This window comes from Chlorocebus sabaeus, chromosome 2 (genome assembly GCF_047675955.1).
Source record: "Chlorocebus sabaeus isolate Y175 chromosome 2, mChlSab1.0.hap1, whole genome shotgun sequence".
NCBI lineage: Eukaryota > Metazoa > Chordata > Mammalia > Primates > Cercopithecidae > Chlorocebus > Chlorocebus sabaeus.
In genome coordinates, this window is record NC_132905.1 from 90530352 (window position 1) to 90674530 (window position 144179).

The 144179-nt window shown below is 46.4% G+C and overlaps 1 protein-coding gene across 4 annotated transcripts; it reads right to left on the minus strand.

Moving 5' to 3' along the window:
- Positions 1–1690: 1690 nt before the first annotated feature.
- On the minus strand, positions 1691–79307 carry CLDN14 (claudin 14). Of its 4 annotated transcripts, none has more exons than XM_007967649.3 (3): positions 78987–79293; positions 48139–48276; positions 1691–2839 (listed from the first exon to the last, which is right to left on the minus strand). In XM_007967649.3, exon 3 carries the CDS (start codon positions 2756–2758, stop codon positions 2039–2041), a length of 720 nt encoding a protein of 239 aa, XP_007965840.2. In that variant the 5' UTR covers positions 2759–2839; positions 48139–48276; positions 78987–79293; the 3' UTR covers positions 1691–2038. The 4 variants fall into 4 exon arrangements, 3 of the variants coding, with proteins under 3 accessions (XP_007965840.2, XP_037840707.2, XP_037840708.2); XR_012090782.1 differs by lacking the exon at positions 1691–2839 and adding an exon at positions 41924–42102 and having other exon boundaries at positions 78987–79307; XM_037984779.2 differs by lacking the exon at positions 48139–48276.
- Positions 79308–144179: the final 64872 nt, after the last annotated feature.

Sequence of the window (144179 nt, forward strand, 5' to 3'; positions counted from 1 at the left end):
CAGGAGAATCGCTTGAACCCGGGAGGTAGAGTTTGCAGTGAGTGGAGACTGTGCGACTGCACTCCACCCTGGGCACACAGGGCAAGACTCCATCTCAAACAAACAAAAAAGAAATATGTAAGTATGTGTACAGCCGTTCCTTAAATCCTCTGTTCTTCAATATTGCTAGGAGGCCCCTGAGAGATTTTATCACAACATAGTTTATTAGGTATAAATGGCAGAGCCTAAAGCAATCAGAAGAGGGCTGCCCAGTGTACACATGTTACGGGTGTGAGCCTTGGCCAGTGGAGAAGCAGGTGCCTGACCCAGTCAGGCCAGGAGGAGGCACGAAGTCAGGAGGGCATTATCAGGCCTCAGGCCTGGCTGGTTCCAGGGCTCTGGGCTGTGGGCTGCCTGGCCTGCCCTTTTGACAGCAGTTCTCAAGCCTCTTGACCACTCTACTAGAGGCTCCCTGGCACTGAAGCCAGGGTCTCAGCAGGCCACACGAGCGAGCCTGGCCAGCTGGCTGCATGCCTGCCACTGACCCACTGCGGCTCTTCCCTGCACTCAGTGACTGCTGGAGCCCTGACTCCCAGACCGCTGAGAATAGAGCGACTTCATGTGACAGCCCCTCTGTGTGTCAGTCTCAGGCCAAGCCTGTCCATGGAGTGAGCTGTTTCCTTCCACATTCAGAGCCTCAGGTTCGGGACAGAGGCCAGGTGCTGTCCGATGTGGGCCAAGGACCTGCGCCCATGCGGATGTGAGAGCAGGCCCAGGCTCCCTGTGTGTCACCATGTGACTTAGATCACAGCCAGCAGGGATCAGTAGTGTTCTCAGAGCCATCAGGCCTCCCCCAGCTCCCCAGACATTTTTCACAGCTGCAGGAACAGCCACAGATGCTGCTCTCATGGCAGCCGGGACTGGCCAGCCCAGAAAAGAAGCCAGTGAAGTCCCAGTGGGGCCCTTGGGGGCAAGTGGTGCTCCTAACTGGGCTTTTTGCCAAAGCCTAGAAAGATAAGACACCGGCCATGTTTCACTCCGTTTTTCCTTTTTTTTTTTTTGAGACAGAGTCTTGCTCTGTCACCCAGGCTGGAGTGCAGTGGTTCAATCTCAGCTCACTGCAACCTCCACCTCCTGAGTTCAAGCGATTCTCCTGCCTCAGCCTCCTGAGTAGCTGGGATTGCAGGTGCCCGCCATCACACCCAGCTAATTTTTGTATTTTTATAAGAGATGAGGTTTCACCATGTTGGTCAGACTGCTCTCGAACTCTGACATCAGGTGATCCGCCTGCCTCAGCCTTCCAAAGTGCTGGGATTACAGGCATGAGCCACTGTGCCCGGCCCCGTTTCCTTCTGACTCTTGTTTTCTTACCAGTGGGGACCTATTGCTCACAGGAAGAAAATGACATTGTCCTTATTTTGTGACTTCTGGCAACTGTCTTTTTCCAAGGAAGCCCGTTCCCTTCTGCCCTGTCTCTGAGTTCAAGCCAGGATGCAGCTCCTAGTGTTTTCAAGCATCTTACAAATGAAGATCAGCCCCGTCGTCCTCTGACATCCTCACCCCGCATCAGAGTCAGGACTCCACGGTGCTGTGGTCAGCACGGCTGCACGGCCCTGCAACCCCGAGCCCCACTGGGCCCTGACTGTGGTTATCAGCGCCTTAGGAGACAGAATAACAGTCTGGAAGCAGAAACAGATACAGTCCATTTCATAAACAGCCACAGCCACAAGGTTTATTCCTGGATCACAAACCAACCCCGCTGACCAAACTCCCAAGCCACTTTATATTAAACTTGTTATCAAATCACCCACATAAATACATATAATAAATACAAAAACAGACAGGATTTTTTTTTGAGTCTTTGGTATAGAGAGCTTTCTCCTCCTCTTATTTCCCCCTCTGTCTCTGTGCTCTAAAGACATTTCCTTGCGTTCACATTATTTCCTTGGATACGAAAATCGCCCAGAAGTAAACTTTGTGCTGGAACCCCTGCCTCCATTGACAGTCCTGCCAGGGACCCAGCCCACAGTGGCCCAGGGGAGAAGCAGGCCGTGGGGACTCACACGTAGTCGTTCAGCCTGTACCCGCTGTGCGTGGCCGAGGTCACTGAGGGGGCCCGGTTGTCTTTGTAGGCAGCTGGTGGCTGGTAGGCAGGTGCGGTGGTGGCGGTGGCCATGGTGGCCCTGGGCGGGGCCTGGTAGGGCCTGTAGAGTGCCTCATCCTGGCAGGACAGGCAAAGCAGGGTGCCACCAATGAGCGAGAGGGACGAGGAGATGAAGCCAAGGTACAGGGCCTGGCCAATCTCGAACTTCATGCCGCTGGGCAGCAGCGGGTTGTAGAAATTCTGCACCACGTCATTGGTGGTCCAGGAGACAGCCACCATGCACAGGAGGCCAGCCAGGATGAAGAGGGAGCCGCCGAGGATGGCGAAGGTGGTCTTGGCGGGTGTGCCCTTGGCGCAGCGTGTGCACTTCATCCCGATGACTGCGCAGGCGCAGGCTATGCCCGAGAGCAGGCAGGAGATGACCATGAGGGCACGGGCAGCCTGGAGGTCTTGGGGCAGCGCCAGCAGGGACCGGTAGATCTGGCACTGGTAGATGCCTGTGCTGTGCCACACGCACTCCATCCAGAGCCCTTTCAGGTAGGACACGGCCGTGAGGATATTGGTGCCCACATGCGCCGTCCTTCGCCAGTGAGGCAGGATGGTGGTGATCAACGTGCCCACCATGCCCAAGAAGCTGAGCAGGAAGCCCAGGAGCTGCACGGCCACGCTGGCCATGGTGCGGCTGCCTGCCTAGGCCAGCCGGGCAGCTCCCTGGGCCCTCGAGGTCACACCGCTCCTCAGGTGCCGGCCAGAGCCCTAATGAAGCCGAGGGAGGCGGGAGCAGGGAGAGAAAGGAAACGGGTTAAAGATTATCTCATGCACTTATTTCTGTCACCGAAACCAAGTTTTCCATAGGCGGTTGGTGTGGCAATTAACATGTTTTCAAAAATAGTTTCTGAGACTTCACTGGGTGGGAGAATAGCTGCTTTCCCGGGAAGGCAGGATCTGAAGGGATGACAGCCGACGCTGGTCTCGGGGAAGGACTCCAGCCTCCTGCCGGAAGTTCTGCTTATGTCCACCCTCAAGCACTGCTGCTGCTTTGGCATCTCCTGTCCTTCCGTTCGTCAGTAACCAGGAATAACACTTGTTAAATCAACATGTGCTATTCATGCTTTGGCCTGACAGTGCTCAGGTGTGTGCCAGCTGTGACTTAGAAAATAGCCCTGGGCGGTTGTCAGCATGAGGGGTTTTCTGAAGTGGGCAAATTCTCCACCCACGTGCTCAGGCAGGGAGAGGTTTCGTCCCCTCGGCAGGTCAGATGCTGCCTTCAGAATTCCAGAGCTGGATGTGACCCAGAGATTGTCAGCTGATGCCAGGGCAGGAATTTCCAAGGTCACAGCTCTTCAGGAGCTGCAGCAGGAGCACAGGCCAGCACCCCTCCTCTCCAGCATGGACCTCCGCTCCCACCATGCTCCCCATTCGCTATGCCCGCTTGTGACTGGTGAGGGCTGATCGAGGGTGACTTGATTATCAAACAGAGGCTGCTACCTGGCTTTCAGGGATATGGGAATGCCGAGCCCTTTCAAAGGCTTTTAAAGAATTCTTAGCATACCAAAATCCAGGACACTTTTTGGGGACAAGGACCCAGCACCTATGTAGGGCCAGGCATATAGAAGACACTAGGGACCGGGTACAGTGGCTCATGCCTGTAATCCCAGCACTTTGGGAGGCCGAGGCAGGTGGATCACCTGAGCTCAGGAGTTCAAGACCAGCCTGGCCAACATGGTGAAACCTCGTCTCTACTAAAAATGCAAAAATTAGCCAGGCATGTTGGCAGGTGCCTATAATCCCAGCTACTTGGGAGGGTGAGGCAGGAGAATTGCTTGAACCAGGGAGGGTGAGGTTGCAGTGAGCCGAGATCACACCACTGCACTCCAGCCTGGGAGACAGAGTAAGACTCCGTCTCAAAAAACAAAACAAACAAACAAAAAAACACTAGGAAATACAGAAGGAAGGAAGGAAGGAGAGAGGGAAGAAGAGGAGGAGGGAGGGAGGAAGGAGAAAGGAAGGAAGCGGGGGCACAGAGAAAGGAAGGGAAAAAGGAAGGGATGAAGGCAGAAAGGGAGGGGAGTGAAAGTCTTCAGTGGACACCACTAGCTTTTCTCTCCTGCCTGGGGCAAGGTAATCAGCGAGGCCAAGCATCAGGAGGTCTGGGCCCGGCTGCGCCCATCCAATGGGTGACCTGGGGCTTAGCTTCTTTTTTGGTTCTGAAGGGAGAAAAGGGAAGTGTCTCTGCTGACGACAAGTCACTTCAGCGTCCCAAACCGGCGAAAAACTCAGTAAGCAAAACCTGCTGCTGCTTCTGCAGAGGGCTGAGCCTCAGTTAAGCAGTGCAGGCTGCAGGCAGGAAAAGTGGGCTGCAGGGTGTTGACCATGAGACCCTGGGACATTGGCAAGAAATCCCCAGTGGGGCTTGGCGGCTGTAATCCCAGCACTTTGGGAGGCTAAGGCAGGTGGATCGCTTAAGGTCAGGAGTTTGAGACCAGCCTGGCCAACATGGTGAAAGCCTGCCTCTACTAACAAAACAAAAATCAGCTGGGCGTTGGTGGTGCGCTCCTGTCATCCCCAGCTACTCAGGAGGCTGAGGCAGGAGAATTGCCTGAACCGGGAGGCGGAGGTTTCAGTGAGCCTGGATCGTGTCACTGCACTCCAGCCTGGGTGACAGAACGAGACTTTGTCTTGAAAACTAACTAACTAAATAAATAAATCCCTTACTAGATGGAAATCGCTTGATGAGTAAATAATAACTGATGTTTCCACTGGGAGTCTAAACCGTCATCTTGCTAATTTAAAAACATATACTGGGTTTAAATGGTTTAACATTGTAGGAGGTAATTGGTTCTGTCCTGATGAATGAACAAACAAAAATAGATAATAACAAAACAATGTGGTGCCTCACAGGACACGGAGCGGACTGAAGGGGTGTCCAGGTGATAGGGTTCGGATTTGTGTCCCCAGCCAAATCTCATGTTGAATGGCAGTCCCCAGTGTTGGCGGAAGGGCCTGATGGGAGGCAAATGAATCATGGGGGCAGACCTCTTCCTTACTCTTCTTGTGATAGTGAGTGAGTTCTCACGAGATCTGGTTGTTTAAAAGTGTGCAGCACCTGCCTGCTCCCCTCTCTCTCTTCTTCCTTCTCTGGCCGTGTCATGCCTGCTTCCCCTTTACCTTCCGCCATGATTGTAAGTTTCCTAAGGCCTCCCCAATCATGCTTCCTGTACAGCTTGTGAAAGCCAATGAAGCCTCTTTTCTTTATAAATTATCCTGTCTCAGGTAGTTCTTTGACTCAGGTTGCATTGTGAGAATGGACTGATACACCGAGTATTTTTCTGCTGCTGTTTTGGATGACTATTTGTTCACAGCCCAGAATTTGTCACATGCACTATGCATGATGCTGGCTTTGCACAAAGCCTTTCTTCCCTCCACACAGCAAGCACTCACTCTGTCCAGGGCCTGGGAACACCATCAGTCCCTGCTGGCCAGAGAAGGACCAGGGCCGGCTGTCCTATGGTCACTGCCCTGGGGAGGTGCTGGCAACAAGGCCAAGGTGGCCACCCTGATAGGCACAGCCAGTGGGGCTGCCAGCGGACCCACCCTACACCCTGAGCACACTGATGGCACCAGATGACTGGGCCTGAGCACGGTTTGAACACTGACACATTTCCTAGTTTATTCCCAACAACCTAATGCGTCAGTGACTGTTACCATCCCCTTTTTACACGTGGGGAAACGAGACGAGCAGAGGACGAAAGTCCTATGCCTGGCCTGGCTAGTGTTCTCCTTGGTGTCATTCCCCCTTTAAACACTAATGCTTCAATGAGATGGGACTGAAGTTAGTGTAAGGGCTGAGGGATGGTGTTAGCAACAGATTCTCCTTCCCACAGGGATCTCAGAACAGTGGCCTTGTCCCTTTTGCAGTGGTTTGGGCAGCCAGGACAACAAACTGCCCTGTTTTGCTAGGGCCTGAGGGGTTGCCCAGGACAGGGACCTTCAGGGCTGAAACTAAGACAGTCCCAAGGAAACCAGGACCAGAGGCTCCTCCAGGTACCTAGATCTCCGAATGGCCTCTGAGATCTCTTCCCGCCCTGCTTTGAGGCTGCCTCCAGGGTGACGGCCACACAGGGTGTCCCTGGTCCAAGCATAATGGGGCTTCTTGCAGCTCTCACTGTCAAGGTCAATAATTAAGTATACAGACCCTAAAGAATGTGGCATAAAAGCCAAGCCCATTAGGCTAGGCGAGTGGACCAGAGGTTTATTGGAGGTCTAAATATTTATGGAGAGCAATGATGGCTAATTTTAGAAACCATTAGGCTGCTATTTTTAAACGTGTGCTATAAGGATTTGCTAATTTAAGAAGTGAGTGTTAATGAGCCCCCAAATCCCAGACACCAGCTCCCCAACCTGCTTTCCTTCTTCCTTACCAGCAGCTGCTACTGGCATTAGGTAATAATTCAACTTCCCTGCAACTGCTTTTCACTTTGGGGCCTTTCAAGGGAAAAACAACTTTAACTGAACGCATCTCCCTGGAAGCCACATAAAATTCCTCCCTGATGCTCTGGAAGCGCCCTGCCCTGCAGGGCTGTTTGTATAGGAAGGAACTTGCCCAAGCCTGGCCAGGGGGAGCAGCCCATGCAGGGCTGAACTGGTGTTCACCTGTGGTCTACCATTTTCCTGCAGCCATGTGTGTGCATGTGGGAAGATTTGCTAGAGAGATACGGGTCCAAAACAAATAGGGTTCCAAGCATCAAGCTCCAGAAAGCCCTCGACAGGCTGAGTGGCGGTGGGAAGGCAGAATCTAACAGGATGTGTTAGAGGAATCAATGCTGGGTCCTGCATTTGGGTTCACAAAACCCCAAAAGTACAGTCCTGGGTGGGGAGTGTGTGGCTTAGCTGCACAAGAGAGCAGGATTTAGGGCTGAGTTTCCCAACGACGGCATCTTGGAATGCTGCATTTGCAGGATGTCGTGTGTCGAGGGCACAAATGTCAAATATGTTTAAGAAAACCTGAGTGACTGTAGGACTTCTCATAGCTGGAAACATGTCAATGTGCATTGTGTCTCTCCCAGAAAAGGTCTCATGTGCAGCATCCACTGAACTTATTTGACTAGAGACACCCCCCCGCCACCCCTTTAGCAAAGAACAATTTGCAGTGAAATCACTTTGGCATGATAACTTGGACTTGGCAATGGTGAGATAGAGTGGGTTGCTGTATTAGTTTGTTCTCATGCTGCTATAAAGAACCGCCCAAGACGGGTAATTTATAAGGGAAAGAGGTTTAATTGACTCACAGTTCCGCAGGACTTGGAAGGCCTCAGGAAACTTACAATCCTGGCAGAAGGTGAAGCAAACACATCCTCTTTAAATGGCAGCAGGAAGGAGAAGAATGAGTGCCGAGCTGAGGGTGAAGCCCCTTATAAAACCATCAGATCTCGTGAGAACTTACTATCATGAGAATAGCATGGTGGAAACCACCCCCATGATTCGATTACCTCCCACCGGGTCCCTCCCCACGACATGTGGGGATTATGGGAACTATAATTCAAGATGAGATTTGGGTGGGGACACAGCCAAACCATATCATTCTGCCCTGGCCCCTCTCAAATCTCATGTCCTCACATTTCAAAACACAATCATGCCCTTCCAACAGTCCCCCAAGGTCTTAACTCATTGCAGCGTTAACTCAAAAGTCGAAGTCCAAAGTCTCATCTGAGACAAGGCAAGTCCCTTCTGCCTATGAATCTGCAACATCAAAAGCAAATTAGTTACTTCCTAGATAGAATGGGGGTACAGGCATTGGGTAAATACCACCATTCCAAATGAGAGAAATTGGCCAAAACAAAGCTACAGGCCCCATGCAAGTTTGAAATCCAATAAGGTAGTCATTAAACCTTAGAGTTTTGGTCGGCTTCGTCCTCAGCAGAGAGAGTATCAGAAAACAATAGAGCTGTAAAGAATTTTGAAAATCTGTGAAGGGCACCGGTGAAATGCCAGAGCTGCTATAGGCCCTTCCAACTGGCTCTGGTTTCAGGATCACCAGCTCTGAAGGAACAGGGTTTTTTTGTGTGTGTGTCCATTATAAACTTTTATGTTGTCTCCCTCTGTTTTCTCTGAGCTATGTTTTTCTTTAAAAAAGCAGGGTTCTGGAGCACACAGTAGGGTGCCCTTGTTTTCCTCACCTGGCCCACCTGGACACCAACTGCGTCACCTTTGGCTCCAAATTAATCATCATATCAACAGCAGTGGCCATGGGGATCACCTGGCCAGGACTGAGGGAAGGACGTGTTGTCTACCAGCCTGTGTCTTGACTGCCTGGAGTCAGGGCGGTCAAGGGATAGGGACAGGGCCACCCTATCTCACCATTGCCAAGTCCAAGTGACTGTGCCAAAGTGATTTCACTGCAAGTTCTTATTCTTTGGTAAAGGAGGTGGCAGGGGTGTCTCTTGTCAAATAAGTTTAGTGGATGCTGCATATAGAGACCAGGCTTCTTGGAGGGGAGCAGGGGCGGGATGGGTGGGGTGTCTGAGTCCCTTACTCTCCTTAACCCTCAGCAGTCTCATCTGCTGCTGTCACCTCGTCCCTGCAAAATCAGCCCCTGTGATGAAAGCTTTCCTATGGACACGCATTGCTCCACGGCGCTTGTCTACCTACCCTGGTGAAGGAAATGTCAGCCCCACAATGGAGGGGTGCAGGTCATCAGCAGGGAGTTGGGGCACAAGCCAGGTGTGGTGGAAGTTTCTTTCTTTCTTTTTTTTTCTGCAACCTCTGCCTCCCAGGTTCAGGCCATTCTCCTGCCTCAGCCTCCCGAGCCGCTGGGACTACAGGCACCCGCCAGGTGGAAGTTTCTTTACCCAGAACTGCCCTGAGCCCCGCTGTGCAGGCAGAGAGTTGGAGGATGTGGTCACCAGTGCCTTTTGCCTGCCGTGTGGTCTGAATGGCTCTTGATATGTTTGGGAATGAGCCATTGTACATGTTTGCCCTAAAATGCTCTGACATGATATTGGGTTCATTATAGAAATAGCGTAAAACCTGATTTGCTTTCTGTAAACTTATTAGAGAAAAATGAAGCGCCGCCTTAAAATGAACATAGTCATTGGCCCTTGAAATAATGTAGAGTTGCTTCAACATTGATGTTCAGCCACTTAAGAAACTGTCTGGTTCAAAAACCTGAATGTCCTCACTGTCACCCCAACCAAACGGCCTCCTCATTATTGTCTAGCTATTTCATAGATGCTTTAGGCTGGGGACGGTGGCTCACACCTGTAATCCCAGCATTTTGGGAGGCCGAGGTGGGCAGATCACCTGAGGTCGGGAGTTTGAGACCAGCCTGGCCAACATGGTGAAACCCTATCTCTACTAAAAATACAAAAATTAGCTGGGTCTGGTGATGCATTCCTGTAATCCTAGCTACTTGGAGGCTGAGGGAGGAGAATCGCTTGAAGGTTGCAGTGAGCTGAGATTGCACCACTGTACTCTAACCTGGGTGACAAAGTGAGACTCTTATCTCAAACAAAACAAAATAAACAAAATCATAAATACTTGAATTTGGGAACTAAAAATAAACTCAAGGGAGATTTGGATTCATCTAGATGAGATATATTAGCAAAACTACCCAACACAGAGAAAAGAAAGCAATTCTTATGCTATGAGGTATCTGCATGAAATAACTTCAACTAGTATTTCTTTCTTTCTTTCCTTTCTTTCTTTCTTTCTTTCTTTCTTTCTTTCTTTCTTTCTTTCTTTCTTTCTTTCTTTCTTTCTTTCTTTCTTTCTTTCTTTCTTTCTTTCTTTCTTTCTTTCCTTCCTTCCTTCCTTCCTTCCTTCCTTCCTTCCTTCCTTCCTTCCTTCCTTTCTTTTTCTTTTTCTTTTTCTTTTTCTTTTTCTTTTTCTTTTTCTTTTTCTTTTTCTTTTTCTTTTTCTTTTTGACAGAGTCCCACTGTGTCACCCAGGCTGGAGTACAGTGGCACTATCTTGGCTCATTGCAACTCTGCCTCCCAGGTTCAAGCGATTCTCCTGCCTCAGCCTCTTGGGTAGCTGGGATTATAGGCCCCCACCACCACGTCTGGCTAATTTTTATATTTTTAGTAGAAATGTGGTTTCACCGTGTTGGCCAGGCTGGTCTCGAACTCCTGGCCTCAAGTGATCTACCCACCTCTGCCTCCCAAAGCGCTAGGATTATAGGTGTGAGCCACCATGCCCAGCCTCAACTAGCATTTCCTAAGGACATCTTGGACACTGTGTTTCTTAATAATTTACAAAACAAATGCATATCTTTTCAAGAAGCTTAGGGATACTTTAGAGGGGCTATTTTTAGCACATCTTCTTACAGAAATATGTAAGAATGATGAGAAAGTGATCAAGCAGTACCTTGGAAAAACCATTTCATATTCATTTCAGATGGGCTATGCTGTGGGGTGTTGGCTCTAAAAATGAAACTTTCTTCATCACTATTCCAAACTTCCTGTAACTTTCCTTGGGTTATTTTTCAGACTGGCAGGCATCTAGATTTTAAATGTGTGAGGACTTTCTATGCCATTCACACAGAGTCTTTCATGACGTCTTTCCACGAGAGGCAGAGACAGGACACTTACATGACTACGACTTATTACTATCATGATAGTTACTGCTTGCTGTTGTTATTTGAGAAAACCAGCGTGAAATATCTTACTCAAAATCATATGGACATGACACGTTCCATGAACTCCTCCCCTCTCTTTTGGATGAAGAAATAAAAATCTATTTTTTTTTATAACAAGAACTGATTTGAAGAAAAGTTTATGTTAATACAAATGAAAACCGTGGTACGCAGTTAAATGGTTACAGAGGCTATTTTCAGCTCAGTAAGATTGAATGACCTATTGATTTACCGAAAACTACAAACTTAAGTGACCATGACCACAAAAATTAAAACCCTTTCCGGAGGCCTTATCTCTCTCATTTCAACTCACCAGATTTCATTAGAATTCATTGAAAATGCAGTAGATCAGCATTTTAAAATGAAATGATTGAGTTTCATTTGCTTAAATACATGGGTGCCTTTTCAGAGCGATTTTTCCTGACAAGATAGTCAGGCGGGTTTGCTATGTTGCTGTTGTTTTTCATTTTTCAAGGTGCAAGTAATTAAAAACTTGCTATCTGAGATTTAAAAAAAAAAAATACTAGAAAAGTAAAACAAAACAAAACAAAACAAAAACAAAAAACAATACCCCCTGAAACCCAGGAGGACATAAAAACATTTCCTAAAGCCTTAGCTGATTGTTAGACGACTAACGGTTAAGTGTTCTGTGGGAACCCTTTATCTAGGGGATGCGATGGATTGACCTGGTCCCCCAAAAGAGATATGTTGAAGTCCTCCCCACTCCCAGTGCCTCAGAATGTGACCTTATTTGGAAATAGGGTCATTGCAGATTTAGTTAAGATGAGGTCATACTAAAACAGAGTGGCCCCTAAACCAATAGGGCTGGTGTCCTTATAAAAGGATGGGCATATGAAGACGGAAATAGAAAGACACGTGCAGACGGAAATAGAAAGAACACGTGCAGACGGAATAGAAAGAACACGTGAGCCTGGGAGGCATAGATTGCAACAAGGAGGCAGAGAGTGGAGCGAGAACTTACCAAGCCAAGGAACGCGGAGGATCGCCAGCAACCCGCAGAGGCCCAGCAGGACGCCCGAGACAGATGCTCCCTCACAGCCCTGGAAGGAACCAGCCTGCCCACACCTTAGTTTCAAGCTTCCAGCCTTCAGAATCATGAGAGAATAAATTTCTGTTGTTTCAGGCCTCCCAGGTTGTGGTGCTTTGTTATGGCAGCCGCAGCAAACAAACACAGGAGAGTAGCTGAATGGCAGCACAGGGCATTACAGAGAAAACGCTTAGCCAGGCCCCATGGCACACGCCTATAATCCCAGCACTTTGGGAGGCTGAGGTGGGAGGATCACTTGAGCTCAGGAGTTCAAGACCAGCCTGGTCAACATGGTGAAACCCTGTCTCCACTAAAAATAAAAAGAAAAGTTAGCTGGGCATAGTGGCTCAAGCCTGTAATCCCGGCTACTTTGGAGGCTGAGGTGGGAGGATGGCTTGAGCCTGGGAGGCATAGATTGCAACAAGCAGAGATTGTGCCATTGCACTCCAGCCTGGGTGAGAGAGCAACATCGTATCTCAAAAAGCAAACAAACAAAAAAACCTCATCTGTGATTATAAGAACTGGATCCCCTTCCAGGACAGGCATTGAGTGTGATCTGGTGGCTTCACATTTGTCATTGATAAAAACAGGACAGGTGCAGTGGCTCACACCTGTAATCTCAATATTTGGAAGGCCAAGGTGGGAGGATTGCATGATTCCAGGAGTTCGAGGCCATTCCTGAGCAACATAGTGAGACCCTGTCTTTAAAAAAAAAAAAAAAAAAAAAAAAAGCCACGGTTAGTTTCTTGTCTCAGTGTGGAGGACAAAACCCAAGGAAAAGGTAGAGGACATGGAGAAAGAAGAATCTGGAAAGTCCCCTGCAAATTTGAAAATTCAAGTGCAAACACAATCTATAGCAAGTAACCCATATAGTAATCAAATGACTCAGCTTCTCCGGGCTTAAGAAGTGTGTGCATTCACTTAGCTCACAGGGAGTTTGGGGGGCTCATGTCTCCAGCTTGTGTGCAATTGGCTGGGGTGTACCCAAATTGGTGACTGACCTTTTCAGGCTGGGTGTCTGGTTTTCTTAAGTCAACATGTCTTGGTTTCATAGACCATAAAAGCCCAAATTTGGGGCAGAATCCAAATTTGAATAAGGTGACTCAGAAGCCTGCTAAAGCTTTACCTTGGAAATCCAGCAGAGCCTACTGGGCTCCCCCTTTAGTCAGGACTTACACCAAAATAGAAAAACAAAGCAAACTCCAAACAAGCAGTAGGTCATTGTCTCAACTGACTGAAAACTTTCATGAATAAGACAACGATTCTGTGAATTTTGTAAGCCTCTGAAAATTATTTACTTGAGAATTGAACTGTGCATAAATTGCAGTGGTTAAAATGTGGTGTCAGATGAAAACATGAGGCTAAGATTTTCTAATGGTAAGGAAAATACTATTAAACATGAGGTTTAAAACTCGTTCTTTGTAAATTTAGCTTTGAAGCCCTGGTGCTCCAAAGTTGTTAGTTGTTAATGACAGGAGTGAAAACAGTCATAGTTAAAGTTCCAGAGGGTTTATGATATGCCAAACATGTGCTAAGTGCTTCTATGGGCATTTAATGAACTCTTAAACAATCTCAATGTGCATGTTGCCATCCTTATTTACAGATAGGGAAACTGAGGCATAGAAAGGTTACATCACTTGTCCAAGGGGACATCTGGGCTGAATTAGGGAGACCAAACAGGAGGTTCTTGTGATCTTTCAGGTAAGAGATGCTAGGAGGCTGAGCCAAGGTAGTGGGACAAAGGTGGGTCCAGGAAGTGGTCAGTCTCTATATTGAGGTGAGGCTAGCGGGATGTGCTGGTGGTTTAGCTGTGGGGTGTGAGACACAGGTGCCTAAAGTTATTGTCTTGGGCAACTGGAAGAATGGAGTTGCCATTTATTGAGAGCTTGAAGAGGGTTGGAGATCTGGGTATGGAGGGTGTGATGATCAATTTTATGCGTCAACTTGGCTGGGTCATAGCGTGCCCAGATATGTGATTGAACACTATTCTTCATGTTTCTGTGAAGTTAGTCTTTGGACAAGCTTAACTTTGAAAGCAGATTGCCCCCATAATGTGGGTAGGCCGCACCCAGTCAGGTGAAGGCCAGACTGGAACAAAAACCAAACTGGTGTCTCCATCAGCTCAGACTGCCACAACAAAATACCACAGACTTGCTGGATTAAGCCACAGAAATTAATTTTCTCACAATGCCGGAGGCTGGAAAGTCCAAGACCAAGCTTCTGGCTGCTTTGGTTCCTGGTAGAAATTCACCTGACCTCTTCTTTGCATGCAGGCTGAGAGAAATCTTTCTCTCTTTCCCTTCTTTTTAGAGCACAAATCTCATCGTGAGGGCACCCACCCTCATGACCTCACTGAACCCTAATGACCTCCCAAAGGCCCCGTCTCCAAATACTATCACATAGGGGCTTAGGGCTTCAATGTAGGAATTTTGGGAGAATGCAAATGTTTAGTCCATAACATGCAGCCTCCCCTGAGCAAGAAACTTTCTCCAGCAGACTGTGTTTGACCTTTATTTCCAACATCAGTCCTTCTTGGCTCTATAGCAGGCTGCCTTCCAACTGAAACTGCAGTGTCAGCGATCCTGGGTCTCCAGACTGCTAGCCCACCCTGCAGAATTTTATTTTATAGATGGGGTCTTGCTATATTGCCCAGGCTGGTCTTGACCTCTTAGGCTCAAGTGATCCTCCCACCTCAGCTTCCTGAGCAGCTGGGACTACAGGCATGTGCCATCACGTCTGGCTAATTTCTAAAAATATTTTGTAGAGATGGAGGTCCCACTATGTTGTCCAGCCTGGTCTTGAACTCCTGGGCTTAAGCAATCCTCCAGCCTTGGCCTCCGAAACTGTTGGAATTACAGGTGTGAGCCACTGTACCTGGCCCACCCTGCAGATTTTGCACTTGCCAGCCTTGAGAATCATGTGAGCCAATTCCTTAGAATGAATAGATCTCTTTCTATATAGATGCACATCCTATTGGCTCTGTTTCTCTGGAGAACTCTGACTGATACAGAGGATGAAGGGCAGAAGAGAGGAATTTTGTTTTGGACTTGTTGAGTTTGAGATGTCTGTGCCTACCCAGCTGGGGATAACCATGGTTGCATATGTAAGTGCAGGGTTCAGGGAGGGACTGAACCGGAGAAGTCTGTTTGTGTCTCCACCGCATGGAGATGGGATTAAAAGACGGGATGGAGGCTCTTAGGAGGAAGCGTTAGATAGAGAAAAGCAGGGGCTCCAGGGCTGATTCTAGGAACCCTCCCACATCAGGGGAGGGATGAAGATAGAGGGAGGAAGAGGAGCCAGCCATGGGCTATAGGAGTGACCAGTAGAGAACGGTCAACCCAGAGGAGACTGGTGAGGGAGGACAGAGCTCCATGTTGGAGAGAGCAATCTACTGTGTTAAGTCAAGTAATCTGATAAATCAGGTCATCTGAGCACTGAGAAGTGATCGCTGGATTAGCAACATGAAGGAAATCGGAGACCTTGATAAGCTCAGTTTCAGCGGAGTTGATTGGCGTGGATTCAAGAGAGAATAGGGACAGAGGGACAGGAGAGAATTCTTTCAAGAACTTGGACCCTCCAGGAGAATCAGGAAATGAGGCAACAGTTTTAGGATGGGGTCCAGGGCCCATAGACCTCAGGGTATCTTTCAACTCAGCTAGGAAAAAAAGCGACATCTTCTACTTCATCGACCTCTCACTGACAATTAGCATTTCCTTTAATCCTGAATGGAGGCAGCCATCTACAGCAATACGACCGGTGCCTATGCCTTAATCAGCAATAGAGATCATGGTATTTTGCATCGCATTACAGGCATTGCAGATACCTGCAAAGAACATTTACCATTGTCACAATTTCAAATGGTACTTATAAGACCCTTGCTAGACCTCATAATGTAATGCGTTAATAAGGAAGGTCATCCATTACTAGGAACAGAATTGCACTAAAATATTTTGATAACTATGTTTTACTATAATTCACTTCCTTTATAATCCTGCATGTTATGTGTTATATTACACATTTAAAAGCATTGTGCTGAGAAGAATACATCAGCTTCGCCATTGCCAAAGGGATCCCAAACAATCCCCATCCTGCCACCCAGAACACCACCACCAATAACAAAAAACAAAACCAAAGGAGTTAGAAATCTCTGCCAGTGGGATGTGTAGGCCAGGAGAGGACTCTTTAGTTTTGCTGTTGTTTTGAAGATGAGAGACACGGAAGCATGTTTGCATGCCTGAGGAAACGGTCCAGCGAGGAGGGAGACATCTGTAGGGGCAGCAGGGATCCTGTGCGCACATGGAGAGACTAGCTCTGACCAGCAAGAAGAGAGCGCACTCCAGAACGGGAGGGGAGGCGGGAGCAGGAGGCTGGGGGAGATGTCAGTGGACACTAGCACATGTTCTGAGATTGCTCCAAGTTTCTCAGGGAAATAAGAAGCAACATGACGTCTTGAGACAGGAGATGGGGGACGAGGTGCGGGGGGCTTGAGCACAGAGGGGAGCACAGTCATCCAGGAGAATGAGAGCAGGCCTGGACCAAGTCAAGGGGTCAAGTGCTGGTCAGTGCTGGGTGCAGGTGGGGCAAGTGGTCTTGAGGGTACCACTGGACCATCGCGCCAGACAGCCTTTCCCAGCACTGGCAGCTGCACTGCGAGGGTCCTAAGAGGACAAAAGGCGGCTCTGGACTTGGTGGGGGTTTTCCTAGAGGAAAATGATGAAGGCGGACAGCCAGGGGAAATAAGCATGCACACAAAGGAATGAAGATCACGGCAGGCCATGGAGTTGAAGCTGGGATGGAGGGACATGAGGACACAAGGAAGGTCCGTGCATCCTGGAGGAGTCACCTGGATCGGTGGCTCTCCACCCTCCTGCTGTAGCCGCAGCCCTTGGAGAGTTTTAAAAAGATCCAGATGCCCTGGCCACCTCCAGACATTCTGATTCACTGACTGGGGTAGGGTCCATGCATGGGAATTTTTGAGCTCCTCTCCCCCACTAGGTGATTCTGATGTGCAGCCAGGTTTGAGAACCACTGGCTTATTTATTTCATTAAAAATTATTGTATTGTATTTGTATTTTAGAGACAGGTTCTCACTCTGTTGGCCAGGCTGGAGTGCAGTGGTGCAATCATGGTTCCCTGCAGCCTCGACCTCCTAAGCTCAAGTGATCCTCCCACCTCAGCCTTCCGAGTAGCTGGGACTACGGGTGTGAGCCACTGTACCCAGCCCCACTGGCTTCATTGATGTAACTTTTATTATTTTATTTTTTTGAGACAGAATCTCGCTCTGTCACCCAGGCTGGAGTGCAGTGGCATGATCTCGGCTCACTGCAACCTCCGCCTCTTGGGTTCAAGTGATTCTCCTGCCTCAGCCTCCCTAGTAGCTGGGATTACAGGCGCCTGCCACCACCCAGCTAATTTTTGTGTTTTTAGTAGAGACGGAGTTTCACCATGTTGGCTAGGCTGGTCTCAAACGCCCGACCTCAAATGATCTGCCCGCCTCGGCCTCCCAAAGTGCTGGGATTACAGGCATGAGCCACCACCGTACCCGGCCTGATGTAACTTTTAAAGGTCTTATTAGGAGTTTAAAGAGTCCAAAACGGTGTAACAGAGAGTCATAGTTCAGATGTCTGTTCTGCTGGGCCTACCTGCCAACGCAGGCTCTCTTTGGGATCTCCTGAGATGGGGACAGTTGTGCTTGGCCTGTCCCTGCAATATTGTCTCACCTACCCATAAGGCTAGGCTCTCCCACCACCTTTGTCTAAGATTCTCTTCTCCAGCTACAATCTTACCTTCCCTCATGTGACCCTGAACCCCTGTCTTCCGCCATCTAGAAAAAGTGTGTGTGGGGGGTTTCCTTATTTATCTTGCTTCCTTCTGGTTCTTACCTTCCCAGAGCCCTGTTGGAAGCCTGTTCTTACAACCTGGGTCCTCTTCCTGGGACCCCAGTCCATTGTGGGCACTGAGCCTCCCTCACTGTTAATCTTGGCCAAGAAGTTACCCCACAGGCATTTATATTTTCATGGATGACATTTTTTTTTTTTTTTTTTTTTTGAGACAGAGTCTCACTTTGTCACCCAGGCTGGAGTGCAATGGCACAGTCTCAGCTCACTGCAACCTCCACCTCGCAGGTTCAAGTGATTCTCCTGCCTCAGCCTCCTTAGTAGCTGGGATTACAGGCGCCTGCCACCACACCTGGCTAATTTTTGTATTTTTAGTAGAGACAAGGTTTCACCATGTTGGTTAGGCTGGTCTCGAACTCCTGACCTCATGATCCGCCCGCCTCGGACTCCCAAAGTTCTGTGATTATAGGTGTGAGCCACTGCCCCCGGCCCCTGGATGACCTTTGAGAACAAATCTCCTCCTGGCCCAGGCCCTAAAGCATACACTCACAGTGGTGAGAACATGATTGGGTCAGTCTTCTAGGAAAGCCTGTGATACTTTGATATAAAGACATTTAGAATTAATTGGGTCAGATATGAGATTTCAGATTGCAGAAATCCTTGCGTAAGCAAAGGCCTTGCAGATAAAGTAGTGCATGGCGGGTGCAGCTTAGCCTTTAGACATATACACAGTGGCCAGGTTGTGCATTTGCTCTGAGGAGTACCAGGCCCTGTAGGTTACCTTTGCCTGCTCTCAGGACTGGCTAGATAATTTGCAGAACCCAGTGCAAAATGAAAATACAGAACCCCTTGTTCAGAAATTATTAGGAATGTCAAGATGGCGTCTGCAGAACATCAAGCCCAGTGCAAGCCTTTCTGAGCACGGGGCTCCCTGTAACTGCACAGCGCACGTGCCCATGAAGCTGGCCCTGCCTGTCATGGACATGCCAGGACCTGGACATTGGTTTCCCCCCGTAAAACAATGAGTGCATCGAGTTAGGATGTGGGAAGGAACAGAGACAGTCTTACAGTGTTCTGTGGAATCAAAAATATGGTTTCATATGTTTACTTTTCCTTCATTTAAGTGTAGCTCTGATGTCTCTGCAAATACCTGCCATGGAAGAGCCTTTTGAAAGCAAAGCTCTTGCTGGTCTGCTGTGCCCAAGAGTGGCCGCCAGTGGAAACAGACCTGGTGTTCTAAATCTCAGTTTTTGTTTTTTTTCTTCTTCCAGGAAAGCTGCAGACGAGCATGTGCACTTCCAGGCCTAGAAGAAAACAGCTTCCTCCGAGTGCCTTGCCTCTTTGCACAAGGGGCTCAACTCAGAGCTTCCCCTAACCCTGGCAGGTCCCCCCGATACTTCTCTTGGGAATGATGTGGACAAGGTGAGTGAATGAGCCTTAGCTTCTCCCGTCTTTCTTTTTACAGAGTCACCCCACAGGGAGAGATGAAGGAGGCCCTAGCAGCTCAGGCCCAGGAGCCCTCCCAGCAAATGGCCTGGAGTAGAAAATTCCCCACATGATGTTGCTGTTGGCCACTCAGTGAAAAGTCCTTGGCCCTGGCAGCCACTTGTCCTGCAAATGGTGTGAATGAGGAATCCACAGATCAGCCGGAAGGAGGAACATTTGAGTTTGAAAACGCCAAGAATCATTCCTGAGCTGGCAAGGCTGACCACCTGCATTTTAAAAATACATCGGTACTAGCCTTGAAAACAGACTTTCAGACTTCTTGTTCTGTGTAATGAAAGATCTTTTTTGATATATAGGCAACAGAATGATGTGTTTAAAAGCAAAAATGGACATGTTCCATTTTATTAATCTTCATCTAAAAAATACTAGCTGGAACACAGGAAATATTTAATAGTGACATTTTTTTCATAGCACCAAAGGAAGAATCTATGTGTCTTCCTTTTTATAGATTTTTCTGTAGATGCCTTAAGAAGCATTGAACCCATTATACAGATGGGTGAATAAAACACAGTAAGCTTGAGATCTGCAAATCAGATTGGAGCCAGATAAGGATGGGGGCTGGTGCTGGCTTCAAGTCTGACTAATCTTGGGCAAGCTACTCAGCCTATTACTCACCTGACTGTCTACACTGGAATAGCTCCTCCCCCAGAGATGTCTAGAAGATGCTGAGATAATATATGTAAAAGCCGACAAGCCCTTTGGGAAGGATGCCAGCACATGCAAGGCGTATGCTACTGAAGTTTTATCGTCCTAACAGAGAAGCCCGTCCGCAGCTCCAGTGAATGACCGAGAGACACAGGCATGAGCACTGAGCCCAGATGACAGCGTCTTTTCACAGCAGCCCCGGACCCAGCCCCTGGGTGCGTATAATGGTGAGCTGTCCTCTGGTTTCCCAAGACTTCAAAAATGAAACCCAGTGATCAAGAGATGTCTGGCCTTGAACACTGCAGGAATTAAAGCCAGCACCCAATTAAAGCCAGTGAGGACAGCACTCCAAGGTTGGGGACCGTCTCAGGACACGAATCCTGGTTCCTTTTCTATTTTGCCTGGGTCCCTCCCGCCCATCCTGGGAAGCGGTGGCAGCTGTTGGGGATGTGGGGCCCCAGGTAATTGAAGGATTAGCTCATGTCTCAAATTGCATGACATTCCTCCCCTTCAGCACCATTGTTTTACCCTTACTGAGAGAGATCTATCACTTTCCCACCCCTTCTGCCGTGCTAACATGTGTCTGTGTTGGAGGGCAGAGGTGTATTTAGGGAGGAGGAGAATGTTCCGCCTGACCCTCTTTGCAGAAAAATGAGGGAGTCTCAGCAGACAGAAGGGGGCAGTGGCACCAAGCTCCCCGAGCTGACCCGTGGCCTCAAAACACTCAACAGATTCAGTCCTTGCTCCCAAACAGGTCTGGTAAGCGATGAAAAGAGTTCTGCCCAAACTCTCAGGAACCGGATTATTGTCCTTCCTGGCTCATTAGGAGCCTGGCTGCCCTCCGGCCGACTGCGTGGGGTTCTCTGGGGGCTGCCCAGCCCAGCCTCCAGCTGCCTTTCCTGCAGGGGCCAGCACAGCCAGTTCCCCTTGGAGAACGCTCCTGGCCGCAGGCGTATGTAACGGGCGGGGCTTCAGGGCTTCCAAAACAGATGACTGTCAACCCCAACCCTGCCCACCCCACATCCACAGCTTCACCCCAAACTCACATGCAGAAAATCTCGAGTCCCATCTTCCTGTTCAGGTCCCTTGCCAGCCGGAGCCACTCTGGAGCCTGGCTGGACTCCAGCTCCCATGTACAGGAGGACTCAGCCGGAATGCTGCCGCCCTCCTGCCTTCCCTCTTCTGCTGACCGGACGCTTCCAGGCCGGAGTATTTGAGAGAAAATTGCCTAGACAATTATAGTGTTCCTTAGAACGGTCTGCGTGGGCACATGTGCCACTTGGTTAACTAGTATGAGAGGAGGTGGCTTGGCCAGAGCAGACATTCAAGACCAACCAGAAATGTCATTTCTGCCCTGTGGAAAAAAAATGCGCAATACACCTGAACCTGGGCATCTCTTTCCCAACACGCCCTCAGGATCAAGCCTCCCCTTCCCAGCCTGGCAGGGTTGCAGGGCGTCCAGAGTCCAGCCCACGCCTGCCCAGGCTCTCGGCTCTGGGTCCATTGGCTCTTCACACTCACGTCCCTGTGTCCTGGAACTGCCTGATTCTTGTAGATTACTAAAAATCCACAGCTCATTCCCTCCTGCGCCCTGACCACCTGCCCACAGCGACTGTGTCCTCCTCTGAGCCACCACCTGGCGGTTGTCCCCACACAGTTTTGGGTTTTTCTGCTATTGAGTAACTCAGCTTCTCAACCTTCAGGCTGCTATGGGCCCCAGAAGCATGCTGGTCGATTCCGATCAACGAGCAACTGCTTTTGTTTGTTTGCTTTTTTCTACAACTGCGGCTGTGAGTGATTTGGGTGGTCTGTTGGTGGAATGTGGAGCTGGATGGGCCGAGGAGCACAGAGTGGAAAGAGGGACAATTTGCTATGAGTTGGAGATAAGAGACGTGGCATACCGTGAAGCCGGTGCTGATGGAAGAAAGTGGCTTTCTTGGAAGGTCAAGACATTTTCTTGAGAGCAATGTCCAGGAGGGCTAGGGAGAGTTCCGGAAGTGAAGGCAGCACCTGAGGGTGGCTGAGGGAACTGGGCCGGGCTGGGAATGCCTCCAGCCCTTTGAGGAGTGATTCTATGATTAAGAGATGTTTGGCCTTGAAAATTGCAAGAATGAATGAAATCTCTTGGTGGGAATGTGTAGCCGAAAGCCAGCACCCTGAGTGGCTCCAAGGTTTGGAGACCCTCTCAAGGCACAAATTCCAGTTCCTTTTCAATTTTCAAAATCACTGTGGGCGATTCTGGAATTCAGAAGTGTGCTGAGAGCCATGGATTTAACATGACAAGCATTTCCACCCCATACTCATTGAGCCCACCGCAGATGCTCCAGGGCCAGGGACTTACTTGGGCTTCTGTGTGTCTTCCATAGCGTGCATCAATCTGCCAGGCTCTGGTTGGTGCTTAAAAAAAAGATGTAGTGAAGGAATCTGGTGTGGATGAGTGCTCTGGGCATGGACTGGAAGCCTGGCCCCTGTGTCCCTGGCAATGGGATGGTAAAGGACAGAAAGGCAGCACATCTGGTAGTGTCAGGAGCTTGGAGCAGGCATTTGGAAGCATCTGTTAAATGTTATCGACGGAGGATTGACATCACCCATACCTGCATAGCTTTTTTGGTCTTTTCTTTGGAAATGAACAGTCACAAACAAAAACAACTTTGGTTCAGCTCATTTACAAGCCCAGATCCTCTATCCTTAGAGGTTTCCCACCAGATATACTATTTCACTATCTATGCCAGGAAAGTTACGTAAAACCACGCAGAATTTTACCTGACAACGAAATAGACCTTTTCGTTAGATCCTCCACCCCACCTAAAGAAGTTACACAGGCTGAAATGAAATTGTTAAAGGAATGAACTAACTTGAAGATAGAATCATTGCCTTTGCTGAAAAACATTTTAAGAATATGGGAATATGTAGGGGTACTGGCATAATAGTAAAATGTGCCCATATTATCTATAATTTTATGCTGGGCATTTAAAAAATTATTTTTTATAACTTTGCCTTTGAGATGATTTGGTTACAAGTTCATAACATTTAGTTTACAACTGGCTTTGATTTCTTGGCATTCATTGTGTATTAGGATACCCCACAGGGAGAAAATATAAACTCCAAATTGCTTTAAAATATTATGGTATTTTTTAGGGCTATTATTCTATGACAGTGAATGAAATGGACATAATGTTCCATTTTGTAGATATTTCGTGAAACTTTCATTAGTCTTGATTTTCTTTGAAAGAATTCATTCCTGTTCTGGGCTGAAGTATGAAAATTCCCTGCCCTGTGACCCTGGCCCAAGGCTTCTCTTGGATAAAACAGTGTTTCCTGGACCAGAGGGCAAAGTCACAGAAACACGATATGATGAAATCTAAATAGAAAGGTATTGATTTGTTCTTCGGTCATCAAACAGTTATTGGACTCCAGCATGTATGAGTAGCAGGGAGCCTGGCTAGCACTAGACCTCCCCTCCCACCTCTCAGAGTCAGGGCCACAGGCACACATAGAGCCAGGGAAAATGAGGGGGTAGGGAGGCTGGCCCCGAGGCTCCAGCCCCTCTCTCCCAATCCTCTCCCTGAGTGGGTGGGGGACTCTTCTGGCTCCTCCAATTTCCATCGATGTCTGCCCTTGGATCTGGTTTTAAACTCTAAGGTGTAAATGACTCATAATGGCTCAACATTTTGTCCCTCCCAGGAGGTACTTTTAAGTCTAAGGAATAAAGATTTAAAAGTAAAACTTTGAATGCCAATTGCAGGGGTAAGTGAGGATTTGGAGGAAGGTCTTGAGCATTTTCCTAACACTCCTAAAATCATCCCATTCAGTTAGGGCAACAACTATCCTGATGGGTTGGGTACGATGGAAGTTAGTTAATGTTTCAAAGGATGGATGGATGCATGGATGGATGGATAGATTGATGGATGGATGGATGGATGGATGGGTGGATAGATGGATGGATGGATGGATGGATGGATGGATGGATGGATGGATGGATGGATAGACAGATCACCTTTATTTTAATCTCAACTGGTCTTTGAAGCTTGATTCATTTTTTGATTTCTCATGGAGTCACGCTAGGGTCGGACACATTAGGAAGTTGGCAAAAGTTTGTTGACTAAATACATTAATGAAGGGAAGATTATGTATGCAAAGATACCTGGGGTTTGGGTTACCGGTTTGGGTTCCCTTTGATTTGAGCGATATACATGCTAACAACTTGAGTCTGCAGTTAGTGGATCCTTAGCTAACTTGCTAGAGAAAAGGTTGTGGTAAAACTTGACCTTGCTCTATTCATCAACAGCATATCCTGTGAAAGTCACTACACTTCCATGAAAACCTTGGTGCTAGGCCTACGATATCTTTGCAGAGGTCTGACCTAAGCAGACTCCTTGTGTTATTAGTAACAACAATCACAGTGGTCCTGAACGCAAAGGCAGCATTCATTGTGTGCTAGCTGTGGTTTTAAGCATATTATATCTATTTACTAATTTAATCCTAAAACAACTTTTGCTTTAGGTACTCCTATTAACCTCATTTTATGGATGGGAAAGAGACTGTGAGAAGTGAAATCACCTGCCCAAGGTCATACACCTGTAAGTGATGGAGGCAGGGTGTGAACCCAGCACACTGGCCTCACCTTGTGGGCTCCTACCACTACACTGTCTCATGTTACTACCCTGTATCCATTTCCAGAATGAACTGGCAGCCGCAAGTTCTCCCCAAGGCCTTACTGCAGCCCTTGCATCTCGGCATCAGCTCCTTGCACTGCCCGGGTGGCGTTGTTTCTGACTCGGGGTCTGCATTTCTCTCTGCGCCACTGGGTTCAGAGGCTCTGAGGAGCGAGCCCAGTCCAATGCTAGCTTCGTAGTTCATAACCGTTGGGCAAATGGTACAACTGGAGGGCTGCACAAATGCATCATTTGGTTGCAAACCATGGGTCTCTCTGAGCAGGAATTGCTGGACTGGGCCCCAGAAAGTTCCTGGCCCTTTGTCTGGAGTCACAGGGTCTGTGTCCAGTGAGGCCTAGAGGTCACGTGAGGTCCAGAGAGAGAGAAGCACAAGGCAGCTGCTGCCTCTGAGGCCTCATAGGAGCCATGCAGTGAAGGAACCAGGGTTTCTTCTTTCTCCATGGCAACTAGGAATGCAGCTCAGCCTTGGAAAAGGATCCTCCATCTTTGGTTAAAAGAACGGTGAGCCCAGGTTTGGTAATGATGTAGCTGTGTGAATTGATGGATACAAAGTGCCCGGCTTGGCGCCTTATCCATTGTAGGTATTGCCAAAGGAGAGCTTTGGTCCCCCGTGCCTGGAGAGGGCTGTTGTGGTTTGTGGGTTGGGACCTTCTGGATTCCTGGCATTGACAATGGCACTATGTGGGGTGGGGACCTTCTTGTTGGAGGAGCTCCTTCCCTCCCTGCTGGTGACACAGGCAGGAAAAGAAGCAGGAACTAAGCCAACTGCAATAAAGAAAGAAAGAAGCAGCTTCAGAGCCTCCCTTGCCCTGTAAGAAGCGAAGGGGGACAGGGCCAGATACGGACCCACTGCAGGGATGGGCAGTCTCCGCCTTTCACTGAGGAGGACGCAGGGCTTCCGGCCCCACGGCGGGGCAGGGATATAGGAACCTAGACTCATGCTCAGACATGGTCTGGATTTGGAACTGTAGGCCTTGGGGCCGTTTTTAAAAAATAGACCCTTTCCTTAGGGAAATCCCACAAAATTGCCCCAAAGATGAGTGAGGTAGGAAGGGTGTGAGCCCTGTTGGTGCTTCAGAGCCAGATGGGCCAGGTGGATGCCAGTGCAGAAGGTGATCTTGCCCTTGGGTTGGATGCTGTGTAGCTTGGGCAGGATACGGCCGGTGTCTGGAGTGAGTGTGGTCAGCACTTCATAGTCATTAGCCAGTGTGATGAGGGCCATGTCGTTCTCAGGGTTGCTGCGGGTTTTGTTTATTTTATTTTATTTTATTTTTTTTGAGACTGAGTCTTGCTCTGTCACCTAGGCTGGTGTACAATGGTGCAATCTTGGCTCACTGCAACCTCTGCCTCCCGGGTTCAAGTGATTCTCCTGCCTAAGCCTCCCAAGTAGCTGGGACTACAGGCGCTGGCCACCACACCAGGCTAATTTTTGTATTTTTAGTAGAGACAGGGTTTCACCATGTTGGTCAAGCTGGTCTCGAACTCCTGACCTCATGATCTGCCCACCTCGGCCTCCCAAAGTGCTGGGATTACAGGTGTGAACCACCGTGCCCAGCCTGCTGCGGGTTTTGAATGACATACTATGTTGACAGCGTCCTGCTGGGCCTGCAGCCGGGTGGGTAAAAAGTCCCCATTCCACATATACTCAGTGTGGTCCACACACACCATAGTGCTTTCCAACACCATCCTGCCACCTTCCTCCCTCCCATTTCTTGAAATAATCCTTCATGCATAATTTGGGTTAATAGTGCCTCATAGTCTACTTAGAAAGAATCAGATAGAATTTTGTTTAGTAAGGAAATTTCCAAACAGAGAATAGAAAAGTTAACTGATGGCAATGTATTAATAGAGAAGATCAGTGAGGAAATGAATTCAAGAGGTTCCTTTTACACTTTTCTTCTCTGAGGCTAGGTACACCTTAGCTCAGGTTGCAGCTGCTTTGGTGCTGTCAGAGCATCGTTGGTATGAAATGGGAAGTTTCTGAAAGTCAGATGACACATTTGTGAAACGCAACCTCACTGTTATCTACCTGGAGCCCATAATTCAGCTGACAACAATCTCAGCCACAGGCATCTCAATGTGGTCCTGCGTTTGCTAATTGCTGGTGTGTACTCAGGACACTGGAAGATTTAACCTTTTGGATGAGACAGATACCAGTAACTTCCCAGCTGAGCTTCCCAGGAACGAACTGATGAGAAGTGACATCCAAAAAACGATGTCTTAAAATATAAAGAGATAAAAAGAATGAAGTAAGAGACTCAAACAGGTATTTGCACACTCACATTCATAGCAGCATTATTTGCAATCGTCAAGAGGTGGCAGCAGTCCAGGTGTGCACTGAGAGATGGATGGATAAACAAAATATGCTGTAACCACACAATGCAACATCCAGCCTGAACAAGGAAGTTCTGACACACGCTCCAACACTGATGAGCCTTCAGGACGTTATGTTAAGTGAAATATGCCCATTGCAAAAACAAATACTGTGATTCCACTTTTCTCTCTCTCTCTCTCTCTCTCTCTCTCTCTTTCTTTCCCTCCCTCCCTCTTTCTCTCTCTCTCTCCTTCCTTCCTTCCTTTCTTCCTTCCTTCCTTCCTTTCTTTCTCTTTCTTTTCTTTCTTTCTTTTTTCTTTCTTTCTCTCTCTCTCTCTTTCTCTTTCTTTTGTTCTTTTGTTCTTTCTTTCTTCTTTTCATTCTTCTTTCTTTTCTTTTTTCTTTTCTTGACAGTCTCGCTCTGTCACCCAGGCTGGAGTGCAGTTGTGGGATCTCGGCTCACTGTAACCTCTGCCTCTTGGGTTCAAGCGATTCTTCTGCCTCAGCCTCCTGAGTAGCTGGGACTACAGGCATGCACCACCACGCCCAGCTAATTTTTGTATTTTTAGTAGAGACAGGGTTTCACCATGTTGGCCAGGATGGTCTTGATCTCTTGATCTCGTGATCCGCCCTCCTCGGCCTCCCAAAGTGCTGGGATTACAGGTGTGAGCCACCGCGCCCAGCCTGTGATTCTACTTTAATGAGATACCGAGTATAGTCAAATTCATAGAGACAGAAGGTAGAATTGCGGATGCCAGGGGCTGAGGGCGGGGGGATGGGGAGTTACAGTTTAACGGGTGCAGACTTTCAGTTTGGGATGAGGAGAAAGCTCTGGAAAGGGAAGGTGGTGATGGTTGCACAATATGCATGTACTTAATGCCACAGAACTATGTACTTCGAATGACTGAAATAGTACATTTTATGTTATGTGTGTTATACTACAATAAAAAATATAGAAAGAGGCCGCACACGGTGGCTCATGCCTCTAATCCCAGCACTTTGGGAGGCTGAGGTGGGCAGATCATCTGAGGTCAGGAGTTCAAGATTAGCCTGGCCAACATGGTGAGTACAAAAATTAGCTGGGTGTGGTGGCATGCATCTGCAATCCCAGCTACTTGGGAGGCTGAGGCAGGAGAATCACTCGAACCTGAGAGGCAGAGGTTTCTGTTAGTCGAGATCAAGCCACTGCACTCCAGCCTGGGCAACAGAGTGAGTGAGACTCTGTCTCAAAAAAAAAAAAAAAAAAAAAAAGATCTCTCTCTCTCTCTGTATCTCTCTCTCTCTCTCTGTATCTCTCTCTCTCTCTCTGTATCTCTCTCTCTCTCTCTCTCTATACAGAGAGAGAGAGAGAGAGAGAGAGACAGTGAGGAGCGAGAGAGAGAGAGAACATCCAGGACTGATATTAGCCATTCTGAATTGGACTGGCCCCTCAAATGTGGTCTTGCAGCTTTCCACTTGATTAGCAGTAAGGAGTTTTATTGGAATAAATGTTCTCAGATACTAATCAGCACACCACCACCCTCCCTTCTCAGTTCCAGCTGATGCTGAGACACCAATGGCAAATCTTGATCCATGCCCACCCCAGGAGAATGAGCGACAGTCAGGATTTTGGGCCACAACACAGGGAGCTTCCTGCAGTGTCCTCTTCTCCAGGGTGCGCTGTGGGAAGGCCTCCCCAGCCGGGGCAGGGGCTCGGCTTTCACCGGACGGGGCAGCTGAGTAGCTGACGGCAGAGCCTGGTGGGGGACCGGGGATGATGGCAGAGTCATCTACTGACACTCTGGACAAAGGCCAAACCTGTCTTGGATGCCACCTAGTTGCTGCCCTCTTAACCTGACCCTCCGGCCTGCCTCAGACCTTATAATTTCCTAAGCACGTCTGCATAGACTGTTATTTAGTCTTGCCAGTGACTCTGTGAGGGAGCTGTTATCACTGACAGGCATCACATCCAGTCCTCACGGCTGGCCATAGGAAGATCTGGGCCTCACCTGGGCCTCCCATCCAAGCCCCAAGTTCTTTCCTCCCCCAGTAGCCAGCCAGAGCCACCAACCCTCCCTTAAGCTGTCAGAGAAGGCAGCTGTGATGAGCACGGAGCCCTCCACCAGGAGCTGTTGAATGAACAAGTATGAATCTCAAACACAATTTTCTGCAAGGTCTTTTTCTCCACTCCCAGGCCCAGCTGTATCTCTTAGGGCTGAGGGACCAGGATGACTGCTGGGGCCTGGCTGGACGCGCTTCTCTAGATTGCCATGGACCAGGCAGTCTAGCGGTGAGGAAGCCAGAGGCTCCAGAGACACTTAGATATCATCAGATCCCCTCCCAAAGGGAGAAGAATGCTCTGTTTTATTTCATTTTATTTAACTTTGTTAATTTAATTTTTAGAGGCAGGATCTTGCCCTGTTGCCCAGGCTGGAGTTCAATGGCTTGATCATGGGCCACCGCAGCCTTGAGTTCCTGGGCTCAAGAGAGCCTCCTGACTCAGCCTCGCAAAGAGCTGGGTCTACAGATGTGAACCACCATGTCTGCTAATTAAATTTTTTTTTAATTTTTTTTTTTTTTTTTTTTTTTTTTTTTGAGACAGAGTCTCTGTCACCCAGGCTGAAGTGCAGTGGCGTGATCTTGGCTCACTGCAACCTCTGCCTCCCGGGTTCAAGTGATTCTCCTGCCTCAGCCTCTGGAGTAGCTGGGATTACAGGTGCCTGACACCACACCTGGCTAATTTTTGTATTTCTAGTAGAGACGAGGTTTAACCATGTTGACTGGGCTGGTCTCAAACTCCTGACCTCAAGTGATCCACCTACCTCGGCCTCCCGAAGCGCTGGGATTACAAGTGTAAGCCACCATACCTGGCCAAATTTTTTTTTTTTACTTATAATTTTTTGTAGAGATGGGATCTCCCTATGTTGCCGAGGTTGGTCTTGAACTCCTGGCCTCAAGAGACCCTCCCACGTCGGCCTTTCTCTGACTGTTCAGTTTGATCCACATGGAACCAGGTTTACTTGCACCCTCCTCATTGCTTCTGCTTTCTGCTCCTCCCAAACACAGGAACATACTCAGATATGCATCAATGTGCACATGCGCCAACACGTGTGGGCACACACATGCAAGTGCACAGACAGACCCACACACACAGCCCTGGACACACACACATTGTTTTCTCGAAATGACTTTTGGCAGCAGCAGAGCCAAACCTTTCCAAAGGCCAGAGAAAGGCCTTAATTTGCATCATGTTAACTCGGGAGGCTGCATCTCCTCCGCTGTTTTCAGTACAAAACATGAGTCAATGGCATTCCTCAACCCTCACCCCAGCAAATTAATTAGGGTCAATATGATTAAAGGGCTCAGCTCTGGTGCAGAAACTAGGGTCCCCAGATACCCTGATGAACCTCACTCACAGTCTCTTTCCTAAGGTTTGTGCCCTAAAACAAGGCACTTACTCACTGTGTTCAGCTCTTAACCTCAAGAACTTCCCTTCCCAGCTGGGGACCTCTTCCATAAAGGAGTTAGCAGAAAGCAAGAAGCAACACACAAAGCTTTCAAAAGCAAAATGGTGAGGAATGTACTGTGTGTCAGCGAGTCAACGAAAATAAGAAAGGGGGCCTGATGTCAAGCTTCACACGATCATTTTAATTTCCGAGTACTTTTTGGGTCTTTTCATGTTGGCTTCATGGAAATTTATGTTTGCCGAGAAGACTGTATTTGCTACAGGATCTTGCTGTGTTCATTTAGCCTGGTAATAAAAACCATCTGCCTGAAATCCTTTTTGGAACAAGGAGGGGTATAAGCAAATAAGCAAATGGTCATAAAAGATCCAGAGAAGGGTGGGGCTGTTTCAGGAAAGTGGGGAGCCTGGAGTGCATGCCTCGGGCCTGGCGACCGTAGGAGGCCGGGGACTACTGATGGTCATGTGTGAGGCTGCACAGCTTTGCCGGTAAATATGGTGCATGGGGGGAGGACAGGCGCATGTGCACAGGCACCCCTCTCTTCCCGAGCACTCACTCTGGGCTGGGGTCTCACCGCTGGAGTAAGAACGGTATCATGATGCATTAAGTCAGGAGTCCTTGAAGTGGGTTGAAGAGAGTCCCTGCAAAACTCATGTCCACCCAGAACCTCAGACCTTCTCTGGAAATAGAGTCTTTATGGGTGTGATTAAGTTAAGATGTGGCTGAGTGCGGTGGCTCATGCCTGTAATCCCAGCACTTTGGGAGGCTGAGGAGGGAGGATCGCGTAAGGTCGGTAGTTTGAGACCAGCCTGGAAAACACGGAGAACCTCTGTCTCTACACAAAAATGCAAAAATTAGCTGCAGGGCATGGTGGCGAGCACCTGTAATCCCAGCTACTTGGGAGGCTCAGGCGGGAGGATCTCTTGAGGTGGAGGTTGCAGTGAGCAGTGATTGCCACTGCACTCCAGCCTGGGTGATAGAGCAAGATGCTGTCTCAAAAACAGAACAAAACAAAACAAAACTAAAGATGAAGTTATACTGGCCCTAAATCCAATGGCTGCTGTCCTTACAAAAAGAGGATTGGCACAGAAGAGGGAGGACAGCCACGTGACGACAGAGGCAGAGACGGGGGTGATGCGACTACGAGCTAGGAAAGACCAGGAGACTTGGAGCCACCAGGGCCTGGGACCAGCAAGGAAGGGGCCTCCACTAGAGCCTTCAGAGGGTCGCGGCCCTGCCGGCACCTTGATTTTGGCTTTCCAGCCTCTGGCGCTGTGAGAGAATGACACCCTCTGTAGAAGGAAGCTCTCAGAGTCCCCTTTCTGCCTGGGAGTTCTGAGCCACTGTGTCTTTATGGGGAGAGACGGGTCAGACAAGATCGCAAAGAAGCCCCTCAAGCGCTTGGCCTTGAAGTCAGGCATTGAAGTCCAAGAGTAGAACAGAACCAACCTTGAGAGAATACTGTTGAGCCCATGTTTGTTTACCAGTTTGTTTTTCTGCCCCTCTGGGAGGAGGTCGAGACTCCTAGGCTCAAGGAGGCAACAGGGCAGACGCCCTGAGAGCAGCTGTGAGGGTTTCAGAGGGGCCTTTGTCCTGTCCTGGTCTCTGGGTCCACCCTACGGATGGGGGTGTCACCACAGGAGTCCTGAGCTGGGGTCTGTGAGTAGAGAGGGCTGCTCTTCTGCCTGCCCTGGGAGGCAGGGCGTGGAGGAGAAATGGCAACACACATTAAGCTTTCTTAATGTGGGTTCTGATAACATAGGTTTTTACGTTCTCAGCAAGACAGTGTTCTTGTAAGCCAGGCATTGGTAAGAGATAATCTTCAAGGTTCCTTTAGCTCCGATTACCATGTAAAGACCTAGGCCTGCAGGTCTGATCTTTGAGGTTCTTATAATCCAGAAAACTCAGGACACTGCATGCCAGTGTCGGCTTCAAGGAGCAAGGGAAGTCCAGTCCTGCCAGTCCTGGGGCATGAGGAGGAGGAGGGAGGGTGAGGAAGGGGAGCCGAATGGCCGCACACTTGCCACAGTCTCTCCTGCAGCTAACATTGTGGAGCGGAAGCTTCTGCAAAATGGGCTTTTTTTCTGCCCCCTGCTAGGAAACATTGGAGGAGGCCCCATCTCAGTATGGGAGTGCGGGTGGGTATTGAAGGAACACACGTGGCTGAAGGAAGGTGGCACGGATGAGCACACACTAGATTCCTGACGCCCTTCATCTCCTCCATGGTGTGGAGGAGACCCAGGATCCTCATGTGTTCCCAAAGCGGGAACAGGGTGGCTGGGAGCCAAGACCTGGCTGGAAGCCAGTGGAGGCCAAGAGCCCACTTTGGCCAGGAGGGGGTGGGAATCCCACTAGATCTTGGGGGGATCACCACGGTGTACTTGGTCACACGTGAGAGCCCCCAAGAGCAGGACCTCAGGCTCTTCTGTGGGGACATCAGCTGGATTCACAAAGAATCCTGCTGGACACCTGCTGGGAAACAGAGGCTGCTGTCGGACTAGCCTCTGGCACAGACCGGGAGACAACTGCCTCTCCCAGGGGGACTGTGAGATCTCCTGCACGCTGCTCGCCACGTAGGATATGATGCCAGGGAAGAGAGAAACAGGACTGACGAGACTGGAATCTACAAACACATATTTACCTAATAAGGCCTGTTTCAATCAAAGAAGCTTGTTTCAAACAGAGAGGGCTGAGAGGATATTCCTAACAGATTAAAGTCCCCTGGGCGGCCCGTGGGAGGGGGTCTCAGGAGGAGGAGAACTAAAGAAGCTTCGTGGTCCCTGCACACTGGCATGTTCGAGTGAATCTGAGCTGTTACCGCCTTGGCACGAAAAGATGATTGTCAGGGGCTGAACTGTGTCCCCTTCCAAATTTATATGTTGAAGTTCTAGCCCCCAGTGCCTTAGAATGTGGCTGTACTTGGAGATGGAGTGTATAAAGAGGTGATTAAGTTGAAATGAGGTCGTATGGGGGGTCCTGACCCAATCTGACGGGTGTCCTCCCAGGAAGGGGAGACAAGGACACAGATACATGCAGGGGGATGGCCCTGGGAAGACACAGGGACAAGACAGCATCTACAAGCCAGGGAGAGGGGCTTCAGGAGAAACCCACCCTGTGGTTGCCTTGATCTCCGACTTCCAGCCTCCAGAACTGTGAGACAGTAAAGCCTGTTGTTTAAGCCGCTCTGTCTGTGGAACTTTGTTACAGCATTCTTGGCGGACGAATACAATGATTCCGCTCAAGGACCACGGGTCTTCCTGTGCATCCCCGCTGACATCTGTATCCAGAGGAGGACCACACAGGAGGCCTGGATGTTCCCAAACTTCCCTCAGATACCTCCTGTTACCCAAGTTCCCTGGGCGGAGGAACTAATCCCCATGCACAGAAAGGGGAACCAGAGGCCGGGCATGGTGGCTCATGTCTGTAGTCCCAGCACTTTGGGAGGCCGAGGTGGGTGGATCACCTGAAGTCAGGAGTTCGAGACTAGCCTGGCCAACATGGTGAAACCTCTTCTCTACTAAAAAATAAAAAAAATTAGCCAGACGTGGTGGCGGGCACCTGTAACCCCAGCTACTCAGGAGGCTGAGGCAGGAGAATCACTTGAACCCGGGAGGTAGAGGTTGCTGTGAGCCGAGATCGTGCCATTGCATTCCAGCCTGGGCAACAAGAGTGAAACGCCACCTCAAAAATAAATAAATAAATAAATAAATAGGAACCAGAAAGTCTGGTTGGATCAAGTTTTTCCTGAATTGACTGAACTTTGTTTAATTGTCAAGTTTAAGAACTCCATTATGGGGTGGGATGAAGGCTTGAGACAGAAATGATACTTAGTTATGGAAAAGGGAATTTCAAATTTTTTGCTGCCCACTTGAGTTTTGGAGTCTCAGGAAATCATACTGACTTAATCAGAAAAGCAGACGCTGTGATGCACGTTTGATCAGTGCAGATGCTGATGTTTACAATGAGCGGTTGAAAAAGCAGCTTCCCTCCTGACAGTCTGGAGCTTGGGGCTACAGCCCCGGCCCACAGGCTAAGAAGCAAAGGTGATTTTACAACCCATGCACTGAGTTGGAGCATGTTCTCACCCAGCAAAGTTCTTGTCCACTCAGAACGTCAGAATGTGACCTTATTTGGAAGCAGGGCTGTAGGTATAATGAGTTAAGATGAGGTCACAGTGGATTAGGGTGGGCCCTACACCAATGTCACTGGTGTCCTTATAAGAGCAGGGGAGACCCAGGGGGAAGAGGGTATGTGAAGACCGAGGCAGAGATTGCAGCTGTAGGGCAGGGAATGCTGGGGATGGCCAGACCCCACCGGAAGCTGGAAGGGGCAAGGAAGCCTCCTTCTCTAGACTTTCAGAGACAGCATGGTCCTCCCGGCACCTTGATTTCAGAATTCTGGCTTCCAGAATTGGGAGTAAGTTTCAGCTGTTTTAAGCCACCTAATTTGAAGTGCTTTGTTATAGCTGCCCTAGGATGCTAATATACTGTGTTATAAAAATCAGGGTTTCTGCCAGGTGCGGTGGCTCCCAAAATGCCTGTAATTCTAGCACTTTGGGAAGCCGAGGAGGGAGGATCATTTGAGTCCAGGAGTTTGAGACCAGCCTGGGCAACATAGTGAAACCCCATCTCTACAAACAAATACAAAAATTAGCCGGGCATGGTGGTGCACACCTGTGGTCCCAGGCACTTGGGAGGCTGAGGTGGAAGGATCTCTTGAGCCCAGGAGGTTGAGGCTGCAGTGAGCCATGATCACACCGCTGCACCCCAGTTAGGGAGACAGAGTGAGACCTTGTTTCAAAAAAAATCCGGGGTTTCTAGAGGCTGTGCTCTATCTGAAATGATTTAGAACTTTTCTTCTAGGGACGAATTCCTCCAAATGTAGAACCAGGCAGGAGATTTAGGCACAAGAGGTTCCCAGGGTGTCTCCACGGAGCATCCCGTGCTCCCCGTTTCTAGTCTAAATCAGATAACATGGACACCTGAAAGCAAATGCTTGCAAATCACTCAGGATGCTCTCCCAGCCAATGGAGAAGAAAGCAGAGGAAGGAAGGAAGGAAGGAAGAGAGGCGGCAGGCACACAGGCTCTTTGCTTTCCAACAGGAAGGGGCTCAGGGTCTGTTTTCTTTTCCCTTCCTTTCAAATGGATCTTTCATATCTCCAATAACTCTTATCTTTCAGCAAACTCCAACAGGCCCCAAATGAGCTGAGAAAATATCCAACTTCAAAGGTTTTGCACAAATCATCTTAAAGGCCTGACCTAAGCCTGGGAAAGCCGGAACGAAGCCCAGAAATCACTCTTTATTTCATCGCCGTTTAGCTAAGACACCTTTCCCGTCCACAGGTCACATCTGTCACTGCCCCCTTACTGCCCCAGCCCAGGTCCCAACCACCTTGAGACACCTGCGTGATCCACCCTCAAAGCAATGAGTTAAGAGCCGCGCTCCTGGTCCTTGGCTGGTAGCTTTAGTGTTATTCCGGGGGGCTGCGTGGGGGCACCTGCGGGGGCTGCCCCATGAGGGCTGTGGTTTAATTTCCTTTGCTACTTTCCTTAGCTCTTCAGTCTCAGTCTCAGCCACTGAACTGTGTCTTGGCCACTGGTGGTGACAGCACAGGGTGACACTGTTGTCAGGAAGAGGAAGGTGCTTTTTCTTTTTTTCGAGATGGAGTCTTGCTCTGTTGCCCAGGCTAGAGTACAGTGGTGCAATCTTGGCTCACTGCAATCTCCACTTCCTGGGTTCAAGCAATTCTCCTGTCTCAGCCTCATGAGTAGCTGGGATTACAGGCACCTGCCACCACACCCAGCTAATTTTGTATTCTTAGTAGAGACGGGATTTTGCCATATTGGCCAGGCTAGTCTCGAACTCCTGACCTCAGGCAGTCCACCTGCCTCAGCCTCCCTAATTGCTAGGATTATAGGTATGAGCCACTGCGCCCAGACAGGAAGATGCATTTGTGAGCCAGGACAATTGTGAGTGGAAATAGAAGAAAAAAAGTAAAATAATAATACTAATAATGCCTTTTCTCTGGTCCTGGAAGATCTACACGAACTTGTATTTTACATGTCTTGTCTGGATTTAGCTGTGAAAGACCAGTAGACCAACTGGTGGGAAAAATACTTGCACGGCAGCAGGTTGGTTGAATAAAATAAGAGATTTCCAGTCTCGGATTGGATACGTGCACTTGATATCAGCAGACATGCTCCAAGTATAAGCCTCTATAAACTGAGCACTGTTGCAGGCGATGGGGACGTGGAACTGGGTAGGACCGATGGCTAAGCTCTCTTCCCTTCCATCCCGGAAAAAAGGCACATAGGAACTGGCTGTGGCAGACAGCAGCCTACAGAAAGGTGGGGGCATCTCTCAGCTGGCCTTCAGCTCCTATACAGACACGGGAAAACCAGCCTCGGTTCAGGTTTAGGCTCCATTGGCTGCGTTTGCCTGGACACCATCGGCCCTGTACGAAGGTGGCCACTGAGGGGCCCTCATGGGGGCTGAAATCCAACCAAGCCTTGGTCCCTGCCTGAGTTGCCAGGAACTTGTCTCTTTCCTCTAGGTGGTTCACTCAGCAAGGGTATTTTTTGTAATTCAGCCACCCAGATGAGGGCGCCTTCTTGCACTCTATCCACCTGGATGAAGCACCTTTATTTTCTAATTTGGCCAGTTGCAGGGCACGTGACAATCACTGATACGACAGAAGGGTAACCTTTCTGGGGTTGCATCTTAGGAAATTCCATTGAAGGAGGAGTAGAGAGATGATATCATTGACCACAGGACTCAAGAAATAAGCCCAGAGCACACATCGGTTTGGCGGGGGCAATGAACCGCGCAATTGCTGGGAAACTGACCTTCAGAACTTTGATGTGAACGGGGCCATGGACTTCAGCTTTCTCCAAGGTTTTTTTTGTTCGTTTGTTTGGTTTTTGGTCTCACTCTGTCCCCCAGGCTGGAATGCAGTGGTGTGATCTCAGCTCACTGCAACCTCTGCTTCCCGGGTTTCAGCAATTCTCCTGCCTCAGCCTCCCAAGTTTTTCACTTGAAACCTGCATACACACAGCCTTTTTGTTTTATGGGCTGGGTTCCTACAGAGAGTTATTAGTGAGGGATTGAGTGCATTGAGGCTATTAGTACAAAGTGATCAAGATTAGAACAGAGTGGCTTATTTCTGTTTAGAGTCTCTACAGTTGTTGCAGGGGGCTTGTTGCAATGTCCATTCCAGGGCCCCCACCCAGACCTACCGAATCAGAAATTCAGGAGGGGAGGTCAGGAATCTGTGCTTTTAAGTCAGCCCCTGTTCCAATCCATGTGACTCTTATGCATTGTGAGGTTGAGATTCCCTGATTTAGACACGTAGACAATAAATACCAATTCTTGGACTACAGAGCCAAAGACAAATCGAGTGACATAGTCTAGCTCATGGAGCCAGCTGGGCAAAGCCAGCAGGGATTTATTGCTCCTTAGATGATCAACGCTGCCACCAGGGCTGCTGTCATCTCCTGATGACGAGCAACATTCTCACAGCATCAGGGGGCTGGTGGAGAAAATCAGGGGGTCTCCGGAGCAACCCCGGGGGCAGTACTGGGCCCAGAAGCCAGCCCCAGCTGCGCACACAGAGTCTACATGTCTCCCAACGTGAGTCCCGCGAGGTGGAGAATTAGAGCATGTTGTTCATTTATAATGTTTGCTTTGCTTTTGGAAACACCCTGGGGCAACTCAGGCTAGGTTTTCACTGTGGTGTTTGACTTGGCATAGCTGCAAAGTTCCCCCTTTTTAGTCTGTTTATGGCAAGTTAGCACACGGCCCCATATCCAGGAGCCTAACACCAGACCCAGCAGAAATCAGGGAGTGTGCAATGAAATGAAACACTGGGAGGGCTGGGTCAGGCTTCCCTGGACCCGCCCTCTCAGCCGGCAGCTCACCTGAGGTCAGGCTGGGCACGAGGCCACCGCAGACTTTGCAGCCTCAGACCTGTTACTGCAGCCCGAGTAACAGTGATGTCTCAGACAGTGACATGTCCTGCTGACCAACCACAGGGTTTGGAGGATAATTTCCCAGGAAGGAGATACATTCCATTATTATTTTTATTATTTTTAGATGGAGTCTTGTTCTGTTGCCTCGGCTCACTGCAACCTCTGCCTCCTGGGTTCAAGCAATTCTCCTGCCTCAGCCTCCCAAGTAGCTGGGACGACAGATGTGTACCACCACACCAGGCTAATTTTTGTATTTTTAGTAGAGACGAGGTTTCGCCATGTTGTCCAGGTTGATCTTGAACTCTTTACCTCAAGTGATCTGCCTGCCTCAGCCTCCCAAAGTACTGGGATTACAGGCGCGCACCATCGTGCCCGGCTGATACATTCTGTTCTTTAGCTCCTTCTTTGCTTACACATTTTCTTTTCTTTTTACAAAGTCAACTCACTTTCAATAGGAAGTTGCCGATTCTTTTTCATGTTTACTCTTGAGTTTCAAATAGACACCACCTTATATTTGAAGAAGACTCGTTATCACTGTGCCAGCCACTTCATTTCCATCACTTCATTTCATCTGCACAGAACTCTATGCAGGGGATATGATTAGATCGCATTTAATGATGAGAAAGAAAACTCGGAGAGCTTAAATCAGCAGCCCTAGGTGGCCCAGCTAACACCTGGGGGCGCAGCTCAGCAGCAGGTCTTCTTGGCGATGTGGTTGCTGTCTGCCTGGCTAACGGCCTGCCTTATCCTGAACCCTTCAATGTCACCCTCATCTTTCCTTCTCTGCCTTGGAAGAGGAAAGGATGATGGCTTGTCTGAGGGCTGAAAGATTTCACCCACGTCTAGCCCCATTTGCTTGAAGTGTATCTGCCCAGTTTATATCAGCAACATGAAGAGCAAAGAAAGCTACCTGTTTATATTGCCACATCTGTAGGGCATTAAAATACATTATTAATGGGAGTTTCTGTCGATATCTCACTTTTTTTTTTTTTTTAAGAAAAGTGAGACCATGATTGGGTTACACTAGCGTGAGTGGTAGAAACCAGGTAAAATCTGACCTTTGGGACATGGAGATGGTCATCTGACTCAGGGCAGGTCACACTCAAACAGCACAGACAAGGTCCCCCTGAAGTCAGTGGGATAGCTGGGCCTGAGACTGTGAAACTGAACTGGAACTTATGGGCTTTAGGGAACAAGTCCGAAAGCTCCTAAATCTCCTCCTTGAAGATCTCCTTCCTCCTGTTTTCCTTCTAGATCTTCTGCGGCTTTGACATGGACGCCACCCCCTGACTTCAAACTCACACGTTCAAGCCAGAGATGGGTGGCGACTGGGAGGCTCTGTTAGTCTCTTTTCAGCAGCCTGGCCCTAAATTAAAGGGCCCATGGTCCTCTCTAGTTGAACACACCCCAGGCTCCCAGCCAGCCCCTGGCCCTCGAGAGGGGTTGCTTTTGCTGGCAGGAGGGCGATACAAGTGAACGTATTTTAGGATCTTGTTACTAGGCCACAAGGAAACACTGGATGGGAAGTCTTATGAACTTGAAAAGCCCGTTTTTTAAAAAAAATCAAATCCAAGGAACCCAAAAGGCATTAAGCTATTGTTTAAACACAGACTCAGTGCCCAAACCCTGCACACTAGTTTGTAGAGGTTGGAAGAGGCAGGATGGAAGGAGTTAATGGTGCTATTCTTTCTTTAATATTCTGGAACACACCACAATGAGCCAAAAACAGTCAGAGGGGACCATCATGAGGAGCAGTATGTTTTTACCTATGATTAACTCCAACATCCACAAGAGCTGAACCTCAGAATTATTATCTGAATTGTGCATACTGGGAAACAAGAGATTTGATGAGTTTAGTAACTTGTCCAAGATTACAAAGTTAGCAAGAGGTAGGTCCCAGAAATGAACAGGGTCCTTTCTTCTGCAAGCTGGCTCCCATGAAATACTATTCTTATGCCAGCTGAGGTCTGATGTGGTATCACATTATACTACTGCACCAGCTAGGGGGACAAGGGCATTATACCATCTCTGTAGTATGCTTAGAGGTCTGTCCTGAAATTAGCAGAGTTCACTTTCAGCCATGAAAAGGATATCCGAGGAAACGATATCTTAGATTGCTTTCTTTCAGTGCATAGACATCACTTGAGAGGCTTCATGTTACTCAGACATCTTGTAAACTTTACAGCTACTGTTTTACACTTCATCAGCATTCCTGATCTTATGGTGTTCACTTCAAATAATGTTGGGTGTGTAAGAATCAAATGCAAATTGTACAGTATTTGACATGGATGTCTTTAGGAGCCAATATTTCCTCAAATATCATGGTTTCAACGTTATCCACTAATGCTTTAATAGATAGAGTTTCTTTGCATTCATAAATAGTAGTAAAAATACGAGTTGTCTACTATAAAACAAAACACTTATATTTCCCAACTACTAAAACATCTATGTAATCTTGAATCCATCTGATCTAAAGGAGGGAAAATGTTCTCAACCTAGGCTACACACTAGATCACTTGGGAAGCTTTGAAAAATTCTTAATGCATGGGCCCCACTCTGAGACCAATTAATTCAGATCTCTGAGAAGTGTGGTCTGAGAACTGATGGTTTAGAAAACTGTACAGACGGTTCTAACATGCAGCCAGCATTGAGAATTACTGGGGTTAGACAAGAATGGATTTTTTGTTTTTTGAGATAGACTCACTCTTTCGCCCAGGCTGGAGTGCAGTGGCACAATCTCAGCTCACTGCAACTTCTGCCTCCTAGGTTCAAGCGATTCTCCCGCCTCAGCCTCCCAAGTAGCTGAGATGACAGGTGTATACCACCATGCCGTGCTAATTTTTGTATTTTTAGTAGAGACAGAGTTTCACCATGTTGCCCAGGCTGGTCTCGAGCTCCTGACCTCAAGTGATCCGCCTGCCTTGCCCTCCCAAAGTGTTAGGATTACAGGCATGAGCCACCATGCCCGGCTAATACGGTTTGGCTGTGTCCTCACCCAAATCTCATCTTGAATTCCCATGTGTTGTGGGAGGGACTTAGTGGGAGGTAATTGAATCATGGGGGCAGGTTTTTCTCACGCTGTTTCCGTGATAGTGAATAAGTCTCGGGAGATCTGATGGTTTTAAAAATGGGAGTTTCCTTGCACAAGCTCTCTCTTTGCCTGTTGCCATCCATGTAAGACATGACTTGCTCCTCTTTGCCTTCCACCATGATTGCGAAGCTTCCGCAGCCACATGGAACTGTGAGTTCTCCATTAAATCTCTTTCCTTTGTAAACTGCCCAGTCTTGGGTATGTCTTTATCAGCAGTATGAAAATGAACTAATACACCAGCCAAGAATGGATTTTTAAATTAATGGAGTTAGGTCTGATTAATATCAATGCATTAATGTAAAAAGGTCTACACATTATGCATTACAATCAAGAGTTTTAAATATAATGCCACTAAAATATATGCAATGAATGCAATACATACAATGAGTCATTAGCTTCCAGGTATAAGTAGATGCTCGATAAATATGACTGAATTACTGAATGAATGGCATCCTACAAAGTTTTATATGAAAAATTATATTTTGATGAAATTAAGACGCCATCAATTGTAAGATGTAGTATCACTGATAAAGAAAATAAATTCATTAAATTATGACATGCTATCTAGTATATGTCACACCCTAACTTCAAAAATGTTAAAAAGGCCAGATGTGGTGGCTCACGCTTGTAATGCCAGTGCTTTGGGAGGCCAAAGTGGGAAGATCACTTGAAGCCAGGTGTTCAAGACTAGCCTGGGCAGCATAGCAAAATCCCATCTGTATGTAAAAATAAAAAAATTACCTGGGCATGGTGGTGCACGCCTGTAGGCCCAGCTACTTGTGAGGCTGAGGTAAGAGGATCACTTAAGCCTAGAAGTCTGATGCTGCAGTGAGTTAGGATCGTGTCACTGCACTCAAGCCTGTCTCAGAAAAAAGTCAAAAACAAGAAAAAATACAATATTTTGAAATTACTGTATTTGCTTTTTCTGCTTAGTCTACGCCAACTGTTATACCATTAATTTCCACTAGATGCCGCTGTGATCTGCTACTTTAGGTTCCGAAAGGCAACCTGAAAACCAATTTTCTCCAAGGATTTAAAATTGAAATAATTCACCCCCTTCAAAGACAAAAGATATTTTAACCACCTCATATTGTAGGGGGTTGTGGCTCATTCCTTCTCTGCGTTAAGACCTATCCGAAGTATCTTATGAAGTGTAAAATTATTTAAAAAGGAAATTGAAAAGTTTTAATGACTTGATAGAAAACAACTGCTTCCCTTTTATCCACATCCCCAAATTTCACATTTTGCATGTAACTCATGACTAGCCTGCAGTGGGTTACAGAGAAGGGACAGTAATGCCGATAGGAAGGCTGATGTTGACTTCAATGAAATAATAAGTAAAACTTGAAGGAAAGAGTATGACATCTTCTGATCTGAAGACAGCAGATCATGGTACCCTGTACTCACAAGTCACCGCTCCCAGCGACAGGAAAATCTGGGTGGAAAAGAAAATCTGGGCTGATAGGACTGGGCCCTGAGCTTGAAGCCAAGCCCAGTGTTAACCCTGGGCATTGACCCAGGTCCTCCCTGGCTGAAAATCTGGAAGATTTTCCCTCCTGGGTGAGAATCACTTTTTCAGCAAAACGATACAAGCTTTAGGGCCAAAAGGAAGCCCATGAAGCTTCCAGAGACATGCTTAGAGCAATGCTTCTCAAACTCTTACAATCTCCACTATATGAGAACAGAAATGGAGAATAAGTATCTCAAAACTTGTATAACAAATTTAAACAGTTTTACATCTGCTAAATCTAATAAAAAGAAACTGGGGTAGTATTTCATATGTCTTCATTTCATATTTCATTTTTCCAGTAATTCAATTCTTTTAGTATTTTACAGAAGTATTGGTCCATAATAGACTGGAATTTTTAAAAAAATAGCCCTTCAGCCCAGATAGCTTTTGAAGCACTGCAGAGAGCCCACCCCAAGCTGCTGGAGGGGCCAATTCCAGGACGATGAACCCATCACACCCCTGAATAATGTTCTAGTACACAAAATAGGTAAGAAAGGGCTGAAGAACAGGAGCACTTTGATGGTAAAGGACAGGATGACTGGAGAGGTAAAAAGAAATCCAAAGAACAGAACACCTCAGGGAGTCCCAGCCTCTGAACCCACAGTCAGCAGCTCACCAGAACCTACCATTTCTGCAAAGGCTCAGAGATTCCACCATTGCTACTCCCAGCAGCTCCCCTGCCCAATGTATAGACAATCAGCCTAGAATTGACCTTGGGACAAGAGAAACTCAGGTGGTTACAGTGAAAAGAAAATGCAAAACCACTCAGAACTGCCCAAGTCTGACATATTTAGCTTCAGAAGAGAAACACACAGAGAGGTCCATTGTTAACCCCTTCCCGGTTTGATCCACACAAAGTCAGCCGGCTTGGATGGAGGGGAGGCGTAAGGCACTGTGGACTTCCATTTATGGATAACTGTGAGCTGGCTTTCTTGCTTCTCTGAAAAATGCTCTGTTACGCTAGCATACTGTCAGTGCCTTTTTTGGATATCCACTTGGTAATATCTATCAAAATGTAAACTGTGAATACTCTTCAACTCAGCTATTTCTCTGCTAGAAATTCATCCCCCAGTTATACTCCTAAGTAAGCAAAGACACAAATAATACAGGATTCAATACTCTCTGGCTCTTTCTGAAAGAATAAAACAGTATAAAATCTAAATGTCCTTTATAAGAGATTACTTATATTAACTATGGTACATCAATACAGATTAGTATGCACCGTTAAAAGATTAAATGCTTCTGCAGTTACTAATATGCAAAGAGTTCCAAGATACAATGTTAAGTGAAGGAAGCAAGTTGAAGTGCAGTGTGTACAGCACGATCCTATTTGTGTAAAAAAGAACAAATGCGGCCAGGTACGGTGGCTCATGTCTGTAATCCCAGCACTTTGGGAGGCCGAGGCCAGTGGATCACCCGAGGTCAGAAGCTGAAGACCAGCCTGGCCAACATGGCAAAACCCCAACTGTACTAAAAATACAAAAATTAGCTGGGTGTGGTGGTGGACGTCTGTAATCCCAGCTACTTGGGAGGCTGAGGCAGGAGAATTGTTTGAACCCAGGGGGCGGAGGTTGCAGTGAGCCGAGATCGGACCACTTCACTGCAGCCTGGGTGAAAGACCGGGATTCCGTCTCAAAAAAAAAAAAAAAAAAAAAAAGAAAAAAGAAAAAAGGAAAAAAAAGAAAGAACAAATGCATTTCTATCATGCAGAGAGACCTTCTGAGGGCTGCACAAAAAGCTGTTCACAGCGATCACGTCTGGGGGTGGAGCCAAGAGTTAAGGGTCAAGGTTGGGGAGGACTTTCATTTTTTAACTTCACACCCTTGTATGTGGTCTGACTTTTTAAAAAGTAAAATTGTATCAATTTAATTTGGAGCAAGGTTATCTATCGCAGAGCATCAAGAGTTACATGAGGCCAGGTGCAGTGGCTCACACCTATAATCCCAGTGTTTTGGGAGGCCAACGCAGGAGGATCCCTTGAGGCCAGGAGTTTGAGACCAGCCTGGGCAACATAAAAGACCCTGTCTCTAAAAAAATAAAAATAAAAAATTACCTGAGCATGGTGGTGTGTGCCTACAGTTCCAGCTACTCAGGAGGCTGAGGCAGAAGGGCTACATGAGCCCAGGAGCTCGAGGCTGCAGTGAGCTATGATCACACCACTGTACTCCAGCCTAGGCAGCAGAATGAGATGCCCCCTCTTTAAAAAAAGGCGCTACAGGCAATGGCACTAAATATCAGTCAGCCAAAGACATAACCTGACACAAGCAGCTGCACAAAATAGTAGTTGCCCTCAAGCTCCAGGGACGTTGACAAGGAAAAAACACACAACTCCCAGTGTGCTCTCAACCCATGGCTGTGTATATCTTCTAGTGACGAGCCTTGGGGACCCCATAAAACCCAGAGGAACATGTGGCAGAGGAGCCAAGGCTGCCAGGGGTCGTGGCCATCACCAGCTGAGAAAGCCCAGAGGCAACCGCATGTTTAATTACTATGTGAAAATGGAATGAGAGGGAGGGAAATTGGGTTTGGTTGCTTCAGTAAAAAATGGTTGACCAGGTGTGGTGGCTCACACCTGTAATCCCAGCACTTTGAGAGGCCAAAGTGAGTGGATCACCTAAGGTCAGAAGTTCGAGACCAGCCTGGCCAATGTGGTGGAGTCCCGTGTCTACTACAAATACAAAAATTAGTTGGGTGTGGTGGCACGCACCTGTAATCCCAGCTACTTGGGAGGCTGAGGCGGGAGAATCACTTGAACCTGGGAGGCAGAGGTTGCAGTGAGCTGGGATTGTGCCACTGCACTCCAGCTTGGGTGACAGAGTAAGACTCCATCTCAAAAAAAGCAAAAGTTTTCCTGGCCCTGGTTCATAAGTAGAGGGAGTGTCTTGTGTCTTGGGAGCCAGTAGCACTGTTAACATTTACAAATGGGACACACACATTTCCTGTTTAATTCCACCCTGCGCAATGCTGATTCATTATGATACCATTGGTCTCAGAAATACTTTTCTTAAAAGTTGTATATAATTACCACATATATACACATAAATAAAAATATACACACATATACGTGTACACACACACACACACATCACACTCTGTGCTCTCAGTCAGGGAGAGCTGGGGAAGGAGACTGCCTTTGGAGCCCTTGGCACATTACACTATATTACAAATGCTCTTTGCCGAAGAGTATTTTCAGTGCTGTCCTGAAGTTGAGTGTGTTCTTCAAAATGCATTGTTTACTCCACTGTGGTCTTCCTTTCTGCCACTCATTTCATGTTCTAGGGAACAGTTTTGACTCACAGTTACAGGTAAAAGGTGTTCGAGTGATTGTTCTAGACTTGCCCTAAAGAGACAAAGGAAGAATATTATGCCAAGTGTCAAAAGGCTACTTTTCAGGCAGCTGGAGTTGCCTTCATGGAAATGATGGAGGAAGCAGAGGGTGAAGTTTAAGGACAGGTGGAAATCCTTCAGAAGCCTATCAGGCATCATTAACAGCACTGCAAGGCTGATAGAGATGACCAAGGGGATTTGAAAAGAGTATTAGGGTAGGAAGCCGGAGTTAAGCTTATAAAGACCCATAGAGCACGCAGTCCTTCCATGTCATGGCCTATCTGACAGATGTGTTGGGGGGCCCCGGAGTGCCAGGAGCAGTGGGCAGAGGACAAGCAAGCACAGAGCCACTCTCTACAGACACACTGGAGCACTGAGGCCACTGCACTCGGGAAGAAATCACCAAGGTTTCTGTTAGCCAGGGTGGGCCAGCTGAATGTCTACAACATCACTGAAAACAGTCGTAAGTTGGAGAGACAATGGTCTTTTCCAGAACTCCCCCTGGGAGAAGCAGTGTGGGAGATGGAAGGTTCTGGAGTGAGGGGTTATACTTTGAGGGGCCAGCTTCAGGACATTGTCCTGTGGGTCGGCAGGCATCCTTGTGTGGCTTTTGTTTTGCTGAGAGGAGGCTGCAAGTTTGAGGCAAAAAATGAATCTGGAGGTAAAGAAGCGGCTGAGGTTGCTCCCCCTTGGCCCTTTCTTCCTGCTGGGCCTTTCCTTTATTTATTTAGAGTACTCAGCCTTTCCTCCAGGTAAATACTGAACAAATATTTTTAAAACCACCAGTTTAAACAGTGTCAAATTATTATCCTGTCTCCACCTGGCCCTGGGCATGGCTGTGGTGTGTATTGTGCTGTGTTTTGACTCTCTTCGGTTGAGCAGGAGGCGGCCTTAGCGCTACAGGCGGAGATGGCCGCCCACCGGCCGTCAAGGCACTTCTGGTGTCCGCCATCTTGGGAGGAGCTCAGACCGGAAACCACAGGCAGGAGAACGCAACTGCGAATGGAAAGTAGGCGTGGCTCTTTGTGTTGCTTTGGGCTAAATTAGAAGAAGGGTAGATGTTTGGAGGTGGTGTTGGCTACAGGGAGAAGGAATTGGAATGGGATGAAAATTTTTGGCCCAGAGAAGGGGAGCAGTGATTGCTGGCTGAGGCATTTATTGGAGGACTCCTACAGAGAAGATACATATGGTGGGGGGCAGAGTCCCTGTTGAGAGGGAGTGCTGCCTGCCCCACACAGAAATTCCTTCTCCCTAACAGCCGCAGATGTCTTAGCAGCATTGCTTTTATTTTTATTTCTTTCTTTATTTTTGAGACTGGGTCTCACTCTGTCACCAGGATGGAGTGCAGTGGCCCAATCTCTGCTCACTGCAACCTCCGCCTCCCGGCTTCAAGTGATTCTTCTGCCTCAGCCTCCCTAGTGGCTGAGACTACAGGCACACACCACCACACCCAGCTAATTTTTGTAGTTTTAGTAGAGACGGGGTTTCACAGTGTTGGCCAAGCTAGTCTCGAACTCCTGACCTCGTAATCTGCCCTCCTCGGCCTCCCAAAGTGCTGGGATTACAGGCATGAGTCACCCGCGGCTGGCCCAGCAGCACTGCTTTTAGACTCACACTTTAGAAACCAAAAATCTGTTTACTGGCCATCTACACAACCTGTCAATTCCTAAACAACCTGAAGGTTTAGGGCCCTGCCTTAGACACGTTGTCACCTATTGAGAGGCCCAGCCTTTGCTACAGCAAATGGTGTAAACTCTCATGGCCTAGTTATGTCCAGGGCTCAGTTGGGTTTTTGGCCTCCTTATCTTCAAATGGGGCAGGCACAGCTCTGGGCCAGTCAAGCGCTGAGCTGATCCAAGACATTCTTCGACCAGCCAGACTGGAAATACCGGAAAAGCAGTGGCAGCTGCCCTCAGAGGCAGTGTCAGTATTTTCTTTCCTGTTAGCCAGTTTTGTTTCGACTAGAAGCCGGAATCGTAATTATAATGCTACATGTTTACAGATTTTAACTAATTGATCCCTTGGAGTCCTCTTTTGGGGGAAAAGCGTTCTACCCACCTCATACATCAGGAAAACAAGAGGCCATATGGTTTGGCTGGGCTGGGTGGTCTCTGGTGTCAGTAGGAGAGTGGAGACTGCGGCTTCAACAGTTCTTGACTTCTTGGCCTGTGTCCAGATCTCTGGGCCTTGCAGCCCCTAGAAAGGTGACACATGAGAAATTGAAGTGGACCAGACCATAAACTCTCAGGAGCAGTTATCTCTAGAGAGGAGGGCAGGCCTCGTGGCCCTGCCTGTGCCGGTTTCTCTTGGAGGGACAGGTTGGAGAGGAGGAAAAGCCGTTCCTGCAGGAGTGTTTTGCGCACCTTTAATTACCAGTTAAAACAAAACATTCTGTAATGAAAATTCCCCTTGAAAGAGACTCCAAGTTGCTGTGAAGGTTTCATCTTTCCCTTTTGAATGCCAAGGTCTACAGCCGTGTAATCCAATGTTGGTCTGGAAAAATATTTGGCTACAGAAAAACCCACATGAGGTATTGGGGACACCAGTAAAGGGAAGGAGGTTGGATCTTGTACAGTAGCCCTTAGCAAAATCCTTCAGGTCAAGAACTGGGCTGCTTATTAAGAACCCTTTTAACCATTTTAATAAGAGGTAGATATGTTTTCTTCTGATTCTATCTTCTCTATTGCCAGCAATGTTTTTCCTCAACAAATTAATGTGAGTTGGTGGTGGATGTAGAAGAGGGGAGAAGGGAAACCTAGTTCTCCAATGGTCATGGCTATTTCCAGATAAGGGAAGTGATAGAAACAGAGAGGGAGGCAGGCCGGGGAGCCTCCAACCCCAACAGATGAAGACACATATAGAGGCATGCAAGTCGGCAAATAAATTCAGGCTGGGTTCCCAGCGGGCAGTGTTTGTTTTTTTTTCTAAGCGAGCAGGTGTAGTTAAGCACAACCTTTCCACGGTGTGTTGAAGCAGATTACCAGCCCTGTTTGGAAGCACAACGTTGCCATCTCAATGGGTTCTCCTTCAGAACTCATAATAGGTGTTTACTTAGACCAGATCCCATATTGCCTTGTGTCATTGTCCAATTGTCCTATGTGGATTTTACCAATTCAATTGTAGATGTCTTAGTAACAGGGACCAGAATTTTTCCATAATCAATAGTAGTTTAAATGATTGAACCAAAAGTTTCCTCTTGTGTGCAATCAGCTGAGGAACATAAACTAATTTCAGTCTCATTCCTAGTGCTTGATTTTTTTTCCATCATTCTAGGTTTCCTGTCTGGCCCACACTTAAGAGAGTCCTCCCTGCTGCAGGGAGCACATCTGTGAGCCATGTGTCTCCTTTCTTTGCTCCTGTACAATGGTAATTTTTCTTAGCTACTACAGGAAGCCCAGCAGATTCAGATGTACAAGAAGCCACACCAGGACCTAAGATGATATTCACTGATGTTATCAGCAGGTCTGATGCCAACATTTGCCTAGAGAGTGGTTACCCTGAGAAGTTTACCCAGTTTTAAGTTTGGTTGGTCTGTTTTGAGGTGATAACCTCATATTGAAGTAATTTCTCCCCACCAAAGAGTCTAGAATAGGTTTATTTGTAATCTACTTTATGTAGCTGTGACTGCCTCAAGACACCTGCAAAGGGTTATTAAGAGTATGTGTCTAGGCATGTGGTTAACTGTTTCAGCTCAACGGTCTGTGAACATCATTAGTAGCCCTTGAAATGGATCTCCAGGAAGTGCTGGCTGTTAATGACTCTGCCTGAATGCTCCTATGTGAGCAGAACAAAGAGATAATGTCTAACTTTGCAGGTAGCTGAATGCTCTAAATTGATGACTAGCTCAGGGAGAGGGAGATGCTGTGCCATCCTGAGCCTAGAAGACATCGCCAAAGGAACAGTGGGGGATTAACAACTCTCCCATGCTAGAAGGTTGACTTGCCAAACTGATAGAAGAGTGACAAACTGATAGACTATGGTGCTGTGTCCCTTCTATGGTTGAGGGTGGGCTTCACCTGAGACAGTCAGAAGTGGTAAGAGAAGATTTATGTGGTAAGGGAAAGGGAATCTTCCCAACGATAACTATTAATTGACTTTCATTTTGTAGAAGAATGTTGTATTAAGTGTTTGGAGATAGAAAAAGTATGGCATGCTCTCAGGATGTTTATAATTTACTTGGGGAGATAAGGCACGCGATTGAAAAGCTAGTTAAAATACAAGACAATAGAATATCCACTGTCTGGAGTAATATTCGGCCATTAGAATGGATGAATCAGATCCATATGTACTCAGAGTTGAGCAGAAAAAGGCCAGTAGCAGAACAAGACACCATCTATGTAAAAATTAAAGCAGAGCTCACAGATGTGTGTGGACATATATGTGTATGCGTGTGAACATACATGTGTATGCACATGTCTGAAGGGGGACTGGAGGAGAGCACATGGAAAAAGAGCCAGAGGTTCCTCCTGGGGAGGGAAGTGAAACTGGGGAGGACAGAGAAGGGCACCTTTCATATTTTTACCGCACATACTTTTGTATTGAATACATTATTTAGAACAAGAAAGTCTATATTTCTTATGTAAAAAGGAAAAGAATGAAAAACGTAGCAACAAAACAAGTACATGATTGATGCCAAGGGGTGACCCTAACGGTAAAAGTGGTGGCGTAGTCTGCCCATCACCTCACAAACTCTTGTGCCGCTCCTCTTCCTCCTTGTTTACAGAATCCCATTTTTGCTTAGGAATCTACCTGTTTGTGTCTCAGGAGATATCTGGAAAAACATAAAATCATGGTGGTCCCATCCCATCCCTCTGCAGTGGTTTGTTGCACTTGGTCATGTGATGCCATCAGGGCCAATGAGATTGGAGGGACTGTCGGGGGGCTGCTGGGTAAAGCTTCTTTGCTCTTAAAAAGAGGAACAAAGCGCCGAAGGACCACTTTTTCCTTCAACAGGATAGCACCGTTTCTGGATGTGACGACTGGCAAGGTGGCAACCATCTGAGCCTTAGGGAGCTATCCTGGGGACTGAGCCAAACTCTGAGGATGTTGGTAGAGAGGATGTTGGAGCTGTCCTAGCTCAGGACTTCAGCTTCAGTGACAGAACACATTTTCCTTTTTGTTAAAGCCGGCTGAGGTGGGAATATCTATTACCTTCCAGCTCACATGCCAGTCACAGGGAGCCCTGTTTGTGAGACTTCAAGCCCCTTGGGTGCATCTGAGGGTAAGTTTGAGTCCTCAGGGACATGTCCTCTGGGGACAAGAATGAGAAGGGGTCATAAACCCTCTGTGACTGGGGAGACGGAGAAGTCATCCTGAGCTAGGGTCACTCTTTGCCTGGCACCTCAGTGGGTGAGAGGGACTGCTAGGGTGAGGAAGGGAGATATATTTAATACAGTCAGCCCCTCAGTCTGGCCCCTGGGATATTTGATACAAGTTCTTTTTTCTTTTCTTTTTTTTTTAAATTGAGACAGGGTCTAACTTTTTCGCTCAGGCTGGAGTGCAGTGGCACGGCCTCCACTTGCTGCAGCCTTGGCCCCCTGGGCTCAAGCAATTGTCCCATCTCAGCCTCCCCAAGTAGCTGGAAACACACGCGCACACCACCATGCCTGGCTAATTTTTTTTTTTAGAGATAGGGTTTCTCATGTTGCCCAGGCTGGTCTCAAACTCCTGGGCTAAAGCAATTCTCCTGCCTCAGCCTCCCAAAATGCTGTGATTACAGGCGTGAGCCACCGTGCCCAGCCTACAAGTTCTTAACAGAATCAGAAGGTGTAGCTGGGAGACAAAAGAGCCATCACAGCTTCATGATATTTGGAGGGAAGTTTTCTTCCTTCAGAGCAGAAAGCATCACTGCTGTCATGGGAGAAGAATATGAGCAGCCTCATGGCAGCTGGAGTGAGGCTGGAGTTGGGACAGGGGCCAGCCTTGCAGAGCCATGGGTAGGTTGTAAGGGCTGGGCAAGCAGGGGCCACGGCCGTGCTGTGGTGGGGAAGAGGCAGGCAGGGAGAAAGCCCACTGCAGGTGCTTCCAGGGTGCACCAGAAGCAATGAGGGTTTCAACTGGTTTGTAGATGAGTCTCCCTGAATTAAACTCCACTCATCCCAAACTGGTATTCATTTAAATATCTTAAACTGGGATAATCTCTTGCAGTATGTTGGAGCTGTGCCCCTGAAGAGAGAACGGGGAAATAAAGTCTTATTGTGATTGTGTGTGTGTGTGTGTGTGTGAAGAGAGACAGAAGGGAGGGAAGAGGAGGGCATGGGAAGAGAGGAGAGGAGAAGGGGGAGAAGGGGAGGAATGAGTCCTCATTTCACCTGGTCCTGAGGAGGGGGTATCCGGTTTCTGCACTGAGACATAGCTGTTTCCTTCTCTCGTCTCGCCTCCAGCTTGAAATCAACCACCTCCCTCCTTTTCTTGGAATGAAGTCAAGGAAGGCTTACTCGTACAGTGCAAAACCCGGCCCTGGTCTTCCTACTGTGATCTACTGAACCCTAAGGTCACTCGGAACAACTTGAAAATGCTTCAGGAGCCGTAAATGCTCAACTCAAATCTCATTTAACATTTTTCTCACTTCATACCGGTTAGGATAGCCTGTATCAAAAACCAAAACCCTTGAAAACAACAAGTGTTGGTGACTATGCAGAGAAATTGAAACACTTTTGCACTATTGGGGATGTAAAATGGTGCACTGGCTGTGGAAACAGTAAGGAGGTTCTTCCAAAAATTTAGTACAGAACTACTACATGGTCCAGCAATTCCACTGCTAGATACATGCCCAAAGGACTGAACACAGAGACTCAAACAGTTCTTTGTACTGCAGTACTCATAGCAGCAGTATTCACAGTAGCCAAAAGGTTGAAACAACTCAATGTCCGTCGATGGGTGAATGGATAAATCAGATATGATGTATCCATATCATGGGACGTGATTCAGCCTTAAAAAAGTAATGAAGTGGCCGGGCGTGGTGGCTCACACCTGTAATCCCAGCACTTTGGGAGACTGAGGAGGGTGGATCACTCAAGGTCAGGAGTTTGAGACCATCCTGGCCAACCTGGTGAAACCCTGTCTCTACTAAAAATACAAAAATTAGCTGGGCATGGTGGCAGGCACCTGTAATCCCAGCTACTTGGGAGGCTGAGGCAGGAGAATCACTTAAACCTGGGAGGCGGAGGTTGCAGTGAGCCAAGACTGCACCATTGTACTCCAGCCTGGGTGACAGAGCGAGACTCTGTCTCAAAAAAAAGAAAAAAGAAAAAAAAAGAAAAGAAAAGAAAAAGAAAAAAAATTCCTATTTACAAAACTGTAGTAAGAACAGGACACTCAGATACTAAAAATACACACAGGGCCCACCTGTGTGCTAAGCTAAGCTGGGTTTCCTTTTTACCTCCTTTTTTTTCTTTCTTTCTTTTTTATTATTTATTTATTTATTTATTTATTTATTTTTTAGACAGAGTCTCACTTTGTCACCCAGGCTGGAGAGCAATGGCGCGATCTCACTGCAACCTCCGCCTCCCGGGTTCAAGTGATTCTCCTGTCTCAGCTTTCTGAGTAGCTGGGATTACAGGTGTGCACCGCCATGCCAGGCTAATTTTTGTATTTTTAGTAGAGACGGGATTTCACCATGTTGGCCAGGCTGGTCTCGAACTCCTGACCTCAGGTGATCCACCTGTCTCGGCCTCCCAAAGTGCTGGGATTACAGGCATGAGCCACTGGGCCCGGCCGTTTTACCTTCTCTTTGTGCTCACCTGGGAATCAAAGTTCTCCCAGCATTTCCACCAGGGAGTTTGCATTTATTCCAACTATGCCAGTGGCTGGGAAGTTTGTATCTCTCGTATGGATCTCTTAAAAATTCATACTTGTGTTTCTCCACCCACATAAAGTTGGGGGAATACAGCTATAACATGCCCTTATCACAACCGAAAGAGCCAGTTGTGTATCAACAGCTTGAGACATGCCGATATTATGTTTGTCATTTATGGTAAAGTTTTGATGCTTCTTGCCTGACTTTTATAGTTACGAATAAGAATACAAGCGACCGTTAGATATGGTCCATGGTTCTGCTTCAGAACAGACACTTCCCTCTCGTTCTCCTCTCTCAAGCATCTGGATCAGTTTAAGCAAAGAGCATCTTGACACAGCCATCTGGAACTTCCTCTCAATTTCTGTATTCATCAAAAGGTACAAGTATTATAAATCTGAACTTGTGAAATAAAATTTTACCAATAAAGTACTACATTTGTTTCACACATTGAGGTTTCCATCAGATTTGAATTCCAAAAAGTTTCTGCTAATAACAAACAGTTTCTGCTAATAACAAAAAGTTTGAACAGCACTGTATTTGCTCAATTCCCACTTGGTTCAGTTAAATGAATGCTCATTGAAGATTTTGTTCAGTTCTTAACTGGACACACAGTACATTGGTGAGAGATGAGACATAGGAAAGTTAAATTCTGATTGTCCTTGAGCTAAGAATGGTTTTACATTTTATTTTTCTTTATTTTATTTTAGTTTTTTGAGATGGAGTCTCACTCTGTCACCTAGGCTGGAGTGCAGTGGTGGAATCTCAGCTCACGGCAACCTCCACTTCCTGGGTTCAAGCGATTCTCCTGCCTCACCTCTGAAGTAGCTGGAATTACAGGCATGCCCCACCATGGCTGGCTAATTTTAGTATTTTTAGGGGAGACGGGGTTTCACCAAGTTGGCCAGGCTGGTCTTGAACTCCTGACCTCAAGTGATCCACCCATCTTGGCCTCCCAAAGTTCTGGGATTACAGGCATGAGCCACCACGCCTGACCTGGTCTTTACATTTTAAATGGTTAAAAAAAAATTAAAAGAAGAATATCTGATGATGTGAAAATGATATGAAAGTCAAATTTCAGTGTCCATAAAATAAAGTTTTGATGGAACGCAGCCACATTCATTTGTTTGTGTACTCTAGCTGTTTTCATCCTACCACTGTAGGGCTGAGTAGTTCTAACAAAGTCCATAGAGTCCCAAAGCCTAAAACATTTACTATCTGGCCCTTTGCAGGAAAAGTTTGCCAACCCTTGCATTAGACAACAACCATCTCCATGTGAAGTCTGAACATCAAAACCTGAGAAGTTTACCTTCTTGATACTGCCAATGTTTTGGCAACATTACTGCAGAATTAGACAGCCTTCATCAGTGGTTCTCCAGCCTGGGCAAACCCAGCTCCCAAGAGAGTGTAGAGAAAAGTGTGGGCACAGCTTTTGTTGCAATGACAAGACTCGCCATGCATATTTAGTAGACGGGGACTAAAAATGTTAAATTTCAGACCATGTTGGGTACAGTCCTGCGCAATAGAGCTCAAGGTGTACCCTGAGAAACAGGGATCCAGAAAATTGCCTTGATTAATTTTACAGGGCAACTTGGCTAGGCCATGGTGGTCAGATATTTGCTAAGCTGTTATTTTGGACGTTTTCATGAGGGTTTTTGGGAGGAGATCAACATTTAAATTAGCCAAGCTGAAATAGAGCAGATGGCTCTCCCTAACGTGGGTGGGGCTCACCCAATCAGTTGAAGGCAGGAATAGGACAACTCCTGACCTCTTTGAGCAAGAAATAATTCTGCCAGCAGATGGCTTTTGGGCATCAATTGCAACTCTTCCCTGAGCCTCTGGACTGTTGCCTACCCCATCAGATTTGGGACTCACTAAGGCTCCACAATTACATGTCAATTCCGTAAAATAAATCTCTCTCCACTTACACACACACACATACACACATACACACACACACACGCCCTGTTGGTTTTGTTACTTGGGAGAACTCTAATATAATTACCCCAGAGTTTCAGTTTCTGGTCTGAAAGTGATTTTCAGTGCACTTATTCCTGTGCTTTGCAAATTCTACCTCTTTTTCAAATTTCAAAATTCAGGAAATTTCAAAAATAAGTTGACATTGCAAATTTCATCTCATCAAATGTGAAAAAAAAGTTCACACTTCTGGCCGGGCATGGTGGCTCATGCCTGTAATCCCAGCACTTTGGGAGGCTGAGGCCGGTGGGTCACCTGAGGTCAAGAGTTCAAGACCAGCCTGTCCAACATGGTGAAACCCTGTTTCTACAAAAATACAAAAATTAGCCAGGCGTGATGATGGGTGCCTGTAATCCCAGCTACTCGGAAGGCTGAGGCAGGAGAATTGCTTGAACCTGGGAGGTGGAGGTTGTAGTCAGCCAAGATCGTGCCACTGAACTCCAGCCTGGGTGACAGAGCAAGACTCTGTCTCAAAAAAAATAAACAACAACAACAATTTACACTTCTGTATATAGGACTCTAATTCAATAAATGTATAGGACTCTAATTCAATAAATGTGGTGTTTAATTAAACAAATGTGTATTGACCTCCAGTGACCCATTTGGCAGATACTGTTGGGAGTGGTATAAAGATAAAATATAGTCTCTGTCCCAATTTACCCAGAAAAGAGAGAGGGCGACTATCAGGCACACAATTAATGGGAATACCAGGCCGTTTCTAAGAGGCCCTATTACAGACGCACAAATCAGGACCTGTGGGAGTCCTTCTCACAGGAGAAGGTCATAACTCCAACCAATGCAACTTCCCCACTAGTAAAACCTATTTTTCTTTTCCCTTCTGAACTATTTATCTCCCAGTTATTATCAGTGAAAAGTCGTAAGCTTCTCTGGTGTCTCGCCCATGTCCAGAGAGAGACAAGCCGTGGGTTCATATGCTGGTTTTTCACATCCACCACTTTACACCACGAGGACCTCACCCACTGCAGCTGCAGAACAGGAAGGGGTCATCTACGTTGGTTACACACCCCAGTTTTACCTAGATGTGGCTAATTGTTTTCTGTTTAAGACTCTTTCTTGTCTTTTTAATCATACGAAGTAACTGCATGATTATGCTCTCATTGTAAGGATGTGAACCATATGGCAGTGCAGAAAATAAAACGTGAAAATCTGTTATATCTGTTCTCATTTCCTCATCTCATTCCTTACTGCAACAAAAACCAATTGTCCTCACTTTGGGAGGCCGAAGTAGGTGGATCACTTGAGGTTAGGAGTTCAAGACCAGATTGGCCAACATGGTGAAACCCTGTCTCTACTAAAAATACAAAAAATTAACCAAACGTGGTGGCTCATGCTTGTAATCCCAGCGCTTGGCAGACTGAGGCAGGTGGATCACCTGAGGTCAGGAGTTCGAGACCAGCCTGGCCAATAGACAAAACCTCATCTCTACTAAAAATACAAAAATTAGCCGGGCATGGTGGCACATGCCTGTAGTACCAGCTACTTGGGAGGCTGAGGCAGGAGAATCTTTTGAACCCGGCAGGTGGAGGTTGCAGTGAGCTGAGATCGTGCCACTGTGCTACAGCCTGGGCAACACAGCGAGACCCTGTCTCAAAAAAAAAAAAAAAAAAAAAAAAAGACAAAAAAACCCCAAAAACGAAAAAAACCCACAACCTATTGTCCAGTCAAGTCTTTCTTGCCACCAGAGCAGGGGACATGCCACTGATGAGAGCATCTTCTCTGTTCCTTCCAAGCACTCAGCCCAGCACTCAGACCGGTGCTCACCCAGTGCAAAGTCATGGTGTCTGGGCATGGAGTCCGGATGCCATAGCCACAGCCATCAGAGACGGTGTTTTTGTTTTCTGGGGCTCTGTAATGAATGACCACGAGCTATGTGGTTTGTAGCAATAATAATGTATTCTCTCACAGCTCTGGAGGCTGGAAGTCCCAAATCAAGATGGTAGTACAGCCGTTCTCCCTCTGAGGCCTCCAGGGAGGATCCTTGCTTGCCCCTCCCTGGCTTCTAGTTTTCTGGTCCTCCTTGGCCTGTTGCTGCATCCTTCCAACCTCTGCCTCTGCCTTCACATGGCCGTCTTCCCTCTGTGGGTCTGTGTGTCCAAGTTTCCCTCTTTCCCTCTTCTCATAAGGACACCGACCAGTGGACTGGGGCCTACCTCCTCCAGTGTGACGTCATCTTAACGTGATTACATCTGCAAAGACCTTTTTCTCAAGGAAGGTGATGTGGTTTGGCTGTGTCCCCACCCAAATCTCATCTTGAATTGTAGCCCCCACAATTTCCATGTGTTGTGGGAGGGATCCTGTGGGAGGGATCCAGTGGGAGATAATTGAATCATGGGGGTGGTTTCCCTCATACTGTTCTCGTGGTAGTAAATAAGTCTCAAAAGATCTGATGGTTTTATAAGGGGAAACCCCTTTCACTTGGTTCTCATTCTCTCTCTTGCCTGCCACCATGTAAGATGTGACTTTCACCTTCTGCCATGATTGTGAGGCCTCCCTAGCCATGTGGAACTGCGAGTCCATTAAACCTCTTTTTCTTTATAAATTACCCAGTCTTGGGAATATCTTTATCAGCAGCGTGAAAGTGGACTAATACAGAAGCTCACATTCACACATAAGGGAGTTATGACTTGAATAGATCCTTTGAGGGGACACAATTCAAGTCACAACAGATGGAGACTCCATACTTCTAAACAATCCACCAGGAGCCACAATGGCCCCCAGCAAAAGATCATTTCTCTCCAAGGCCAGTCCAGTTGCACTATGGCACCTGGGCAGATAATGAAAACACTAACTCCCTTCAATGCTGCCCGTGGACAGGGCTCACTGATCTGCAGAATGACCCCCGGGGGACCTGGTCCAAGGTAACATGCTGCAGCCCAAGGAACTGCTTGCTTCGATTTGCAAGCTGTGCAGAGCAGACAGCACAAAATGGCAGTGACTTGGGGAAAAGCCAGACTTTCTTGAAAAGCTGTCATTTCAGAAAGAAAGAAAAAATATCACTTATTTTTTAGATAGGCATTGAGTATCGAAGATTTAAAAACTTGGCTCTGACCACAATATATCTGAAAGTAGAGGCCGTTCTGTAAAGATCAGCCTCTTCCTAAATCACCAGGCTGTCCAACCGGCTCCTGGCAGGGTCCAAGGGACCCGTCGAAGTGGCCAGAGGACTGCCCCAAGGGAAGCATGAGGAAAGCACGTGGCCCCTTCTGCTAACTTGGAGAGGAGTGGCAATGGACAGAGAGTAAAGCTAGGGCATGAATGGGGACATTTTATAAAGGCAGTTTCCCTCCTCTCCTGGGCTCACTGGTACACAGGAGGGGAGAGTTGGTGGCTTGTTGAATGGCCATTGAGTTCAGAAATATAGCTTCAGACATACCATCTTGTAACTGGAGCCATCCAAACCTCTACTTCTGAATGTTCCCATGGCAAAAACACAGATTTTCACAACATTCCAAGAAAATCCGGAAATTGAGTCCTGTAGAGGGCTTGGGATTGTTTTGCCAAGGAAATAATATTCCACACATTGGTGGTCCATCTGTGTGGGCAGATGTCTGTCTTGGGAATGACAGAGCGGGGCCCAAAGTTGGTGGTCACTGCTGGGAGTAGGGGCTGGGACACAGACTGGAGAGGGCAAATGGTACCACTTGATGCAGAGACAATGTTGACCTGGGGTCCCTGGGTCAGCTGATGGGGACAGAGGTCGGCAATAGAAAGAGGACTCAGGAATGCATCTATCCTTCCTGTTCCCTGTCCCTTCACTCTCAAGGAAAATGGCAGCATCATCACAATTCCCCAAATGAAAATCACATTGGAAAATATCTAGTGTTTTATACAAGAAGTCCAGAGGCTGATATCATGACCTTAGGTTTTAGAATTTTCTATCAGTGGCAACATGCCAGCTAAAAAATTCCCTATCAAGTCATTATATGAAGTTTATTTATGCCTTATCTTTAAAAATAAAGGCCTGCAACTCCAAGCAAAAATCTTGGACTCCTCTTTATGAATCAAACTGATTCCCAAACTGAGATCATAGCCAGCTCCTTGTCCCTGTGCTTATTATAAAACCCATCTTCTTTTCACGTCCAATATAACCAAGGCAGCCACACCCCACACGCAGCACTCCGGCCTTCCTTTCCCCGAATCCAGGCCCCCCTGCATGTGAAAATGCATATTATTACTCCTGGTGGGCTCAGAGGCTGTTTCGAAATAAAGCAAATAAGAACCACAGGGGAGTGACTCAATCCCGAATTGTGTGTCCTGACTTGGCGCAAATGCTCTTCCTTGTCCTTGCTTATTAACTTTGGGAGACACTGAGCATTTCCCAGGATGCGTTGGGGGTTTGCACACATTCCTGCCCAAAGCCTGGTAAAACCCGAGTGCCCAGGCAGCCAGGAATTCCCTCCCCTCCATCCGCCTTTGGGGCCTGTTCAGCCGCCCTCGTTTTCACGAACCCCACACAACCCACTGCGTTTGGAGGACTCTGTGATATACGGCGCCTTCCAGAGAACAGGATGCAGATGCGCGGGGGAGGTAACCGGAGAACAGCGCAAGAAGATGCGGCTGTCCCTGGAGCCCAGCACATAAATTACAAAGCACAATTGCGAATTCGAGGGCAAGTATTGCCATTCCTCTCTTTCCCAAACTTTGGCCTTTTTGTGCTCAAGGTAAGTTTGAGAGGAGTGTAGCTTTTACCCCAAGATGACTTCTTCCCATTCCATTTTAATCATCCGCTGGGTCTCGGTGACTAAGTCATGAGCAGGGTGGACCCTTGTCTTCAGTGCCCTGCCATCAGCCAGCCAAGATCCAGTGTTCACTGTGGCCTTGGTCTTTTCTGGGAGCAGAGGAATTTGTTCAGGGGAAAGGGAAGAAGGGGTGGCCCACACAGAGGCAGGCAGATCTTCGTGTCACTGTGGAGGCTGAACCCAAGACCAACCAGGCACTTGGCAGTGACCACCCCTCCCCACCTCCCCAGGGACACTCCCTGTCCCGGCTGGACCCTTTCTGACCCTCCCAGTGTCAGGCAGCAAGCTTGACTGCACCCAGGAGTCCCAGACTTGAGGGCTACATTTCTTCCAATTGCCTTTGTGCAGAGCACACAGATGGCTTCAAATAACAGGCTGTTTTCATGCACCTGTGCTCTGGCTGTCCCAGGTTTTAGAAAGGACCGATCCATCTCCTCTTAAAACTTCCATCTGAATACACATAAATAAGGTGTGTATGTGTGATGAAAGGAACACTCTTGGGCTGGGTGTGGTGGCTCATGCCTGTAATCCCAGCACTTTGGGAGGCGGAGGCAGGCGAATCACCAGGTCAGGAGATCGAGACCATCCTGGCTAACACAGTGAAACCCCCGTCTCTACTAAAAATACAAAAAATTAGCTGGGCATAGTGGCGGACGCCTGTAGTCCCAGCTACTCGGGACTGAGGCAGGAGAATGGCGTGAACCTGGGAGGCAGAGCTTGCAGTGAGCCGAGATCCGGCCACTGTACTCCAACCTGGGTGACAGAGACTCTATCTCAAAAAAAAAAAAAAAAAAAAAAAAGAGAAACACTCTTAAGCTACATGATTAGATGATCTGTGCTCCCCCAAACTTTTGCAAACAAGAGACTACACTCTGGACTTAAACTTTCTTTTCAACAAAAGCAATCTAGGAAGTTTCCTGGTTTAGGTAGAAAGTGGATTAGGCCACGTGCAGTGGCTCATTCCTGTAATCCCAGCACTTTGGGAGGCCGAGGTGGGTGGACCACTTGAAGCCAGGAGTTTGAGACCAGCCTGGTCAACATGGCAAACCCATCTCTACTAAAAATACAAAAAGTTAGCCATGTGTGGTGGTGTGCACCTGTAACCCCAGCTACTCGGGAGGCTGAGGCAGGAGAATCACTTGGACCTGAGAGGCGGAGGTTGCAGTGAGCCGAGATTGCACCCCTGCACTCCAGCCTGGGTGACAGAGCGAGACTCCATCTCAAAAAAAAAAAAAAGTGGATTTGGCACCATCCCCACTGACAGGTGGGAAAGGACTGCCCTTAATTCCTGCTCTGAGATGCTTCAGTCCTGCCGGCCCCTGGAGTGTGACCTGAGGGACACAAAGCAGCACTGTCACCACCCTGAATGCCAGTTCCAAATGCTGAATGGGGACACAGGTGACCTCAACACCAGGAGCTGACTGCTCTCTCCAAGCACAAGGAACCTTGTTTTTGGATCCATCCGCATCAGCAGTGTGAGCTGCGGGAATATGCATCTTTTTAAGATCTTTTTTTTTTTTTTTTAAATGAGGTGGAGTCTTACTTGCTCTGTCACCCAGGCTGTAGTGCAGTGGCATGACCACAACTTACTGCAAAGCCTTGACCTCCCGAGCTCCAGCAAGCCTCCTCCTGCTCAGCCTCCCAAGTAGCTGGGACCACAGGTGTGTGCCACCATGCCTGGCTCATTTTTATTTTTTATAGAGACAGGGTCTCCCTATGTTACCCAGGCTGGTCACAAACTCTGGGACTCAAGAGATCCTCCTGTCTTGACCTCCCAAAGTGCAGGGATTACAGGCATAAGCCACCACTCTTGGCCTGCCTCAGATTTTAACCTGCATGAGGGAATAGGGAACTCAGTTAGGGTGAGAAGTGAGACCCTCCCTTCAAGTGAGGCAGATGCCGACCCTGAGATCCATGTGACCGTGTGACCGTGCTGTGGGCCCAGAAATGAGGGGGATGGGGAGTATGACTGCCACATGACAGGCAGGATTGTATACCTACAGCCTGCTGGACCTGGGCCCAGTAGAGCAAGTGCTGCCACCTGATATTCCAATGTCACATTCAGAGACAGCCACTGGCCACTTTCCAGCAGGGCTGGTGGGCACTTGTGAGAATGGGAAACTGGACCCATGTGGAGGGGTTCTGCCTGGTATGCTCTGCTGGGCTGTGACTCATGGAGGCACTGGGGTCCTGCACCCAGGTGACATCAGAGCCCAGGGTGCCATCTTTTCTCAGCTCCTTCTAGCCCATGTTGTGGATGCAAGGCATGGGTGCTAGGTCCTTTCCCCTTCCACCCACACTTGGCTGCTGGGCCACCGTGACTGCCCTTGGAGTTCTGGGCCCTCAAGAGCCTTCTCCATCACCTGCTTCCCATCGGCGCTGCTCCAACACCCACCCCAGGTGCTCTGTGGAATGTGCCAGTCAGGGCTCCCTCAGGGAGAGTGAACACCAAGGCGCACCTCAGCAGGCATGGCCAAACCACTCAACAAGCAGCCAGACACTGACATCCAACCCAGTCCAGCCCTGAGACCTCGAGAGAAGGATAAGACGGACACCCTGACATCAAGAATGCGTGGTCTCGTGTGCAGCCCAACGCAAGCGCACAGAATGATGGGGTGTCAGGATGATGACATGCGCTAGGGGTCTCTGGGGCAGGAGGGACCAGTGGGCTTCAAGGAGAAGGTGAACGCCATGCTGAGTTTTGAAGGATGAAGAGGATGGAAGGTGAGTTTCAAGTCAAAGCTAAATGGGGAAAACAAACAAACAAACAAAAATACAAATAAAGAATTGAAGCTGGCAGGGAGGAGAAAGACAAGGTTCCGAGGCCAGGTTAACAGGACAGTGGTCAGAGAAGGGATGATGACTGGGGTTGGAGGATGGCAAGCAGCCCCTCAGCCACAACAGGGGACACCAAAGATGACGGAAGAGACGGCATGAGGCCAAAGAGAGGCCAGACAGCAGGACTTTTGGAAACGTGGCAGAGGTGTGAATGTGACTTCCAAGCTGGTGGGCAGCAGGACGGAAAGGGCGGATGATGGGTGTGGCAGCCCTATGTGTGGTGTGCTGGGCAGATGCCCTCACGGTAAAGCCGAGGCTCTGCCATTGACCACGAGGCACCACCGACCACCCTCTGACTCCTCCAGCGATACAGCTGCCTTCCCAGCAGGAATGGTACCAAGGAGCCATTGGTATCGTCAATTGTCCGCTGCCAATTGGTTGCATGGAGTCTTTAAAACTGGGACTGGGTTTTAAAGACTTGAGAGGCTGAGCCGGAGGATTGCTTGGAAAGTATGGTCCCTGCCCACAAAAAGCCCAACCCCCAGACCAGAGGGGAGCGGCATGATGAGGGTATGAGAGTGTTTCTGTTGGCAGGTTCAGCCTCTGTGCTCTGACTTTCTCCACCTCAGGGATGTCCCTTCACCCAGGTTCCTACAGAGCCCCATGCTCTTTCCTTATCTCAGAACCACAGATTGGAATCCAGAAGGAGCCTAGCTGAAGATCATTTAGTCCAGGGGGTGGCAACCTTTTCCTGGAAAGGGTCAGGCAGTAAATATTTTTGGTGTTACCGGCCACAGTGTCTCTGTTGCACCTGCTCAATTCTGCTGTTGTAGTCCCAAAGCAGCCAAAGACAATACATACGTGAAATGGGCATGGCTGTGTTCCAATAAAACTTTATTTGCAAAAGCAGGCAGCAGGGCAGGTTTGGCCCACCAGTCACAGATCTCGCGCTCGACACTCCCATCCTACAGATGCTAAAGTGGAGCCTCAGGAAGATGGAACTGACTTGACCAAGGCTGCATGGCTACCAGGACCAGACCAGAACTCGGAACGTCTGCTCCTCAATCTTCAAATCTCTTTTTAAATACTGTTCAACCAACTGCTTCCTCCTGGCAAAGTGGGGTCCTGGAAAAGACCATGAATCTTATTGACTCAAGAGATCGGAAAGTCCAGTAGATCCTGCTGGGATGTTTGTGTTTTCAATGAAGTAGAGAAAACAAAAACAGATGAAGGACTTCAGCATTTTTAAAAAATGGAGTGTTCATTCAAATAAAACTTTAAATCCCACCAGGCAACCACGGGCACTTCACACTCCTGAGATAGGCTCAGCAATAGCTGAGAAAAATCTCACTCCTATTTAATTATCATTAATCTTCCCTCCAGGCTTTTCCATACCTGCTAAATAGCTCAATCCATCTCATTACTGAAGGCGGCTTCCAGGTGTGGTTGTGAGAAATCTCATTAGCACAAATGTACTTCTGTATGGTGAGTCTGATAGGCCCACCCCCCGAGATGGGGATGTTAAATGACAAAATCTCAGCTCTGAGGACCATTGAAGCACTGGGTTCCCCAAAGTTTTGGCCACGCTCAGTAGTAAGAGCCTTGTATTATTGTCATTTTCAACCACAGATATCATGCCCCCCAAATAAGAAGAAAGCAAACACCTTAAAAGGGCAGACTTGAATATTCACAATAAATAGGTAACACATGAACCATCCAGCACCATGAAGCTCAACTGTTCCTCCTCTCGGACGGGATAATTTCACATGTTCAGACCACCCTGTCAGCATGTCAGATTTAAAATATTACACGTAGAATAATGAAAAATTGCCAACATCTCACCACTGTCTTTTGATTAATGAGGAGTTCCTTAGAGATTGATTGGTTTGTTTGATTTTGTTACTGGGAGTGACTGATGGCTATTTTAAAAAATACTTAGCTTAGCGCTACCCTCCATGAGATAATTTTCATATGCCTTGCGTAGCTGCGTCCAGAATAATTGGACTTTATTGCCTGCCTTCCATGCATGAACTGAAGTTCCCTGGAGAAGGAAAACAGCTTCAGACTTTGTTGCTTTAATATTTCCATGTAGATCAGCTGCTGTGTTCATGGAGACGCTTCCACCAGATGGCCAGCCTGCCTTGAAGTGACATTTCCCATTTCCCGTCGATTACTCACCAATGGAAAATAATGTGATACAAATCCCTCATTTGGGGTAATATGTGGCCATATCCTTGTTGTACCTGCACTAAAGATAAATCATGCAATAATTTCTCAATTCTCCAGGGAGAAAATAGTAGAAACAACAGGTCACCAGTGTCTGGCAGGAAAAGGGAATCGTTATTGGTAAGGCATTCACTAGGACATTGAAATCTAATGTCCTAATTTCTTTCTTTTTTTTTTCCGTATTGCTTATTCTTCCATATCTCAGTGGAGAAGAAACTTACTTTGGTTGTTTAAAACATTTAAGCTCTGGTTTTTTAGGAAGAATCCCGGTTTTGGTCAAGTCCCTAGATATCTCTTCTCAAAAGCAGCCGTTTTGATGCTGAGGTGAGGACGCAAGTATTAGTTTTCAAAAAGCCCAATTTCATCTCCTGAACAGACTCAGATGATTAATTCTCATTCAAAGCCATTGTCAAATTGTTACTTTTAAAAATCTTAGTAATTTCTCTTCAGTATTTAGTATTTAGTGTTACAAAGCTGTCGGTTACTCTCAGATCATCCTTGTTTTTCAACTTCTCTGTGTGATTCCAGCAAATTCTTTTAGCTGGTCACTCTTTAATTACTGTTAAAGATGAGTAAGTAAAAATGAAAATATTATTAATAAGGTATGAATAATTATCACTAACATTTATTCAGCCCTCAACATGTGCCAGGCAGTGTGGCAAGGGTATTCCATGCTTTAAGCCATTTATTGTCACCGCCATCCTTAGAGGCCAGGACTATTATCATCATCTTCCGGACGTGGAAAGTGAGACAGTCCCTGTCCTACAGACTGAGCAGGATTCGAACCCACGGATCTGATTCCAAGTTGTTCACCTCTGTTCACTGGGGAAGCCAAGTGTTAGGAAACTCATCTTTCTGGAATGTTCCAATTTTTCTCTTCTCAGAGAGAAGTCAGCCCTGTTATTTCCCAGTTTCTGCTCTTCCTACCAGGCTGCAGGTCTCTGCCCACCCTGTCCTCACAGGAGGGCAGCAATAAGGAACTGGGTTAGGGTCCCTTCTCCGGTCCGGAGATGTTGGGGTATGTAGGTTCCTGAGTCTTCATTCCATGCAAGGGGCATCTGTCCCTCTCCTGCAGACAGTGATGCACCCTGGGCCGCAGGCTGGTTGCTGGCAAGTTGCTGTTCTTCAGTGAAAGAATCTGTTTGTTGGAGGCACCAGAAGGTGCTGGAAGCTGCAGAAAATTCTAGAAATGGTGGAAGGTTCTGGAAACAGTTTCCTCCCTCCTCCTCTCCCCCTTCTCCACCACAGGCAGCATCTGCTGTAGCGTGAGCTACAACCCTGCCTGGCCCTCCACCAAGCCTGAGGAGGACGCGAGCTCGGTTGCGGCTGACAGCATTCAGGAGCGGAACTCCAAGCAAGGAGGTCACCTGTCTAGGAGATTACCGCCTTAGTAACTCAAGCTTTTATGCACTCATTGGTATTAATCCAGACAGTTGTTTTGGCTAGAAAGAAACACTTCCTCCTCACTAGAATTACAAATAATTTGAGCAGAAAACTATAGGGAAGACATATTAATCATGTTTAAAAGGATGTATCTTTTGGTACAAAGGGTTTTCTTAATCTAAAAATGCTTTCCCCGATCTCTACTTATATCTGATGGTAGTTTCTAGCACACAGAGTAACTTGTTTTGTTTAGTCCTTTCATACCCACCTCCTATGCAGATCAAAAAGCTGCATTTTTTTCTTTTTCTTTTTTTTTTTTTTTGAGAAGGAGTCTTGCTGTGTCACCTAGGCTAGAGTGCAGTGGCACTATCTCGGCTCACTGCAACCTCCACCTCCCGGGTTCAAGCGATTCTCCTGCCTCAGCCTCCTGAGTAGCTGGGATTACAGGTGCCCACTACTATGCACAGCTAATTTTTGTATTTTAGTAAAGACAGGGTTTCACCAGGCTGTTCTCGAACTACTAACCTCAAGTGATCTGCCAGATTCAGCTTCCCAAAGTGCTGGGATTACAGGTGTGAGCCACTCACACTCGGCCAAAAAACCCATAGATTAATATGTGTCCTTTGAATCAGTCTCTTCCTTAGTAACTTGCTTGAGGATCCAAGGAGTGAAATTTTTCTGTGATAATTTCCCTTAACCCTTATTTGGATTTGTAAGTCTAAAAACTTACCATTATCTGACATATGAAGTTTGAGCTGTGGACATTGTCTCATCTTTTCCTTATTCCCTATTTATATTTATTTGTTAGTCCAAAACATCATTGTTACCTGACAAATTAAATGTCGTGAAAGCAGCTGTTTTATGCAGAACAACATAGTGCTGTGTAGTTTTTATATCATGCTAATGTCGGAGCCAGCACTCCTGCCTCCAGCCTCCGATCCTTCTCATTGACCCCGAATAACAGACACCTGAGCAGGCACCTGCTGGGGGATGGACTTTGATAGGATGATTAGAAAGGAGCGTTTCCATGATTTGCTTATGCTTCACCCTGCCTTTCAGTTAAAGATTAAGCCTTTGCATCAGATTTCAGTTCTGAGGCACGCTGGGGAGGGATGTGAATATTTTCTTTATTTTTTTAAAAAACAAACCCTTGTAAATAGAGTTGGTTTATTTTTAACAAGGGTAGAAGCATTGTGGGAAGCTGGTTTTCAGATTTCATTCCAGCCACGGACTGTGCTGTGCAAACGAAGACACAGCCTGGGTTCTCCCTAATGAAAAGAGTGTGTTGGGGATGGGGACGGTGTGTGTGGGCGGGGTGGGCTCTGAGGCGGCGGCTCCCCCTGCACAGAGATCCGGGCCACATGCAGGTCTGCAGTGACTCTGCCTTCTCTCTGGCCTCACCTTTATGCAGCACTTGTCTTAAACAAGCTCACACGCCCCACCTCAGGCAGGTCAACCAACTTTTACTGAGCATCTGCTATGTGCAGGGCAGACCGACAGGCATAAAGGAGGTCTCTGTCTTCCTAGAGAGAGTCTGGTAGATGAGACAGATGTAGAAACTAATAAATCTCACCAAGGGCAGGCCATGTCATAACAAAAACAGTAAGTGAAACCCAAGCCACAACAGATACAAGCACAGGTTGAGGGGATCATGGAGGGAGTGACTGATTCCCACCAAAGGAGAGGGGCAGAGATGGCTTTGGAGAATAAACAGGCAGCAAAAGGGAGATATTTCAAAAAGTGGGAGGAGGTTGTGTTTCACGTGTCCCTGGGGGAGTTTGGGAGGGAGATGCGAGATGAGGAGCAAATCTTCAAATAACCCAAATAAAAGAAAGAAGTCTCTAAGACAGCCTGTTGACTGAAACAAGATACAAAACAGATTGTGTTAAAAATAAGTTTGGGAAACAAATTATGTTCAGTAAAGCAACACTTAAAATAATGTTAGCCGAGGTGAAGTGGCTCACGCCTGTAATCCCAGCCCTTTGGGAAGCCCAGGTGGGCAGATCACTTGAGGTCAGGAGTTTGAGACCAGCCTGGCCAACATGGTGAAACCCTGTCTCTACTAAAAATACAAAAATCAGCCACGGGTGGTGGCACCTGTAATCCCAGCTACTCAGGAGGCCGAGGCAGGAGAATACTTTGAACCTGGGAGGTGGAAGTTGCGGTGAGCCAAGATCATGCCACTGCACTCCAGCTTGGGTGACAGAGTGAGACTCTGTCTTGAAAAGAAAATTAATAATGTTATAGAAATTTTAGGGAAATATATAAATATATACATATTTGCTATAAATGTTGTTTGTTGTTGTTGGTTTTTTTTTTTTTTTTTTTTTTTTTTTTTTTTTTTTTGAGACAGAGTCTCGCTCTGTCGCCCAAGCTGCAGTGCAGTGGCACCATTTTGGCTGAAGTCTCCACCTCCCCGGTTGCAGCCTCCCAGGTAGCTGGGAATACAGGCCTGCACCACCACACCCAGCTAATTTTTGTATTTTTAGTAGAGACAGGGTTTGACCATGTTGGCCAGGGTGGTCTCAAACTCCTGACCTCAGGTGATCCACCTGTCTTGGCCTCCCAAAGTACTAGGATTACAGGAATAAGCCACTGTGCCTGGCCTACAAATGTATCTTTAAAAGTCCTCTATATATCCTCAATCAATAACAGCATCTGGGGTGGGACAGGAGGGAATTGGAATGGGGCAGGGATGTCAGAGTGGACTTTAGTCTTTTTTTTTTTTTAACTAAGGAAATATATATTCTGCGTTACCTATGTAATTAAAATATAGTTTAAAATCTAATAAATTACCTATTTACTTTTCATTATAACACGTGGCACTTAAGGTTATTATGTTATGTCCAATACATCTAGGTTTGATAAGTAAAAGTCAAACGGATTCTGGAAAAGCCAAAATACTGACCCAGAAAACCTAGATTCGCCCAGTTTAATTCCCTTATTTTACAAATTGAGAAGTGTGGGTTTCTCATGGTCTTTTTGTTGATAGGCGCAGGAAGACGTACGTGAAATAATTCATGGAAAAGTCATAGTGGCCTTGAAGCTTTCCAGATAACTATGAAAAACTACATTAAGATGCTATTTTTCTACAAAATTCATTTTACCAACCTCAAAACATATTTTCTCCGAAGAGGGCACACACTGGCAATACCCGAGTGTGACATGCTAGCAAGAGTAGTAGGCTGGGAGTCAAGAGACTCAAATTCCCCCCGGGAGCCACCACATGACCTTGGCATGAGCCCATCACCAGACTCCTCAGCCTGCTCATCGCAGCACCAGGGATTTCCGAAGCCCTCGGGAAATATTACTTCACAACAAATGGAGAAAGACTTTTTTATCCAGGAGGTCAGAATGCTGGCCTTAAAAAATGTCCTTCCAACAGGTTTCAAAAGCGAGATTCTAATTTAAGCCTTGCAGGATCTCTAATGTGAAGCCTAGTTTGGTGGGGTTGGACACCAAAAGGATAGGAAGGGCTTCTCTTTTGAAAATGCAGGGAGAAAGAAAAATCAGTATTTTGACTAAAAAAATGTATTTAAATTATGATCAGAAATATATTTGTCTAGAAATAACAAGGCATTCCCCCGACCCGCCACCCTTTTAAATATTCACAGCTGGCTCTCTGGCCATATAAAGTTACCATGCTGTCAAATGACTCAACTTACAACATCTGTACTGGTGACCAACATCCTGTATCATGGGCTATCTAACCCTTTGAGTCACGACACCCCTGTTTGAGTAAGGTTTATTTTACTAGCACCAAGAGACTCCTGCATTTAACATCTGTGGTGCTGCTCCTGAAATTCCTAGCCGTAAAACAAGTAAATTCAGCGTGGTCTGCAATTCCAGAGCGTAGCCACGAACTACACAGAAAACACATTCAGAGGGGCCGGTGGGTAATGGAGCAGGGCTTAGCTCAGGCGGGGCTGCACATCTGGCTATGCCTTCTCTCCGCAAGTGTGGGAAGAGGACCTGGAAATGCCAGGGTCCAGCCAGGCAGAGAGTCGCTGGACAGTCTGCACAGGCAGGGGCTGCTCTGGCCACATGGTACACTCCCCGCAGTGTACACTTAGGTGCCAGGTTGGTGACATGGGGTGTGACCAGCTGTTAACCACTAAACTCCATCTGTTGAAGCCCTCTATAGGCCAAATACTCCACATGCCTGAAGATGCTTCCAGCTTACAATTTTGAACCCAGCTTCTGTGTCCAGCATCGAGAGTTTAAAGTAGGGCCTGCCCATTCTCTGGATAGACACAGGGCTGTTAAAATAATGATTATGTAGACTTTGCACCACGTGGGAAAATATGGATGATGAGACCACACTAGAGAAAATGAGCAAACAGAACACAGGGTGGCAACATCACCATGGTAATAAATTGGTAAGACTGCCTGGAACACTATGCAGCCATAAAAAACAGCCAGATCATGTCCTTTGCAGGAACATGGATGGAGCTGGAGGTCATTATCTTTAGCAAACTAACGCAGGAACAGAAAACCAAATACCACATGTTCTTACTTATAAGTGGGAGCCAAATGAAGAGAACACATGGACACATAGAGGGGGACCACACACACTGGGGCCTACCTGGGGTGAAGGTTGGGAGGAGGGAGAGGATCAGGAACAAGGTCATGAACTTCAAAGCTCTTTGACAAGTACAGGATGATCAAAAACATATGGCTTTAGGACAACTCCCGGTCACATCTTCTGTGTGGCCGATGCCTGGCAATCCTTCAAGTCACTGTGCCATATCAACATGGCTCGTGTGCTGGATGAGTGTGCACTGGGGAGAGGCTGGCTGACAATCACCATGGCACTGTCCCATCAAGACGACGCACAGACTCCCCAACAAAACACAGACCTGGCCTTACGTGCCCGACATTCTACTCCAGGAGCAAGCAGCCTCTAAATTATTTGTCACCGCTACCCTGAGTGTCCCATTTTCACGATGCCACCCAACTCTGGGTTCAATCCTGCTCTTGCTCATTGCCCTGGGCAAAGTGTCAGTCTCAGGCTGGGTCAAGAGGCTGTGTGCCCGCCCCTTACATTTAAATTTTAGTGGGTGGCATCTTTCCCAGCCATACCGAGTGGAAATGCAATCACCTCCCTCCCTGATGCCGGCGTAATCTAACCGTCACAAGCCAGGAAGAGTTGTGGCAAACCATTGATCTCATTGTATAATTATGGTTAGGGAAGTGTGAATGATAAAGGATGAAAAGGAGAGGTGGAAACAATAGACTTTGTCCAAAAATGGGATGAGCTAAATTACAGTGCATTGATTCAATGGCAAATCATTTATCTATTTTTAAAAATGCTTTGTGGGCCGGGTGCGGTGGCTCACGCCTGTAATCCCAGCACTTTGGGAGGCTGAGGGGGGCATATCACCTGAGGTCAGGAGTTTGAGACCAGCCTGGCCAACATGGTGAGACCCCATCTCTACTAAAAATACAAAAATTAGCTGGGCTTGGTGGCGGGTGTCTATAGTACCAGCTACTTGGGAGGCTGAGGCACGAGACTCACTTGAACCTGGGAGGTGGAGGTTGTGGTGGGCTGAAACTGCACCACTGCACTCCAGCCTAGGCGACAGAGTAAGACTCTGTCTCAAAAATAAATACATAAATAAATAAAAATAAAAATGCTTTGTAAAGACCACATGGCAATGGAAAAAAGCATGAGATATAAAATTAAGTGAGAAAAAATACTGTACAAAATGATATATGAATTATGATTCTAACTATAAAAATATATTTAAAGACCACAAAGAAATACAAATATATATGTGTGCATGCACATACACATATAAATGACATGTATAGTCATGTTTTATTCTAGAAAGGAGACGAACAGGTGCATTTCCTTTAATGCAGAAGGGAGTCCGCAGAGAGTGGCCCTGAGCAGGTGACTTAGTTGACTTCAGGAGCGCTGAGATCATGGGGAATTTTTTCTCTATGGCCAACAATTTCTGTAACATCATGCATATGCGACTGAAAAATCATTATTTCAAAGCACATGAATTTTGTATATTTTGGCAGCATTTTCTGCAGTTCAAATGGTCATATGAAACCCTTCGGTTTAGCCAGGGGCATACCTTAGAGCAAACCCACACTGTGGGCCTGGCAGGAGGCAAACCAGCATGAAAGGACAACACGGTGCTCCCCGACCCTTGGAAAGTACCGGAATCCATCCTCATTGCAACACCATCTCTAAACGTTCTCCAGGGGAGGAGACAGGCAGCCTTGCTGTGCTGTTCAGCACTTAAGCAGACTGAAAAAGCAATGATCATAAAATGCAAGTTCAGCTGCAGCCCAGCTCTGTGGGGAGGTTGTTGGATGAGGGGCTGTCTGTCTAGGAGAGCCCCTGACTCAGACTTAGCTTCATCCTTGAGGTCCAGCCTTGCACCTGCTCTGTCTCCTCATCTGGGGTCCAGCTGGCATCTGCCTGTACCTGAGGACCTGCCCAGGGAAGGCCGACAGAGACGGTGGGGGACTGAGGACAAGAGTGGGGGCCAGGCAGCTCACCCATCCTCAGGGCATGCCCAATTCTCCCTCCCGTTAGATGCAGAAATCAAGTTACCTCGACTGAACTCATTTTAAAAATGACTTTACTCCATTCTGTTTCAATGTTGCATTCTTGGCTTTGAGCTTGTGTATTAAAGAAGCAGCTCCATGAAAATGTTCCAACATTAATGTGAGCTGTGAAAGAGATGGCTGATTATTTTGTTGGTATCATTTGTCTAAGGCTCCATGGGACAAATTAGTTTCATAATTCTAGTGCGAGTAAAGATCATATTTCCTAAAGGTGATTTTTAAACTATTTTTTTCATTAACAGTGGAAAACTGAGAGTGAAATTTTGTGTTTAGTTATAAAAACGACATTAATGTGTTATAGCACCTCTACTGCTCTCCTTCCTCCCACTCACCACTCTTCTACATATTAAGAAAATATTTTCTCTTTTTTTCAACAGACTCTCTCTTTTATTATAAACTGCCTCGAATTCTTTTTTGGAGTAGATAAGATGTCAATAAACCTGCATAGCAATATATCTTGAGGAAATGGGCTATTGGCAGAGACACACTTTCTTACCTTCAACAAGGTTGTATCATTGCTCAACTAAAAAAAATCTGGGCCGGGCACAGTGGCTCACGCCTGTAATCCCAGCACTTTGGGAGGCCGAGGCGGGCAGATCACCTGAGGTTGGAAGTTCGAGACCACCCTGACCAACATGGAGAAACCCCGTCTCTACTAAAAGTACAAAATTAGCCAGGTGTGGTGGTGCATGCCTGTAATCCCAGCTACTCAGGAGGCTAAGGAATAAGGATCACTTGAACCTGGGAGGCGGAGGTTGCGGTGAGCCAGAGACGGTGCCATTGCACTCCAGCCTGGGTAACAAGAGCGAAACTCCATTTAAAAAAAAAAAAATCTGAAAAATCAAAAATCAAGCTGTGAGGCTGTCTATAAGACAACTCAGCTAGGCCCTTCAGAAAGTCAGTCACAACAGAAAGTCTGGGAGACTGTTATAGATTGAAATAGATAAAAAGACATAACAATGAGCATATTGATCTTTGATGAGATCTTTTTTAAAAAAAATAAGCTATAAAAGAAGTTTTGGATGCAACTGGGAAAACATGAATATGAACTGGATAGTAGATGATGCTAAAGTTAATTTTTAAAAAATTAATGTTATAAGGTATGATAACGGTGTTGCAGAGACATAGGAGAACGTCCTTGGTAGATATCTAATGAAATATTTATAGTCAAGTATCATGACCATTTACAATTTACAATTTACTTCCTTTTTTTTTTTTTTTGAGACGGAGTCTCACTCTGTCACCCAGGCTGGAGTGCAATGGCGTGATCTTGGCTCACTGCAACCTCCGCCTCCTGAGTTCAAGCAATTCTCTTGCCTCAGCCTCCCAAGTAGCTGGGGTTACAGGCGTGTGCCACTGGGTCCAACTACTTTTTATATTTTTAATAGAAAGGGGGTTTCACAATGTTGGTCAAGCTGGTCTCAAACTCCTGACCTCGTGATCCGCCCACTTCAGCATCCCAAGGTGCTGGGATTTCAGGCGTGAGCGACCACACTAAGCCTACGATTTACTTTCAAATGGTTAAGAAAAAACAAAACAAAATGTGTGTGTGTCTCTGTGTGTGCACAGAGAGAGCGAGAGAGAAATGTATATGGTAAAATATAAACAATGGTTAGAGGCAGGTGGACAGTCTACCAGTGTTCCTTGTACTGTTCTTCCATCTTTGCTGCCTGAAAATTTTCAGTCAGTTGGGTGGAGGTCTATGAAAGTCCAACACTTATAGATCAACCAGAAATCGGTGAAATCTGATGGCAACTCATTTTCTGGAACCCCAAGTATACCCCCAAACAACTCAAATGGTTGGGATCAATGTTAATGGGTTTCAAGGAACAGTCATAAAACTTAGCAAGAAAGAGGAAAACAGTCACCACCACCACAATTTTGCTGCTGTCACTGTCTGCAGGAAGGGTCGCAGAACTGCGTGGCAAGAAGAGACAGCGGTTCATGAGGCCAAGAGAGCTAGACCATTCTGGCCAACGTGGCAAAACCCTGTCTCTACTAAAAATACAAAAATTAGCCGGGCATGGTGGCGTGCCTCTGTAGTCCCAGCTACTCGGGAGGCTGAAGCAGGAGAATCGCTTGAACCTGGAAGATGGAGGTTGCAGTGAGCCAAGATCGCGCCACTGCACTCCAGCCTGGCGACAGAGCGGGACTCCGTCTCAAAGAAATAAAAGACAGAGAGAGAGAGAGAGAGAGAGAGAGAGAGAGAGAGAGAGAGAGAGAGAGAAAAGAAGAGACAGCATTTCAGAAGGAGTCTCTCTCTGCCCAGCATCCAGCAGCAGTTGGTAAGAGAAGCCCATGTATGAGAATCCGGATGCTGCAGCGCCCCCTCCAGTCACCTCCATTGAAACACATTTTTTTCCGCAGTCGGAGTGGCCGATTGCTGCAGGTATGACATCTGGCCAGTACCAAGCTTTCTTAACTCCGCAGAGACCACCCCAACGCGGGAACGGGCAGACATAAGGGCAGGGGGAGTCCTGTATGAGTCACCTGATCCCCAGCACCAGGTCAAGGCTGCAGGAGTCCCAGTCGCGCTCCTGCCTGTCACACCCACACACAAAGCTTGCTTCTCAACTACGCCGGGACAGCGCAGCTTCCCCTGGGCGAGGCCCTAAACGTGGATTCAGAGCTGCACAGCATCCACTGACCACACTCCAGAATGATGGCTGGGCAAGTCTCTGTTGTAACCCACGCCAATTTAAGGGATGCTGAGAATGAGCTCTCAGTCACGTATTCATTCATTTTAAAAATGTTTACAGAGAAAATTCTCTGTGCCAGGCTCTGTGTCAGACATATGTTTGTGAACAAATCAGATAAGGTCCCCGCACTCATGGTGTCTAAAGTCTACTGTGAGACACGGCAATGAAACAAGCAAAAAATACGTGTGTGGTGTGTGTGGAGTGAGCGTGTGTTGTGTGATGTGGTCTGTGTGTGAAGTGAGTGTGTGTGGAGTGTGGTGTCTGTGTTTATACAGTCATCCCTCCGTATTCACAGGGGATTGGCTCCAGGACCCCTGAGGATTCCAAAATCCTCGGCTGTTCAAGTCCCTGACATTAAATGGCGTAGTGTTTGCATATGGCCAATGTACCTCCTCTCATACACTGCAAATCATCCCTAGATGGCACAATACCTAACACAACGTAAGGTTATGTAGATAGTTGTTATACTGTGTTTTTATTTGTATTGTTTTTTAATTGTTGTGTTATTATTTTAATTTTTCCAAATTTTTTTATCCATGAATGTGGAACCTGCAGATATGGAGAGCCAACTGTACATCACATAGGAACATATCTATTTACCAACTGATTTGTTCCAGAAAGGAAATCAATGGGGTGCAGCTGAATGGTGGCCTTTACCTCTCCTACTGATACTGAACGCTGGGCAGCACGGCCCTCTGAAATCCCACTCGTTCCTGCCAGGAGCAGGGGAGATTTGAGGAGTGTCTTTTTGAGGAAGTGGCTGTAGGTCAAGTCCTGAGAGAGGGGAGGGAGGGAGCCGGAGGGCAGAGCTCCAGTTGGAGACATCTTGTGAGGTACCTAAGAGTGATGAATTCAGGATGTGAGGAGTGGGCAGAGAGGCCAACATCAGCCAGACCTTGCAGGTGGTGATAAGTAGTTGGATGTTTATTCTAAGGGAAGAGGAGGGCATGGAATTGTTGTAAGCAGTGGATGGACATGAGGTGACTTGAGTTTTAAAAGGCCACTATGGTGACTCTGTAGCAAGTCGACTGTAGGTGGGCAAGAGTAGAAGGTATTACCCCAGTCCAAGTGAGACATCAGTTCCTTAAACAAGGACATCGGCTGTGGAGCGGGAGAGGAGTGGACAGATTCCACATACACTTTGCAGGTAGAATTGACAGGTTTTGCTAATGGGTTGGATGTTAGAGTTGAGAAAAGAGGAGAAACCAAGGAAAACTTCCAGGTTTCTGGTTTAAGCCAATGGTGGTGCCAATTCCAGAGAGAAGAACTGACATGGACAGGCCGGTGGGGAGAACATGGAAGTCAACAGGTAAGAGTTCTTCATCTTCTGCAGGATACCTCCTGCCTTTCAGTCAGTCAGTTTATCAGTCTGGTACTTGTTGAGGGTTTACCATGTATTAAGTTCTGCACATTTACCTTGACATATTTTTAAAGATGATTTGAAATGACTTGTAATAAAACTCATAGGTACAAGAAAACTATTGAAAAGGTGCATGTGTGAAAGTACAAGAGCCAAGTAACAAAAGGATGAAAAGAATCATATCCAAGTCCTAATCCTAAAAGAGACTGCTGCAATTACAAGCAACAAAACTTAACTGTGAGTTTCCCAGGAGCCAAAGCGAAAAGGGAAAGTTGAGTTTCATAAAGCCAAATGTCTAATAAAAAGAAGCATGACTGCTTACTCAGAGAAATAAAATTTTGCCCTTATTCTCAACTTCGAAAGCATTTTTCTTACTACCTACCTTCTCTAAGGGCCAATGATCAATATAGTGGAATTGTTACATTGTCAATAACAATTTTACACAAAATACAAAGGATTTCTATATAAAACCTAAAAAACCGGTGTCCCAAACGCTGGGTAGAATGGACTATCAAGGGCACTGGTCAGGGGCACAGGTCTGTAGCAAGGGAATACTTTGGCCTGTGTCTTACTGTCTTAGGTTTTAATAGTGTCTTTGTGACGGGTACCTTGCTACCCACTTACTTAACTACAGTTTCTTTCGTCTTAGAATGTAAATTTCTTTTGTGACCCTCTCTCTCTCTAAACATGTGTGTGCATGTATGTGTGGGCATGTGTGAACCACTGGAGATGGCTGTAGACTTTCCTTTAGTTTTGCAGCCAGAGCCTCCCCCAGTCACCCAGGCTGGAGTGCAGTGGTGCGATCTTGGCTCACTGCATCCTTTGCCTCCCAGGTTCAAGCGATTCTCCTGTCTCAGCCTCCTGAGTAGCTGGGATTACAGGCACGCACCACCACCACCACGTCCAGCTAATTTTTATATTTTTAGTAGAGACGGGGTTTCACCATGTTGGTCAGGCTGGTCTTGAACTACTGCCCTCATGATCCTCCCGCCTCGGCCTCCCGAAGTGCCGGGATTACAGACGTGAGCCACCGCTCCTGGACGGCAGTAGACTTTTTAAAACATTTAAATAAACTTCGCACCCCTTATCAGGCTGCCTGGAAAATTCTGACTTCCCTCACCCTGGGAGAGCAAAGCTCATAGAGCAGACATTGCAGACCTTGTTTAGCCCACATTTAAGATAAAGGAAGATGCAAACTCCTTTATTTCTGATCAGCTGATCCTCTGTGACTGATGGCTGGGGAGCCCCGCGGGCACCAGTCTGTAGGCTCCAGCCTGAGCCAGATTCCATGCTAAAAGTCCCGAGGCTGGCAGTGAAAGAAACCCCCGGGGCCGGAAACTCACCCCTCCTGGGCGTCTGGACACCAGCTCATGGCCGCTCTCGGGTCTGTGGGGGCCCGGCGCCCCTTCTCCCCAGGGAGCCGCGTGACTCTCCTTGATCCAGCCTCACCTCGAGCGACAGGCCTCCCAGCCGCCCCCCAGCAGCCCCCGAGCAGTCCCCAGCGCGCTGGGGGACTCTGCAGCGCGCAGGTGACCACGCAGAGCCAGCCCGAGCGCCATGAATAATTGACGCGCAGAGTGGAATTACCTCTGTGGGCTCCGGGTCCCTCCCGCAGCCCGCACCTGTCCCTGCCCCTGTCCCTGCCTCTGCCCGGAGGGCTACTGCTCTTTTCAGAAATGACGCCGGTACCAGCACGTACAAAATGCCTTGCCGTCTCGCTGGGAACACATTTGCATGCTCAGTTTCAGGTTCAAATGCCTGCGCATTAAACAGGATTAAATAGCACAACCTGGCGGGGGCAGGGGGGAGCACGAGGGTCCTCCTCCCACCAGGCCGGAGGTGGTGAAAATCCCAGCAGATTTCAAAAACCCCCCTCCCACCCTACACCCCCAGTGGGGGCGCGGAGGGACCCAATTGCTGGAGTAGGGGCTGCCCTACAGCATAGAGGGACCCCCAGTTTCCAAAGTGAGGGCTCAGAGAGCACCCTGCTTCTCCTGCATTCTCTCCTTTTTTCATTCATTTTTCCGCCAACAGATATTTATTGAACACCTACTACGTGCCAGCACTGTGAAGGGGGACAGTAGGGACTATAGCAATGAACAAAAAAGTCCCTGCTCTTTGGGTTGGGGGAGACAATTTAAAAGAGACTCAAAGAAATAACAGTTCCTGTATGAAGATAAGAGCAATGACCAGGGACAGGCAAACAAAAGAGAGTGATAGGAAAGTTTCTCAGGATGCTCAGGAGGGCCTTTCTGTCCTGCTGTGTTTAGATTCTGCCCATAACTTAGTAAGTATGTTATTATTTGACAATAATACTTACCAAACACTTCTCGTGTTCTCGGCACTGTAACAAGTGCTGGCTTTACATAATCGTTGTAACAACCTAATGACGTGGATCTTCTAATTGTGCTCATTTTACAAAAGAGTACAATTGAGGCAATGGGTCCCAAGGCCGGTAGCTGAAGAATGGCGGAGCTGGGACTTGAACCCAGGCATCTAGTTCTGGGACCCCACTCTGAAATGCTGCACTGTAATTTACATATATTCATTTCCCCTCCTTTCCAAATGTGGGGCACGGTCAAAAGCAAGCAAATATGCATCAGGAGCATCTGAAACGTAAACAGCCAGCCCTGTAGCGTGGCATTTTTCCTGTTCTTGTCTACATTTCTAGTTGATTCCTAAAGTGGGAGAGAGAGCGCGTGATGACAGGGACTGTTTACTTGGCAAAGAAACTGAGTCAGCCTAGGATTCCCAAGGCTGCAGCCAGGGAAGCCTGTGTCACGGATTCAACCGTCCATCCTGAGCCGCACCTGCACTGGCTGAAATGCTAGTGGCCGGGTTTCAATTTGGGGACCCAGTGAGTGACACCCAGGAGCCCAGAAGCCACACCAGCCCTTGGCTGCCCACAACCCAGGTTTCCATTACCACGTTGCCACCTGCCAGCTTGGCAGGATCACACTGCACCTTGGGCAGGTCCTTGCCCTGGGCCACCTCTGCTGCCATCCATCCCTCTCCCTGAGGAAGGTGGTTGGAAGGACAATGGCCTTTTCCTGGCTGAGGAGTGCCAGGGAACCAAGCCCCTCAGTACAGAAGGAGGGAGCAGCCGAAGCTCTCCAGCATCCAGACCCCATCATGGGTAGGCCTGCAGGATTGTGGGTGTCTTACAAATCTTGCTCATCCTCCAAGACTAGAACAAAGTTCTCCCAGGCGTCAGACAGTCATCTCTGCCTGCAGCTATTGACTGTTTGCATAGGAGGGGCTGGAGTTGGGATTTGGGAAGGAGAGGCAAGTTCGAGGCTGGGGAGAATTTGGATTTTCCTGTGCGCTAACCAGAGGCAGCTCTCCCCTCCTCCAGAGCACATTCACTCTCAGACGCCCAGGGAGCTGAACAAAATTTCTCCGTATTTTATCCAAATATGCCGTGGGCTTTGAAATGAACTCTTTACTCCTCCTTCCTGCTGACCCGACTGCAAATCAGCTTTTGATGGGATTGGACAGCTTGGAGAGATGGGCAGCGATCACGCTGAAATATGATGACAGGGGCAAGACTGCAAGGACATCGGCGAAGTAAGACATGCGCGCAGAGCCACCATGTGAAAACAATTAGGACGACAAATTTACTAATTGCTGAAAGTAACTTAATAACAAAACCACAATGCTCTCTGTTATTAATCCTGGCTACTGCAGCGGGTGACAATGGAAGTTTGCTTGCAGGAGGGATTGTATCAGGCCAGTGCCCTAGCATTTGTGGATGCTAAGTGAAAAGAGCTTGCATCTCTGTTGGTAGTCGAAAAATAAACCATTCTCCAGCCTCCTACCAATGCAGGTGGCCATGGGGATTTGAGGCATTTCTGAAACCCATGGAGAGAGGGAGGCAGGGTTCTCTTGCCCTTCCATGACTCTCTCTTTTTTTGCATATTCTCCGCTTAAACCAGAGCAACAGGCATTCCTCAAATTTTGGAGGGTTAAGAATTGATTTTCAACAAACAGATTCGAATACAATATTCTTAAAGTGTTTTAAGGTGGAGTGGGTAGAAATGAGGTAGCAAGGGACTCCATTCTTGGGTTGGGTGATTAGCCTTCAAAAGTTCTCTGAGTTCCCAAGTCTTTCACAGGCTGCTTGCTACACATAATCCTTCACAGAAATTAGGTATCAGTGCCTAGGCATCGGAAGTGAATGCAGTATTTTTGGAGGCAAGGGAGTCCCTTAGCCCTCCAGAAGATCAAAGACAACCATCATATGTTCACCTTCAATAAGTCGTGGGATGCAAAGGACCATAATTTCCCTAACTAGAGGGGCTCTTTGTGCCTATATTTCTCTTAAGTTGCTTAAGTCTGCAAACATTTGGATCATTCAAGCCTCATTTTTTTCCTTGAAATATTTATAAAAAAGGCTGAATTATTGTTTTTTGAAATATGTTAGTATCTGCCCCCACTCTGTATTTGACCATTTATATCTCAATGAGAAGTTGCATTCATTAAAGCTGGCAGCTCTGTGTGTACTTTATTGTGATGTTTTTGTAATTACAATGAGCAGTGTAGCTTTTTTCCCCCTCCCAATTAAAATGATCCTGGCCCAGAATGTAAGAGTCTTCAAGGCCAAGTTTGCTACTCCTGGAGCATCCCCAGGAGATGTCTGCCCAGGCGGGAGGAGGCAACTCGACCGCTTCTTGGACCCAGGACTTCACCAAGGATGGTCAGCTCCTGCAAGAGCCCTTCAGTCCTCCCTCCAGCAAGAGCGAGAGCCAGCGGGGTGGCCTCAATAGGTCCTCCCGCCCAACAGCCGCCTTTCAGGAAACAGAGACTGTAACCTGGGACTTATTAAAAGTTTGGAGAGAAATAATATTTCTGAGGTCGTTCAACCTCTGGCTACTTTGAAGTTTATTCTTGGATTAATTCAGATCTTCAGAGACTGCACATGGGCGTGCATTATTTTCACTTTTTGCAGAGTCTCTCTCACTAAATTGTATGTTAGTCTTATCTTATTGACCTACTTCTAAAGAATGCTTGGTTAAGAAAATAAATTCTCAAGCCTCATCCCAGAGTCTGATTCAGCATTTCCAGGAACATGCTGGAAAGCTGTCAGTGCCAAAGCCTCTCTGTGGTCAGTTTGATTGCCCTGTGACATACCTTTGAGAGTTCATGCCTAGAAATAGCTGTGCTTGTTCTGAGCAATGGGCTTATTTATTTATTTATTTATTTATTTATTTATTTATTTTTTATCACTAGACACTGTGATGCCTCTAACTAATCATGTCATTTCTTTGGGTTGACTGTAGGAACCTCAGATTCAAATCCATCCCTAGCAAAAATGTGCATGGTCTTAGCACAGGTACTTTTTGTTCATTCTCTAGCGACTGCCTTTACCTTCTTTCCCCTCTGTTGAACTTTCCTCAAGCACTTACCTTTTTTATTATGGAAAATGTCAGACACGATGTAAACGCTTACCTTTTCATTACAAAAAATTTCAAACGTAGGCAAGAATAGCAAACACAATGAGCTCTTATGTATCTATCACCAAACTTCAATAATTTTCAACTTACAGCCCACCTTTAAATATTTATTTTTAATCTTACCAAGATTATTGGAGTCTTTGTAAGTCTCCCAAATTCTTTTTCTAAAGAGATAGAGAGTACATTATAAATAACCACAACAAATCAGCAGTTCTTACATTCAGAAGTGATGTTGCCTCCCCGCCCCTAAGAGGACATTTGGCAATGTCTGCAGACAATTTTGGTTGTCACAACTGGTCAGGGAGCAGTGTTGCTCTTGGCATCTAGGGGATAGAGTATGCCCTACAACGCACAGGACAGTCCCCAGAATGAAGAACGGTCAGCCTCGAATGGCCATGGTGCTGAGGTTGTGCGCTAAATTAAAATGAGTATTTTTCAAGTTAGACTATTCCTAGGAAATTGACTTTAAAGCACAACTTGTGTTTTCAAGTTGAGAAATGTTCTAAATATCATAGGTTTGGTGGTTTATAGGGTATTCATGGTACACACGCTGGAATATCAGTGAGAAACTAGTTGACGGTGGTTGTCTCTGGGGAGAACTGGATGGCAAGGCAGGATAAAGAGTTACTTTTTCCTCTATCCCCATTTGTGTCTTTTGTATTTTGTAATGCATGCACGTCTTACCTACTTGAAATACATTTGAATAACATGGAGTACGTGAATGTTTTCGAAAGATCTGAAAACAAAATTTTTATTTTAAAGAAAGCTTTTAAAATGGTTGTGTAAAGAGACCAAAAAGAACCTTCCGACAGAGCTTTCCAGAGTACTGTGAGTCTGTCAGACACCTAGTGTGGCTCAGCAAGCCCGGGCCATTAAGGGAATCAGAAACACGTGGAGAGGCGGCCGCTGCTCCCGCATGATGGATCAATTGTGTGAGAGCGAAGTTAAATGTGAGGGTCCCTGTGCCAAGCCTCTGACACTAATGAGCCCTCAACTCCAGGGAGCGGGTCTCCCAGGGCCAGGCGGTTGACGTGGCTTCTGGGCAGCAGACAGGAGGGCTGGGAGCTGCCTGCCACCTGGCCGGAGCTAGCTGCAGGATGAAGGTCCAGTCCTGCCTCTGTCAGCTGGTGGCCATGTGCACCAGGGGGCCACTCACCCTCTGATCCTCCAAAGGACACAGCTACATTGAGCTATAAATGGTGACAGAAGTGAGGCAAACCCCTTGCTGCTTTTGAAAAGAAAGGCCCAGCGAACACATCTTTTGAAACGTTACCTGGCAGTGTCACTTCCATTCTTAAAACCCCAGTGGCTCCTGGCTGCCCTTGGTCCTCCTCGTTCTCCTCAGATCCTCTGCCTCTCGACTCTGGCTCCCATGGCTTTTTGTCCATCCCTCAGATTCACTACACTCCCCTCCACCGCAGGGCCCCTGCAGATGCTGTTCCTTCCACCAGGCACACCCTTCCGTCTCCTCTTTGCCTGGTTACCTCCTCCAGGAAGGCCCCCTTCCTCCACTCCATTAGTAAGTCAACCCCCGTCATGACAGACTGTCCCAACCCTGGTCCTTTTCCTCTCAGCTCTTGGAGAGATGCATCTTCATCATCTATGCAATCATGTGATAAATGCTTGTCTCCTGGCTGGGCCATGAGCTCTGGAAGCTGCATTTAAGACCCGTTGGTTTGCCCATCCCAGAGCCGCGTCAGGCCCATGTTCACTGGGACTCACTAAATGTCCATGGACCAAGAGACCTAATGGAGAACAAAAACAGCCCTGCCCCAGAGGCAGGCATCAACATGCAGCTCGTCGAGGGAATCCTGGAAGAGCAGTCAAGCTCAGGGGAGCAGAAGGGCCTCCGAGATGTGGCGGAATGGGGTTTGGGCAGCCTGGAAGCTTCCATGACTTCTCTAGGGTGGAGAACAAGTCTGTGGCAGGTCAGAGGGCATGTCTGGATGATCACCCAGACTGCACTGCGGTATCTCCTGCTCCTCCCCTCTCCTGCATGGTCCCCGATGGAGTAAGACAGACTTCCTTGGTGCCAAAGGCATCGATGACCCCCTGGGATTGGTCAGTGGATGTGGGGAGGCCCTGGGTGGAAGAGCTAAGAGCTCCTCCAGGGTGATCTGGGGAGAACAAGGAAGCCCCTTCCACAGTGACCCATGAGAAAGGGGAAATGTTCTCCTCTCTCCAAAGCAAGGCCTTCCCTGACTGCAGTGACCCTGGTGGCTGCCCCTTCTCCAGGCTCCCACCACACCCTGGGCACATTCCAGTTGCTGCATAGTTCATGATGATGCTCTTTCTAGATGTTTGGTGCCCAGCTAGGCTGTGAGCTCCCTGAGGGCAAGGACTGTGGGACGTTTTTTTCTAACACTCAAACCATGCACAATGGCCCAATTATTAAGGTGTCCAACAGCCTTCCACAGAGTGAGCTTATTGCTGCTATGGGGCATCACACAGAGGGGTCATAGCTGCTGGGTTTTTTTTTTTTTTTAACTTGTCCATCTTGCTACAATTTCTGTCAGCATGAGCAGAAATGGAGATTGAAGGACGGGGCTGTTGGCTTCAAGCAAGACTTTTCTATTCCTTCATGTGTGCATCACACACACACACACACACACACACACACACAGTCTCTCTCTCTCCCCCTCTGTCTCTTTCCCTCTCTCCTCGGCTACTGAGAGTCCTTGTTGAAGCCAAAAGTGGTAGACGTGTAAGAAAATGCTGCAAAATGAGAAAGATGTATTTGGTGTTGAAAAGGAAATTGATGAGGAGAAGGAGCATGTGGCCCCCGAGGAAGGCGAGCTGCCCTCCCAACTGGCAGGTGTGCAGCTTTCTCAGGGCACCCCACAGAGGCCCTGGAAGACATTATTCCTTTGCCTGCTTTCTGTGGAGAACAAATCACCTCTAAAACATTTCCCAGAGGAAGGGCCGGTGGGGCAAGAATTGCTTCTGGGGGTCGACCAGCCACAGGCCCAGCCGGAGAGCAGGAGCTGCTGTCAGAAAGCCCACGGTTGGCCAGCATGACCACTTGTCAGCACACAAGGGCCCTGGAGGAAGACACCTGCCCCAGGTGAAGACAGTGAGACAAGGGTGGACTTGGACCGGTGAACTTCCTGTCCTCCTTCAGGTCTTCACTCAAGTGTCACCTCCCTGGGGACCCTCACCTGGCCACATTCCTACTCACAATTATCCCCTGGCCTCGTAGACTGGACACTTTCCCACCCCGTCATGCCTGATTTTCCCCCTGAGCATGGAAGACGCTCAAAAGCCCATTCATGTTACTGATTCTCAACATCTCTCTCCAGAGACTGCAGTTGGAATGAGGATAAACACTGCACCTGCACTGCCCCCTGCTCTGTCCCCAGCAGCTACAACACTGCCTGGCACATAGCGTGACATTGGTTATTTATTGCATGGCTGAAAGAATGAATGAATCGGAGTCATCGAAGGCTGCCTTTTAGAATGGTGACTACCCTGTATTCAGATTCTTTTCAAGATATTGTCTTTCTAAATGCCCCAGAGTACTAAGTGGGCCCAACCTACATTTAAATTTCAAAACACTCAAGGCATTTTCAAAAGAAAGTTGCTTTAAATTGGCTGCATTAAATTAAATTCACTGAACTTTCTTGGGGCTACCCTGAGATAGCCCAGACAAGCAGCGGGTCTTGGGAGGTTTGACCATTGTCACCATGATACCAGCTTGGACCCCAAAAGTTGAATAAGCTCTTTACCTTCATTGGTATGGAAATAGAGCTCAGGGCTGTTTTAGTATCTATATGTGGAGGGAGAATCGGAGGGGCCCTAAAGTAAGTTGGTTTGCCACCCTTTCAAGAGAAGTCAAAGGGCGGTGCCAAATCCCGCTCGCCGCCAGGGTTTCTCAGGTGCTGTCTGGCAAGTTGGGCCCGTGGCATCGGCCCCATTTCTAACCTGGTCCCCACCACAGGCCTGGATCACATGCTCCCAGTCCCCTCCCAGTTCCCTTCTGAGGTCTGGGACCTCCTCCTGGCTTTCTCCAGTTCTTGACGATCTGTCAAGAGGTCCCTGTTCCGGTCAACTCTGTTCATATCCCCAAAACTCTCTATCTGCTCGCTGCCTAATGCCAGCAACAGCCACCGTGCGAGGCAAGAGGCTCCGGCGCCACCAGCCACGGTCCCTACAGACACTGTAGCAGGTTGAGGAGAGTCCCTCCCAAATTCATGCCCACCCAGAACCTCAGAATGTGGCCTTATTTGGAAATAGGATTGTTGCCGATGGTGAGGATGAGGTCACCCTGGAGCAGGATGGGCCCTGCTCCAAAATGACTGGTGTCCTTAGAAGCAGGCACCAGGAGAAGGCCACATGAAGAGGGAGGCAGAGACTGCAGTGATACAGCTGTGAGCCAAGGCCAAGGAATGACATGGCCGGCCGGCAGCCACCGGAGCGGGGAGGGGCACGGAATGGACTCCCCTTGGAGGCTCCAGAAGGAACCAGCCCTGCCTACCCCGCAATTTCAGACTTCCTGTCCCCAGACCTGTGAGACAATAAATCTCTTGTACTTTGTTACAACTGTCCTTAGCAAACAAATCCAGACAGACCACGATGGCTTGGCCCCCTCCCCTTGGCCTCTGCACTGGGAGGAAGGAGGATCCCAGTGAGATCTCTGAGCAGATGCACTGTTCCCTGCGGACAGGCTTCATCCCTGGAGCCTCTGCCTCCCGTAAGCTGACGGGCAGACCCAGTCCACACTGGGCACTACTTGCCACCGCTTCCTTTTCTTGCCTGTCTTCCCTCTTCAGCCCACAAACTCCTTGAGGTCTGAGCATCATTTTGTCTGTGGCTTTAGGCAGGGTGGCTGGCACAGGGTAGGGGTACCACAAATAACTGTTGGAGTGTAGCCAGCCCCTTGTTTAGGGAAGAGATGGGTCTAACAGCTGGGCATGCTGGTCTTGTGATCTGGGTCTGAGATGTCGCCTTGGGTGGTGGGTGGAGGGGTGACCCTGAGCCAGCCCTGTCGCAACAACTCCTCCTGAAGACCCCAGATGCTCCAGGTGCCATCCCTAGATCAGCCGTGCTGCAGGACCGTAGCAGGGGGACGAATTTTCACGTGAAAAGAAGAATCACATTGAGCAAAATGCTCACTCACTGTCAGAGATCAATGAAGCAGACAGCAACTGGCTGCAACCGCTCCTCGTGTCCTGTCGGCCTAGAGGAGGGTGCAGTGTGACCTGACAGCCCTGCTGCTCCTAGCCGCAGACACGCCATCCTTCTTGGCTGCTGTTTTAATCATTTTTGAAAGGACTGTTGAGGGTGGGAGGAAGTAGGAAAGGAGGTGGTTTCATGTGAGATTTCTACAGTTTGCTAACAGTAAAAAATGGGAGAAGTGATAAAGTTACTACATTCATCAGTCATCCACCCCGAAACATTTGCAACTGATTATGTTCCTCGGAATTGGCACTGAGTCATGAGGTATTCTTGTAAGCAGTTTGCTGGAGCGAGCCAAAGGCAGGAAAACGAGAAGGTACCTCTGAAACACGTTCAGAAGAAACATTCTCCCAAGTAATAAAAAAGATATGGAGACCAGTAGTTGCTTTTCTCAGCGGCAAAGCATCCAGCGCTGCTTTTAAAAAAATGGAAATAAAATGAGAATGGTTCTAGCAACCGCAAAGACGCATGCACTTTTGCTGCCTGTCTTAACGGACAAGTGGGCTTTCTGTGTCCTGTGCTCAGTATAAGATGCCCCATGTGAAAGGGAGCTGATGGCCACGTTGAGTGGGCGCACTTAAGGACACTTAGAGGTTTATGTTATATTTGCGGCCAAGTTAAGCTGATCTGTTACAGGACTCATTATCCTAAAAGGATCGCTAATGACATTTGCTGGAAATTTTGCCTAGAATGCTTTCAGTTTGACCCTCTAGAGATGGCCACGGTTGGGTTGGATTAAGGCTTATAACTGAGCCAGAAAAATAAACCTGATTTATGGCCAAACTGGTTTTTACTGACCTGTGAAGTAAATGAAATTTGAATCCCTATGACAAAACAAGACAAAAACAAAACAAAAGAAATACCTTCTTGAATTGGAAAAAAAAAAACCTCTCTATTTTCTAGAAAGAGTGCATAGGAATGTCAGGCCATTCTCAGGACAGCACGGGTCTCTGCTTTGGAAATTTAGCCTTGTTGTTGGGAGGAAGCTTTGATCACCACCCCTTTTCTTGCTCTGAGTTTGAATGTCTCTTGCTTTGGGATTTCTGTTTCTGGCACTTTCTGGACTACTTCCTTGGACTTGTGGTTTAACCTGCCTGAGACTTGGGGGTACAGAGGCCCCTCCTCAACCTCACCTCTAAGTGGGATAACCCAGCTTTCCCTCCACCTAGGGACCAACTGACACACACCAAATCCCTTGGCCCTGGGCCTCGACAGGACAGTGCTCGACAGATGGGAGCTAAAGCATCGGCTGGACGTCACCGGCTCTTCTATGAGGCTGTTGAGTTAGGACCAAGGCATTACACGTAAAGGTAGCTGCAGCCTCGAGGCCCCCGTCTGGTGGAAGGACTCCCCTTGAGCTGACCAAGGGCACTGATGGCGTCTGCTACAGTCTTACCTCTGCCTTCGATGGACCCCTGGTTTCCTGAAGTAAGAGGTGCAAAAGGCGAGAGGAAGGGGAAGGTGGACTTGGGAAGGGGGTAGATTTCAACACAGGAAGGGCCCAGCAGCACAGCAAGACAGCGGTGCCCACCTGAAAACAGGCCCCTGGTGGTGTCTGGCCCAGTCTCTGATGGCGAGCTCTTGCAGTATGTGCCTTCCGGTGATTGTCCCTTTGTTGCCTCCTCCTGAGCCAATGCTAGTGATGGCCAACACCAGCATCCGAGGCCCTGCGCACCCATTTCCTGCCACTCCTTTCCCTGCACCCCATCTTGGGCCACTTTGGCGACTCCTTAGGAAGGGAGGTGGTTGGGTGGGATGCCGCACACTTCATGGTCAGCCAGCCCTCCCCCACCACAGCCAAGCAGAGAACAGCTAAACTTCTGACACTGGCCGCCTCACTGCTGGCCCCTGGCAGGACCTGCTGCAGTCAGCAGCACTGGCCAGGAAGATATTCTCGCTCCCCTTTATGGCGAGGACAACTGCGTGTGAGATGGCGGATGAGGCATGGCCGGGCCACATCGCTCCATCTATGGAGACAAAAGTGACTCCATCTTGGATGCTAATCACCATGTTGACTCTGTTTAGCCACCGCCTGGGAATGTTGATGTCATCGCACATATCATTGGCTATGGCTAATATAGCATCCTCGACTGTCCTGGAGGTGGTCTTCAATTGTCTCTATAGAGCATGTACCACCTTTCCCTATGGTATATAAGCCCAGGTCTGGGGGTAACAGTGGGACATCTACCTGCCTTCCCGCTGCCCAAGACCATGCTTCTCTCTGTAAGTTCCCCAGTAAGCCACCCTTTACTGACTGTTCTCTGGTTTCTCTGCTCTGTTGGCATTTGGAAGCCGCTTTGTGTATACAGCCCTTTCACAGGACAGCATCCCAAGTTCCCCCAAGCCCCAGGCTTGGCGGTGCCTCCTGCAGTAATTCCCACCAGGAAGCAGCTCCTGCTCATTCCTTCCTTCAAGGAACTTTGACTGTTTCCTGCTGCAGGCCTGGTCCCCGGCGCTCCAGGAACGCAGACCCGGTCTCAAAAGAAGGACTTGTCCATGTACAACCACAACACAGGGTTACAGGTGCCCCGTTAGGAAAGCAGAGGCAGGTGCATAACAGCCAGCATAGGAGATAAACGGCCACACAAAAGAGGCTTAGTGGGGTCAGGCCCGCCTTGTTCCAAGTGTTTCATTCACTTATTCCTCACAACATTCGTGCAAGATGGATACTATAATTACTGCCATTTTACATATGGGGAAAGCAAGGCACAGAGAGGTTAAGAAGCTTGCCCAGGCCGGGCGCGGTGGCTCAAGCCTGTAATCCCAGCACTTTGGGAGGCCGAGACGGGCGGATCACGAGGTCAGGAGATCGAGACCATCCTGGCGAACACGGTGAAACCCTGTCTCTACTAAAAAAATACAAAAAAAAAAACTAGCCGGGCGAGGTGGCGGGCGCCTGTAGTCCCAGCCACTCGGGAGGCTGAGGCGGGAGAATGGCGTAAACCCGGGAGGCGGAGCTTGCAGTGAGCTGAGATCCGGCCACTGCACTCCAGCCTGGGAGACAGAGCCAGACTCCATCTCAAAAAAAAAAAAAAAAAAAAAGAAGCTTGCCCAGAGTCACATAGCTGGGATTCTGAGGTCAGAGTCGGCATTCTGATTTTTGAGCCACTAGATTGCAGGGTTGCCAGCAGTACAGGCCTATAGATGTCTTACCCGCACCTGCCCCCACAACCTGCTCATCGACAGTCAAAGTTCCCTGAGGGCAGAGGAGGATGCCACAGGATGCGTTCACATCGAGGAGGCATTTAGTAAGTACTGATTACCTCTCGCCCCTGCCTCTGCAGCACCGACAGACCTGGGAAGGGTCTGCAAAATTTGATGATCTCCCCATGATCCGTCCAATTCTAAAAGCTCCCGCGACACATGCCATTCGCCACACTCTTCCGTATTTACAGAATTGCTTCCTCAATCATTGAGCAGCTTCAACACACTGCAGGGCCCTCTGAGAGCAACAGCCAGCCCCAGCCTCCCGGACTTTCCTGGAATGCCCCTGGGCTAAGCAGAGGCCTGGCACTCGGCAAGCCACCCGCCGGGATTTGTCAAATGAAGGAGTGAATGGATACCTACAACTCTAACTCAGAGGCTGTGAAGAGGCTTGCCTACAACCATGCTTAACTCTGAGAGTGTTGCTTTTCTAGTATTTGGAGTGCATGAGGAGGGGTTTCAAAGGAATTGCCAAACTATAGCAGGCTAAAACCGCCTCGGCTTTGCCAGAAATCCCTGGAAAACACAAGCCAAAAGAGGAGGTCTCGGGTCTGAGTGACCCATGCTCCACGTGGGAATTGTCCTGTGGAGAAGGTGGCTCGGCTCCCGCGCCCTGCACGGGGTACGCTATTATGCTTCAAAACAGGACTTATCAACGATTTAGTCTCATTAAGTTGTAAGAAAACAGGCAGCGTGTTCCAAGGTCGTAAGTGTTCTCAACGCTCAAATGTTTCCAATGTTTTGTAAAACCAAAGAGTGCAGGAGCCCACTGGGCTTTGCTGGGGTGATGGATATATGTGGAGTTGGTGAGGAATTTTTCCAGGCTGCCTTGAAAGCCAGCTCATTACGACCCCATGGGCTCCAGACGTTTTCTCGTTCCTAAGGCTGGTCAGGTGGTATGTGGGACATTGCCCAAAGATGTCTAGGTCCCACCCTCCATTTTTAGCTTTACCAGAAGCTTCTGAGACTGCAAATGTGAACACACACAGCCAGGCATCCCCCAATTTTCTACCCCCGATTTTCTATAGGTCAGTGTGTGTGTGTGTGTGTGTGTGAGAGAAAGAGAGAGAGTATGTGTATGTGTGCACGCACAACACAGGGACACTTTTTGCACAGTGAATCTGATTTTGGCCACACTTCTCTAGAATAAGGAATTTTAAGAATTCTCACTTTGATCATTTCCTATCCCACATATCAGTTTTATCCCCAAAGTTACCACTCCTGCAAACATCAGCTCCCAGTCACAGTGTTTCGCTCAGGCGCCCAAGCTGTTGGTGGTCGGTGACTAATTTCAGCACTTTGCTGCCTGGTGCTGAGAGCCACCGCTTACCTCAGGGACACTTTCATCTTCCAGTTTGCAGTTCTTAAAGCAAAGGGACTTAGGGACTTGCCATTTGCTTCTCTTGGGTCCTCAATTGATGAGTGTATCCTCCAGTACTTTCTAGTTAAACTGGCTTATATTAGAGGTGGAAATGTCTTCTAATTATAGCAGATTCACCCAGGGCCAGAGGTGACCAAAGTCAGAAGCCTACACAGTGAGGGATGAAGAATCAGGTGGGAGTGCTGCCCATGGTGGCCATGGACCTTTCTGTGCTTGGTCCCTATAGTCCATTCCACCAAGCCCCTTTTTTGGGATCTCATGGCCCCAAAACTATGGGTGTGGTAGGAAGACCACAGCTTTTGAGTCCAGCTTTTGAGGTTTGGGTTGGAGGTCTGGCTCTGCCCCTGCCTTGCGTGTGACTTCTGGCAAATTTTCTAACTCCCTGACTATGTCACTTCTTTCCTCTATGAAGAAAATGATGCATCCTCAGCGGGTGGCTGGTAACATCAGCCAGGATGACCCATATAAAAGCACTTAGAACAGCATCTTGGAAATAAAAGGTACCAGCTCCCGTGAATTCTCTCCGTGTCCACAGCTGTCTTCCTGAAAAGTCTCAACCAATGGAATTGCATTTCCTGTTATTGTTGATGGTCCCTGATTTTGGTGGATTCTCTTCTCACTCTCCTTTTCTATCTTTCGGTGGTAAGAATATTTAACATGAGATCCAGCCTCTTAAATTGTATGAGTGTGCAATACAGCACTGTTAATTATAGGCACAAAATTGAACAGCAAATCTCTAGGACTTAATCATCTTGCATAGCTGTAACTTTATACCAAGTGAAAAGCAACTCCCCATTTCTCCCTCCCCCTAGTTCCTGACAACCACCGTCTACTCTCTGCTTCTGTGAATTTCACTATTTTCGCTCCTCATGTAGGTGGACTCAAGCAGTATTTGCTTTTCTGTGACTGGCTTACTTCGTTTAGCATAATGACCTCCAGGTTTATCCATGTTGTCTCATATGGTAGAATTTCTTACTTTTTTAGGGCTGAATAATATTCCATTGTATGTATATACAATGTCTTTATCCATTCATCTGTCAGCGGACATTCTAGGTTGTTGACACATCTTGATTATTGTGAATAATGCTGCAATGAACATGCGAGTGATAATATCCCTTTAAGATCCTGATTTCATTCTTTTGGATAAATAATACTCGTATATGGGATTGCTGGAAAACATGACAACTCTATTTTAACTTTTTTGAGGAACCTCCATACTGGTTTCCATAGCTGCTAAAACATTTTACATTTCCACCGACAGTGAACAAGCGTTCCAACTTCTCCACATCCTTGCCAACTCTTATCTTTAAAAAAAATGCCATCCTAGTAGATGTGAGGTAATATCTCATTGTGGTTTTGATTCGCATTTCCTTGATGATTAGTGATGTTGAGCATCTTTTCAAATACCTGTTAGCCATTTGTAAATCTTCTTTACAGAAATATCTACTCAGGTCATTTGCTCATTTCATAAATTGGGTTATTTGGTTTTTTGCTATTGAGTTGAAAAACTCCTACATATTTTGGAGATTACCCCCTATCAGATACATTCTTTGCAAATATTTCCTCCCATTCTGTACGTTCTCTTTTTACTCTGTGGTTTGTTTTCCTTGGCTATGCGGAAGCTTTTTAGTTTGATGTAATCCCATTTGCCTATTTTTGCTTTTGTGGCTCAGGCTTTGGGTGTCATATCCAAAAAATCATTGCCAAGACCAATATCATGAAGTTTTTCCTTAATGCTTTCCTCTAGAAGTTTCAGGTCTTAGGTTTAATCTTTAATCTATTTTGAGTTGATTCGTGTGTATGGTTCAAGATAAGGGTCCACTTTCCTTCTTTTTCTTGTGGATATATAGTTATCCCAGCACCATTTGTTGAAGAGACAGTCCTTTCTCTGGTGTACCAGTATTACTGTCACCATTGTCAAAAATCAATTGATTGTATATCTGTGGATTTATTTCTGGGTTCTTTATTCTGTTCCTGTTCCATTGGTCTATATGTCTGTCTTTATGCCAGCACCATACTGTTTTATTTACTGTAGATTATAATATATTTTTAAATTAGAACATGTGATGCCTCCAGCTTTGTCCTTTCTTAAGACTGTTTTGGTTATTTGGGGTCCTTTCTGGTTTCATATGAATTTTAGGATTTTTTTTTCCTGTTTCTTTGAAAAATGCTATTGGGATTTTGATAGAGATTGCAGTGAACTTGTTAATTGCTTTGGGTAGTATCAATATTTTTAAACAATATTAAGTCTTCTAATCCATGAATGTGGGACACTTTTCTATTTATTTGTGTCTTCTCCAATTTATTTCATCAATATTTTGTAGTTTTCAGCGTACAAGGCTTTTACTTCCTTAGTTAAATTTATTCCTTTGTGTGTGTGTGGAAGAAAGTTTATTAAGACAGGAAAGGAATAAAGAATAGCTACTCCATAGGCCGAAGAGCCTATTATTCCTGTTTTTTATTCTTTTTGGTGCTATTATAAATGAAATTATTTTTAAATTTCCTTTTCGGATAGTTTACTGCTGGTGTATAAGCTCCAACTCATTTTTGATGTTGATTTTGTATCCTGTGCCTTTACTGAATTCATTTCCTACTTCTAATAAGGTGGGGTTTGTTTGTTTGTTTGTTTTTGGAGTTGTGAGAGTTTTCTACATATGAGATCATGTCATCTGCAAAGAGATAATTTTACTTCTTCTTTTTCAATTTAGATTCTTGTCCTTGTCTGGAGTTATATTTTGATGGCACGAAGACATTTTATTTATATGTAATGTTGACATATTTTAAAGATTTGTGCCAAGAGAGTATATTTCATAAAAATTTAAATGACTTTAAAAATATTTGCCTAACTGCTCTTACATGACTTCCTGTATTATGTTGAATAGAAGTGGTGAGAATGGGCATCCTTACCTTGTTCCTTATCTTAGGAGAAAAACTTTCGGTTTTCTACTGTTGAGTATGTTAGCTGTAAGCTTTTCATATATGTCCTTTATGTTTAGGTCATTTTTTTCCTATTCCTAGTTTGTTGAGAGTTGTTATTTTATTTTATTTTATTTTATTTTATTTTATTTTATTTTATTTCATTTTATTTTATTTTTTAGTTTGAGACTAAGTTTCGCTCTTATCGCCCAGGCTGGAGTGCAATGATCTCAGCTCACTGCAACCTCTGCCTCCCGGGTTCAAGTGATTCTCCTGCCTCAGCCTCCCAAGTAGCTGGAATTATAGGCGCCTGCCACCACACCCAGCTAATTTTTGTATTTTTCGTAGAGACGGGGTTTCACCATGTTGGCCAGGCTGGTCTCGAACTCCTGACGTCAGGTGACCCACCCACCTTGGCCCCACAAAGTACTGGGATTACAGGTGTGAGCCACCCAGCCTGGCTGAGAGTTTTTATCATAAAGGATACGAAAATTTGTCAACTGCTCTTTCTGCACCTATTGAGATTATCATGTGTTTTTTTTGATAACATGGATGAATTCATTTCTTAAGATTTGAGTGAAAACTTAAAAACAAGAACAAACAAAGTTTTTCATCAAGAATAAACATAAAATCTAAATAATTCTGCAATTGTGCATTTTAATAGAAAGTACAAATTTGAATACATTATAATTTGTAACTGCATTTAAAAATTAAAATATGTCTCTCCAAATCCAAAACACCACACAATCTTTAATCTGTTCTCATCTTGTTACCTTAGAAACATTTCTCATATGCCATCAGGAAAATATAGGCAAGAATCACTAATCAGTTTTTCATGATCAAAGAAACGTTATTCTCCTTAAGAGTGACTTTTTGAATTATCTATCTGTATTTCATTTCTGAAATATCACACCATTATACCTCCACTCTAGAGAAAAAAAGAATAAATACAAATATCAAGGAGGCAAGAATGTTCATAGAATTAAAGCAAAGCTCTCAAGTGTTTGACTTAGAAATGTACATAGCGTAGCAAATTTTTAAAGTACAACTTTAGTGGATGACTGACGTGTATGTAACAATTGTGAACAATTTAAACAGGTATAAAAATGTGAGTTCAAAATCTTTAGGCTCAAATACTTATCATACATACTTTAGTCATTTCTTTCTATTCCTAGTTTGTTGAGAGGTTTTTTTTTTTTTGAGACAGAGTTTCTCTCTTGTCGCCATGAATATGGAAAGGTTTGCTTACATAAACATGTATATTTTTAGATGAAAAATCAAGGGGTAGTGGCATCTCCCTGGTCTCTTAACAATATTTGGATTTTTGCAAAGAATTAGCGACACCCAACCTTAAGTGTGAATTACGTGTTTCTAAAGAACCTGTATAACAGATTAGCTGGCAGTGTTCTAGCTTTCAGGAGATGGGGTAATTGGGGGTGCAAATATCTGAGATAAGACAGTGCATATCATGTGATTTTTGTCTTTTATTCTGTGGATGTGCTATTTTACATGAATGGATTTTGCGTGTTGAACCATCCTAGATTTCCCAAGGATAAACTTCACTTGTCCTTGGTAAATGGGTGTCACTGAGTCATGGTATATGATCCTTTTTAATTCTTCCTTGTTTCTGATTAATTTTTTAGTTGAAGAGGCTCTAATAGTGGGCATAGAAAATGTGACAATATTTATTCTTACTACAATTTAGATGTGCAGGAAATGTTGCTTCTTTATTTTTTCCAAAATGGATTTGATCTTCCTTAACAGGTCCCTATCCACAGGGGAGAAGAGAAAAAAGTGTATTATAAGTCCTAGTCCCATCCATAACACAGTGCATCTCAAACTATCTGTGGTAAGAAACTTTTTTTGTTGTTGTTTGTTTTTTAATTTCTAACCAGTTGCAGATACTTTCATAAAATTCAAGAGAAATGAATTACTGGGAAATAAAAGTTCTAAAAGCACACAAAGCATAATCTTATATTTTTTGTGATTGGTTTCAACAAGCATGAAATTATTCTGCTACAACAGCTTCTCAACACCTACCCTCAATTTTTGCACCTTTCTCATCCCATGCCAGCAGTAGTTTGTGGATGTGTCCCAGTCTTCAGACCCATTCTGAGTGGTTTAAACAGACTCCAAGGGCTTAACTAGACCTGTCGGTTAAGTGATGTCTGGGCCTGTGGAGGAAGGAGGAGCGTTTCCATGCTCAGGGGCAGGGAGAAGAGAGCTGGTCTTGTTGCAGGTCTGTGGGTGGGTCTAGCTGTTCCCCACTGGGGTGGGCAGCCACATGATGTCCATGACTGATAGAACCAAGGGAAACTTTTTCTTGACCTATTAGGACCAAGGGGCTACCTCACTTGACTTGGGGGAGGACAGGAAACCCCTTGGAATTCTGCCACAGCCTCCATCTGCCTCTGGACACCATCAGACACAAGTCACTTGGTTCCCGCCATAGTGGGCCACTTGGCTGCCCTGCTGCCACTCAGCTTAGCTATCTAGTGGCCACAGTTTAGAGACACTAGACCCTCTCTGCCACACAGAGCTCTTCCACTCTCTTGGTTTCTCAGAGGCCCTCTGTGTTGGTGAGGAACCATCCAGCAAAGTAATGTTGCCCCATAGAGAGCATGATGTAAGCCTTCTGTCTTCTCTACTCACTTCAACGTAGCAAATGCACTTCCCTTTCCCTGAGTCTCAGCCAGGAGAGGCATGTTAAGACCCACACATCTCACAGCTGACTCCTCCTTCTGTAGGCTACTTATGTCCCACAATCTTTTAGGGCTGGAAGGAGCAGGCACCACTCCCTCCTTTTTTTCTGGATACAAATCTCTATGGTTTGGTCCTTCAAGCCTAGCTCTTGGCATGCAAGTGGCATAAACAAGGACTGAAGAAACCCTTTCTCGCAAAAAGACTTGACTTTAAAGACTCTTGTTTTGCTGCTAAAATCCTGTTTTGCATAACAGAAGCTGAAAATGAAGTTTTCCTTTTCTTTGCATTCCTTCTGCAATATTACTAAGTTCCTTGGTGCATGAAATGCATCTCTGAGGGATGATAGATCCTTCAGCTAACGTTTATTCATAGGGGTAATGTCTCTGATTAATCCATCAGCACCATTTTCACGTAGGGAAACAGATACCCTGAAGGAAGAGGACTAGAATGGGTACTGTTGGAAGAGGGTGGAAATCTGGCAGGGTGTGGCTTTCCATGGGGCTTCATGAGCCTGCGTCTCAGACCCTCTTTGGCAGATTTGAGTCACCAGGAGGGACCCAAGGGCAGGAAGTAGGCTGCAGCCAAGAGACGGGCACCAAGAGGAAACAGGAAAAGCATGGGGCACCCACTTTGTAATTCTGCACCCAGCTCATTCTTCAGCTAAGTACTAAGCTTATTCCCATTTTCTGGCTCTTCAACCGTAACAAGACCTCTTCTGATATATTCCTGAGGAAAAGGACCTATTTTCTTCTCTAATGAAAAGCCCCACCAAGTCTCCAGAGTTGATCACTTCCAATCCATATGTCATCTTGTCATCTTGTGTTTATGATTTTCTCATCAGTTTCGCTTTAAAAATTAATTTTTAATAATCTCTAAAGAAATGCATTCACCCTTATCTCTCAAATATTCAAAGGATCCCCTATCTATTCCGTGATTTTTTTTTTTTTTTTTTTTTTTTTGCATGAGTAAATTACATCTGGCCTCTTTCCCTCTTTCCTGCCTGGGGAATAGGCAGTGATCATCTGGGATGGAGACTTGGCTTATTCTCAGCACAGTCAAGCAGTGTAGTTTTGTGGTGAGCCCACTGGCGTGGGAATTCTAATAACCCTGGCTTCATGGGTAATTTGGGGTAAGTTATTCATTCTGTTCTTCGTTTGGCTCCTCTGCAAAATGGGGCAAATAATAATACGGCATGATTTTGAAGCCATAACAAGATGATGGAAATGAAAGTGGTCACCTTCATCTAAACATGAACTTGGGTGCTGCAAAAGTGCAGAATGAAATGTTATCATTCTTCAGGGGAGTCACATTTCATGAAGACCTCTGTGTTTTAATCACTAACTTAAAAATAAAAGTAAAAGAAGGAAAGAAAAAAGATTAATGACAGCAGCCTAAGATGCACGGGCTACATTCTCTGCTGCTTAAAAAACAACAACAAAAAAGCAGGACACTGTTTTGAAAAGTTAATCATGGAGGGCTTTGAAGGTTTTCATCTAGCACCAGTTGCAGGTAATATTGGAAAAATATTGCAGTCATAGCATCTCCGTGCATTATTGGGGTTTTAAATCCTAAATCACTACATACAATGCGTATTCTGGTTTAGGCTACCCAACTGGGTATGTTGGCCTGGTTTCCTTACTCTAGTGCCCTCTGCTAATAACTAAACATGTTAAAAAAAAGAAAAAAAGAAAAAAAAAAGCAGGGCTTTTTTCAAAGTTGCAAGTCAATGTGCTGTAAACATGGGTCTGAGGTTAGGATATTGAATTGCATGAATAACAACAATCTGTCTTACTCCATTAATCAGAGGTTTACAGTCTCTACAGTCTTATGAGCCATGGGGCCGTCACTGATAATTCTCTGTCAAAGAGAAATGGAATCATCTAGACATGTGCTTAAAGAGGAATTTTTCCCCTTGTTGATTTTATGTAGGAAACGGCTATTAGAAGATGTTGGCTCCCATGGAGGTTCAGAGACTGTGGGAAGAGGCCTCATGGTGGGGATAGTGGAGATGCAAAAGACACGTGAAGCCTTTTGGCAGACAGGGCTCAGCAAAAAGAGGTCCAGCAATTTGTTGGGCAAGGTCTCTGCGTGGTCTCCTCTGGGACCTATTCCAGAGCAGTGAAACTAATAATCCTTAAATTCACTCCCTCTCCCCCAGGCGCCATTACACCGTATTTGAATTATGTTATCAAAGAGACAGAGGTGGATTCAGTTCTGATCCCCCAAACTCTTAAGGAAATGTGCCCCTTCCTTAATGGGAAAGTGTATTTGATGACCTAAAAGTTCACACGCCTTGAATCTGGCTGCCCTGCTCCCCAGTCCTGGGCTGCACCCTCATTCTGTGGAGTTCTGAGAAATGCCGAAGATGAGGCGGGTGGCGAATGTGGCTCCCTGAGAGCTAAACCTGATAGCCAACCAGGAGCTCGGGCCAGTGTTTGTCAGCAAAATTAGCCTTTTCTTGCAGTGTTATATAAATTTCCCATAGAAATCTGGCATGTGTCAAGAACATGTGTCAAGAAAGATGCCTGTTTTCCTGAGTTAGGTATAATCACCACATGCCCCACTTAAATTTATGTGCAAGGGTGCAGGCACCAGAGAAAACTACCAGCTATCGCCAAGCCAGCAAGAGCCATCAATTCGGGATGAAAAGTGTGAAGAGTTGGGATGGAGTTGCCTTCCCACTTGGGGAAGGCAAACATTAACACCTCTGATTTGGATCCTTAAGATGACAGAACCACCAGTAAAACCCATTTCCAGTATCTAGAACAGGTGTGGTTTCGTCCCTGGAGGACAGCCTTGGCTGACACTGAGAGAAGGGGCTGGAATTGAGTCTCTTTGGTGAGCAACCCCCTAGATGTAATTCTAGAGTCAATTCAAGGGCATTTCACCAAAGACCTCAGGTGACATGTGTGGCTGTGGTTGTAAAATAATTTCCCACCAAAGACATCCATGCCCTCAACTCCAGAACCCATGAATATGTTATGTTACATGCAAGGGCAGTGAAGGTTGCAGAGGGGATTAAGCTTAATAACCAGGTGGTTTTAGAATGAGATTATCAGGTGAGCCCAATGTAATACCAAGGGTCCTTAAATGTGAAGGAGAGAGGCAGAAAGTCAGATCCAGTGTGATGTGAGTGAGAAAGACTTGACCGCCTGTCGCTCGCTTTGAAGGTGGAGAAAGGAGCCACAAGCCAAGGAATGCAGGTGGCCTTTAGAAGCTGGAAAAGACAAGCAAGCGGATTCCCCCAGGGCTTCCAGAAAGGAACACAGCCCTGCGGATACCTTGATCACAACCCAGTGAGCCTCATTTCCGACCTCCAGAACTGTGGGATAATAACATTTGTGTGGTTTTAAGCCACTTGGTTGTGGTCATTTGTTACAGTGGCCATGGGAAGCTAACATAGTTGCCTCAGTGTTTTCCTCTGATTGATACAAGTTACACAAGCACAAATTTTGCTGTCCTCAGAATCATTCACCTCATGGCATGTGAGGTTGAGAACAGAGGTTGGCTGCACCCAACACATGCATTTGAGGTGCAGGGGGTCGGTTTGTCTCTCAACCCAGCTCTTGCTGCTGCTGTGAGAATGAGCATGAGGTCACCATCCTCTCTCCCTGGCTCTGTTGCAAGATTGCTGTCTCAAACACCAGAGCCATTGGTCCTTCAGACCAACCCTGCAATCATATTACAGCACTATGGTTTCCCTTTTTCCCAACATCTTTTTTTTTTCCTTCTAATATGCAACTCTGCCTTGTTGGAAAGATTCATAAAGCTTAAGACTTCCTTTCTTGGTGGTGTGCTGGTAAACTGATTCCAGAAGTGGCAGAGTGCTGTGTATAGCATTTGCCAATTTCCATGGTGTAAACACTCCCATCATGGCAAATGTCAAGCTACCAGCTTAAGGTTGCTGAATGCGGAGTTGGGAAGACATGTCCACAGTCTGCACAGGGTGGGCTCCAGCCCACTCTGAATGTCCTGGAGAGGGCTGTTTATGTGCCATGCCCCTGAGCCTTCAGAAAGCCTAGCACCCTGACAGCAGATTGGCCCCTACCATAAATAGTGCTGTGGAGTCTTCCAAAGCAGTTGTGCTTTGCTCTGCAGCTGGTGCCCCTTGTCACAGCTGCTCAAGACCCATGAAAATTCAGAAAAGCCAAGGAGCAGAGTCACAAGCTGTCGTAAGTTGATTGTAGACATTGGGAACCGGTGGTCAGAGCCAGTGGTAACTCCAGATGGTACTTTCTATAAATCTTTTGTCCTTTTTACAGTTATTTTTAGTCTAGTTTGTTTCCAAACACAAGTCTAGTTTGAAAACCATTGAAACTTGAAGCCATCAGTCTTATTTTTTTATCATATTAGCATGTCTCATTTTGTATCTATCATACAAAAGGAAATCAGTAAATCTCACTTCTACCACTGCTTGTACCAGGATCTATCGGTTAGTAATTCAGTATGAAATACTTCAACCAGTTGGTTGGAGGAATCTTAACACACTTATAGGAGAGAGCATACGAATGTAATAATATAACCACTAATTTGATGATAACAGGGCATATTTTATAGGATTGTTAGAAAGATTCAGTGAATTAATATTTGTAAAGCACTCAGTCAACAGTAAGAGTTTGTTAAAGAAATAGTTAAAATTCTTTGTTAAAGAAACAAGTAAATATGACTTCTTAAAATTGAGAACTTAGATCTCTAACTTAGGAGGAGACTTAGTCAAATATCACCCAGCCCTGTGAATGAAAACCTCAGCATCACTAGATCACTTCTCCCTTCTAGTTTTCACAGAAGTTTTTTTCTTTTTGGTGACTTCTCAGTAGAACTGGACCCATGCAATGACTCTGTCCTCTGAGTTGGGGTCCTGGGGTCTCACAGTCACTGCAGCCCCTCTGCACAAGCACTTGCTCTTACAATTTATGAGATGCTTCTTGCAGCTGCTCCCTCGGAATGATTTAGATGGCCTTGGCTTGATCCCTTCCAAATGTGGGCACCAGCAGGCTGCCATGTGCAAAAGCATTTTTTTATGTGCACATCAAGTCAAGACAGAGAACCAAATCTCCAGAACCTAAATGAGGTGGTCCACTCACTTCTGGCTCCACTTTCCCTCCAAATTCACCCCAAAGGCCAGGTGACAGCTCAGCCTCAGCAGGCTCTGCTTGCTGGGTTCAGGACCATAAATCAGGGGGCTCACGTTGATGGGTGAGGAGGCCGGAAGACATCCGTCTGCCATCGGGAAGAAGGAGGTGCTTGTGGCCACTGGGCTGATTACAAACTCATAAGCTCCTGGGAGTGTCAAGTTTGGGATAAAAGGAAAAGGCAAACATGAAAGATGCTGGAGCTACATTTTCCAAGGCATATCTTCATCCCATTGTGAATTGATCTGTGGCCCTGGATTGCATCAAGTACATAATAACTCAAAGTCAGCGAGAAAAGACAGGCTGACATCCAGGACTCACCAACTATTAGGCGGCTTGGAGGCAGAAGCCTACCGTGCCTCAGGTTGGAGCTTTGAGGGCATGCACATTTGCACAGATGAACTCAAAGAAGGCTCTTGCCTAGAAATTGAATCCAGTTTCTTTTTCCTGTATTTGTTTTGCAATCCACCCTTGGAAGGGAAAGTTGATGTAGGATAGCAATAAATCTCCAAGGCACATCACTTCAATTAAGAGATAGAGAAGCCCAGAGGGGCCCAAGAGCTCCAAGGGGAGCCAACCGCAGATTAATGGATGCTGAAGAATGCTGCCTTCCAAGACGGGAACTGGCTGATTTATGTCTATTCACATATTCCGAAACCTTTAACTCATGGGCCTTCCTTAATCACAGCACGATTACATGACCACTTTCATTTAGGGGGCTGGGGGTAAAAGGGTCTGTTTATTTGACTGAGCTTTAATAACCTAGCTCTTTATTACAATGCTCTTGGTGAAAGCATTTTTGTAAACTGAGAACAGTTTCCATTTAGTGCCCTGGGTTGCTCTCGTCTCTAGACCCATATACATCCACCTTGGCTGTTCTTAACATGCAAAACATTTGAAACTGTCCAGGCTCCATTCCCCTCAAATCCCAGGGGTATTTTACTCAGGGTGGTTTGAGCAAAATTAGCCTGGCCATTTAGTTTATGGAAGGGGGAAGGAGAGAAATCAATGCATTTCCTAGGATAAGTCAAAGTCATTCATTTTTTTTTCACACATTTGTTTCAATCAAAGGACTTTTATTTAGTACCATTTATTTAGTACCTACTATGTGGACGTTTAACCTACTATATGAGATTCACAAATAAATATGTTTCCCTTTTCTCATGAGCTCACAGTCTAGTAGGGGAAACAGACCAGAAAATCAATCATTACGGAAGAGCAAGAGGTCTAGAGAAAGGCAACCAGGAATGGTTGGGAGAAGCGCTCCGGGGTGAGAGGGCCCTAGAGCTGACTATTAAAGGACAAGTGGGAGGTTACAGAGTGGATGGGGTAAGCCAGCTTGACCAGGCAGGGACGTGGTTTACCGAGGAATTGCGGGTCGCCTGGCTGGATGGAGCATTGGTGGAAACGGAGCTGCTAAGGTGGACAAAGGGTTCTACTTGACCTGTGGGACCTACATGCTCAGAACTTCCTTCAAGAAAGCCTTCCCGGCCCCACTTTAGGGTCCACCTGAGCTTTTGAGCCAAGGTCACGCTGATTTCAGCTTGCCCCAGCCAACCCCTAAGCAATAAGTCCCAGCTGGGAAAAAAAGTGCCACCAGCGCGGCATCCTCTGTGTGCAGTCTTTGCTCTAGAGCGCCCTGTCTTTCCCTAGAGCCCCTGGCATGGGGATGGGGCAGTGGGGGAGAGTTCCAACAAAGTGACTGCAAACACGCTTTTGGCTGATGACAAAGCAAAATGTTAAAAGCCTAGGCTGGGCACCGTGGCTCAGGCCTGTAGTCATGGCTACTTGGGAGGCTGAGGTGGGAGGATCGCTTGAGCCCAGGAGGTTGAGGCTACAGTGAACCATGATCGTGCTACTGCGCTCCAGCCTGGGCCACAGAGTGAGACCCTGTCTCAAGAAAAAATGAAGCGAAATATTCATGTTTCTACACCCTCTTTCCTCTTCTCACAGACACCCCACATATGCCTTTCTTTCCTTTAAGAGTTCAGACCGGGGCTATCAGTACGATGCCACTGAACAGGCCATTTGTATGGCATTGACTGTCCTTTGAATCCAGTAACCCATCAACTTATTCAATCAACCAATTTGACTTTTTTGTTGTTCATTTCTGAATTGAGTGGTTCTACTGAATTCAGTATGCTCTGCAGTCTTATAGCCCTAAAGTTACATGAGTGTGGTAAAGCCATTTCCACCAGTAAACTATAAATAATATGACATTTACAATATAAGAACAATGAATTATTTTATTTCAAAGCCCTCAGATAATGAAGTCAATTTCTTACTCTAAAAATTAGTAAATAGTCTTGGGGTGGGGGTGGCTCACACCTGTAATCCCAGCACTTTGGGAGGCTGAGGCAGGAGGATCACAAGGTCAAGAGTTCGAGACCAGCCTGGCCAATATGGTGAAACCCCATCTCTACCAAAAATACAAAAATTAGCCAGGCATGGTGGTGTGTGTCTGTAGTCCCAGCTACTCAGGAAGCTGAGGCAGAAGAATTGCTTGAACCCAGGAGGTGAAGGTTGCAGTGAGCTGAAATTGCACCACTACACTCCAGCCTGGGCAACAGAGTGCGACTCCATTTCCAAAAAAAAAAAAAAAAATTTAGTAAATAAAGGGAAAGTGTTAGGCTATATATCAGCATTACAAAAGAGGCTTGACTTTGAGGGAAAATTCTTCATTCTGAAAAAAATATGATCGCTAGCTAACAAATGTCAAATGAATTATCAAATTAGAAAACCACCATTTTGTGACCTTGAATGAATTAACTGATTCAGTCCAGGACCATCAATGGATGCTACAAGTATTCAGGGAAGAATTGATGGAGAACCTAGTAACACACAGAACCAAGGTTCTGTCTCACAAATCATCTGCTGGTCATGAGGGTGGGAAGATGCCTTTACAATAGGGAGAGAGAACCGTGGGCAGCCTCCCAACCCAAGCACCAATCTTGGAATCACTGCGCGAGGGTAGCCTCGTACTGACGTGATGCAATACAAAACGTACAACTTCCGCAGTGAAGACTTCTGGGAAACAAGTGTTTAACCTGGATTTAATCTGTGAACCCAAAAGCATCTGAGATAGGTCTCAATCCATTCAGAAAGTGTATTTTGTCAAGGTTAAGAACGCACCTGTGACACAGCCCCAGGAGATCCTGAGGACAGGTGCCCAAGTGGTCAGGGTACAGCTTGCTCTTATACTTTTTACAGAGACACGAGACATCTATCAATACCTGCAAGATGTACACTGGTTTGATCTGGAAAGGTGGGAAAACTCCGGGGATGACTTTCAGGTTATAGGTAGATTTAAAATTTTCCTTATTGGAAATTGGATGAAAGAGTTATTATCTAAAGACCTGGAATCAATAGAAAGGAATGTCTGAGTTATGGTGATAAGGGATTGTGGAGACCAAAGTTTTGTCAGGCAGATGAAGTCTCCAGGTAGCAGGCTTCAGAGGCAATCAATTGTAAAAAGTTTCTTATCAGACTTAAGGTCTGAGTTGATGCTAATGCTGGTCAGCTTTTCCTGAATCCCAAAAGGGGGAGGGTTTGATGAGGCATGTCTGACTCCCTCTTCCCATCATGACCTGAACTAGCTTTTCAGGTTGACTTTGGAATGCCCTTGGCTGAGAGGAGGGCTCCATTCAGATGGTTGAGGGGTACTTAAACTTTTTTTGTTGGTTTACAAGTCAATCTTAAGATCTAACTTCCAATGTACAGGGAGGAACAAGGACGGCAAACAAAATGCATGGCTGTAAATGAATATATTCTTATTTTTTAGAGATGCTTACTAACATATATAATAAATTAAAACAAAAAATAGATTGGCACAAATATAGCAAACTATGAACAATTGTTAAATCTGGTTGGTGAGTACATGAGTGTTTCTCATGCTGTGTACTCTTCTCTTCTGTATGCTTAAATTTTTTATAACATAAAATAATTTACATAAAATAACAATTTATGTTATTTAATTTACATAAAATAACATAAAATACAGGAGGATGCTGTAAGAATATTTTAAAATGAAAACTTCTAAAAGAATACATCTCCTTTTTTTATTTTTTGAGATGGAGTCTTGCTCTGTTGCCCAGGCTGGAGTGCAGTGGCGTGATCTTGGCTCACTGCAACCTCTGTCTCCCAAGTTCCAGTGATTCTCCTGTCTCAGTCTCCTGAGTAGCTGGGACTATAGGCACATGTCGCCACGCCCAGCTAATTTTTGTATTTTTAGTAGAGATGGGGTTTCACCATGTTGGTCAGGCTGGTCTCGAACTCCTGACTTCGTGATCCACCCGCCTCAGCCTCCCAAAGTGCTGGGATTACAGGCGTGAGCCACCGTGGCCAGCCTGCATCTCCTTTTTACCAAACATTCTAATGACACTGTGTAGAAAGCTGAATATTCTTGGAGGTTTTGTGGTATTACTGGCTTAGATGAAAAACAACTGAAGTTGGAAAAATAAGCCAGTTAGAGCACAGAAATGCAACAGGACATTCCTCCCAACACCCTACTGCAGTGCATTAATAGAAGTAGTTATGTCATGTGTGGTTAACAGTATGTAAGGTTGTACAGTAAAGGTGCTTTTAAAACCTTCTCCTACCTCTCTTGGAATGCAGAGCTCATACAGTGTCATGTGGAGGTTTGCTAGCTGTTATTTCTATTCTTTGTCCACAGCATGGTCAGTGGTGTTCAGAGTGACTTACGAAATTCCAAGAGAATGTGCCCTTCAATGCTTAGAAACACTCTTACCCTCACATCTAAGATTGCAAACCCCAGGTTTCAGAGCAGTTCTTAGAGTTGGAAGGTTTCCAGTGGGATCAAGTGGGTGGTGCGTGTGAAGGAGTGAACTTCAAATCTACCCATAAACTGAAAAGATGGACGCTCTTGGAACGTAGCGCCTTTTGGAACTAACAACATACCGTTACCTCCAGGTGCCCGGATTGATGGAGATGAGCCCTGCCAAATTCCGTTCTCCTGGCTGGAAATTCCAGGACAGTGCTGGTACCGGTGAGTGACATTTTCTTGGAATGTCACCAGGGGTTATAAAGTGCTTCCCCAATCCCTACATTTCTAAGGTATGAAAGGTAAAGGTCAGCATATAGAAAATTTAAATTCTCACTAAAAACATGGCAATGGATTCAACCGAGAAGAATCCACAAAGGATAGAGTCCAGCTGATTCATTGCAAGCCCATTTCTTAAGGACTCGCTCCCCACTCCATGAAATAAGATCTAGCAACGGAATTGCCAACTCCAGTCTCACTGAAACACAACAGGCTTTATTTTATAAGTGTGCTCTTTATGATTCTGTAATCTGTAGTGTACAGGGGAACCTTTTTGCAATTTTGGTGCCGATGCTCTCTGGGCTTGTTATCCCAGGCTTTTACTGCCTGTCGTTTGGTTTGGTTTGTTTTGTTTAGGGGTCGCTATGTAATTCCAGCCCTGGCGTAACCTGAATCTGTGCAGGGGGCTTGTGTGGGTTGTGTGTGTGTGTGAACTGCGTGTGCTCCCCAAACATCAGGAAGACCCCAAGGGTGGACCATGCAGCCTTCTGTCACGAGAGTGATGTGGCCCTTTGCGCTTGGTGCTCTGGGTGACCTACCCTCTGCGGAGTCCAGGTGTGGGGCTGTTTCTCCAGCCACCAACCTCTACCCTCCACCCAGGTGTGCGTGCTGACCCAAGATGGAAGAGGAAAACTTGGTCTTTGTAGCACCACACTTAGCCAGCTGACTTAAGAGATTTACCGCCATCCCTTAACCCATTACATGGTAATAAATGGAAGTTGGCATCATTTCTTATCAGTCTAAGAATTTTGAAGCCTGGCTAAATTCCTTTTTCTATAATCAGAGGGTGTAGAAAATCACGTTTGTTTTTTAAACCGATGCTTTGGAAGATCCTGGTCAAAACTGTGGGCTCTGGGGTCTGAAACTTTGATTCAAACCTTGACTCTACTGCTTATTAACTTTGGGACCTGACATATGACTTAAACTAAGCCTTAGTTTCCTTGTTTGTAAAATAGGTCTATTGATGAGATGGTGCATGCAAACTGCTTAGCTCTGTTTCTGGTATATAGTAGATGCCTCCTAAACAATAGCTATTAGTATTTCCAATCTTGCTCTTCCCTGCTCCCTGCCAAAACTGAAAATGTGATTTATCAAATGACAATTGCAGGGTTATTTCAAAACAGTGTCTCCTATGTACATATAGGAAATACACTGTAAGAATTGGAGGGGAAATTACAATACTAGGTATTAAGAGTACGATTACTACAACTCAAAAAGTATATAGAAAAGGGTGAGAGTTATAAGTAGTTACAAAGTTCTGGGGCCCGTTTAAGTCTGGATATTATGTAGAAGCTTAACCAGGTGGTTGTGAAATTTTGCCATTGATATGAAATATTTATTTTATTAACTTTACTCTCTATAAATTATTCTTATCAAAACTATCAACACCACACCACTACCACCACAGCTATAAAACTTTTAGAAGCAAAGACCTATTAATATATGGTTAAAACTATAACACTTCAGTTTCTTAATTTATTTACTATCTAATTAGTCTTAAATTATTTACTTTATATCAAGAAAACTCTATGAATCTACAAAAGTATCACTAGAATTATGTGGATTTAGCAAGGCTATAATACACAAAGTCACTATACAAAACTCAGTTATGTTTCTATATGCCAGTAACAAACACTTCGAAGTGAAATTTCAAAAATCAGTACCATTTACAATGACAATAAAACTTCAAATGCCTAGGGATAAATCTAATAAAAATGTATAAGACATCTACATAAAAACTATAAAACGTTTCTGAGGAAAATGGAAGAGGCCTAGATAAATAAAGGAATATACCATGTTCATTGATTGGAAGACTTAATATTGCTAAGATGTCTTAAACTTATTCGTTGGTTCTATACAATATACATATAAATTACAGCAAGTTTCTTTTAAAGAAACAAATGAGCTGATTCTAAACTATGTATGGAAACAAGAAGGATCTAGAATATCTGAAATTATCTTGGAAAAAAACCCCACAGATTCGGAAGACTTAAATAATATGAGTTCATATATGATAAAGCTACAGTAGTCAAGATGGTAGGGTACTGGCATAAAGACAGACATACAAATCAACTGAATGAACTAAAGAGTTGCTCAATAGACCAACAAACACAGTCAACTGATATTCCACAAAGATGTCAAAGTAATTCAATGGAGAAAGGAAAGTTTTTGTAATAAATTTTGCTAGAACTAGATACACCTTATTCCTGCAATGGAATACTATACAGAAATAAAAAAGTAGAAACTGCAGATACATCCAACAACACAGATGAATCTCAAATACAGTACAGTAAGCAAAATAAGCCAAACTCCAAAGAATGCATAGTTTGATCAATTCATAGAAAATTCAAATAAGACAATACTAATCTATATGTATAAATATCTACATAAATCAGAAAGTGATGGGGGAGAGGATATTGACTATCAAGGGCTCAAGGGAACTTTCTGGTGTGTTCAAAAATGTTTTATATCTTGTTTTGAGTGGTGGTTACCAAAGTATATACAATTCTGAAACAGTGTTGAGCTGAACCCTTGGTAGTTGTGTATTTTATTTATGTTACTTATACCTAAATTAATTTTTTCAAAATAAGAAATAAAAATTCCTTAGAGGAGGAAATGTGGTAGAATAGTTTCCTACCACAGAGAAACCACCTTTTCCATTTATCCTAAATGACAAATCTTTGATTGAATTCTTTTACATCCCTGTTACTTTTCTCTAGGATCCAGGCCATGAAAGTACTTAAAGCCATCAAACCAGTTTCCAGTGCTTCCTTCCCTCCATCCCACCCTGCCCACTGCATCTTTAGATACTGGCAGAGATGATTTTAGAAACAAAAGTGCATTTAGCAATAAAAATCAAACTGAAAAACAGACACACTTGTCTCTCCCTAAGAATAAAAATGGATAGAGCTATCTCACTGCATTGTCTTCTTAAAGAATTCTCCTCTGTTCTCTTTTTATGGGATTGAAATTTCTACTTTTGTAAATGAATCCTGATGACCAACGCTGGTCATGCTGTTTGCTGTCTCATCTGCCATCATGCAGTGTGCAGGACCCCTTGGTTTACTCCTGGCTTCTCCCTTGATAGAGCCGATAGAACTCTATCACCTCTAACTTACCTTGATGCTTAGGGGTGCCAAACTGTGATAATCAGCAAATGATAGCAAATAACATAAATTGAGCCCTTACTACACGCCAGGTTCTATCCTATAGTATTTACTTATATTAGCTGAATTGTATCTCCACAACTATCCTATGAGGTAGGACCATCATTATCCCCATTTTACAGATGAGGAAACAGAGGCACAGGAGGGTTAAGTAACCTCCATCAAGTATGTGGCAGGGTTAGGGTTTGATTCTAGATGGTTTGTCTCAGAGTCCACGTCTTTGTCACAATGTCATGCAACCTCACTGTTGTTTTAGCCAAAGGGAACAAACAAAACCACAAGCAAGTGCCACTGCTGTGCAGTGTGTTTGATAATGAAGACAGTCTTGGCAATAGGTACAGTGCTCGCATGAAACATAGACAATATTTGTCAGCATAAGTAGACACTCACAGATATAGTTCTGATTTCATAGAGGTTTATGGTGTTGAATTTTATTACATTGCAGCTGTTGATGTCATTCCTCTGGATTTATACCTGGTTTCACTCAACTACCTAGAGGGATAAGCCTTCTTGCTTTGGGGGCATAAATAAGAGCATCACCCACCTTCCAGGGAGATGAGCTATTAGACCCTACGAACGACCTCTTTAGAGTTTGTTAATGGAGACTGTAACAATATGTCTGCAGTGACTCCCGAAGACCCTCGTATAATCCAGAAATGCACTGGATTTTAGCTTTTCTTTGGAAATAGATCTTGCTGTTAATCTACATGAAGGCAAAGTCTGTGTAACCCAAAATTATCCCATTTCCACGTACTCAGTGATTAAAAACCAACCAACCGTCCCCTCTTACCAAAGTGAGGTAAAAATAGAAGTATGTTTTGCTGACATTCTCTCAAGCCCAGATAGATAAACCTGCCTAAATTCTAGGCAGTCAGAGTTACTTAATAAAACAAGCTGGTGAACTAATCATTGACACCCAGTCTGCCCATTACAACTCATAGAAATTTCTCTCTCTTTCCTTCCGTCCATCTTTCTTTCTTTCCTTGAAATCTGTGCCCATCCTGCACCTAACTCACCTGCCTGGTCTAATTATTTTAACCTTCCATGGTTGGCAGAAACTCAAGCTTTGAAATAAAACTAAGCAGAGATGTAATTTACAAGTTGTGAGTGTCACTCACCGTGCTGCTGTGTCCCCAGCCAAGTCCAGTGCTGTATCTGAAAGTTCTTCTGGAGCTCCTCTTGAACATCTTACTCCCTCTCTTGGCAGGTGCCTGGCTCCTGACTTCTGCCTGGCTGGGCGGTGTGCCTCTCTCAGCTTTTCCCAGGTCGCCCTTCCCACCAGTCAGGCCCCCCGGCTTTAACTGGGACTCAGGGTGCTCGTCGTCCTTCCTGGACTCCCGGTGGGTGCCCAGCCCGCGCCTGCATCGGATATCTCTCAGGCCTCCCCCAGATCCCAGGCCTGTGGCACACCTAGTTTCAGCTATCAACGCTGCCCTCTCAGTACGTGCCATTCCTACTCTGTCCACTCTGAAAAGGGACCAGTGTCTCTCTCGGGCTCCACTCACAGAGTCCCTATTCTCTCAACAAAAGGCCAATCAAATACCAAGATGGTTTCACTGACGTCTCACCCGGCTCGAATGACCGGTTTTCTTAGGCCTCATTGTTGCTGGCGACTGCTAGTGCCTCTTGGTGTTCAAATTCAGAAGAAAGCCCAGACTGAGAATGGCATTAGGAGAAAGGAAAATCTCTGGAGGGAAAGCAAGGGCTTGAAGAGGGGCCCATGGAAGAAACATGCATGGCAGGAGGACCAGCGTGGAGGCCTCTGTTGGACAGAAAAGAACAGGGAAGTGGTGGACAATGGGTGAATCCACCCAGGCGGCCAAGAGAGATATACACAGATGGTGGGCGTAGTGGCTCATGCCTGTAATCTCAGCACTTTGGGAGGCCAAGGCAGGCGGATCACTTGAGGTCAGGAGTTCAAGACCAGCCTGGCCAACTTGACGAAACCCCATCTCTACTGAAAATACAACATATTAGCTGGATGTGGTGGTGCACGCCTGTAATCCCAGCTACTCGAGAGGCTGATGCTGGAGAATTGATTGAGCCTGGGAGATGGAGGTTGCAGTGAGCTGAGATCATGCCACTGCACTCCAGCCTGGGCAACAGAGAGAGAATTTGCCTTGAAAAAGAGAGAGAGAGAGAGACAGGAAATGACTTCTTAAGCAAAGGGGAAGTCCAAGGAAAGACAAGAAGATTCTTTAAAAAGATAGTGAGATAGTGGAACTTGAAGAGGAGGATTGAAACTGTTTTGTTGCCTAGGAAAGGTGAAAGAAAAAGAATGTCTTCACTCTGTGTGTTTTCTGCCCCCGTAATTTTCCTAAGCCTGTCTGCCTTCATTTCCCCACAGGGGCCTGGGGAGCCCACATTATTCTAGAGCTGGACCTAAAGCACCCCGTGCTCACCCTTGTTCATTGTTCTTCCCTGGCAAAGTCTATCCTCTGATTCAAGTTTAATCAACAATATCATATGTACTGGGGCTTCTGGTGTCTCAGCCTCTCTCCTGAGCACCAGGGCAATTCAGCATGGTGAACCAGGAAGCAAACCAGTCTTGGAGATGGGCAGGCTGGGGTTATTTGTTGTTGTTGTTGTTTTCGTTGAGCCAGGGTTTGAGTCTCAGCTCTGTTACTTACCATGTGTGTGGTCTTGGATGAGTGCCACATGCTCTCTGAGTTTTTGTTTTGATTGTTAAATTGCAGTTAGGAATACTGGCAGAATCAAGTAGTAGAAGAGGCGTTAAGTGCCTAGCACAGCACTCTTCACTCAGTGATTATAAATGCCCCCAATGTCCCCTGCTTCCTGCGTCCATGCCCTTGCAATGTGACATTGCAGACCTCCCATCAGAAGGCGGGGCTAATGCTCCATCCTTTGATCTGGGTTTGACCATATGACTTGCTTTGGCCAATGAGACTAGAAAATGTGACACAAGCAGGGATCTGAACGGTGCAGGCACTCGGGTTTGCCTTCTCCTGCAGCTAAGAATCCTTTACCCACCATGGAACAAGTCAAAGCTAGCTTCCTGGGGGATGAGAGACCATGTTGAGAAAGGGTCCAACCATCCAGACTTCCACCTGAGGTTCCAGACATGAAAGAGAGGCCGTCTTAGACCACACAGCCCTAACAGAGAAACAATGGTAAGTTTCAAAAGACATCTCTGACATCCCTTCTCAAGCACTGGCCAGTGATACAAGGTGGAGGAGAATGAAGTATTGATGCAATTTCTCCCCAGCCTTATTAAATGATGGAGTAGCCACCAGACAGGGTGGCTCTCAATCTCTTCACCAATCTTTCCCCTAGAATGGCTCAGTTTCTTTGGACATTAAAGGGGTTTTTATTATGGAGAGTTTCCCATTAAAATGCAGCACCACGGTTGAGTGCCTATGAAGGAGAGAATTACAGGAGCATGGCCTGTCAAAGACCCCATGGACAAAGGGCAAGAAAGAAGTTTCCAGATAAGTGATGGCGTGTGCCAAGGGCAAGCTTCCTTTATTACATTTTAGGGGAGACACAGCTTAGCTCCCCAGCATCTTTCCCCTCTTGTGTTGGACGTTTTTTTGGTGGTTTGCTCCCACGGCCTATCCTAAGGGAAGATAATTTTGAAGAGGTCATCTGTAGGTAGCCACGCCATGCTTCAACAAGTGACTCATCTCTTTCTGGTCTTAGCTGATCATCAACTGACCCAGGAGCTGTCCTCCTGTGGATTGGCCAATGACTGTGACCTATGGCCTAGCATGATAAGATGCATTTGACCAATCAAATTCCTCCTCTCTCGGAGGAAGTGCAGAGATGGGCAGTTGGTGAGAGCTGTTGGTGTGGGGCAGAAGAAGCTGTAAGGAACTAAAAATAACAGCACACCTCACATCCATCTGGATGGCTGTTACCAAAAGAACAGAAAGTAATGCTGGTGAGAATGTGGGGAAACTGGAGCCCTTGTGCATTGCTGGTGGAAATGTAAAATGGTGCAGCTACTGTAGAAAATGGTTGGGGGGGTCCTCAAAAAATTAAACACAGAGTTACCATATGATCCAGCAATTCCACTTCTAGGTATTTGCCCCCCAATATTGAAAGCCGGGACTCAAAAAGGTATGTGTACACACGTGTTCATAGCATCAGCATTCACACACCCTATTGGTTCTGTTTCTCCAGTGAATACTGACTAATGCATCTTCCAAAAGAATCCACAAAACAGCTGGGGGGCATAAGTCTAAAGTCTATCGGCTCCATATGAGGCAGGGCTGATGCAGGGCCAGCCTATAAGCACCCCCCACACAGAACAGCAGGGCTGACGGACCACGTTCAGTTGCTTGAATCCCATCATTTAATATATCAGTTCCAAACACGCAGCAAGAAACGAGGGGAGAGATCTGCAGTTGGTTGATACACTTAGGATCTGGTGCCTTCAGGGTGGAAGGACCACAGGCATGGGTCCCGGGCTATGCAATGTTCACACGTCTGTCTCTATCTGCCCATCAGCCTCCCCTGCTGATGGTGTGGTTACCAGGACCAGTCAAATAGTCAAACAAGGAGGCTTAGCAGATGAAAGGTACCCAGAACCTGCACGCCCTTGTCTTGCCAAAGAAACATAGGAGCAAGTTCACCTGGCCAGTATCCGGGGCTCGCCAGCTGACCTGCTGAGCAGCTGTGGGTTTTGTTTGCATTTCTTGAGCAGAGCACATATGGTCCCATCTACCTTTCTCATTCATTTCTCTTATTTCCTCCAGCAGAATTGAATGGTCTTAAAAGAGTGAACATATATTGTAGATTCCATGAGAGGTATGATGGTGAAACTGCTGATTCCCCTAGTACTTTAAAAAAGACTTTCTGCAAAGATCTTTTCTATGTTGTGTGTTTGTTGTTGCAAATAAGTGCTTGATTAGAGGCCAAGGGAAAACTGGTGGTTTTTATCTCAGGAAGGTTAGGATCTACTTGGTTTTCCATGGATGCTAGAAGTTGTGAATGGAAAAATGAACATCATATTTGAGTACAGACATTTTAGAAGGAGTCACATTTTGATTTTAAAAATGGAATGTGACGGCGCGGTGTGTCACACCTATAATCTCAGCACTTTGGGAGGCCGTGACGGGTGGCTTGCTTGAGCCAAGGAATTGGAGATCAGCCTGGGTAACATAGCAAGACCCCGTCTCTACAAAAAATGCAAAAATTAGCCAGGCATGGTGGCTCATGCCTGTACTGCCACCTACTTAGAGGCTGAAGTGGGAGGATCACTTGAGTCTGGGAGGTCAAGGCTGCAGTGAGTTTGATCACACCACTGCACTCTTCAGCCGAGGTGATAGAGTGAGAACCTGACTCAAAAGAAAATAGAAAGAAAAAGAAAATGGAATGTACTGGGCCAAGGGAAGGAGAGCAAGGAGAACCTGCTGTGGGTACTTGTGGGGTCCCCCAAGGACTTACTACTGCAGGAGGATGCAGAGGAAAGGGATAGGGTGGAGAGCGAGGCATGCCATCCACTGAAAGACAGGGACAGGCACATGTGTAAGTTGTAAATCTCAGAAAAGAGAAGTAAAGATTAGGAGTGAGAAATGGGAAAGCCGAGAGGTGTTATTTGAATGCACACATTGAATGAATGAAAAAAATCTCACGACAGGATTAGATAGAAAAATGCAACGTTTCCTTTTTAACCAAAAGAGGCAAGAGCTCGCAGAGGAAATAGATTGTGCTTGAGAACAGACATGGCAATTTTTCAGCAATACAATCAGACATTTTGGGGGAAACTTAATAAATGGCTTGGATCTCAGTGGTCAGGAAAGGATGGAGAACAGATGTCAAAGGCTGACATATATTTTCTGAGCAGAAAAAATAAGGTAGAGAGACAATAAGCCTAGGACTGAGGACAGAGAATTCGAATGCCCAAGGTCAAACTCAGTCTGCTAATATCTGCCTAACCTCCGCACAAGGACTCATTCCATGAGGCAGCACCCACGCCCGCACGTGCACAGTCAGTTTCCACCGATTGTTCACCCACCGTGCCTCAGACCCTACTGGACAAAAGTTCTATCTCCAGCAAACCAGCTGTCAGGAAAGGGTCTCAAATCTCCAAGAACAGAAACTTCTCTTGATAGTGCATTCTGTTACCTTGAAGATGAAACTTGGCAATGGCACAGCAAGACCTGCAGTTCAGGCCTCCTGTTCCCAACCTTCCACTATGCTAAGAGCGATGGCAGACCACCTGTCCAAGGCCTCGAATGAGCTGTTGGCTCTACAGAAGCATCTGGAAGGAGACAAGAGCACCCTAGAATGATTATCATAAAAAACCCGCCCCATTCCCCCGCAATCCTTTCCCAGCCCTTCTGTGGTGTGTGGTTAAACTGAGTCTCACCCATTTTTCCTTCCTGTTAAAGACTGTTTAGGAAGAGAGTGGAGGAGGGGGGGTGCTGGACTTGAGTGGGGAGACAGAGTGGTCTCCAGGGCCCTGAATTAGCTTTGGGGGCCTGACTGATGACTCTCCACAGCAACCACATGGATTTTGGCACTTTCACTGAAAAATCAAGGATGCAGGTGATGGGCTGGGAGGGCTGCAAGTGTCCAGGAGGCTCAGAGCCTCAGTAGAGATTGCACCGTAAGACATCCCACCTCTGCCATCAACCACACAATCCAGTGACAGCCCCAATGTCACCTGGATTTTGCCCATTCCTCCATAATCTCTCCCCCCAAAGAAAATCTCCCTCTTCCTTCCTCAGGGGGTCCACATGGGTGGCCAACTGCTGGACCATTCCGAAGTCTCTAGGAAAGAAACCTTTCTTGCCTCTTCCAGCTTCTGGTATTTGTTGGGAATCCTTGCTGTTCCTTGGCTCATGGCAACATGATTCCAGTCTCTGCCTCCATCATCACACGATATCCTCCATGTCTGTGTCTCTGTGTCCAAATCTTCCTCTTGTTATAAGGGTACAGTCATACTGGATTTAGGGCCCACTCTAACCCAGTATGACATTATCTTAACTTCACTGCATCCATAAATAAATACCCTATTTCCAAATCAAGCCACATTCTGAGGTCTCAGGTGGGCATGAATTTTGAGGTGGGGGGATGCCATTCATCCAACTGTCATCACTTAAGGGTAAGGAAGGCCAGAACTTTTGACTTTGTTGGTATAATCAACTTTAATTACAATATCCTGGTTTTTTCCCCCACAAAAGCACTCTGAAATGACCATCGATCCTTTTCCATTCCATAAACTTGGTCTGATACAGACAGAGCTCAGCTTTCAAATAGAGGAGTTTTCCTGAGCTGCTGCAGGTAACGGCACCTGTTTGCAGTGTCTGTTGGCCAGGCCAGACTGGGGGTGGCTGTGGGAAGAAGGAAACCCACAGGATCCGATCCGGGGAAGGGGGGGAGCTCATTAGCATAACCCTTGGCTTGCTCTGTCCGTTATGCACTCCTAGCATCCTGATTGGTAGGTTTGAAAGGAGACTCGGGTCACGGGCAGTAAGAGGTTCCTGCATCTCGATTTACTCTCAGGAGTGACTGGCACTTCCAGGGCTAGGCTCCATCCACCCACCATGCCAGAATTGGACTTCTGTATTAATGAGCTTATTCGCCAAAGGTATAAGCCATATCCTCCAACCTAGACTGTCAGTTATAAAGGTAGTCTTTGGGCTGGAATAAAGGTGGTCTTTGGCACAGTGGTAATCCCAGCACCTTGGGAGGCCGAAGCGGATGGATCACCTGAGGTCAGGAGATCGAGACCAGTCTGGCCAACATGGTGAAACCCTGTTTCTACTAAAAATACAAAAATTAGCCGGGTGTGGTCGTGGGCACCTGTAATCCCAGCTACTTGGGAGGCTGCGGCAAGAGAATTGTTTGAACCTGAGAGGCAGAGGTTGCAGTGAGCCAAGATCATGCCACTGCACTCCAGCCTGGGTGACAGAGCCAGACTCCATCTCAAAAACAACAACAACAACAACAACAACAACAACAACGGTCTTTGCGATTCCATTGGCCTCATGCCTTTATTTCACCCTTCGTTTGGTTCAGAATTTGGGCAGGAAGAGTGTGTCATTTACCAGACACCCCCAAATACCTTGGCAACACACAGGGCTCACTTAGAACACCAATTTACTTCTCAACACTTCACACACAATCCTTGCATGGGAGCCTTATTCCCTTAATACGCCAAAAAATATACCTGAAGCTAAAAAGGGAGTGCCCAACCCAAGACAAACTTGAACTTTCCATAAAAGGCCAGTAAGAGAATTGATTTCATCTCTGGGATTATTGCCCTGTGACAGCTGGTATGCATTCCAAATACAGCAACAAAAGAGAAGGCCACGCTGTGGAAAGGAGTTTAAGTGGAAACTTTCCATACACCAAAATCTCAAAGGAGAGGAAGTTGCTCGCCATCCCCTTGGTTACAGTTCGTAGTCATAAAGCCTGTTTCTATACAATAGACTTCCATGATTATCTATTTGCAAAAATGTACAAACACAGCCAGCATACTCTGTGCCTGTAGAAAGACCTGGATCAATACAAGTAACAGAAGAATGAAGAAAAGAGGAAAAAAGAAGATTTTATCAAGGCTGTTTACTTTAAGAGTACCTTAAAGACCTGCACAAACACACCTGCTACTTCAGTGCTAGGGAGAACAGAGCAAACATGGCTCTCCTTTAAAAGAAACTGGAGAGGGAGACTTTGCAGCCTCAAAGCCAGTCACCCCAGGAGGCACTAGCATCTCAGCAAGTGAAAGCACAGAAGCCTCATCTTCAGATCAAAGTTATTTAAAAGGAGCCCAGGATCACACTTCTGAATTAAGCCTACATCACACTGGGGACAGTAACATGTTGAGGCATGTTTAACCACAAACTGGATTGCCAGAAGGGAAGAAACTCCTGATTCCTAGCATCTGCCTATTTCTGTGGTGTAAAGACTCCCACAGTAGCTGATTTCAAGATGCCAGCGTTGGCAGAGATGTAAAACACCACATCATTGGATAATAGTTCCACCCTCCAGATACAATAGGTGCAAACAACTTCTAGAGCTTAGGTACTACTGAAATGTACCAACACAATCAGGAAGTAAAAAATACTAAAACAATTAGGAAGTTGAATGTACTAAAACAACTAGGAAATGATGAGTTTTGAGTATTTATTAGTTTTGTGGTAATATAATCTATTTAATTGTAAGCTTATGATTTAAAAATTTTAAATAGTGACTCTTCTAGCTACCAGCTCACAAAATCCCTGCAAATTTTACAATTGGCTCAAGCTGGGGCAAGCCTCCTTCAGCATACCATGGTCTGGGGAGCGTTTTGAAAGTCACAAAGATCTTCCTTTCCCTACCTCAATTGCCGGAGGCCCATTGGGACAAAATCCCCCAGAGGCGACCACACATGCATATTTTCTTTTCCTTCCTTCGTTCCTTCCTTCATTCCTTCCTTCTTTCCTTCCTTCCTTCCTTCCTTCCTTCCTTCCTTCCTTCCTTCCTTCCTTCCTTCCTTCTTTCTTCTCTCTCTTTTCTTTCTTTCTTTCTTTCTTTCTTTGTTTCTTTCTTTCTTTCTCTCTCTCTCTATCTTTCTTTCTTTTTCACAGTTTCACTCTTGTTGCTCAGGCGCATTGCAGTGGTGCGATCTCGGCTCACTGCAACCTCCACCTCCTGGGTTCAAGCGATTCTCCTGCCTCGGCCTCTCCAATAGCTGGGATGACAGATGTGCCACCATGCCCGGCTAATTTTTTGTATTTTTAGTAGAGATGGGGTTTCACCATGTTGGCCAGGCTGGTCTCAAACTCCTGATCTTAGGTGATCCACCTGCCTCGGCCTCCCAAAGTGCTGGGATTACAGGCATGAGCCACCATGCCTGGCCATCATGCATATTTTCTTTTTCTTTTTTTTTTTTTTTTTTGAGACGGAGTCTCGCTCTGTCGCCCAGGCTGGAGTGCAGTGGCTGGATCTCAGCTCACTGCAAGCTCCGCCTCCCGGGTTTACAGCATTCTCCTGCCTCAGCCTCTCGAGTAGCTGGGACTACAGGCGCCCACCACCTCGCCCGGCTAGATTTTTGTATTTTTTAGTAGAGACGGGGTTTCACCGGGTTAGCCAGGATGGTCTCGATCTCCTGACTTCGTGATCCGCCCGTCTCGGCCTCCCAAAGTGCTGGGATTACAGGCTTGAGCCACCGCGCCCGGCTCATGCATATTTTCAAAAGCTCTCCAGTGCAATTCTAATGGACACCCTGGGTGAGAACCACTGCTGTGTCCTACCCTTCCATGTTACAGAAAGGGAAGCTGAAGTTCAAAAGTTTAAATGTTCTCTCTGTTGGTTAACAGATGCCTGAGCTGGGGAATGACTCTTAGTTAGGTTCTTTCTCTTCCCCTAGCCCTTCCTCCCCAACTTTGGATCTCTTTTTGAAATACTGCACCTTATTAGCACCTTATTTGAAATATTGCAACTATATTGGCAGTATACGCCATATACCAAAGTCTCATTACTTTTTTTTTAAAAAAAAGAGATGGTTGGGGGGGCAGTCTCACTGTGTTGCTCAGGCTGGTCTTGAACTCCTGGCCTCCACTGATCCTCCTGCCTCAGCCTCCCGAATAACTGGGACTATAGGCACATTGCATTCAGCTTACTTTTGCAGGACTTGAACAATAACCAAAATAAAGTTTACCATAATATCATTTATTTTTAAAAAGGGTTTAACAAGGAAATTCATAGGAAAGCCAAACTAGAAAGGCGACATCAATGTCCTCAAGAAACTTTAGAGACCAGTTTTCTCTCTGTTTTTATATAAACCATGTGTATATTAATAACAAACCATTCTGATCTATATATTAAGAGAGGGTCAATTGAACTGGCAATGTTTAGTTAATGGTTATTTTAACTTATTCTTAATTAAAAATAAAGTTACTCTAGCCAGTTGCAGTGGCGTGTGCCTGTAGTCCCAGCTACTCAGGAGGCTGAAGCAGGAGGATTGCTTGAGCCCAGGACTTTGAGTCCAGCCTGGACAACATAGTGAGAGCTTGTTTCTATTTTTCAGAAAAGTTATTCTGGGTAGCAAGATTATGGTGATTTTTCTCTTCCATATTTCTTCTAAATCTTCTTCAGCAAGCTTAATGCTGTAGTCTTGTCCCATGTATTTTCAATGTTTTTATAATCGGAAAAAAGTTGACTTTTTTTTTTTTTAACCCAAGTCAATTGTATCTCTTTCCGCACCCAGACTTTTCATGAATTGGGTTTGGCTTCTCTTTTAAATTTTCCCAAGAGAGCAAGGAAAAGCGATCCAGAGAAGCTTTCTTTTTAGGACTTTTTACTGACTCTCCCCAGTGATTTGAAGATAACCTTCTCCTGAGCTCTCCACCCCACTCTGAAGCTGCCAAGTCCCCAATGAACAGGACACGGTCTCCTGAGTGTCCCACCCTGCTCTTAGCGGGAGAACTCAGCTTTCGGCTCCCACAGGCGTGGAAATAGTTACCAAACACTGCGTCCTAGGCCAGTGTCTCTCCTACTGCTAGGAAAGAACATTCCATGACTCATTGTGGACTCATCTCCCAAAGACATTAAATCTGAGTTTCAGTGAAAGCCAGTCCAGGTAAGCCCTGTACAAATAAGAACACGCCTGAGCTAAAACCAGGCTGGTGGATTCCAGCATCTTCTCTGTGCTCTTCCTGTGTCTCAGAGCGTGAGCTTGGGTTTCTACTCTGTGCCCGGGGAACCCATGCCCCCGGCCACCCCATGGCTGGAAGAGTACCCCTGTCTGGGAGAAATCAGCTGTAAACGCGGAAGACCAGAGCGCTGAAGGAGGCAACCTTTCACCAGGTCCAGGGGCTTCTCCACTGGTCCTCACGGTCAGGCTCATTATCACAGCATCTTCTGATGATGTCTTTGCCTTGCCCCCATCCCTGTGGGTGGTGGCAGGACTGAGAAGGCAAGTGTGCAGGACTGTGGGTGCTGGGCTCGGCTGGAGGCATCTGCTGAGGGGAGGCCAGCACATGTTTCTTAAGAACAAGGGCATGCCTCTTATCCCCCTCTCTTCCCGGTGGGCCAGGCTTCTTGGTGCAAGGCAGCTTTTGTTTTTTGTTTGTTTGTTTGTTTGTTTTTGTTTTATGAGACAGAGTTTTGCTCTTGTCGCCCAGGCTGGAGAGCAGTGGCGCGATCTCGGCTCACTGCAACCTCTGCCTCCCGGGTTCAAGCGATTCTCCTGCCTCAGCCTCCTGAGTAGCTGGGATTACAGGCATGTGCCACCACGCCCAGCTAATTTTGTATTTTTAGTAGAGACGGGTTTCTCCATGTTGGTCAGGCTGGTCTCAAACTCCCGACCTCAGGTGATCTGCCTGCCTCGGCCTCCCAAAGTGCTGCGATTTAAAACCAGTTTCTTGGCAGGGCGCAGTGGCTCATGCCTGTAATCCCAGCACTTTGGGAGGCTGAGGCGGGTGAATCACCTGAGGTCAGGAATTTGAGACCAGCCTGGCCAGCATGGTGAAACCCCATCTCTACTAAAAATACAAAAATTAGCCAGGCGTAGTGGTGCATGCCTGTAATCCCAGTTACTCGGGAGGCTGAGGCAGGAGAATCACTTGAACCCAGGAGGCAGAGGTTGCAGTGAGCCGAGATCAAGTCATTGCATTCCAGCCTGGGCAACAGAGCTAGACTCCGAAAACAAACAAACAAACAAAAGAACAAGAAAAAAAAAGCCCAAAACCATAAAAGAGGTCTCTTTCCGTGCTCCTAATAGTTTCTGGCTTCTGCAGCCACACAGACCTTCACCACTTTCTAAGCCCGCATTTGCTGACCATCCCCACATCCTAAACCAAGCCCTCTGACGTCAGTTCTTCCTGCAAGGAGACCTTGTCCAGAGATGGCAACGGTTCCCGCCACTGCTTTTCCTTGCCTGCCCTCCTGCCACTGCTTTTCCCAGCATACCCTGCCACCCCAGTGTGGGGGCTCCACTGACCATCATGGGGAGCGTTCTATCAGCACCCGCCTCCTGCCCCTGTCAGATGTGTCGTGGGGGAGTCATGTGGCCTCTTGACACCTCAGTTGCCTCACTGGCGAGCTGGGGATAATAATGTCGCCTCCTGAATCAGCGTGGGCATTCAGGAGTTACTGAGTGTGTAAAACTCTGCAAACGGCAGAGGCCACTCCCATGCCAGAATCAGTCTCCGTGTCTTCTTCTGCAGACCCTCCTCCGAGTCCCCGTGGTCCCCAAGGACAGCACCAGCCATCCTGTCCCCATGGTCTTTGTGTTATCAGTAGGGCTGCCAGACAAAGCACAAGACACCCAGTTAAACTTAAATTTCAGATAAACAACAAATAATATTGAGTGTAAACATGTGCTGTGCAATATTTTCATTTGCTAAATCTAGTGACCTGAATCTAACGAGACGGCATGTTTCATAGGGCTGGACACCACGTGTGTCTCATCTGTGCTCCCTGACCCTCTCTCCTCCCTCCCCAGCCTGGCACACTGCCGGGCACATGGCCTCAGTATCCAATAGGCCAGCAGTTCTCAACAGGGCCAGGGCTGCCCCCTAGGGGCTATTTTGGAAATTCGAGGAAGCCTTTGTGTTTGGCAGGATTACAGTGGGGGACTTCCTGGCGTTGAGGGGACAGGAGCCAGGGGTGCTCCAGGACCTGCCGGAATAGTCCTCTCTGTAGAGTGTTGTCCTTTACCCCACACCCCATTCAGGTAAGTGACAAACCTGCTTAGGACCGTCTGAGCCTGGAAATTCACTCCATGGGAACATAAAGTGGACTTTGTACTATATTTCCAGGAACGCAACTACTGTACTTTGTTTTACTCGTATGACAAATTGCATCTGTGGTTTTGAGACCTCAGTATATTACACCTGCATCAGCACCTCTTTGTGATTGTGGATTCCTTCAGTTGCCTCTTTCTGGTGTCTTCATTGTGTTTTCTAGTGTAGATAGAATGAATGCTCAAGCACACTAGGCATTGAATGTATTTTGCTTTATTACAATCCTCCACTTTCCTTGTATTTTCCTTCATATTGCACTTAATATATTACGTGTATTTAATGCACCTCTCTCATTTCAGATCCTGTGTTGTGATAGGTATATGTAATAGGAATCTGCACTCTCATCTATGGTTTTTGTTTCAGGATGGTAAAAAGGCTGTTATAAAAGATTTGTTATGAAAGGGGTCACCCATAGAACAGTTCTGTGTCTTGATCATGGTGGTTACATGAATTTTAACACGTGATAAAAAGACTTAGAATGATTGCACACACCTTGTACCACACCAATACCAAATTTCTCACTTTGCTACCATCCCACTGTTAGTTACACAAGATGGAGCCATCAGGGGAAACTGAGGGAAAGATACACGGGAGCTCTTTGATGATCTTGGCAACTTCTCTTGCATCGAGCATGATTTCAAAATTTTTAAAAAGTTTTTTTTTTTTTTTTTTTTGCTCATTTATTTATTTATTTATTTGAGACAGAGTCTTGCTCTGTTGCCCAGGTTGGAGTGCAGTGATATGATCTCGGCTCACTGCAACCTCCACCTCCCGGGTTCAAGCAATTCCCCTGCCTCAGCCTCCCAAGTACCTGGGACTACAGGCCCTCACCACCATGCCTGGCTAATTTTTGTGTTTTTAGTAGAGACACGGTTTCGCTATGTTGGCTAGGTGGGTCTCGAACTTCTGACCTCAAGTGATCCGCCTGCCTCGGCCTCCCAAAGTGCTTGAGCCACCGTGTCCAGCCCTGTTAATTTCTTTATTTTCAACTTCTATTTTAGTTTTGTGAGTACATGTGCAGGTTGGTTATATAGCTAAATTAGCATCACGGGTTTATTGCACAGATTATTTCATCACCCAGGTATTAAGCCCAGTACCCAGTAATTCTTTTCTGCTCCTCTCCCTCCTCCTACCCTCCGCCTCAAGTCAGCCCCAGTGTGTGTTGTTCCCTTCTTTGTACTCCTGAGTTCTCATCATTTAGCTCCCACTTACAAGTGAGAATGTGCGGTTTTTGGTTTTCTGTTCCTGTGTTAGTTTGCTGAGGATAATGGCCTGCAGCTCCATCCATTTCCCTGCAAAAAAAAAAGATCTTCTTCTTCTTAAAAAAAAAAAAAAAAAAAAAAAGTCCTTTTAAGCGGGAGGAGTCACCAAGTCCTGACTTCAGGTTGAGAGCCACCTAAGAGGTGGATCCGAGGGTTTCTCTTCCAGCCTGCAGGCTAGTCCTGCTTTGTGTGCAGTTCCTCCTCAGGAGAGCTTGCCTATGGGAAGGTGCAAGCACCCGAGAGCGCCATCCGCTTCCCAGCAGCAGAAACGGGGAGCTGGGCTGCTGCTTCCACTCCCAGCTCCAGCCCTTGGTTGCTTGTCCTTTGTGGTAGCCAGACGCAGGCTCAAACCCCAGGTCATATGGCAGGTGGCCTGGCCTTAGAAAGTCTAAATGAAGGCAGAGGGGCCTGGGCAGGTCACACCTTTCTGCACTGGCTGGAGCCCATCGCCCACCTGGCTCCCCTGCCAGCCCCCAGACCCCAGCCCCTACCCCTCACTTCTCACTGCAGTGGGCTGCTTCTCTGGCTTCTCCCTCCAAATCCACCTGCACACCTGGGTCACATCCTCTAGAGAATAAGGAAGGCCTTGAATATGAGCTAATTTTATTTTAGCATAAGCCCAGCTGCCTGGGTCTTCTGTGCACATCTCCCAGCTGGGATCTCTGGAATCTCTCTCTCCTGACTGTCAGGTGCACCTGCCCCCCAGGCCTCACAGCCCACGTCACTATAGATCCAGCCTGGGTGAGTCACCATCATTAGCAAGGACCCAGTGCCCAACAAGCCTCCATTCACTCCACTCCTTCACACTAATGGGACAAGGCTGGAAGCTGAAGTCACAAAACAAGGCCTGGTAACCACACTCCAGGCCCTGGAGAGCCCTCTGCCCCCAGGGCCCTGACAAGCACCTCTCAGGAAAAGCCCTGTGCTTCTAGGGGAAGTGTTGGAAGCTCAGCGAGAAGCTCCCTGTGACTTAGACTGGTCCAGGCTGTGCAGGTGAGGTCCACAGCATTCTGCTCTAGCAACCTGTGTGCAGGAACTCCCAGCTCTCCTGTTCAAGGCCTGACCCAGTGGGAGAGGAGGAGAGTGCAGAGGAGAGCAGAGGAAATGGGTGCCATAATGGTTCATTTTATGCATCAAGTTGTCCAGGCCATGGTGCCCAGTTTTTTGACCAAACACCAGTGCAGATGTTTCTGTGAAGGTGTTCTTAGATGTGATTAACATTTAAATCAATAGACTTAGAGTGAAACAGATTATTCTCCACAATGTGGGTTGGCCTTGTCCAATAAGTTGAAGGCCTTAAGAGAAAAGGCTGATGTCCTCCAGAATGAAGAAATTTTACTTCCTGAGTCTGACATAGAAATTCTTCCAGAGTTTCCAGGCTTCATAGTGAAGACTACAACATCAACTCTTGTCGAATTTTCCAGGTTGCCAGCCTGCCTGGTGGGTTTCGAACTTGTCAACTCCCATAATCATGTGAACCAATTCCTTAAACTCTCTCTATATAGATAGATATAGACAGAGACCCTTTCCTCCCTTTCCCGTCTTCTTTCTTTTCTCCTTTCCTTTCCTTTCCTTTCCTTTCCTTTCCTTTCCTTTCCTTTCCTTTCCTTTCCTTTCCTTTCCTTTCCTTTCCTTTCCTTTCCTTTCCTTTCCTTTCCTTTCCTTTCCTTTCCTTCCTCTCTCCCTTCCTTCCTTCTTTCTTTCTTTGCCTTGCTCTGTGACCCAAGCTGGAGTGCAGTGGCACGATCTCAGCTTGCTGCAATCTCCGTCTCCTGGGCTCAAACAATTCTCCTGCCTCAGTCTGCTGAATAGGTGGGATTATAAGTGTGCACCACCATGCCCGGCTAGTTTTTTTTGTTTGTTTGTTTTTGTTTTTTTCTGGTAGAGACAGGGTTTCACAATGTTGGCCAGGTTGGTCTCAAACTCCTTACCTCAGGTGATCCACCCACCTTGGCCTCCCAAAGTGCTGGGATTATAGGCATGAGCCACCATGCCCAGCTTTCTTTTTCTTTCTTTCTTTCTTTCTTTCTTTCTTTCTTTCTTTCTTTCTTTCTTTCTTTCTTTCTTTCTTTCTTTCTTTCTTTCTTTCTTTCTTTTCTTTCTTTCTTTCTTTTTCTTCGTTCCTTCCTTCCTTCCTTCGTTCCTTTCTTTCTCTCTCTCTTTCTTTCTCTCTCTCTTTCTCTTTCTTTCTCTCTCTCTTTCTTTCTCTTTCTCTCTTTCTTTCTCTCTTTCTCTCTCTCTCTCTCTCTCTTTCTTTCTTTCTTTCTTTCTTTCTTTCTTTCTCTTTCTTTCTTTCCTACCTATCTTTGGTTATCTTATTGATTCTGTCTTTCTGGGAACCAAAAGCCTTGCCTGGTGGAGAGGGTTCATTTGCAGAAGAAGAGAGTGAGGGGGAGAGAAGCAAAGACAGGAGAGAGAGAGAGAGAGAGAGAGAGAGAGAGAGAGAGAGCTTGTCTGCATCTTCCAGCTCTTCTGTCCTAGGAAGCACCTGTGGCCTTAGATGCTGGGTGACTCTTTGCATCCCCTTGGCCTCATCCAGTTTGAGACAAATCTCTAATATGACTGACACAGAATTCTAATACTTCATTTAGATGGACATATTCAGGCCTCTTTTATTTAGTTGTTGGAATGAATGGAATTAAATTTTCTAACAATTTGACTTGAGCGGTCAGACTAGACTTAAAAGTCATTTTCCATTTCCAGGGTTTCGAATAGACAGGAGAAAGCTTAGCAGACTCTAAAGACTACTATAGAAGTCTAATCTGGACAATAAATAAAGACACCCTCCCCCACCGCCCAGAAAACTCTCAAACACATGTTTTTGTTAGTGGCAACATGGAGGTCTGCAAAGATACTTACTTTTTTTTTTTTTTTTTTTGAGACAGAGTCTTGCTCTGTCACCCAGGCTGGAGTGCAATGGTGCAATCTTGGCTCACTGCAACCTCCGCCTCCCAGATTCAAGCGATTCTCCTTCCTTAGCCTCCCAAGTAGCTAGGACTACAGATGTGCACCATCACGCCCGGCTAACCTTTTGTTTTTTTGTTTGTTTGTTTGTTTGGTATTTTTAGTAGAGATGGGATTTCACCATGTTAGCCAGGATGGTCTGGATCTCCTGACCTCATGATCTATCTGCCTCAGCCTCCCAAAGTGCTGGGATTACAGGCGTGAGCCACTGTGCCCTGCCAAGGATAGATACATATTTTACTTGCCTTGAATTTTTGCTGGGCTTTTGTTGAAGGATCTAAATCTCTTTCATGAAATATTCAGTGCTTCATGGCTTTCTGCTATGTCAGTAGTGAAATGTTAAATCTACAAAAACGTTATCCTGAGTGTCTGAGTTTGGTTTCAACTGCTTAATAAAGAAGAAAATACAGAATATATTAAATCAGTTTTCAAAGAGTTCACTCAACCTAAACCAGCAGAATCGCATCCATGGCATTCACCACCTCCAGCTGACCTGAGCTGGAGTTTCTAGCTAGCTTCTCAATCTATCTTCTTCTTTCCTTCCTTACTAATACAACTAGATCTTATATAGGCTGCAATGTGCTCAAACTAGAAGACTTCATTTCCCTTCCTCTCTCACATATGAAGGAAACCAATAACATCTAAACGGAACTTTCCTAATAAAGCCTTTTGCCCTTTGCTGCCTCCATATCTGGAATGTAGATGTGATAGCTGGAATGCCAGCAGCCATTTTGGGACAAGAAGTCCACCTTGAGAATGGAAGCTAATAAAGATAGTGAAGCAGAAAAATTGAGAAAGTCTAAATCCTAGATGGAGCTACCATATAAGCCCTGCACTGGCTCCCTCCACCTTATTTAATAAATACTGTTGACTCTTTAACATTGAGCTGGTGACCAACAGCACTGGAATTCATACCTACACAGAGTTTTCCTGACACACATATTTTCTCCATAAGGCATATGACCGCCTTCTTGTGACTAGGAACACTAGATAGCACTACAATTGAGGGCCGTTTTAAACAGCAAAACCATCAATAAAAAACAAAAATGTGAACAACATGGCACTAAATAGACCACAGAAAAGACTGTTTATAGTATGAGAGCTAAACAAGAAGGCAGAGCATCACCTTGTTCAATGTCAACTGGGAACATTCGCGTTGGGCGGCTCAAATGTTGCACCTCTCTCTGCATGTCCAAGAATGACCTCGAAAGTGTGCAGACATTGATTTTCAGGTTACAAATAAGTTTTAGTGAGTAGGAGAATTTGCAAATATGGAATCCACAAATGAGAATTGACTGTTAAAACATTTCCAGGCATTCAAGTGGTCAGAAGCTTTTCCTTTCATAGAGTATCTCTGAAAAAGTTACTTAAGGATACTCTTCAGCCAAATGAAGATAAAAACCAAAGAATAGATAAGACAAGATACTGGAAATTGTGGAGCCAACTCAGGAGCCCAATAAAAAGAAAATCCGAGTTAAACATTTGTGAGATTGGATTTATTTTTTGCCTTGCGAACATACTATTTTTATTTTTGTTTATTTATTTGAGACAGGGTCTCACTCTGTTACCCAGGCTGGAGCACAATGGTATGATCTGAGCTCACTGCAGCCTCTGCCTCCCAAGCTTAAGCAATCCTCCCACCTTAGCCTCCCAAGTAGCTAGGACTACAGGTGTGTGCCACTACACGTGGCTAATTTTTAAATTTCTTACAGAGACTGGGTTTTGCTGTGTTGCCCAGGCTAGTCTTGAACTCCTGGGCTCAAGCAATCCTCCTGCCTCAGCCTCCCACAGTGTGGGATTACAGGTGTGAACCATTGCGCCCGGTCTATTTTTATTTTTATTTTTTTAAAAGCATCAGCGTATGCAGCATGAAAACACAGACTCTGAGGCCAGAACATCTGAGTTGAAATCTTAGCTTTGCTACTTACCAGCTCTGTGATCTTGGGCAAGTTGCTTAACCCCTCTGTTCTTCCTTTGCCCCACAAAGTAAGGCTAATAGTAGCACCTACCTCATAGGTTTGTTGGTAGGACTAAAGGGTTTTGTAATATTCAGGACAATGCATGGCACATAGTAATAATGCTATGCATAAGAGTTAATTAAATAAATATATAGGTAATCTTCTAGAAGAAAAAGAAATTGAAGCAGGTCTGTAACCACCCAAGTAGGAGAGCATGAGACTGGGGTTTAACATCAGCTTAAGGTGCTCTTCATGGTTTCCAGGCGCAGTCCTGGAGGGTCACCGACTCAGCAATATGTCCCCCACCTCCCTAAGGAGGGCTGGCCTACCCCCACATCTCTCTCTTTGCCTACAGGGTTATCTTCTCCTTTCCCAGGCAGAGGGTAAAACCTGCAGAGATGCCCACAGACCTGGCCCACAGACCTGAAGGCCACTGCAGGGTGGAGAGAAGTTTGTTTTGGGATAGTTTATGACTGACCTTGCCTGGGAGGTGGCACCCAAGAGCCACATTTGCTGAGGAACTCAAGGTGGCTGGGATTAAAGGGCCACACATCTGTACAATTTCTTGCTGGAGACATGACAACTCTGAGGACTCTCTGATGCCAGGGAGTCCCTTGGCAGCCCTGATGCCCTTCTTCTGATAATTCCCAGCTCCATCCCTGCGTGTCCAGGCAAAGTCAGCCCACAGCGTTGGTCTCAGGGCGGGGGCCTCCTCCCAACAGCACGGCTGGCGAGTCCCGGGAGGTCTGTTCTCGGCTTCGCTTCTCTCTGTTTCTGTGGAAAATGACCTGTCCTGTTTCTCTCTGTCTCATGCTTCCAGGTACCTTGGAAGTCTGGGAGAATCCCTCATGTCTTTCCGTTACGGGAGATGTCCCTCTTTATTGCCTACAGCAGGGGTTGGCAAACTTTTTCTAGAAAGGGCCAGATGGGAAATCTCTTTGGCTTTTTTTTTTTTTTTTTTTTTTTTTTTTTTTTTTTTGAGACGGAGTCTTGCTCTGTCGCCCGGGCTGGAGTGCAGTGGCCGGATCTCAGCTCACTGCAAGCTCCGCCTCCCGGGTTTACGCCATTCTCCTGCCTCAGCCTCCCGAGTAGCCGGGACTACAGGCGCCCGCCACCTCGCCCGGCTAGTTTTTTGTGTTTTTTTTTTTTTAGTAGAGACAGGGTTTCACCGTGTTAGCCAGGATGGTCTCGATCTCCTGACCTCGTGATCCGCCCGTCTCGGCCTCCCAAAGCGCTGGGATTACAGGCTTGAGCCACCGCGCCCGGCCAATCTCTGTTGCCACTGCTCAACCTGCATTTGATTGCAAAAGGGGCTGGGAGAACACATAAATGAAAGGGTGAGGCTGGATTCCAATACAACTCCATGCGATACAGCGTGATGTCATGGACTTCAGAGACCCAGGAGGGGAAGGGAGGCTAGGGATAAAAAACTACACATTAGGTACAATGTATACTACTCGATACATTGTATACAATGTATACTACCCGATACATTTTATACAATGTATACTACCCAAAATCTCAGAATTCACCATTTTGTTATAATAGAGCAAATTATGTTATAACAACCTTATGATATAATCCATCTATGTATAAAAAAAACAAAACAAAACTCATACCCCAAAAGGTATTGACATTTTTTAAAAATTTAGGATTGACAAAATATTTTATATGTTCAGAACATGGTAAGGAATGATAAAAAGCACGTTTCAGAATAGCACATATAGTAAATACATACATGTGATATATAAAAAGCATGTGCTTACATCTGTTTGTATCAATATGAAATGCATAGACATGCCTGGAGGGATGTCCTTCCAAATATTGTCAATAATCATCTTTAAACCAGGTGAGGTGGCTCATTCCTATAATCTCAGCACTTTGGGAGCCTAAGGCAGGAGGATTGCTTGAGACTAGGAGTTCAAGACCAGCCTGGTCAAGAGAGACCCCATCTCTACAAAAATTAAAAATAAACAAATAAATACCAATACTCATCTCTAAAAAACAAATCAAAAAAGTAAACTTTATGTAAATGGATGGTGGGCTGGATTTGACCTACTGGTCATGGTTTGCCAGCTTCTGACCTGTAAGGCTAAAGAATCTCATGCATGTAATCCCAGCACTTTGGGAGGCTGAGGCAGGTGGATCATGAAGTCAGGAGTTCAAGGCCAGCCTGGCCAACAGGGTGAAACCCCATCTCTACTGAAAATACAAGTTAGCCAGGCATGGTAGCACACGCCTGTAGTCTCAGCTACTCGGGAGGCTGAGTCAGGGGAATTGTTTGAACCTGGGAGTCAGAGGTTGCAGTGAGCCAAGATCGCACCACTGCACTCCAGGCTGGGCAACAGAGCGAGATTCTGTCTCAAAAAAAAAAAAAAAAATCTTTACATTGGGGTTCCCTGAAAAGCCACATGGGCTCTCCTTCCATTTTCCCCATCAGGTTGCCTGAGCGCTTCCTAGAGCTTGTGCCCTTCTGACTTGCAGGTCACTGTGGCCTCCAAGTCTTAAACGCGGGTGAGACTGGGTGGCCTCCATTCCCTTCTAGTGCCTTGGAGCACACTGCTGCTCATTAAAACTGCAGAATCCTTCCCTGGGAATTTGTTCCTTTCTGATGTGCCATTTATACAGCTCTCAGCAACTGGCCCTGGTTCTGAGAATGCTTTATGACTACCTTTTGCTGGGCAAATGCCAACCCTCTGAAGATGAAGAGAGGGGAGGTTCCTGCTCATTTTGCTTCATGGAAAAGAACCATGAAGCAAAATGCCCGATGACTCTGGTGCCCTCCTGCATTCCGGTAAATTCTTCAGTGGCCCAAATAGGACCACTCCTTGGCTAACGCCACTCACCAAAGCCTCCAACCCCTTTCAAATGGGAATGAAACTGGGCATCCAGAATCTTGTTACGACACAGGCGATTCCAAAAGAAAAGGGCCCCTCAGGTTTTATTAATGTATTTTCTGGCTGTTAGACAAAATAGCAGCATTTCTGAGTGAAAGAAACATGAGGCGTCTTCCTAGATGATAGACTGTTTTCAAGCATGAGTTTAGGTCTCCTGTTACTTTATCCAGTGAACAAAGGTATGAAGTTGTTTTTCCCTCACAGCAAGGTTTCTTCAGAACAGGATTTGAAAGTGCCTGCAAGTGGCTGAGAGAGACCTTTCTCTGAGTTGAAGGGCGGATGAGACATTCACTAAACAGGCTGGGTTTCCTGAGTCTTGAAGGCAAACATGAAAAGTCTGTGAAGGATGCTTTCTAAAGACACATAAGAAAGGAGCGGAGGAGAGTGAGGAGAGGACAGGAAGCGGAGGCTGCAGCGAGGCAAGAGTTTGTGTCCCCAGCTTGTGTTCTTTTGGATTTTTTTTTTTTTTTTTTTTTTGAGACAGGATCTTCCTCTGTCACCTAGCCTGGTGCAGTGTTGAAATCTTGGCTCACTGCAGCCTTGACCTCTCGGGCTCAAGTGATCCTTCCACCTCAGTATCCCAAGTAGCTGGGACTACAGGCATGTGTCACCACACCATGTCTGGCTAATTTGTGTGTGTGTGTGTGTGTGTGTGTGTGTGTGTGTGTGTGTAGACACAATATATATAATGTATATATATAAATTTATATATGTATATATACATGTATATACATATAAATATGTATATATATACTCATATATATATGAGTAAGTAGCTGGGACTACAGGCATGCATCACCACACCACATCTGGCTAATGTGTGTGTGTGTGTGTAGATACAATATATATAATGTATGTATATATAAATTTATATACGTATATATACATGTATAGACATATAAATGTGTATATATATACTCTCATATATATACATATATATGCATATAGTTACACACACACACATTTTTTTTTGTTTGGGTAGAGACAGGGTTTCTTCATGTTGCCCAGGCTGGTCTCAAACTCCTGGACTTAAGCGATCTGTGCATCTCAGCCTTCCACAGTGCTGAGATTACAGGCATGAGCCACCGCACCCAGGGAGCCTCTTTTGATTTTTGAATGCTTTGAACATAGTACCTGGGCAAACATTTTTTGCATTTTAATTTTGAAATAGAATAAAATCATGTCGTTTATTCATCTCTTAGAACTTGGCAAAATTTCCTGCCCAGCTGGGGCACTTGGCCATGTGCTTGACCTTCCTTCCTCCCGAGGGGTGCCACAGTGGTGAGTGGTGGCCCCCACAGATGAGGTGGGTCCTCACCCTGGTTCTGAGGCACTGCCTGGACCTCCAGTTACTGTGGGGGCTATCACGATATTTTCAGAAACATTTGAGTCTTCTGACTTATTTTTTAGATGGCTTACACAGCACACCTAGAGGCTGGGAGAGTGTGGCGGCAATGAGGGGTATCGGCAGCGACGGCTGAGTGACGGGGAGTCTCAGAACCCAGTTCGGAGTCTGGACTCTACCACATCCTGGTGGTGCAGACTCAGGCGAGGAACTCAGGGTGTCTGAGTCTCAGCTTACTTGCTTGTAAAGTGAGGAAAGATCACCTACTTTGCGGGGTGGTGAACACATGAGCAAATGTATTAGAGCTCCCTTCGTAAAGTAGTTCATTAGCCATCAATGCAAACAGCGATGGCTGCCCTGGGAGGGAAGCCCCTGATGGAAGGAGCAGGCCCTCAAAGGCCCCTCCAAGGTCTCCTGCCTCCCTAGTCCTTCCAGGGCCTGTGTGGTCAATGACTGGCCAGCTCACTCCACCTCTTCTCACTCCCAGGCCATCCCAGCATAGGGGGACAAATTCCCTCCCCTTTCCCTGAACCCGATGACTAGCAGGCCGTGTACCCCCTCCCTCTACCAATAGCATCCTAGACTGTTTTCTCCCAGGTACGCACCTCTCTGCCTTTGCACGTGGATTTGACTACTGATGGGAAGCCCTGTCCCTACACCAGTTGCTGGACCAGGAAGGATCCAAGCTGGACCACAGGGTCTCTGTCCTGGAAATTTGAATTTTCAGTGGTAGGACTTGAAGATAGAAAATGTCCCTTTCCCTTGTCCCTCGCCTTCCACCCACCCCACACGTTTCAGTCACTCGCCATCCTTTTCCCACCCACAGGCAAGTCTGGGCCCCTGCTCTGAGAATACCCCCGCTTCTCTGGGCAGAAGCACCCCCCTCCATCCTGATGCAGCCACAGATGCCCTGTTGCGTCACGAAGCACTCACCCACATGCGTTGCTTCTTGTCAGTCTGACTGTCTGTCTCCTGCTCTCTCTGTGCTCAGGGAGGACTAGGACTGCGTCCCAATTGTCTCCCTATCCCAACCTTTAGGATATCATCTGGCTCATGGACCCTAAAAACTGTGTTTTGAAGGAGAAGAGTGCCATGAGATGGCCCATTTGCTCACAGGACAACAGCATCACAACTCCAAGACTCCATGGCCCCATCCCCAAGCAGTGAGTGCCCAGATAGGGCTGTGGAGGACTCAGCCAGTCCTGGAGATGGAGGCTGAGCTGGTGTGAGGTCAGTGGACCCAGCTGGAGCCAGACTGCTTAGATTGCAGCGGGAGAGCTGGTGGAAAGGAGTAGGAGGGACCCAAAGTCTTCTGCAGAAAGAAGCCTCTTGCCCGGGGAGTCAGGTTCCATGCATTCCTGATCCAATGCCCGGTGCTGGGCACCAGAGGAAGCAGGGATCCTGGGGGTCTGTCCTCATCCTAAGCCCCCAGAGTGAGGGGCTGTAGGAAAACTCACAGAGCTGCTCCCTGGGACTCTGTGCCAACGTGGGCAAGAGGTACATATTACCGCTTATCTTGGGGTAACTTCAAGGGTCAGAGAAGGGACCCAGCCTGGCTCCCATCACCTTAGCACATGAGGCTCCTGGGGAAACTGTGGGGGCAGCTTCCAGATATGCCCCCAAGATGATGCCTGGACGCGGGAGCCTGCCTTCAAGGCCACAGCCCAACCCTCCACCCTGCAGGATGCCCTGGGAGGCTCCTTCACCTCCCCAGAGCCAGGAGAGGCTGAGTGGGTCTACGGGGACCCCCCAACCCCCCCTCACTCCCCAATGCTTCGGGGCTTGCAGAGGTCCAGGTGATTCCGGCAGAAACTCAACCTCAGCCAACTGGTGCTCAAGGAAACAGAGGGGCTTTTGACCTAATTATTCCCAATTGCTTGTCTCCATCGATCACACTCTCTTGGTAATTGCCCAGCTCCCCACTTTGGGGCGGGGGGTGTAGTTCTCAGGGGCCTGCATTCGAGTGGGATAAATGGGGTGTGACGCTGAGAAACGTGCAGGCCCTCGCTTTCCACACACTGCGGCCTTTGTGGAGGAGTGTTTTGTTTACTACCATTAAAATTCAGGGAGCACGACCAGGGAGCATGCAGGGCCGTGGGAGGGACAGGGGCTGGCTCTTCAGGGAGAGACCTGGGCTGATGTAAGCTGAGTGTGGACCTGGCCCTGGGGGGAATCCCCGCCATCTGGGCCCAGATCCCACTTACATGGTCACTGATGTTTGCAAACCCTTGATTCTGTTCAGAAACCTTCCGTGGTTCCCTTTCTGACATCCATATCAGGGCCCTGGCTTCCTGGGCCCAGCATCCAGGGATCCTCCACGCTCCCCTAGCTTCACACCTCCCACCTCACCTCCCGCTATTCCCCGAAACTGCTTCCCTGCTCTTTGTTTCTGAAGGGAACCCTGAGAATGAGCACCTCAGCCCTTGGCCTGACCTTTGCCGGGCCCAGTGTCCTCCTGCGGATGCAGCCGTTCTGACAGCCTCAGCCAACTCAGGCTCTCTCTGGCCTCCAGGGGACCCATGCCTGCCACCTCCCCTGCAAGCTCCTCCAGCACTGACGGTCTGCACTCCCTAATTGTGTCTGGAGGGCATCGGGCATTCCCCTCATTTCTGTACCTGACTCCCCAGTCAGCCTGAGGACTCCCGGGGGACTTTAGGCCCCAGCACCTAACGTCACGTCACGCTGGGGCAGAGCTCAGTGTGCGTCTGTTGGTTGATGACATCTTCAGACAGAGGGTGCATTCTAGTGCCATCTACTCCACAGGAATCCATTCCCTTTGAACGGCCAGGCCAGGCCTCCACTGTCCCCTCCCAGACTGCCCTTGTGGTTCCAATACCGTTAACACTTTGACTTGTGTGCAGCTCCCAAGGCTGGTCTATGGAGAGGCTTCAGCCAGCTGCAACCCCACCAGGGCACACTCCTGGTGTCTGATCCTCTGTCCCAACAATTGCATGCACTATTGGCTCAAAAAAACTTTTTGAATATCAAATGCAAACTCAATGAGTTGGGACTCGTGGGGACATTTTCATCAAATGCTGGAGAACTCACAGACTCACCTTTCGTTTTCTCCACCTTTTTCCTACATTCACCAAAACATTGAACTGATTGGAGGTCCTGGCTATCTCACTCATTAATGGCAGCCTCTCCCAGAGGAACGTCTCCACTGTGGTATGTGAGCCGGTGAGCTTCAATGAACCTCATAACTTCCATGTAATAACATCTATGTTCCCCGAAAGTTCTGGTTATTAACCAGGGGCGAGTTTCCCTCCAGGGGACATTTGGCAACATCTGGAAACTTTTTTGATTACACAATGGGAGGGAGGATTGCTCCTGGAATTTAGTGAGGAGAAGCCTGGGATAAACATCCTACAATGCACAGGACAACCGCTCACAAGAAAAGGTGATCCAGCCCCAAATGTCAATAATGCCGAAGTTGAGGACTGTGCCCTGAATGTACTATAAAGTACATCTTGTAGAAGGTAGTTCTATTTTATTTGAATTGTGATTTGACATGGGCAACTCTTGCCTGCCCAGGGTGGTCACCCGCACCCCCAGAGGGAAATGAAGAGCTAGAGGGGACTTCTAACTTGGAATAGAGCCAAAAGGCACAAGACACCCACAGCAGATGACAGTGAAGGGGTGCGCAGAGGTCCGGTGCATTTCTGGGAGCCAGTCCGAAGGGAGGCCTCCCTTTTAAATTCCAAGCACTCAGTCAATCCAACTCACAGGAAGGCTCCAGATGAAAGGCCGATGAGAGATGTGGAAAGAGAGCACTTTTGTTTCTAAGCTTACAGAGAAGGGTGGAGAATTTTTTAACTGAGCCAAACCACACACACCTCTATTGGGGCATGAAAAATGTGCGCATCAACAAGACACGATCACCCACGTGACTCGGCTTTTCATGCGAGTCACCCACGTGGCTCACCAAATGAAATGTGAAGGCTTGTTTTGTGGAAATTCTCAAATAATGGCTCTGCCTGTTGCAGCAGGTAAAACTTGCAGTTGAATTGTGATGGAGTTTTTTCAACACAGGATTTCTCTGTTTGACAATATTTGAACAGATGGTATGTGGGGCAGCACAGGAAAGTGCCCAACAGTTTCCACCCTGAGACCCAGATCCCAATGTCTTCCATTTTTTGGCCGGTGTGTACTATACATAGAACTTGGAGTGCTCAAAATCTTGCTTTCTGCATGACTTGTGCTCAACTGGTCTTATTCCATTTACTTTTCCCTGCATATTTTCCCCTGGCATTTTATTGATTCTATCAGTTAGGATTACTTTCAGCTGCAAATAATGGCAACCCCAACTAAGAGTGGCTTAAGCAATAAAGACAACGACTTAATTATCATTACAGTCATATAACAAGAGTAGAAAATTCCTGGGTTGCTGTCATGTGACTCAGTGATGTCACAGAAGGCTCTTTTTCTGCTTGGCTAGTCAGAGTGAGATTTTCATCTTTAAACTCATGACCTCATGATTAGAAGATGTGTGTAAAGCTGTAGATGCAACATTTCAAACAGGAACACCTAGGGTGACCAGCCAACTCTCTTTGCCCAAGGCTGAGGGGTTACTAGAAAGTCCCAAGTGAACTGGGACAAGTTGGTTACCCTATGGCACCTTTTGTTAGGGAAGGACATCTTTCCCAGAAATTCCAGCACGTTCTCCTAGGTCTTTTGGACCAGAACTAGGTCATATCCTCACCACTAGACCAATGGCTGGCAAGGAGGCCCAGGATCCCCCTGCTGTGATTCATCCCCTGGGGATGGAGAAGACCTTCCCTTAGGCTTGCCCAATGCTGAAACAGAATGAAGGTTCTATTGGCCAGGAAGAAGGTGAGGAACCCAAACATTTGCCAGAGTGCTCATGAAAGCAATTAATTTCCCAGTTAACCAAATCTTATCAACCAAGCAGTGTGTGTGTTAGACACGTTATTCATTCATGTATTCCTTATTCATTTATTCTTTGAACAAATATATGTGCAAGCTCTAGCCTGGGCCAAGTGGGTCTAGGGTGACCCCCAATTCACTCTTCCCACCCTGTGGAGCCTACAGAGCTCCAGGTGATTCCGGCAGAAACTCAACCATGGCCAACTGGTGCTCCAGGAAACAGAGGGGCCTTTGACCTAATTATTCCTAATTGCTTGTCTCTATCAATCACACTCTCTTAGTAATTGCCCAGGTCCCCACTCTGTTCTTCAGGTTTTTTTTTTGTTTTGTTTTTGTTTTTTTTTGGTCAATAAAGTGGAGAATATTATACCTATTTCATGGGATTGTTGTAAGAATTAAGTAACTTAATACAAGTAAAGTTCACAGAGATTGCTTGGCACATAGGAAACAATCAATGTTAGCTATTACTATAACGCTTGTGATGGCTTTTCAAGTGGGCTACAAATCCTTCTGCACTTCTTTCTCTTCAGGTGGGAGGATGGAGGAGAGAGTAAGTCTATGTTCCTGTCCCTTGAATCTGGGTGGACTCTAACTGCCTTGACCACTGAGATATGGGAATGTGACTTTGAGGCTGGCTCACAAAAGGGCATGCCTCTTCTTCCTTGTTTATGGGAACACTTGCTCTTGGAGTGCTACCCTGAGACCTCCATACTGGACAAGCCAGATGGGGCATTCTGGTCCACAGTCCTAGCTGAGCCCAGCCTTCTAGCTATCCCCATCAAGGTGTCAGACAACACAGGGCCTCCAGCCTAACCAACTGGTACCAGCAGTGACCTCCCTCCATCAACACCATGTGCAACAGAAGAATTGCCCAGCTGAGCCCTTCCCAAATTCACAATGCACAAAATTAGGGACTATAATAAAATGATTGTTGTTGTGAGGCATGAATTGTTGCAGTTGTTTGTTACACAGCAACAGATAACTGAGACACTACTCCTACAGTTGCTTATTATTACTGCTATTATGATTATTCTTATTAGTATTAAAAGACTGTGCCAGTTGAATCTTGCCCTAACCATTTCTGACTGATAAACTGCCCTTTAAGAAGCTACAGAAATATTCCTTATGAGCTGTTGCTCCAGGACGTGTCCAGGAAAATGACTCATCTTATGTGATCTGGCCCCAAAGAACATATCAAGCTCAGTATATAATAAACACTACCAAGCCAATATTTACCTTTTAAAACTCTGAAAAGTTCAAAGCCAAACCAAATGTCAAACTAACAAGCATGCCTCCCATTTTTAAATAAAAAATATAAAACCTAAATTCCTAATTTCCCCTGAATATAGCAGAGGTGCCTGGGAGAACCTGATTCCTGTAACATACCAACCAAGGAGGAAAGACTCTAATAGTCTTGTGTTCCTTCTACTTGTCAAAGTGAAGGAAAACAACACATTGCTTTTAAACAATATTTATGTAAGACTCCCCAGAAGCTGTACATGCTGAAGTAAACTACAACCTTTCTCTCTTTAAACACCTTTTACTTGTTATTTGAATAGGAAGTTATTCTTTCAGAATTAGCTACATCTGTCAACCTAGCATTCCTGACTGCCACATAGAATGTTCTTACCATATCCCATCTCCTCAATAACTTTCTCTCAAGCTTAATTTCCCCCTAGGTTTCATTTATTTTTGTGAACTCCCTGAGGCTTCCTGACAAAAGAAACCTTTAGGGCTGTAGGTAACCGTAGGTAACATGGTCTGCACATTTAGGGCTATATTATTTTTTTATTAGATTTTTCAACTCAGAGTAAGACAGTGGGACAAATCCACGTTGAAGGCAATTAGTTTTTTATTAATGGTTCCACAGACCCGACATTTATTATAAGCCTTAATGCACCAACTTTCTTGTCTCCTTCATGGGTTTAAAAGGTACCCAGTGTGTTCTCATATGTGTTTTTGTTGGATGGGCATGGGTTATAGCTCTTTGGCAGGAAAGCATGGGTTGAGTAGATGAAAAGGTACTGGATTCTATCTGCAAAATTCCAAGCACTCACTTCCATTGTTTCCTTATGTGCCAGACATTGATGAGGATGAAACTGTCCCCTTTCTATCCCGATCATTGTTTATAATCCCTTATCCATGGATGGGTGTTCCAGCTTTCAGTCTTGCCTGAAAAACATGCAGATGATTGCAATCTGCATTCCACCTGTGACTAATCCCATTCACAGCCTCTCCCATCTGCCACAGACTCTCCTCCCTGGGACTTTTAGCGATACAGAATGAGGTTAGTCCTGGCTACTCACCAGCAGAATTTCACACATAAGGCAAGGACCAAGTAGAGATGTCCCTTACCCACCCGGCAGAACATGACAGAGAAGGCCACGGTGGGACTCTGGTGGAGGGTAGTTTAAGGAAGAGGAGGGGGCTTCGTTTTCAAGAGAATGAATTCAACCTGTCTGGCCCCAGAATGCATTCTTGGCTGCACCCATGAGATGTTCCATCAACAGACTGGCTCTGGGTTTTCCTGGACGTCGTCTGATCTGAGTGGAATCTAGAGAGGCGCAGTCAGGCTCTTGGAAGACTGAAAGCAAATGGTGGATTGAATGGGTTTGTCTTCACTCTGCTTTTTCATCTTTCTCAAATTTGCAAACCCCTCTTTGCATGCCACACAGACACAACCATCACTAGGTCCTCTGTTGAACACCTATGGCGGTCCAGGTCCCACCCAGGAGGCTTCCTGTCAAATTTTCCAGATTTAGCTTCAAAATAGGTCGTATTTATTATGCCCTGCCTTGTTCCAGAAAGGGTCGGAGGCAACTAACTTAAAAACATAATTATGAAAAGCTGATTTGACTTCTTATTTGGTTAAAGATGTTTTGCTGTAAATGTGAAAAAAAAATTAAATCCTCTTTTTTATTTTAAAGTGATCTTTCAAGATGATTACCTTATTTTACAACAAACAGATGTTTCTAATAATTGAATACCATTAAATATCTGTCCAAAAATTTCCTTTTGACCTCAAAATTACAGCTAATATATAGTGTTTTTGTTTCTTCCTAACCACAAGGAAATCTGATGTCATTGTGTAAATGATGCAGAAGAAATGTTTTGCATGGGAGAAACTGCACCATCTCAAGGATTTGGATAAACTTTTATGTCATTGTCCTTGTCTGTGGCACAGTGTGGGGCGGGGGAGGGGGGTCCTCTGCTCTGATCCCCCCCATGCCCGAATGCTCTCCTTTAGTATCTTATTTTAATTTAATTTATATTATATTATTTCATTCAACATTGAGGCACATTGTCTTTTAATTTTTTCCTTCTGTGGAAAAC

Bases quoted from the DNA above. Each gene is read 5' to 3' on its own strand.
- CLDN14 (XM_037984779.2), bottom strand. From the start codon at position 2,758: ATGGCCAGCGTGGCCGTGCAGCTCCTGGGCTTCCTGCTCAGCTTCTTG.